The following is a 125,950-nucleotide window of genomic DNA, read 5'->3' on the forward strand; positions in this document are numbered from 1 at the left end:
TTTGATAGACTTGCTGCAGTTAACAGCTGATAATCCTTGACGTTTTGATTGACTTGCTGCAGTTAACGGCTGATAATCTTTGACGTTTGATAGTCTTGCAACTGGAAACAGCCGATTATCTTTGAGGCTTTGATATTCTTGTACCAGGTAAAAGCTTATGTCCTTTGGCGTTTTATTGACTTGCAACAGTTAACAGCTGATAATCCTTGACGTTTTGATGGACTTGCTGCAGTTAACAGCTACTAATCTTTGGCGTTTGATATACTTTGCAACAGGAAACAGTGGATAATCTTTAACATTTTGATAGACTTTTAACAGATAGCAGCTGATAATCTTTGACGTTTTGATAGACTTGTAGCAGTGAACATCTGATAATCTTTGAAGTTTTGATATACTTGCTGCAGTTAACATCTGATAATCTTTGACGTTTTGATAGACTTGCAGTTAACAGCTGATAATCTTTGACGTTTGATATACTTGCAACAGGAAACATCTGATAATCTTTGACGTTTTGATAGACTTGCTGCAGTTAATAGCTGATAATCTTTGACGTTTCAATAGACTTGTAAGTGTTAACAGCTGATAATCTTTGACGTTTTGATTGACTTGCTGCAGTTAATAGCTGATAATCTTTAATAGCCGACGTTTTGATACACTTAATCTTGTAACTGTTAACAGCTGATAATCCTTGAAGTTTTGATATACTTGCTGCAGTTAACAGTTGATAATCTTTGACGTTTTGATACACTTGCTGAAGTTAACAGCTGATAATCTTTGACGCTTTGATAGACTTGTAACTGTGATAATCTTTGACGTTTTGATAGACTTGTAACTGTTAACAGCTGATAATTTTGACGATTTGATAGACTTGCTGCAGTTAACAGCTGATAATCATTGACGTTTTCATACACTTGCTGCAGTTAACAGCTGATGATCTTTGATGTTTGATAGACTTGTAACTGTTCACAGCTGATAGTCTTTGACGTTTTGATACACTTGTAACTGTTAACAGTTGATAATTTTGACGATTTGATAGACTTGCTACAGTTAACAGCTGATAATCTTTGACGTTTGATAGACTTGCTGCAGTTACCAGTTGATAATCTTGACGTTTGATAGACTTGCAACAGGAAACAGCTGATTATCTTTGACGCTTTGATATACTTGTACCAGGTAAAAGCTTATGTTCTTTGGCGTTTTATAGACTTGCTGCAGTTAACAGCTGATAATCTTTGACGTTTTGATAGACTTGCTGCAGTTAACAGCTAAAAATCTTTGGCGTTTGATAGACTTGCAACAGGAAACAGTGGATAATCTTTGAAGGTAGGCCGACATATTAAAAATGGGGCGACGACTCAGCCTGTTGCTACTGCTACTGTAAAACAAGCCCTATCCTAAGTCACGGTTTTGCCGTGGTGTCCCAGATCCAAAGATCCGAATCTTTGATTTGGGTAGGAAGAAGGCTCGCGTTGATGACTTGCAGCAGTTAACAGCTGATAATCTTTGACGTTTTGATAGACTTGTAGCAGTGGACAGCTTGTAATCTTTGACGTTTTGATACACTTGTAACAGGAAACAGCTGATAATCTTTTGCGTTTTGATAGACTTGCTGCAGTTAACGGCTGATAATCTTTGACGTTTTGATAGACTTGCAACAGTTAACAGCTGATAATCTTTGACGTTTTGATACACTTGCTGCAGTTAACAGCTGATAATCTTTGACGTTTCGATAGACTTGCTCAAGTTAACAGCTGATAATCTTTGGCGTTTGATAGACTTGCTGCAGTTAATAGCTGATAATCTTTGACGTTTGATAGTCTTTGCAACTGGAAACAGCTGATTATCTTTGACGCTTTGATATACTTTGTACCAGATAAAAGTTTATGTCCTTTGGCGTTTTATAGGCTTGCAACAGTTAACAGCTGATAATCTTTGAAGTTTTGATATACTTGCTGCCGTTAACATCTGATAATCTTTGACGTTTTGATAGACTTGCTGCAGTTAACAGCTGATAATCTTTGACGTTTGATATACTTGCAACAAGAAACATCTGATAATCTATGACGTTTTGATAGACTTGCTGCAGTTAATAGCTGATAATCTTTGACGTTTCGATAGACTTGTAAGTGTTAACAGCTGATAATCTTTGACGTTTTGATATACTTACTGCAGTTAACAGCTGATAATCTTTGACGTTTTGATACACTTGCTGAAGTTAACAGCTGATAATCTTTGACGTTTTGATAGACTTGCTGCAGTTAACAGCTGATAATCCTTGACGTTTTGATTGACTTGCTGCAGTTAACGGCTGATAATCTTTGACGTTTGATAGTCTTGCAACTGGAAACAGCCGATTATCTTTGAGGCTTTGATATTCTTGTACCAGGTAAAAGCTTATGTCCTTTGGCGTTTTATTGACTTGCAACAGTTAACAGCTGATAATCCTTGACGTTTTGATGGACTTGCTGCAGTTAACAGCTACTAATCTTTGGCGTTTGATATACTTGCAACAGGAAACAGTGGATAATCTTTAACATTTTGATAGACTTTTAACAGATAGCAGCTGATAATCTTTGACGTTTTGATAGACTTGTAGCAGTGAACATCTGATAATCTTTGAAGTTTTGATATACTTGCTGCAGTTAACATCTGATAATCTTTGACGTTTTGATAGACTTGCAGTTAACAGCTGATAATCTTTGACGTTTGATATACTTGCAACAGGAAACATCTGATAATCTTTGACGTTTTGATAGACTTGCTGCAGTTAATAGCTGATAATCTTTGACGTTTCAATAGACTTGTAAGTGTTAACAGCTGATAATCATTGACGTTTTGATATACTTGCTGCAGGTAACAGCTGATAATCTTTGACGTTTTGATAAACTTGCTGACGTTAACAGCTGATAATCTTTGACGTTTTGATAGACTTGCTGCAGTTAACAGCTGATAATCCTTGACGTTTTGATTGACTTGCTGCAGTTAACAGCTGATAATCTTTGATGTTTTGATATACTTGCTGCAGTTAACAGCTGATAATCTTTGACGCTCGATAGACTTGTAACTGTTAACAGCTGATAATCTTTGAAGTTTTGATAGACTTGCTGCAGCTAACAGCTGATAATCTTTGACGTTTTGATAGACTTGCTGCAGTTAACAGCTGATAATCTTTGACGCTTTGATACACTTGCTGCAGTTAACAGCTGATAATCTTTGACGTTTTGATAGACTTGTAACTGTTAACAGCTAATATTCTTTTATGTTTTATAGACTTGCAACAGTTAACAGCTGATATTCTTTTATGTTTTATAGACTTGTAACCGTTAACAGCTGATATTCTTTGATGTTTTGAAAGACTTGTAACCGTTAACAGCTGATAATCTTTGATGTTTTGAAAGACTTGTAACAGTTAACAGTTGATAATCTTTGACGTTTTGATAGACTTGCTGCAGTTAACGGCTGATTATCTTTGGCGTTTTGATACACTTGCTGCAGTTAACAGCTGATAATCTTTGACGTTTGATTGACTTGCAACTGGAAACAGCTGATTATCTTTGACGCTTTGATATTCTTGTACCAGGTAAAAGCTTATGTCCTTTGGCGTTTTATAGACTTGCAACAGTTAACAGCTGATAATCTTTGACGTTTTGATAGACTTGCTGCAGTTAACAGCTGATAACCTTTGATGTTTTGATAGACTTGCTGCAGTTAACAGCTGATAATCTTTGATGTTTTGATATACTTGCTGCAGTTAACAGCTGATAATCTTTGACGCTCGATAGACTTGTAACTGTTAACAGCTGATAATCTTTGAAGTTTTGATAAACTTGCTGCAGTTAACAGCTGATAATCTTTGACGTTTTGATAGACTTGCTGCAGTTAACAGCTGATAATCTTTGACGTTTTGATAGACTTGTAACTGTTAACAGCTAATATTCTTTTATGTTTTATAGACTTGTAACCGTTAACAGCTGATATTCTTTGATGTTTTGAAAGACTTGTAACCGTTAACAGCTGATAATCTTTGATGTTTTGAAAGACTTGTAACAGTTAACAGTTGATAATCTTTGACGTTTTGATAGACTTGCTGCAGTTAACGGCTGATAATCCTTGACGTTTTGATGGACTTGCTGCAGTTAACAGCTAGTAATCTTTGACGTTTGATATACTTGCAACAGGAAACAGTGAATAATCTTTAACATTTTGATAGACTTTTAACAGTTAGCAGCTGATAATCTTTGACGTTTTGATAGACTTGTAGCAGTGAACAGCTTGTAATCTTTGACGTTTTGATAGACTTGTAACAGAAAACAGCTGATAATCTTTGACGTTTTGATAGACTTGTAGCAGTGAACAGCTTGTAATCTTTGACGTTTTGATACACTTGTAACAGGAAACAGCTGATAATCTTTGACGTTTTGATAGATTTGCAGAAGTTAACAGGTGATGTTCGTTGACGTTTGATAGACTTGCTGCAGTTAACAGCTGATTTTATTTGACCTTTGAAAGACTTGCAACAGGTAAAAGCTATTATTCTTTGACGTTTGGACAGAATTGCAGCAAGTAATAACTGATAATCGTTGACGGTTTGATTGATATATATGCAGCAACTGTGCACAGTGTTATAATACTTTCAAAATAGTTTTCCCGTTTCCTGAACAATTTCAGTAAAACGCATTTGGCCCTTTTCCGGATAGTTTATATGGTTTATACCACCTCTCAGATAGTCACACATCTGATAGCCATCATCCACTCTATTTACCCTGTAAACTGAGGGCCAACATCACACAGCCGTTTCCTCGGGAATCGTCTATACGTCACACTTTTTTCCTATATTACTTCTGTACTGGTATCATAAGTGGCTAATGTACAGGGAAAAGTCTCTCGTGGTTACTTCACTTTGTAGTCATGATAATGGCTGTATGCTCATGTATGTTCATGTGCATGTTCATATATGCTCATGTATGCTCATGTATGTTCATGTGCATGTAGGGGCGGTGGGGAGTAGCCTAGTGGTTATAGCGTTGGCTCGTCACATCGAAAACCTGGATGATTCCCACATGGGTACAATGTGTTAAGCCCATTTCTGGTGTCCCCGCCGTGATATTGCTGGAATATTGCTTTTAAAGCGGCGTAACACTAAACTCAGTCAGTCAGTCAGTCATGTGCATGTTCATGTAGCATGCTCATGTATGCTCATGTATGTTCATGTATGCTCATGTCTGCTCATGTATGTTCATGTGCATGTTCATGTATGCTCATGTATGTTCATGTATGCTCATGTGTGCTCATGTATGTTCATGTGCATGTTCATGTCCAATGTATTTGAATGTATAATACAATGCAGTCACATCTATTGATCACTTGGTGTGTTGGTATTTAATTACATTCATGCCTGAGAATGGCGCTAACTGTTATAATCAAGTGTTTTCACTGAGAGCTGGCCATACTAGGCGTTTAAAACATTGCCTCCCGCAATCCTGTCATGATCCAGTAGGGATTGGTTGGGAATCCCCATAATTGAATATGAATACGATAATGTTTGCCAGTGTCTGGCCCCAGCTGGCCGTGATCTCTAGAGTGGGCATGCTTCTGACACATATGTATCGTTTTGAGTCTTCCAGTTTCTGTGAAGTTGACTCTCTGACTGTACTATCGTCAGTCAAGAGGTATGGCGACACACGATAAAGTCGAACGTAACATCGTTTTAATGCAGAAATTAAGAAACATCGAACTTGAGAGTTTCCAAGACATTAGACTGTTTGATCATTCCTATTCTATATACCATGATTGGTCTCAGTATTATATCTCGGATGCACCGTCGGTTGTAAGGTGAAATGATTGGTTAAGGTTGCGTCCATTGCTTGAAGTGTAGAGTGGTTGGTAGAAGGTCGAACCTTGGCGTGGTGGTATCCATTGCTTGGTATAGAGGTTTTGGTAGAAGGTCAGACCTTAGCGTGGTAGGTAGGGTAGAGCCTTTTATTTGGTATAGTGTGGTTGTCGGTAGAAAGTGGAGCCTTGGCGTGGTGGAGCTCAACCCCACTACATGATAAAAATCTCGAAAATACCAACATTCATACCCAAATATCGTTTTCAAGATGGTGACATGTAATAGTCTTATTTTCATTTTGAGTGCTTGTTTCAGACGAATTTGAAATCCTTTTGGTTTGAGTATTCCCCTTAAATTTACACTTGCAGAAGCAATTACAACTGTTCTCTCGCTTAACGGTTCCCTTGAATAGCGTCTCTTGGGGTTTAAACGTTCATAGCCGATAATCTTTGATGTCTTGATAGTCTTGTAACCGTTAACAGCTGATAATCTTTGATGTTTTGATATTCTTGTACCAGTTAACAGTTGATAATCTTTGACGTTTTGATAGACTTGCTGCAGTTAACGGCTGATAATCCTTGACGTTTTGATGGACTTGCTGCAGTTAACAGCTAGTAATCTTTGACGTTTGATATACTTTGCAACAGGAAACAGTGAATAATCTTTAACATTTTGATAGACTTTTAACAGTTAGCAGCTGATAATCTTTTTGACGTTTTGATAGACTTGTAGCAGTGAACAGCTTGTAATCTTTGACGTTTTGATAGACTTGTAACAGAAAAACAGCTGATAATCTTTGACGTTTTGATAGACTTGTAGCAGTGAACAGCTTGTAATCTTTGACGTTTTGATACACTTGTAACAGGAAACAGCTGATAATCTTTGACGTTTTGATAGATTTGCAGAAGTTAACAGGTGATGTTCGTTGACGTTTGATAGACTTGCTGCAGTTAACAGCTGATTTTATTTGACCTTTGAAAGACTTGCAACAGGTAAAAGCTATTATTCTTTGACGTTTGGACAGAATTGCAGCAAGTAATAACTGATAATCGTTGACGGTTTGATTGATATATATGCAGCAACTGTGCACAGTGTTATAATACTTTCAAAATAGTTTTCCCGTTTCCTGAACAATTTCAGTAAAACGCATTTGGCCCTTTTCCGGATAGTTTATATGGTTTATACCACCTCTCAGATAGTCACACATCTGATAGCCATCATCCACTCTATTTACCCTGTAAACTGAGGGCCAACATCACACAGCCGTTTCCTCGGGAATCGTCTATACGTCACACTTTTTTCCTATATTACTTCTGTACTGGTATCATAAGTGGCTAATGTACAGGGAAAAGTCTCTCGTGGTTACTTCACTTTGTAGTCATGATAATGGCTGTATGCTCATGTATGTTCATGTGCATGTTCATGTATGCTCATGTATGCTCATGTATGTTCATGTGCATGTAGGGGCGGTGGGGTAGCCTAGTGGTTATAGCGTTGGCTCGTCACATCGAAAACCCGGATGATTCCCCACATGGGTACAATGTGTTAAGCCCATTTCTGGTGTCCCCCGCCGTGATATTGCTGGAATATTGCTTAAAGCGGCGTAACACTAAACTCAGTCAGTCAGTCAGTCATGTGCATGTTCATGTATGCTCATGTATGCTCATGTATGTTCATGTATGCTCATGTCTGCTCATGTATGTTCATGTGCATGTTCATGTATGCTCATGTATGTTCATGTATGCTCATGTGTGCTCATGTATGTTCATGTGCATGTTCATGTCCAATGTATTTGAATGTATAATACAATGCAGTCACATCTATTGATCACTTGGTGTGTTGGTATTTAATTACATTCATGCCCGAGAATGGCGCTAACTGTTATAATCAAGTGTTTTCACTGAGAGCTGGCCATACTAGGCGTTTAAAACATTGCCTCCCGCAATCCTGTCATGATCCAGTAGGGTGGTTGGGAATCCCATAATTGAATATGAATACGATAATGTTTGCCAGTGTCTGGCCCCAGCTTGGCCGTGATTCTAGAGTAGACATGCTTCTGACACATATGTATCGTTTTGAGTCTTCCAGTTTCGTGAAGCTGACTCTCTGACTGTACTATCGTCAGTCAAGAGGTATATGACACACGATTAAAGTCGAACGTAACATCGTTTTAATGCGAAGTGAAACATCGAACTTGATTTGCAAGACATTAGACTGTTTGATCATTCCTATTCTATATACCATGATTGGTCTCAGTATTATATCTCGATGCACCGTCGGTTGTAAGGTGAAATGATTGGTTAAGGTTGCGTCCATTGCTTGGTGTAGAGTGGTTGGTAGAAGGTCGAACCTTGGCGTGGTAGATCCATTGCTTGGTATAGAGTGTTTGGTAGAAGGTCGAACCTTGGCGTGGTAGGTGGGGTAGAGCCTTTTATTTGGTATAGTGTGGTTGTCGGTAGAAAGTGGAGCCTTGGCGTGGTGGAGCTCAACCCCACTACATGATAAAATCTCGAAATACCAACATTCATACCCAAATATCGTTTTCAAGATGGTGACATGTATTAGTCTTATTTTCATTTTTGAGTGCTTGTTTCAGACGAATTTGAAATCCTTTTGGTTTGAGTATTCCCCGTAATTTACACGTAGAAGTAACACAACTGTTCTCTCGCTTAACGGTTCCCCGGGAATAGCGTCTCTTGGGGTTTAAACGTTCATTGCACTCATTCTTGTATAAGTATGACACTTCTCGATGTATTTGAAATAATAAACAGTAATATTGGAGACAAGTAGCATTAGCCTACATACTATTAAACCTCTGAAGTTGTTCAGTGCAGTTGGTATTAAGTAGCATGAATGTTTCTGCATGTGGCCATAATGGCTCGTAACTAAATGAGACACAAGAAAACGCCAGAGAAATAAAACACCCGGTGTCTGATCTTGTTTTTAGTGTCTGGCTATTGGACACCACCCAGACAACTCATAATATGTCCATTGGCACTCAAAAGGTTAATATTGTTATATTTTTAGGAGGCCACATGAAACGTCCTTGTTTCTCACCAAGTTAGAACTATTTCAGTCTTCATTTCAACTGTCCAACCACTCTGCGAATACACCCAATATACCCAATACACTCTCTACCCCAAAACATCGTCATAAGATTTAAAACTCACAGTCTTTCCCAATGTGTGAGACTCTAAGACAGAACATTTTTTCAGAACCAACGCTTTCTCATCAGGACATTCAGCATGTCCAATTTCAGTAGTGATCGAAAATGAGATTCAAATATAATTCTTTTCTGCATTATCAAATCTATTCAGACTTTCTATTTACTTCATAATACGGTCACTGTGTTTTGTATGACTCGCTTCCACATGTTCGGTGATTTCTCAGAAATACAAACTCACACGGGAACAATATACAATCACTTGCTCAAAGGTTCCTCACTGTCTGTTCTAAATCGCTTTATTGCGTTTATCAACAGTTGTCAATTTTCCAGGAATCATAGTATCATCATTGTGTGTAGCGTAACTTCGCATAATATATGTACCGCGAAGGGTTTCTTCAGAAACTGTGTGTCTTATCACTGTTTCATGCTGTAGTATTACACTATGTTTGAAGAGTTTGATTGACTGAAATCGATTACAAGTCTTCGAAGCGAACTTGTAAAGCACCTTTGTGTATTGACTGAGTCACGAACCAACGACACTACACGGCGCACTGCATTGCAACTGTTTGATAACATCTCTAATCTAGAATGAATGAATTTTTTTTCTCACGAAAAAGTTGGTTTCAAATAACCAGCGGTTTAAAGTGTTTGTGTAGTCTTTCAACAGCGAGATGCATATTCAGTGTATTCACTCTTCGGTCTCTCATGGCCATTACGAATTCATTTCATTGTAAGCTGCCCTGTACAAAATGTGCACATGCTAAACGTAACACAAACAAGACATGTGCATTTGAATTTGATGTATTTGATACGGGTATTCCGGTTATCTGCTAGAGTTTGCAAAAAAAGTAAAGTTTTGAAAGTATTTGTATTTGTTTGGACAAATCCAAAAAGTGTATAGTTTGTTTTGCTCTGCAGATAACATTTCAACTGATGTCCTGTTGTATATGAAACTACACACCCACGTACGTACGCACCTCGACACACACACCCAACACAGCCACCCTCCATGCCCCCCTAGACCCTCCCTACACACTCATCCAACCCACCCACGTACGTACCCACCTCGACACACCCATCCAACACAGCCACCCTCCATGCCCACCTAGAATCACCCTACACACTCATCCAACCCACCCACGTACGTACCCACCTCGACACATCCATCCAACACAGCCACCCTCCATGCCTACCTAAACCCTCCTTACACACTCATCCAAAACCCACCCACATACGTACGTACCCACCTCGACACACCCACCCAACACACCCACCCTCCATGCCCACCTAGTTCTCCCTACACACTCATCCAAACCCACCCACGTACGTACCCACCTCGACACAGCCACCCAACACAGCCACCCTCCATGCCCACCTAGTTCTCCCTACACACTCATCCAAACCCACCCACGTACGTACCCACCTCGACACAGCCACCCAACACAGCCACCCTCCATGCCCACCTAGTTCTCCCTACACACTCATCCAAACCCACCCACGTACGTACCCACCTCGACACACCCATCCAACACAGCCACCCTCCATGCCCACCTAGTTCTCCCTACACACTCATCCAAACCCACCCACGTACGTACCCACCTCGACACAGCCACCCAACACAGCCACCAAAATCCACCCTCCACACCCACCTAGACCCACCCAAACAGTGATATTTATATGTAAAACTAACACCATAACACCATACCCACCCACTCACTCATCTTTAGCAATATTGCAGAAATCACAAATTGCTTTTGACACTACTACACCTATAATTGGAATGTAGCGATTAGCAAACGCATTAAGCACTCGGCTACTTCACCGCCCATGTACGCTAATATTCTCTCTCATTCCATATAGATGCATGTGTCCTCTCCTTGTATACACGTTCTCATTGAATATGTGTACAATTGTTTTCGATGTATGTGCGTGGTGTAGTGGTTAGAGCGTCAGCCAAAAGTCGCGGGTTCAATCCCCGCCCGCGTTATGCAAAAAGACGTTAAAATATGGTACTTGTTGGTCCCTGTCTGGCGCTCGGCATTAATGGGTACAACAAGGACTGGTCGGCTCGGAGTCAGTATAATGTGTCTGAGTGGGGTATTCATGCTTCACTGCGGCATGGTATCTCAGTGGGATAGCACTATAAAACCAGCTTCAGTCTGGGCTAGTACAAGCAGCAGCACATACACATACACACTCATGCACGTCGTCATATGAGCGAAATATGCTCAAGCACGACGTTAAACCCAATTTCACCTCACCTCACCTCGATGTATGTGCGTGCGTGCGTGCGTGCATAACTCCATGTAACTGTTCCCTGTGCACTCATGACAGTAATCGGTCTAAGCGATCGGCTTACTGACTGTTGCCATGTTTATGTCTTCACAGGATCTCCACTTGAACCCACATACCTCCATAATTGCCTCGTTTTGGGCCCTTTTAATTTCCATCGGATTCACACGTTTTAATGTAACACAATAATAGAGTGACATTGTTCTTGGGAATTGTGAAAGATTGTTTTAACTTCTATCAAATCCGGTTGATTTCTGCTGAAATGCACACAGACACAACAACTGCGCCATTGGTTTCCTACTCTGCACCGAGTGACCTTCCCACCGTAAACCTAATGCGTACTTGCGAACACGTTAGCCAGAAACTCGCTGTTGATCCTCCCTCGCCAGTTTATCAGATCAATAGGAGGACACGGTTTTACATCTGTAGAATAGCCATTGAAGATGTTTACGGATCAAATAAATAATTAACGAATAAAAAACCCAAACCAATAAATTATATATTTAGTGTATCATATAACTGTAACGATAAACATTGTTTGGAGCATTTCGTGTATGAAGTGACCTCTCCAACTTTGTGTCTGTGGCTCAAACACATTTCTTTAAGATATAATAACGAACTATTGTGTCGGCGCCCGAAGTCGTTTTACTGTAAACTGAGATGCCTGAGATTACGAGGAAACTGCCGCCGGAGAAATGATAAAGCTGATGTATTCACGTCACTCGCTGTACCTTGCAAATCCACGTCGAGTATATATTGTTCGACGTCATTACCTAGATTTGGCTAGTGTTGTAGGATTTATAAAGCGCGATGCTGGAACATTCGAATGTTGCAACTCTTCCAGTTCTACCGTAGGGTGCAGCTGATACACGGCTCCCAACCAAGGCTGCCGATATGTTTGGTTATTGATCATTGGTTAGCAGACGCATTTCTCGGGAATCATGAAAATAGAAAAGACATTACACTTCCGAGAAGACAGCTCTGAAAAATCAGTTCTCTGCTTTCCTGGAAAATTATAATTATAAATTAAGTCCTTTTACGCATTTCAAGCCAGTCTTGATTTATTAGTTTATACTACAGACATACATATACAGTTTCAATGATAAAGGAAGAACGTGTCCTTTTTCAACCACCAAGTGTCAAAGCTATCAAATATCCCTACGCACTCAGCAGGACATTCAGCATGTCCAATTTCAGTAGTGATCGAAAATGAGATCAAATATAATTCTTTTCTGCATTATCAAATCTATTCAAAGCATTCAGACTTTTTTTTCACTTCATAATACGGTCACTGTGTTTTGTATGACTCGCTTCAACATGTTCGGTGGTTTCTCAGAAATACAAACTCACACGGGAACAATATACAATCACTTGCTCAAAGGTTCCCCACTGTCTGTTGTAAATCGTTTTATTGCGTTTATCAACAGTTGTCAATTTTCCAGGAATCATAGTATCAACTTCGCACCAAGTAAAGCTAAATGAAAAGAAAATGACATAATATATGTAACGCGAAGAGTTTCTTCAGAAACTGTCTGTCTTATCACTGTTTAATGTTGCAGTATTACACTATGTTTGAAGAGTTTGATTGACTGAAATCGATTACAAGTCTTCGAAGCGAACTTGTAAAGCACCTTTGTGTATTGACCGAGTCACGAACCAACGACACTACACGGCGCACTGCATTGCAACTGTTTAATAACATCTCTAATCTAGAATGAATGAATTTTTTCTCACGAAAAAGTTGGTTTCAAATAACCAGCGGTTAAAAGTGTGTTTGTGTACTCTTTCAACAGCGAGATGCATATTCAGTGTATTCACTCTTCTGTCTCACATGGTCATTACGAATTCATTTCATTGTAAGCTGCCCTGTACAAAATGTGCACATGCTAAACGTACAACAAACAAGACATGTGCATTTGATGTATTTGATACGGGTATTCCGGTTATCTGCTAGAGTTTGCAACGAAGTAAAGTTTTGAAAGCATTTGTATTTGTTTGGACAAATCCAAAAAGTGTATAGCTTGTTTTGCTCTGCAGATAACATTTCAACTGATGTCCTGTTGTATATGAAACTACACACCCACGTACGACCCACTTCGACACACACACCCAACACAACCACCCTCCATGCCCACCTAGAATCTCCCTACGTACTCATCCAACCCACCCACGTACGTACCCACCTCGACACACCCACACAGCCACCCTCCCCCACCTAGAATCTCCACACTCATCCAGCCACCCACCATGCCCACCTCGACACACCCATCCAGACAGCTCCCTACACTCATCCAAACCCACCCACGTACGTACCCACCTCGACACACCCACCCAACACAGCCACCCTCCATGCCCACCTCGACACTCTCCCACCTAGACACACTCATCCAAACCCACCCACGTACGTACCCACCTCGACACACCCACCAACACAGCCTAGCCACCCTCCATGCCCACCTAGTTCTCCTCCTTACACACTCATCCAAAACCCACCCACGTACGTACCCACCCTCCACACCCACCCAGAACAGCCACCACCTCTCCCTACTCCCTACACTCATCCAAACCCACCCACGTACGTACCCACCTCGACACACCCATCCAACACAGCCACCCTCCATGCCCACCTAGAATCTCCCTACACACTCATCCAAACCCACCCACGTACGTACCCACCTCGACGACCCACACAGCCACCCTCCATGCCCACCTAGTTCTTCCTGCACACCATCCAATCCACCCTCCGTACACCCGACAGCCAGACCAAAATCCACCCTCCAAACAGTGAAACAGTGATATTTATATGTAAAACCTAACACCATAACACCATACCCACCCACTCACTCATCTTTAGCAATATTGCAGAAATCACAAATTGCTTTTGACACTACTACACCTATAATTGGAATGTAGCGATTAGCAAACGCATTAAGCACTCGGCTACTTCACCGCCCATGTACGCTAATATTCTCTCTCATTCCATATAGATGCATGTGTCCTCTCCTTGTATACACGTTCTCATACACAATACACAATTGTTTTCGATGTATGTGCGTGGTGTAGTGGTTAGAGCGTCAGCCCAAAGTCGCGGGTTCAATCCCCGCCTGCGTCATGCAAAAAGACGTTAAAATATGGTACTTGTTGGTCCCTGTCTGGCGCTCGGCATTAATAGGTACAACAAGGACTGGTCGGCTCGGAGTCAGTATAATGTGTCTGAGTGGGGTATTCATGCTTCACTGCGGCATGATATCTCAGTGGGATAGCACTATAAAACCAGCTTCAGTCTGGGCTAGTACAAGCAGCAGCACATACACATACACACTCATGCACGTCGTCATATGAGCGAAATATGCTCAAGCACGACGTTAAACCCAATGTCACCTCACCTCACCTCGATGTATGTGCGTGCGTGCGTGCGTGCGTGCGTGCGTGCGTGCGTGCATAACTCCATGTAACTGTTCCCTGTGCACTCATGACAGTAATCGGTCAAAGCGATCGGCTTACTGACTGTTGCCATGTTTATGTCTTCACAGGATCTCCACTTGAACCCACATACCTCCATAATTGCCTCATTTTGGGCCCTTTTAATTTCCATCGGATTCACACGTTTTAATGTAACACGATAATAGAGTGACATTGTTCTATGGAATTGTGAAAGATTGTTTAAACTTCTATCAAATCCGGTTGATTTCTGCTGAAATGCACACAGACACAACAACTGCGCCATTGGTTTCCTACTCTGCACCGAGTGACCTTCCCACCGTAAACCTAATGCGTACTTGCGAACACATTAGCCAGAAATTCGCTGTTGATCCTCCCACGCCAGTTTATCAGATCAATAGGAGGACACGGTTTTACATCTGTAGAATAGCCATTGAAGATGTTTACGGATCAAATAAATAATTAACGAATAAAAAACCCAAACCAATAAATTATATATTTAGTGTATCATATAACTGTAACGATAAACATTGTTTGGAGCATTTCGTGTATGAAGTGACCTCTCCAACTTTGTGTCTGTGGCTCAAACACATTTCTTTAAGATATAATGACGAACTATTGTGTCGGCGCCCGAAGTCGTTTTACTGTAAACTGAGATGCCTGAGATTACGAGGAAACTGCCGCCGGAGAAATGATAAAGCTGATGTATTCACGTCACTCGCTGTACCTTGCAAATCCACGTCGAGTATATATTGTTCGACGTCATTACCTAGATTTGGCTAGTGTTGTAGGATTTATAAAGCGCGATGCTGGAACATTCGAATGTTGCAACTCTTCCAGTTCTACCGTCGGGTGCAGCTGATACACGGCTCCCAACCAAGGCTGCCGATATGTTTGGTTATTGATCATTGGTTAGCAGACGCATTTCTCGGGAATCATGAAAATAGAAAAGACATTACACTTCCGAGAAGACAGCTCTGAAAAATCAGTTCTCTGCTTTCCTGGAGAATTATAATTATAAATTAAGTCCTTTTTCGCATTTCAAGCCAGTCTTGATTTATTAATTTATATTACAGACATACATGTATAGTTTCAGTGATACAGGAAGGGCGTGTCCATTTTCAACCACCAAGTGTCAAAGCTATCAAATATCCCTACGCACTCTGTAACACCTATTCTTAACAACATGATTGTATCCTAATTGTGGAGATCAGTGGATTGTCTGGCCAGGACTTGATGATTTACTGACCCCCGCCATAGACTGAAATATTGCTGAATGCTGCGTTAAACGCGAAACAAACAAAGTTAACAACATGAAGTGGCCAAGCTATTGTATAGCCACACGTAGGCTACTATTTAACACTGCACACGATGGATCTCTACACTGTCTACCTACAACATTCACCTTGATAATGTAGCCATTTTCATGAATCCGACAAATTGTTATTGAATGAGCGGCTGATAAAACATTTCAATATTTATATCCCAATGAAGTAATTCCTTCAATACATCACCAGAGACAGTGTGTAGCTATATCCGAGGTTACAAGAAGGTATAAACTATACTTCAGTGAGTTACATCTCAAGTTACATGCATGCCTTTGCCTCCTTGGACACTGTTTTAGAGTTAAAAGATTCCACAATCTGAATCTATTTAAGAAACGTGGCGGCCATCTTTAATTTGTTTCGTTTTTCGACATCTTTTTAAATGGGTTAAACCCCATCTTCAATGTGGATGACTTAATGCCATATTGAAGTTTGCAAATTACACATATTTCGTAAACTGAGATTGCTATGGATTATCAGCATGTCACTCTTTGGGCCTTGTAGGAAAACACTATGTTGAAATGCATCAAGTTCAATCTGTTTCAAGTGAAACCTTATGTTGCCTGAACTAAAGCCCCTGTAACCTATCTAACCACCCACAGACATGCTACCCGCAGAAATTAGCAAGGCTGCCATATATCCTCTTTACAAACCACAACTTACGTCACAGCGAACAGCGTTCCACACCCTAACTTTCCCAGAAGCAGTAGAACTATTACATAACAAAGTGTCTGTTACCAGGTATTGTATTCAACACTCTGTGATGTTATTGACTCCTCAGTTCGAAACTGAAAGTAGAGGTTATGTGTGGGCTGGTGTGTGTGTGTGTTTGTGTGTGAACGCAGAGCAGTCCGAAATTTGTTTACTAATAAGCCTATTAAATCCATTCTTTTCATATCAGTCTTGTATGCTAGGGTTTTCCGAACATGTCCTAAGTATGTCAAGTTTTCAGAGATTTAGGATTCACTCGAAATGTTTCATTAACGGTGTTCCCTCAATTCCGCCCATCAGTTCATAACACAAAACTTCAGCTGTGACTCGTGAGTGAGTCAAGTCGTGTCTGTCAATATAACGATGTATATCTTTCACCTGTATTCCTTAAAGTTTGATAAAACCCAGAAGCACCTGTATGGATGGCACTGCACACAGTGGACCATAACCAGTGCTTAAACAACTGGATCCTATTGAGACACGAACGCACCCTCCCAGCATGATGATCACCTGTTACGATGATAAATATCATGAAGAGATTTACTAATTAGGGCTTCTGTATGAATTATTGTTATTATTATTATTATTATTGCTAGTGAGGTTAGTAGTATGTTTAGATCGGGTGACGTCACGTCCATGTATTGAGCATATCAAGAACAACGGGAATATATTACAGCTGACTTCATCCATATCGATTCAAATCCTGTGTAAATAGTTTGCCAATGGCATCTTGACATTGTAGGTGATAACTCCGCCGATGACTACCGCTTAACCGTGGCATTCCAGGAAGTATAGATTTCTTGGAAGGAAGTAACTATCGCTATCGATCGGTTACTTGAAAACCGGAGACAAAGGAATTTTTTTTATAATTAGTGGAAGCGTTTTGAGGGTGATGCCATCATGATGAGAGTGCTTTTGTTGGAACACGCACACGCATACGCATACGCACACGCGCACGCACACCCGTATTATAAGTAAATATAATACTGACCGTGTGGTTAAATCCCAATTCATGTCACCCCAGCTTGCCAAAATATCACAGGAGAGGTTGACTGTAGTTTAAGTTAGGATGTATAAATGACATTGTACAAATATGTTTATCTAATTCAAAATGTTTTAAACGTTGGACGGCCTGACATATTATGATGAATAAAATATGGGTATTGAATCCGGTATCAGTCTTGCAAAATCGCTGGGAATTTTGTTCGTCAGTATTTATGGGCCGCTTCAAACAACACGTTATTTACAGCTTGCATTATCATAAACAAATAATAATTCAACAGGAGGCCCCCACTTATAATTCTCGTCTCTGCAGTATTATTGTTGTGTTATATGGAAATTGGGTTCTCCTTTCCTGTCCAATTGCTTTTTGTTCATGCGTCAAGCCCCAGAGTTAAGTCACACGTTAATGGAAGGGAGATAACTAGAGTCGCAAATCTGATACAAGTCGTGAGTCCAATATGGAAAATACTTTATGGTAGCAACTTCTTTTATTTCGTCAGTGCGACAACGGTACAAGAATCTGTATCGAAACGTCGCACTTGTGAAGTAAAAGAAGTTGTTATCCATAAAAGACTGTTCAATATTGTACTTCACACAACATCTAAAGTGGTACAAGAATCTGTATCGAAACGTCGCACTTGTGAAGTAAAAGAAGTTGTTATCCATAAAAGACTGTTCAATATTGTACTTCACACAACATCTAAAGTGGTACAAGAATCTGTATCGAAACGTCGCACTCGTGGAGTAAAAGAAGTTGTTATCCATAAAAGACTGTTCAATATTGTACTTCACACAACATCTAAAGTGGTACAAGAATCTGTATCGAAACGTCGCACTTGTGGAGTAAAAGAAGTTGTTATCCATAAAAGACTGTTCAATATTGTACTTCACACAACATCTAAAGTGGTACAATAATCTGTATCGAAACGTCGCACTTGTGGAGTAAAAGAAGTTGTTATCCATAAAAGACTGTTCAATATTGTACTTCACACAACATCTAAAGTGGTACAAGAATCTGTATCGAAACGTCGCACTCGTGGAGTAAAAGAAGTTGTTATCCATAAAGACTGTTCAATATTGTACTTCACACAACATCTAAAGTGGTACAAGAATCTGTATCGAAACGTCGCACTCGTGGAGTAAAAGAAGTTGTTATCCATAAAGACTGTTCAATATTGTACTTCACACAACATCTAAAGTGGTACAATAATCTGTATCGAAACGTCGCACTTGTGGAGTAAAAGAAGTTGTTATCCATAAAGACTGTTCAATATTGTACTTCACACAACATCTAAAGTGGTAGGGGAATCTGTATCGAAACGTCGCACTTGTGGAGTAAAAGAAGTTGTTATCCATAAAGACTGTTCAATATTGTACTTCACACAACATCTAAAGTGGTACAAGAATCTGTATCGAAACGTCGCACTCGTGGAGTAAAAGAAGTTGTTATCCATAAAGACTGTTCAATATTGTACTTCACACAACATCTAAAGTGGTACAAGAATCTGTATCGAAACGTCGCACTCGTGGAGTAAAAGAAGTTGTTATCCATAAAGACTGTTCAATATTGTACTTCACACAACATCTAAAGTGGTACAAGAATCTGTATCGAAACGTCGCACTCGTGGAGTAAAAGAAGTTGTTATCCATAAAGACTGTTCAATATTGTACTTCACACAACATCTAAAAGTGGTACAATAATCTGTATCGAAACGTCGCACTCGTGGAGTAAAAGAAGTTGTTATCCATAAAGACTGTTCAATATTGTACTTCACACAACATCTAAAGTGGTACAATAATCTGTATCGAAACGTCGCACTCGTGGAGTAAAAGAAGTTGTTATCCATAAAGACTGTTCAATATTGTACTTCACACAACATCTAAAGTGGTACAATAATCTGTATCGAAACGTCGCACTTGTGGAGTAAAAGAAGTTGTTATCCATAAAGACTGTTCAATATTGTACTTCACACAACATCTAAAGTGGTACAAGAATCTGTATCGAAACGTCGCACTTGTGGAGTAAAAGAAGTTGTTATCCATAAAGACTGTTCAATATTGTACTTCACACAACATCTAAAGTGGTACAATAATCTGTATCGAAACGTCGCACTCGTGGAGTAAAAAGAAGTTGTTATCCATAAAGACTGTTCAATATTGTACTTCACACAACATCTAAAGTGGTACAATAATCTGTATCGAAACGTCGCACTCGTGGAGTAAAAGAAGTTGTTATCCATAAAGACTGTTCAATATTGTACTTCACACAATATCTAAAGTGGTACAATAATCTGTATCGAAACGTCGCACTCGTGGAGTAAAAGAAGTTGTTATCCATAAAGACTGTTCAATATTGTACTTCACACAACATCTAAAGTGGTACAATAATCTGTATCGAAACGTCGCACTCGTGGAGTAAAAGAAGTTGTTATCCATAAAGACTGTTCAATATTGTACTTCACACAACATCTAAAGTGGTACAATAATCTGTATCGAAACGTCGCACTTGTGAAGTAAAAGAAGTTGTTATCCATAAAGTCTGTTCAATATTGTACTTCACACAACATCTAAAGTGGTACAAGAATCTGTATCGAAACGTCGCACTCGTGGAGTAAAAAGAAGTTGTTATCCATAAAGTCTGTTCAATATTGTACTTCACACAACATCTAAAGTGGTACAAGAATCTGTATCGAAACGTCGCACTCGTGGAGTAAAAGAAGTTGTTATCCATAAAGTCTGTTCAATATTGTACTTCACACAACATCTAAAGTGGTACAAGAATCTGTATCGAAACGTCGCACTTGTGGAGTAAAAGAAGTTGTTATCCATAAAGACTGTTCAATATTGTACTTCACACAACATCTAAAGTGGTACAAGAATCTGTATCGAAACGTCGCACTTGTGGAGTAAAAGAAGTTGTTATCCATAAAGACTGTTCAACATTGTACTTCACACAACATCTAAAGTGGTACAAGAATCTGTATCGAAACGTCGCACTCGTGGAGTAAAAGAAGTTGTTATCCATAAAGTCTGTTCAATATTGTACTTCACAATAACATCTAAAGTGATACAAGAATCTGTATCGAAACGTCGCACTCGTGGAGTAAAAGAAGTTGTTATCCATAAAGTCTGTTCAATATTGTACTTCACACAACATCTAAAGTGGTACAATAATCTGTATCGAAACGTCGCACTCGTGGAGTAAAAGAAGTTGTTATCCATAAAGTCTGTTCAATATTGTACTTCACACAACATCTAAAGTGGTAGGGGAATCTGTATCGAAACGTCGCACTTGTGGAGTAAAAGAAGTTGTTATCCATAAAGACTGTTCAATATTGTACTTCACACAACATCTAAAGTGGTACAAGAATCTGTATCGAAACGTCGCACTTGTGGAGTAAAAGAAGTTGTTATCCATAAAGACTGTTCAATATTGTACTTCACACAACATCTAAAGTGGTACAAGAATCTGTATCGAAACGTCGCACTCGTGGAGTAAAAGAAGTTGTTATCCATAAAGTCTGTTCAATATTGTACTTCACACAACATCTAAAGTGGTACAAGAATCTGTATCGAAACGTCGCACTCGTGGAGTAAAAGAAGTTGTTATCCATAAAGTCTGTTCAATATTGTACTTCACACAACATCTAAAGTGGTACAAGAATCTGTATCGAAACGTCGCACTCGTGGAGTAAAAGAAGTTGTTATCCATAAAGTCTGTTCAATATTGTACTTCACACAACATCTAAAGTGGTACAAGAATCTGTATCGAAACGTCGCACTTGTGGAGTAAAAGAAGTTGTTATCCATAAAGACTGTTCAATATTGTACTTCACACAACATCTAAAGTGGTACAAGAATCTGTATCGAAACGTCGCACTTGTGGAGTAAAAGAAGTTGTTATCCATAAAGACTGTTCAATATTGTACTTCACACAACATCTAAAGTGGTACAAGAATCTGTATCGAAACGTCGCACTCGTGGAGTAAAAGAAGTTGTTATCCATAAAGACTGTTCAATATTGTACTTCACACAACATCTAAAGTGGTACAAGAATCTGTATCGAAACGTCGCACTCGTGGAGTAAAAGAAGTTGTTATCCATAAAGTCTGTTCAATATTGTACTTCACACAACATCTAAAGTGGTACAAGAATCTGTATCGAAACGTCGCACTCGTGGAGTAAAAGAAGTTGTTATCCATAAAGTCTGTTCAATATTGTACTTCACACAACATCTAAAGTGGTAGGGGAATCTGTATCGAAACGTCGCACTCGTGGAGTAAAAAGAAGTTGTTATCCATAAAGACTGTTCAATATTGTACTTCACACAACATCTAAAGTGGTACGGGAATCTGTATCGAAACGTCGCACTCGTGGAGTAAAAGAAGTTGTTATCCATAAAGACTGTTCAATATTGTACTTCACACAACATCTAAAGTGGTACAAGAATCTGTATCGAAACGTCGCGACTCGTGGAGTAAAAGAAGTTGTTATCCATAAAGTCTGTTCAATATTGTACTTCACACAACATCTAAAGTGGTAGGGGAATCTGTATCGAAACGTCGCACTCGTGGAGTAAAAGAAGTTGTTATCCATAAAAGACTGTTCAATATTGTACTTCACACAACATCTAAAGTGGTACAAGAATCTGTATCGAAACGTCGCACTCGTGGAGTAAAAGAAGTTGTTATCCATAAAGTCTGTTCAATATTGTACTTCACACAACATCTAAAGTGGTAGGGGAATCTGTATCGAAACGTCGCACTCGTGGAGTAAAAGAAGTTGTTATCCATAAAGTCTGTTCAATATTGTACTTCACACAACATCTAAAGTGGTACGGGAATCTGTATCGAAACGTCGCACTCGTGGAGTAAAAGAAGTTGTTATCCATAAAGACTGTTCAATATTGTACTTCACACAACATCTAAAGTGGTACAAGAATCTGTATCGAAACGTCGCACTCGTGGAGTAAAAGAAGTTGTTATCCATAAAGACTGTTCAATATTGTACTTCACACAACATCTAAAGTGGTACGGGAATCTGTATCGAAACGTCGCACTCGTGGAGTAAAAGAAGTTGTTATCCATAAAGACTGTTCAATATTGTACTTCACACAACATCTAAAGTGGTACAAGAATCTGTATCGAAACGTCGCACTCGTGGAGTAAAAGAAGTTGTTATCCATAAAGTCTGTTCAATATTGTACTTCACACAACATCTAAAGTGGTAGGGGAATCTGTATCGAAACGTCGCACTCGTGGAGTAAAAGAAGTTGTTATCCATAAAGTCTGTTCAATATTGTACTTCACACAACATCTAAAGTGGTACAAGAATCTGTATCGAAACGTCGCACTCGTGGAGTAAAAGAAGTTGTTATCCATAAAGTCTGTTCAATATTGTACTTCACACAACATCTAAAGTGGTAGGGGAATCTGTATCGAAACGTCGCACTCGTGGAGTAAAAGAAGTTGTTATCCATAAAGTCTGTTCAATATTGTACTTTACACAACATCTAAAGTGGTACGGGAATCTGTATCGAAACGTCGCACTCGTGGAGTAAAAGAAGTTGTTATCCATAAAGACTGTTCAACATTGTACTTCACACAACATCTAAAGTGGTACAAGAATCTGTATCGAAACGTCGCACTCGTGGAGTAAAAGAAGTTGTTATCCATAAAGTCTGTTCAATATTGTACTTCACACAACATCTAAAGTGGTAGGGGAATCTGTATCGAAACGTCGCACTCGTGGAGTAAAAGAAGTTGTTATCCATAAAGTCTGTTCAATATTGTACTTCACACAACATCTAAAGTGGTAGGGGAATCTGTATCGAAACGTCGCACTCGTGGAGTAAAAGAAGTTGTTATCCATAAAGTCTGTTCAATATTGTACTTCACACAACATCTAAAGTGGTACGGGAATCTGTATCGAAACGTCGCACTCGTGGAGTAAAAGAAGTTGTTATCCATAAAGTCTGTTCAATATTGTACTTCACACAACATCTAAAGTGGTAGGGGAATCTGTATCGAAACGTCGCACTCGTGGAGTAAAAAGAAGTTGTTATCCATAAAGTCTGTTCAATATTGTACTTCACACAACATCTAAAGTGGTAGGGGAATCTGTATCGAAACGTCGCACTCGTGGAGTAAAAGAAGTTGTTATCCATAAAGTCTGTTCAATATTGTACTTCACACAACATCTAAAGTGGTAGGGGAATCTGTATCGAAACGTCGCACTCGTGGAGTAAAAGAAGTTGTTATCCATAAAGTCTGTTCAATATTGTACTTTCACACAACATCTAAAGTGGTACAAGAATCTGTATCGAAACGTCGCACTCGTGGAGTAAAAGAAGTTGTTATCCATAAAGTCTGTTCAATATTGTACTTCACACAACATCTAAAGTGGTAGGGGAATCTGTATCGAAACGTCGCACTCGTGGAGTAAAAGAAGTTGTTATCCATAAAGTCTGTTCAATATTGTACTTCACACAACATCTAAAGTGGTAGGGGAATCTGTATCGAAACGTCGCACTCGTGGAGTAAAAGAAGTTGTTATCCATAAAGTCTGTTCAATATTGTACTTCACACAACATCTAAAGTGGTAGGGGAATCTGTATCGAAACGTCGCACTCGTGGAGTAAAAGAAGTTGTTATCCATAAAGTCTGTTCAATATTGTACTTCACACAACATCTAAAGTGGTAGGGGAATCTGTATCGAAACGTCGCACTCGTGGAGTAAAAGAAGTTGTTATCCATAAAGTCTGTTCAATATTGTACTTCACACAACATCTAAAGTGGTAGGGGAATCTGTATCGAAACGTCGCACTCGTGGAGTAAAAGAAGTTGTTATCCATAAAGTCTGTTCAATATTGTACTTCACACAACATCTAAAGTGGTAGGGGAATCTGTATCGAAACGTCGCACTCGTGGAGTAAAAGAAGTTGTTATCCATAAAGTCTGTTCAATATTGTACTTCACACAACATCTAAAGTGGTACGGGAATCTGTATCGAAACGTCGCACTCGTGAAGTAAAAGAAGTTGTTATCCATAAAGTCTGTTCAATATTGTACTTCACACAACATCTAAAGTGGTAGGGGAATCTGTATCGAAACGTCGCACTCGTGGAGTAAAAGAAGTTGTTATCCATAAAGTCTGTTCAATATTGTACTTCACACAACATCTAAAGTGGTAGGGGAATCTGTATCGAAACGTCGCACTCGTGGAGTAAAAGAAGTTGTTATCCATAAAGTCTGTTCAATATTGTACTTCACACAACATCTAAAGTGGTAGGGGAATCTGTATCGAAACGTCGCACTCGTGGAGTAAAAGAAGTTGTTATCCATAAAGTCTGTTCAATATTGTACTTCACACAACATCTAAAGTGGTAGGGGAATCTGTATCGAAACGTCGCACTCGTGGAGTAAAAGAAGAGTTGTTATCCATAAAGTCTGTTCAATATTGTACTTCACACAACATCTAAAGTGGTAGGGGAATCTGTATCGAAACGTCGCACTCGTGGAGTAAAAGAAGTTGTTATCCATAAAGTCTGTTCAATATTGTACTTCACACAACATCTAAAGTGGTAGGGGAATCTGTATCGAAACGTCGCACTCGTGGAGTAAAAGAAGTTGTCATCCATAAAATCTGTTCAATAACATAACATAAGATTTGTTGGTGAAAACTGCTTTGAAAAATGAGTAAGAGGGCTGTTAATTTGTTGTTCTTCGTACAAAGAGCACGTGAATTATACCTGCACGTTTTTAGTTTCGGTTGACTGAGCACGCTCGGCTTTGGACGTGCACTTGGCACATTTTGTCCGTGCAGAAATTTGTTCCCATGCAGCTGCGCAGATCGATGCTCATGCTGTTGATCACCGGGTTGTCTGGTCCAGACTCAATTATTTATACCTAAGATATCTTAGCTAGATTATTTACAGACCGCCGCCATATAGCTGGACAATTGCTGAGAGCGGCGTGAAACTAAACTCACTCACTCACTCAGTTGGTTCCAAAACTACTTCCATCATCTGCTAGACTATGCAAAGGGAGATAACTCGTGCCTCGCATTTCTTTATCTCTCGCACGAAAGAGCCTCGATCTAAGCTTGGATCTGATCGTAAGATCGGGACCGGCTACGATCGGCGTAAGATTGGTTAGTGGAACGGGTGTAACTTTTAGCTAAGACGATTGTGAAATTGGCGTAACTTTCTAAGATTGATCTTAGTTAAGATCGGTTTGTGGAACGGCACCCAGACACTATCAGTTTCGTATGGAATCTTAGAAGGGACTATGTCGCTATGTCGCCCTTTGGATGAATAGAAAAACATTATTCAAAACGCGACAATGCGACAGAGCGACAATGCGACAAATGGCCGAAATGTCGCGTTGTCGCATTGTCGCGCTTGGTTAATTTTGCCTCTTTTTGCTTGTTTTTGAGAGGGCAAGACGCGACAATGTCCCTTCTAGGATTCCATAGTTTCGTGAACTTTTTACAAGTACCACACTTCCATAGCACTTATACATGTACTATCAGCTAGTCTTTCAAGGTAATAGTGTATGTACCACCAGCCCCGAGGAGGTAGTAACAGTGTCAGTGTTCATGTCAGTGTGCTCTCCATGGTGATTAATCAGCACAGTCCACATCTAGCCAAACAGCACACCCCGAGTTGATAGATCAACTGAAAATCTTGCTGCATATTTTATAAAAAAGATGTTTTATTATGTTTTTATAGTCTCTCATAACCCTGAACGGGTGGCTCACGTCTTGTATGTATTGTATATGTTTTGCATTCTATGTACATATTAAGTGAGGTGAGACGCAAATGCATATTTATCTATCATCTACCTTCTGGACGCCATCACAGTCTCGGTGTAACAAACTGAGATGACCAAGTGTGTCGTATTATGTCAGCTGCAAAATCTCATCAACGCAATAGTATATCTCATATTCCCTTCTTTTTCCACTGTAAATCATGATATACAGTACCCTCCTGCTCCTAGACTAACATTTAGTCTCTGAATATATAAAGTTGCCAGTTAGAAATAATCCCATTTAAGCTGAAAAGGAGCCCCAGTGAGAATGGAGATTCAGAACCTGAGGAAATCTAGACTTGCTTCATTTAGGGCCTCAGCATTGCAGGAGGGCTCGGCAGTAGGGGAAATAATACTACTACTTATTAGCGCACATATCCACGCAACTAGTACATGCAAAAGGCGCTGGTATTGTTTCCCTCGATCATTGGATGTCAATCTCAACGGCACATCTTATTATCAATCTCAACTCCCCGGGGACCATACAACTCTTGCAGCCACTAGACGCACCGAGTTATTGCGGCTTTCTCATCCTTACGAGGTACCCATTCACAGCTGGGTGGACTGGGACACATAGTCACAGTACTTTGTCCAAGTTTACTGCACGTTGCTGTACCTGCAACTAGGTGTTTGCACGTATTCATGTGGCCACCATCTGGTCATTTACCAAAAACATTTGTGGGTTCTTTTAAGTGCACAGGGTTGTGTACTGTACACTAGGGGTTGTGACAACACTGAAAGAGTCTGCACACAAAGTTGACTCCGAGGTTTTTACACCCGGTCACAGGTGGGCTCGACCCCGACACCTCAAGCTCGCTGGATCACTAGCCTGGCGCCTTAGCCAGCTCGCCCACCATGCCCCATCTGAATAATGCGGTTCAGGGACTGTGAGACAGGCTATCTTGCTTCTAACTATTCTGCAATGGAATGCACAGACTTAAGTCGTACATGGTCCTCATCGTAAGGCGTTTCTCAGGAAACTAGAATTCAAACCACATGTTATATGCATTCAAGACACATTTCTCTGGCCTGAGTGTCAGTTTCAGAGTAATGGCTGCATGAGAAGAGATTGTATAGAATTTGACCATACTACCAGGAACCCGAGACGCTGTGGCTGTAATATTCTGCTCAAATCTAATTTAATATCTAAACGCCATGCATTGCCTAATCTTATCTTTAGGGCAAATTCTGTCCCAGACTAGAAACAATTTCCTACCGTTGTTCGTTTATATAGTAATGGTACGCCATCTCTGGATGATTATAAAAAGCTGACATATTCTAGATCTGTAGATACACCAGTCTTGATATGAAAGGATTTGAATAGTCATAATGGAAATTGGGGGGAGCAGGCATACAAAACACGATGATCTTATTGTAGAACCCTTCTAGGTAATACAGGTTTAATATTGCTAAACTCTGGCCAAACCCGTTTACATACTGGTAACGTCACTTCCTCATCATTAGATCTTACATTTGTCAGTGGGGTGTTAATCAAAAATATAGTTTGGGAAGTGATCACTTTTCAGTTTTCACTGAAATATCGTTGTAAGCTCGACAGAAGACCTTTAACAGATTTCACTTCGCAAGACATCCTTACCAGTTGATTTAGAACACTTTAGGAAGAACAACCATCATTCCGACGTCTTGTGCGATCATTAACCGCAGCAGCTGGCGATCGAACATTTCTACAATAAACAGGCATACTTCTCTTTCCTCAATTTGAACCAAAGTAAAACGTATTTGTGGGAACTGTAATAGATCCCCTATTCCTGTCTTGTATCAAAACGGTGTGTCTTCGTATCTCAGTTGCGTAGAATGATGCTCATGTTGTTGATTACTGGATTGTCTGGTCCAGACTCGATTATTTAAAGACCGCCGCCATATAGCTGGAATATTGCTGAGTGCGACGTAAAACAACAAATCAAGCACTTATACAACAATTTGCATTCCAGTTCTAGTCGAACAGTCTTAAGTTGAATCCTGCTCAAGCTATGCTAAAAAATCCCGGTTCTATGGATTTTCAATGTCACAGGACTTATCGAAGCGTCTTTAAAATCCTTGCTCAACATTACATAACACCAACTATAGCTATTTTACTCATACCAACACAGATATCTCAACGGATTCCAGACGTGGTCATTTTGGTGGAGCACGTTATATTCCAAGCCTCGGTTTATCCAAAAGATTTAGATTGAATAATTATCTCTCTGTATTTGCCGCAGAGTTAACATTTATGCTTTAAGCTTTGCCATGAGTAAAATATATTGAGCAATAAGCAATACTTTTTACAGATTCCTTATCAGCTGTACAAGCCATTCAATCAGATATATACGGTCAAGGCAGTAACATATTATACGACATCTTGTGTCATGACACTGTTTTAAACTCCATGCACATTAAAGTACTGTCGAGAAAAAAACCCTGTGTTTAGGCTGTTTTTCTGTATCTCTAAAATTTACACAATTGCATATAGCATATGTCGAAATAACCCACATCGGCCTAACTGGGCGTTCAGTGGGATGATTAATAGGATATCCCGAAAATCCTGTTTACTCGTAAAATGGGGCAAAACTTAGAAAAATACGAATAGCTGCCTAAAACAATAGATAAGACTATAGATGACAATTAGGTCGCTCAGCCAGGTATGACGACGGACCCTTGACTCACCAGGTATCAAATGCACGTGCTGCCTACAGGCACAAGGGGTCATCTCAAAGATATTCAATGCGTTTTCTTGTGTGTTGATTAGGTCTCATATAATGATTAACATCTAACGTGTCTTTCTTTCATAAAGTTTATGTTGAGATATGTAAAATAGAATGATACCCATCAAAAGGCTTAAATCAGCCATTGAATTAAATGTGTCAAAATATATAGGTGGCATGACCACCCGAAGATCGACAGGACTGGATATTATTTGTAAATTGTTACTTGCCCAGTTTAATTCCCCTAAAGGATTATCTTATCTAAACTGATATCTTTATCCCCCAGCCCGACCCTAACCACCGTCTGTGACACCCGTCCTGGTGTTGCTTTTGAGTCGACCCCTCCTACCTGTTTCCTTTTAGAGTGATAGTGAGACTCCATGGTAGCTACATCCTAAATAGTTTCAGAATTTAAAATATCATTTTTCACGTCAGCTATCGTTTATAATGAAGCTAAGACTAATTTCGAAATGGGCATTTAAAAAGTTTCCTTTATAATACAATATCATCTTACACTAATTTGCATGAAGCCATGGTCTGTTCGCTTAGGACAATGAAACCTCATTGCTCATTTCTACACTAATCTCTCCTCAGTGAAGTCCTTTTTTTACGTTTCCTAACTCCCTACCACCGAGCCTGTAGTTAGGCCGAACTTAGTTTAACAGATATTTAATACTTCAAACATCAACTACATAAATTGTAGATATATGTGAAAAATACCCAGATTTTTTTCTATTTCCGACAGTACTTTAGTTGTGATGCTGTAGGAATCCAACACATGCTGGTTTAGGAGGAAACGAAGAGGTAGAGAAACTTAAACATTTCGGGATCAGGTGCACATAAAAACACTTGTTGTTAAACGCCTTGGAACCACGTGTGACGTCACGTCAGCGAGACAGCCATATTCGGATGGTGCATTCATTGAACAACATCTGGCTCCGAAGTTAAGCGACACTCCCAGTTTTGTTTCTATTTCACCGTGAAGCGCGCATGACTTTGTGTGGACATCATCTGAGGTTCAGAACACAAATCTGCCACACTATACTGTAGACAGATGAGGCCAGGTTTCGTCTGGACAGCTTTGGTGGTCGAGCAAAGAAGTAAAACAAATTACACCATGCAACTGTAATATTTCTTGAAACGTACGTTTTTACGAACACTAGGGTTCACGATTGTGCGTCCGTATATAATCAACTGCGTCGTGAACATTTAGCTATCAGCGGTGAGTCAACAATACAACCCGGTATTAGTAACTTTGCACTTAGATTAATGCGGTGTCAGCCCGATCTGTCGACAAATGAAAAATAGGATGTTGCTAACCGTCGACAAAACAAAACCCGGAGTGTCGACATCGCGTGGTCAACATACCGTGACGGTGTTAATTAATGAAAGAGAATGTTTGCTTAGCGGTTTGCAAGTGGCTATGGCGGCTACAGCTATGCTCGTATCATGAGTAAATGAATTAAGTTGATTAAAAAGAATGTCTTTTTAACAATTTGCAAGAGAATTAAGGCTGCAAAAACAGACTATTATTTTACGTTATGCGAGTGGAAGGATTACCATTTTGGAGTTTAACATGCAACAACATCCGGAAAGAAACAGAGAGCTTACAAATTATTTTGTGATATTGGGAGTAGAAGAATTATTTTGTGATATTGGGAGTAGAAGAATTATCGAAATGCTGTTGTAAACATTAAGCATTTGGGTATATATAATAGATCATGAATATTTTGTTACCCATGTCAAAATGGCAAACGCTATGGTGCGCGTTACATTGATTGACAAAATTCATAGAGGTCAGAATCTTTACCACAATGGATTCAAGTACATTGTTATATTGACTGAATAACTATGTTGTCTACTATATATATCACACTCTGTTTTAATTGGTTTGTTAATTTCGATGACACTGGGAGTGAAGTCACTCATGTAGAACATCACCTCCCTTTTCCCGGACTGTCGACAAGTAATTTGGACGGATTATTTCTTGTTGTCGACAGTCCGGGCATAAACCGATTAATGCACTCCCTTACACAGGACAGTGGTGTATACGGTACTGTTTTCGGAGGTCCACTCTACACTTCACACGGGATGTATACACTCGGTCCGACCGTCTTGTGTCAGCGTTATCACGCTAAATCAAGTTTGGTCAGAACATGTTCCGTATGTCCGTCTGCTTACACTGGCGGGTATTAAAGCTAAGTTACATTCGATGTTTTATAAAGAAGCACCCACGGATGCTATGATATACCCCTACGGTAGTATCGTCTTTCACCACTAACGTCCTGTTAGCTGATATTTCTACTATGAAAGGTGACACATCTTACGTTTAGCCGACACAACCTGATAGACTGTCAGCGTATCGTTGATATGTTATGATTACTAAGATATCATGATAATTACGATATGAAAACGAAAGCCTGTTATTATGTTCACAGTGACAAAAGGAAGAACCTTCAAGATTCGTATGACGAGAGGGATGACCTCGTCCTTCAAATAGTCATCTACCATTTATGTCGAGCAGTATTCCGGCATGGCCATGGTCAGCCTGTCCTCAGTCTACATTTCACAACTGTTTTGGACGATGGCTCTTGTAGAAATGTTATAAAGATTTCAAAAGGTTTTATAGTACCAATCAGGACATTCCTATAATGTGACCCATCAATGACAATAAATGTCAAAGCCGTTTTTCTGTTTTGACTTGTGCCATATGTCACCCTATAGCTTTAGGTGAACAACTGACTTGCCTTTGCGTGTGTGTTGGATGAGCGGCACGGTGTAGGATACGCTCACCATTTTCTATCACCCGGTTTCATTTCATGAACACTTGCTATGATAATGTGGATTCTATAATTGCGTATACACAGAACACACTGTTAACACAACACAACAATACGACCATCTGAATATATATTATACACATTGACGTTGAAGGTAACATCTGTGACACTTCACGGTTAATTAAAAACGCATTATTTAATTCCATTTAGCTGGGAATGCATTTCCGTGTCATTGTCAAGTGACAATCTGCGTCACTACAGAAAATAGGCCATTAAGAAACCCATGACAATCTAAACGTGTCGTGGGCATTATAGTTGATGATTAAAAACACCATGACATGACGTTTTGTTAAATATGTCACAGATGCTATTTTAATAATTGAATGGTGTCCCCCGACGTGATATTGCTCGATAGTGCTAAAAGTGGCGTAAACCTAGACCCACTCACTCATCGTTAAAGAATCTGTAGGTTAAACTATCTGCTTTCCTTCGTCAGTGATGGTATGACCGGTAATCAGCGTATTCCGTATACGGTCGTTGCCATAATGTTCAGCCCTTAGATACCCCAGCCAGAAACGTCATGCATAAAGCTAGTTCTATGACCATGCACATTACATGGGCAGGCACACCTGTGTTTGATGGCTAAAAAAGAAACAACCTGTTTGAAAACATTCTGGAGAGCTCAATCCTCCGTTGATGAACCACCTTACTTGAACGGCCACGATATCACTTCAAATTGTTTTACCAGTATTTCAACCATGAGTTGTCACTGACGTTGAATCGGTTACCCTTTGTAGCACCATTAAAAGTACTTCAATGCACATCATACTGTCCCTTAACTGGTCGAATAAAGTTACAAATTCGCAAAAAGCTTTCAAGTACCTAGGAGCTGAATAAACTACAGAAAGAACTTGATTAAGCACCCCCTGTAGTTTTGCAAAGATATGTTGTCAACAAGCACATAAAACATCTCGTGGTGTTCCCGATGGAAAAACATGAGTTTTTCTAACCCGTATGGTCCTTTAACTCATAAAAAACGACAAAATGATTGGAATCCATGTTGATGAAGATAATTGCTCATTAAAAAACTCTTTTTCATACAAAACCATGTCTGTACAAGTATGGCCCTGGGATGTTTAATGCTGAATTTATTGGTGAATGTGAACATTAAAAATGTCATTTTGCGTGATTCAGTGTCAATACCAAATGAAACCTCCATGTGACTGTATGACAGCCAGCCCTCTCCTCCTCATACCCCCGGTCAGCCTCCCGATCCTCTGAAGGGGCAGTCTACGCCATTCCTCGTGTAAAGCAGCCTCTAATTGGGCCAAGTTCTGTATTGGAGGATCCCTTTGTTGCACACGACGACCAATCATGTCCCAGATATGCCCCAAAGGGTTAAGATCGGGGCTCACTCAATCGTGATATATGGTGCTTAAGGGGGTGCTTAACTAAGTTCTTTGTTTATATATACAGTAATGTACTCTGATGTTGTGTGTATATATAGATGGATAGACCCACGTGCTACACCTGAGACGGAACAAATGCCCTGTCTATTGTCATACCGGACTTCCGGTTCGGAACACTATCAATAACACATGCTTAATGCCCTTGGGCTCTAGAGAGGTTTGTACTCGAGTGAGAAAGAGAGAGGAGAGAGAGAGTGGAGAGAGAGAGAGAGAGAGAGAGAGAGAGGAGAGAGAGAGAGAGAGAGGAGAGAGGAGTGAGAGAGAGGAGTGAGAGAGAGGAGGAGGAGGAGAGAGAGAGAGAGAGGAGGAGGAGAGAGAGGAGAGAGAGAGAGAGAGGAGAGGAGAGAGAGAGAGAGAGAGAGGAGGAGAGAGGAGAGAGAGAGAGAGAGAGAGGAGGAGGAGAGAGAGAGAGAGGAGAGGAGGAGAGAGAGTGAGACCGAGGAGAGAGAGAGGAGTGAGAGAGAGAGAGGAGAGGAGGAGAGAGGAGTGAGGGAGGAGAGAGAGAGGAGAGAGAGAGGAGGAGAGAGAGGAGAGAGAGTGAGAGAGAGTGAGGAGAGAGGAGGAGAGGAGGAGAGAGAGAGGAGGAGAGAGGAGAGAGGAGAGTGAGAAGGAGAGAGGAGAGAGTGAGAGTGAGGAGTGAGGAGAGAGAGGAGAGGAGGAGAGAGGAGGAGAGTGAGAGGAAGAGTGAGGGAGAGAGAGAGAGAGGAGAGAGAGTGAGAGAGAGAGAGAGAGAGAGAGGAGAGAGAGAGAGAGGAGAGAGAGAGAGGAGGAGAGAGAGAGAGGAGAGAGAGAGAGAGAGAGAGTGAGGAGAGAGGAGGAGAGAGAGAGAGAGAGAGAGAGAGAGAGAGGAGGAGAGAGAGAGAGAGAGGAGAGAGAGAGGAGGAGAGTGAGGAGAGAGTGAGAGAGAGAGTGAGGAGAGAGAGGAGAGAGAGAGAGAGAGAGAGAGAGTGAGAGAGAGAGAGAGAGAGAGAGAGAGAGGAGAGAGAGAGAGAGGAGAGAGAGAGAGGAGAGGAGAGAGAGAGAGGAGAGAGAGGGAGAGAGAGTGAGGAGAGAGAGAGAGTGAGGAGAGAGTGGAGAGAGAGAGGAGAGAGGGTGAGAGGAGAGAGAATGAGAGAGAGTGAGTGAGGGAGAGAGAGTGAGAGAGAGAGTGAGAGTGTGGTTATCAAATGACACATTGGGGTTGTACATGATTCTGCTCAGCGAGGATTCATCACAATAATTCATAACAATAATCCATGACAATAACAGGAGATAAAACAGTCCCTATGGAAAATCCATAATGTTGATCACTGGATTGTCTGGTCTAGACTCCATTATTTACAGACATATACAGCTGGAATATTGCTGAGTGTGCAGTAAAACAACCACCAACCAATTTGCAACCTTTATGAAATCCAAGTCAATCACCTGGCAACCAGTCAGAATTCACAGATCATTCGCGATGACAATTTACTTTGTACTTAACACTTCTCCAGCTGAGATCCAACATGGAAAATCCATTCAGAGGAGAATTTATACTGAGTTTATTAGCTGTTATACTGAGTAAAAATATTAAATTACAAATCAAAATTTACTTAGACATAGAACTGCAAGGGACAATAACGTCATTATAGCTTGTCACGGCGTCCCAGGCATGTCCCTTCATCTTATGTAATTTTTTATTATTCACTATAAAACATGTCTTTGCGAATGAAAGTAGCTGACAACATGGAAAAAAATATAATGTATAAAACTTGACGGTCCGTCTTTTGCATTGACTGTGTCCTTGAGAGAAAGGCACTAAACACTGTCAGATTGGTGTGACGCTTATATAATTTGTTTTGGTGGCATTCTAGAAGTTGGTGTATAGAGATGACAAAACTTTATGGGATCAGCTTATTTATTTTCACAATGGCGATGTTTCATATGCTTGTAAACGGTATAAGAGGCTATACCGAAACGTCGCTATTGTAAAACAAAGAAGTTGATCATCCATAAAGTTGTGTCATCTCGCTTATATACTAGTACATGTATACAGGCGCTTATATATGTAGATAAGTAAACTTGTGCGCACATGTTTGACAAGGGAAGGCGGATGTAACGGTCCGCTTTCACCACACGGAAACTCCCGACCTTGACAGAGATACATCCGTCAGTCTCGGGTATATAACGCGAGGAACAAAATCTACCTCACACGTCACTCCGACTGTTGAATTGCTGGAACGACATTCTATACCTTGTAAGTACGATCAACTAGAATCTTTATTAGAATAGTAGTTAAATCGTCACTGCTGCAATATACATACTATATACATACTTTTAACAGGTTGATTATACAGATTGTTCACCTATATACATGTTTCCAACATGAATAATAGCAGCTTGCTCTTAAATAAATAGGAACTTCCAAATTTAATAAATTAGAATATTTATTATCCGTTACTGAAATATATGTGAAACGACTGTAATAGATATCACATGTAAAGGAGATTATTACATTTTAGGTTATTCAGTTCCAAAAGACAGAACTGATCTGATGTGTATTTCAATGTATAGTTTGTACGTGCATGCCGTGTCGCCGTGGTCTTTGTAGAGAGGACTGATTGACTGAGGGGCGGTTGGGTAGCCTAGTAGTTAAAGCGTTCGCTCGTCACGCCGAAGTCCCGGGTTCGATTCCCCACATGGATCGATGCAATGTGTGAAGCCTATTTCTGGTGTTCCCAGCCGTGATATTATTACTGGAATATTGCTAAAAGCGGCGTAAAACCGCACTGACTGACTGACTGACGCTGCCCCTGTCATCGGGTGTTGCACGTAATACTGGCTCTGGATGGTATCTGGGTATATATATTAACTTTAAGTAGCAGGCTGATGTGTGGATGGGGTCGGACTGGGAATACAATTTCTCAGTTTCGTCAATTTATAATTAGTCAACTATTATCCCAATTATGAATTGTAAAACAGGCATTTCTGATAAAACTGTCGGGCAAAAGAAAGTGCCAACTTACAAAATGTATTTGACAAACGTCACAAACATTTGTAAGCTGAAAACAATCGCCTGTGCTTGTACGTTTCATTTTGAGGACTTTATTTATCAATAAACTCCACTTTAATTTAATTCATTTACAAACTGTTACGACTTGAAATGAGTACGTGATTTAATACTTGAAATTTAGTTATTCAAAAGATTATGGAATAGGTATGTAATAGTGTTATGTCTTAATGACACCATGCATTTATCTATTGCTGCATTGTCCTCTGACCATACGGTTGGCTACAGACAGACAGACAGTTAGACAGGCAGGCAGACATATTATTAACGTCTTACTCTTCAATCTACTTATTTGCATAGAATTTTGTATACGTGGCACATAACATTTTTGCAATGTATTAAAAATATATTACTGTGTCAGCGCTATAGCTGAGCGATTAATGCCAGACCATATGTATACCATGCTTCTCAATGATGTATGTCAAACAAAGTCGTATCAACATAACAGGTCAGGTTTGAGGATGCTAAAGGCTGTATGTGACTGTTGTTTTCCCCTGCAGGCACCATGTGTCGCCCCATGCTAACCCTCCTCGTCGTCGGCCTCTCCTGCGGTCTACACTCCGTCTTAGCCCAGGACCGTAAGTAAACAGTTCATACTTACTTCCATAAATGTATTTATAAACTCATTCGTTCTATGTTGATGTTTAGGAGAAGCATTTATATAGGCTGATGAAGCATGTTTGCTGGTCCCTTTTCCTTTTGTATTTATTATTCTTCATTGTATATTATATGTCTTTCGGGAAATACAATACTGTTTAAATCAAACAGTTCATACATTTTCGTTTGAATTCTATGTGAAAGGTGAAACAGACAGTGCATGTCCAAACCCTGACACTCCATAAAAATAATAAATATTTTCTTAGGGGCACTTCTTTTGTTGTAAGGGCACTTCTTTTGTTGTAAGGGCACTTCTTTTGTTGTAAGGGCACTTCTTTTCTTAACTCTTTGTTGTACACTACTTTGTTGTAATACTTCTTTGTTGTAAGGGCACTTCTTATGTTGTAAGGGCACTTCATATGTTGTAAGGGCACTTCTTATGTTGTAAGGGCACTTCTTTTGTTGTAAGGGCACTTCTTATGTTTTGAGCACGTTAACTCTGTACATACCAATACGTGTGAGAAGCCCAGTGTTTCTCTTGTGTTTGTGTTTTATTTGAATTTAGTTGTGTCGTAAAGAGAATTGTGTTAACAACAATTACCTGATTAAAATTGCAATTCAAACGTTATTTGTTTAATATTGTTAATAATATATTATTATTGTTTTATTACTTTACACAGGTAAATGTTTAAATGGCCTCCCGTTGTACTGAACACTCCGATAATGTAATGTGTGGTTTGATTGCAGCATGCAGCTCCCTGGACGCCGGCCCCTACCTGGCCACCAAGCCCACCCTCACAATGCGGGTATACGAGGCCACTCAGACAGGTGAGTCGACAAATAGTAGGTGTCATCGTCGGAAACATTGTCGGAAAACATGTATATCCCCTATCTTGCCGTGTTGTCGAGTGCAGGTATGTTTACATGAATTATGAAATTATGAAATCAAAACATCTGATTTAATTTGAATTATGAATTTATGATACAGGCCCTTCGTAATCAACAGATTATATGCAATGAAGAAATAAGCCAAAGGTTTAGTAAATGTTATCTGAAGTGCTTATTATACATGTATATATGTATGGTCGTTTCAACAGTTGTATTGTTGGGACAATGAACCTAGCTAAAATAACAGCCGTGCGTTTTAGACACAAGAAAATGTCGAAAACAAAATATAACAAAAATAGAAAGTTTCCAAAAAATTTAAGCTAAATATTTCCAAAGCCTAACCTGTCCTTTTTTAAAGTTACAGCCGTGTCCTGTTACTATTACGCTAATTGGCGAAAATGATTTTTTTAATGTGTTCTTTTCAGTGAAATGACAGCCAACATTTGACCGATTAACAATCTAAATATCTCTAACCATGTACACACACCCTGTCTTAAGCAGCGACTATCGGGATCACATGGTCAGGCTTGCTGGCTTGTTCTATACATGGTGTTGTGCCACAACTGCGTAGACCGATGCTCATGATGTCAATCACTGGATTCCCTGGTCCAGACTCGATTATTTACGAACCCCCGTCATATAGCTGGAATATTACTGAAGGTTGCGTTAAACACACAGACCACATCCAAGACATGTGTGTCCAAATTTAACCCGTAGGTCATGTGACTTTAGAAAGGGCATTTTAGAATCATTCATCTTTCGTTTTTCGATCGCCGTATGGATAATTTCTTTTCGTGGAACTGTAGCTTCAATATATACTCCTAAATAAATTTCCCTGATACGGAAATTGTCTATCATAATAAAAATAATAATAATGTGTCCATTTATATAGCGCCAAACTCCACACTAGGTATGCTCATAGGGCTAACAATGAAGGCACAGCACATTATTACCCCGGATAACCCAAGCTGCCTGTTAGGCGCTAGAAGGTTATAGTCATATGACTTTTTTCCACGGTAAAGCGGTAAAGACTATTCGCATTCTTAATGCATATCATCTATCCGATTAACATAGTGTAGTATACATGTTTCAACAACTCATTTGGCGATACCTGATTCTTTGTTTTCAACCCACTACGACAAAACGCATACCGACATGCCAAGTAAAGATTAGTTATCGCTAGTGATTCCCGCGCTAATGCAAATATCTCGTTAAGAATAACACTGCTTCAGTAAATACAGCGACGTGTTTGGTTTCAAGTCGACAATCAGCGAAGAATTTTTTTTTAAAAAGTAGAAAAAATGGTATACATTAAATTCATTTCACCTGACACCACTCCTCACGTCGCTATAACCGCGTCACGTTGGATGCCTTCATCATGTATTTGAAGCCTCTCATTTAACCGATAGAAATATCCTCAAAATGGATCAGGGTAAAAATATAAAATAATCTAAAATATAGACACAAAAAATCTTCATGTATAAATATCGGACTTATTTCCAAGAATTCTGAACAAGGAAGTAGATATGAAAAGAATCACGTGTCAGCCTGTCCCTGACTCAACTGCTGCCGAACAAGAATACAAACGTTTTACACCAGCCTTTAGCGCTCCCTGGCCTGAGTCAACATGTCCGCGTTGGCGACTGAGAAAAACGATTACTCAGTATTCCAACCCTGATCTATCTTTACAACTGTTTTATAAGATCACATCCTGTTACGGGTCCAGTCCGAGGTGTTCCAGGTAAATGTCCGGGTCAAAGACTCACACATCCCGGATCTCTGTCCCAACACATACAACAAAGGCGTGTCACAACCGTGTTTCTTAGAAGCGTTGGATTTATATTGGCTTAAGTTTATAGATAAAGTTCTAATTCATTTTATCTATAAACCGTCTGTGATAACTATTGACAATGTATTTTGTAGATTAAATATAAAGGTTTCTTATTTCTAACCGTCACACACTATCTGCCACCCCACACCAACACAAACCTACGAGCAACCGGGGTCGTTATATACACATAGTCACTTTCACTGTTGCCCCACTCAGTTGAAGCCGTGCCCTCAAGGTGTGATGGCTGGAAAAAATTGAATTAACTACAAAATATTTGGTCTGCTCATAAGACTGTTGATTTCATGCGTGGATTTAAGTTTTTCCGTAGTCCGTATTGCATGCGTCACGTGTATGCACGTCATGATTAACATCTCTGAATAGATTCATGTTCCGGTACAAAACCTGTATTACACATACGCCTTCAGCCGAGGCGGACGGAATTCCAAGGTGAGTCCGGTTGAAGGTGAAGATCCTGATATATCTGTATAGCTTTTACCGGAATGCCGAAATAGGATATTATTCTGTGAACAACGAAAATAAAGTCATATTGCGTTGTTTTTAATAATTCTCATACAATGGAAATTTTAATACCGAATGCGTAATATAGGCAGTCAGGTAGAGACGCTCAGTCACGTATGACAATACCGATACGTATTGACACACACAATCAGTTCATTACAGAGGTACTACTGTTGCATTCGGTTGTGATACAACATTACGTAGATTCTAAACATATGCTTCCAAAACATAATTCATTTATATGATCATTTTACACAATGACGTCACAGCTGAATACCCTGTACATTCACTCCGCCATGCAAAGCGGACACTGACTAATCCTTAACCTCGGCCATCCGGGTTCCTAATCTGTCATGTCATGTGATCACCAGGGTAAATCTGAATTAAGCGATATTTCCTGAAGTAACGTGTGTTAGATTTGGGATTACACTTTCTCAGTAAAACATTCAAATATTTCGTAAAATTCACTCCATTTTATGGGCGCTGTTACTTAGTCAGTAATTACAGTGAAAGTGAAGTGATTGCAACCCAAACCCGGCCCTCAGTAACAAGCATCCTAGATATAGATAACATACACCTGAATTATTCCAAATAATTGAAATAAAACCATGTGCAGACATGTTTGATTGTAACAGTGATGTATCACTACAATTTTGGTTTGGCCAGATTCCAAGGCACATGCTGTAATTTATTAAGATTAATAAATGTTAATTAAGATAAAGACATTCTATAATATAATCTACCGTGACACCTTCAATCTTAGTACTGAATGCTAAGTCCATGGATGTATAGTAATTTTATCCTTTAAAGTGAGTGAGTGAGTTGAGTTTTACGCCGCACTCAGCAATATTCCAGCTATATGCCGGTGGTCTGTAAATAATCCAGTTTGGACCAGACAATCCAGTGATCAACATCATAAGCATCAACAGCGCAATTGGGAACCGATGGCATGTGTCAACCAAGTCAGCGAGTCTGACCACCGGATCCCGTTAGTCGCCTCTTACGACAAGCATGGGTTACTGAAGGCCAATATTCTAACCCGGACCTTCACGGGTCTTATCCTTTAAAGAGGCAAGTCTAGATGAGAGGACAGTCTAATGGCGCCAATCTGTTAGAGGGACGATGTGTTTGTTTTATAGCTACGGCTTTCAAACGTTGTATACTTTGTGTCTATGCATGTTCCTACACAGTTACACCGTCAAATGTGCCTGTGTTTATATGATGGGCGCCATATTGGACGCAACTTTTGCGCAAAAAGTTGTCTTCAAAACTTTCACGGGCTACTTGGCTATTTTGTGCCAAGCGAAACTTACCACATACAACACTTTAAACGCTTGTTCTGAAGTGGCCTTTGGTTGTTGAACATTTTCTGTTCTTGGTCCTATGCCAAAAGTCACGTGATGCGGCGGCCATATTGGATTGAAGATGTTTATCGGAAATTTGCAGATTTTGTTCGGTAGGCATTTTTCGCAAGCCATAACTCTGAATGTATGAACTGCAGAACGCTGTAAATGTGCAGATATACAATATATACCTCAAATATTAATGCCCATAAGCTATGTTGCGATATCTTGATTAGTTACGGATATCTAGATGTTTGCTTCTGTTGCTTATTTTGTACTAAAATGTATTTTCAAAAATCGCAGCGTCATAACTATTTCAACTATGCAGCTAGAATCTGCCAGTACGTAGTAACTAAGTGTGTTAAACATTTTTTTTTCGTTCTTGGGTGCATGTCAAAATGTGTATTGCTTGGCGGCCATATTGGATTTCGTCAGATTCTGATGATACTACATTCTAAACAGCATAGCTGCTCAAGTTCTGCACAGAAGGCCGTAAAACTTGGCGGTATGCATCAACAGAAGATGCTTAACATTTCGTGTTCTTACATGCATATCAAAAGTTTGATCGTTTGTCGGCCATATGGTGCATTGAAAATTGCACAAATGCAGGGAAAAGGGAAAAAAACTGTTTGAGACGTGCCCCAAATGGAAGAAAAAGAGTACCAAACAAACTCACCCACAACTCCAGGCTGAACACGCTAAATATGACGCAAACAGACTTTCAACAACGTACCAGTCATCATAAATAATGCTTACATTCAAAACCCAAAGTTTGGGCAAAGTTAACGAAATAGGTGTTTTATTTATATTTTGAAATAAAATTATCATTTAAAGTATTAATAATTACCTTAGCGACTTGTGCAAGTCTAAGCATTCAGCTACTTATATCCCTAGTCACGTTCGCTATTTCACTAGGATTTAACGAAACATTAAATAATTAAATTGATTAAGTATTTGTACGGGGCACTGATGGCCGAGACGTGCAGCTGTGCAGAGTTGCGTCCCTTGTTTGGCACGCTAGAAACCTATGATCTTTGTTTCGGGAAGGGCACCAAACGCAATTTGACAGCGCGATGAACGAGAACACGTGTGAGACCTGCATCAGTTAGGCTTTATTCCCTCATTAAGTTGATATGCGGTGATATAACTGGAATACACTGGAAAGCAGCGTCAGTATAGTCACTCAGTATATATTTACGTGATGTAACGTTCTTCAATCCTCTCAATTAACCCACAGTCACTGTGTTTTAGTGACATTCGTAGTCATTATAAGTATCGAGGCTATAAGTCACCTGCGACATGGTCACTATCTCATACTGTCAGTATCATTTAGGAATATGTAGCCCAATCAGTATCGAGGCTATAGTCACCTGCGACAAGGTCACTATCTCATACTGTCAGTATCATTTAGGAATATGTAGCCCAATCAGTATCGAGGCTATAGATACCTGCGACAAGGTCACTATCTCATACTGTCAGTATCATTTAGGAATATATAGCCCAATCAGTATCGAGGCTATAGTCACCTGCGACAAGGTCACTATCTCATACTGTCAGCATCATTTAGGAATATGTAGCCCAATCAGTATCGAAGCTATAGATACCTGCGACAAGGTCACTATCTCATACTGTCAGTATCATTTAGGAATATGTAGCCCAATCAGTATCGAGGCTATTAGTCACCTGCGACAAGGTCACTATCTCATACTGTCAGTATCATTTAGGAATATGTAGCCCAATCAGTATCGAGGCTATAGATACCTGCGACAAGGTCACTATCTCATACTGTCAGTATCATTTAGGAATATGTAGCCCAATCAGTATCGAGGCTATTAGTCACCTGCGACAAGGTCACTATCTCATACTGTCAGTATCATTTAGGAATATGTAGCCCAATCAGTATCGAGGCTATTAGATACCTGCGACAAGGTCACTATCTCATACTGTCAGTATCATTTAGGAATATGTAGCCCAATCAGTATCGAGGCTATTAGTCACCTGCGACAAGGTCACTATCTCATACTGTCAGTATCATTTAGGAATATGTAGCCCAATCAAGTATCGAAGCTATAGATATCTGCGGCAAGGAGACTATCAAAAATATACTCTCAGAATAACTGAGAAATAAATATGTTTCTAATACATGAGAAAATATTTGCATGTAGCATTTCTTACACGTTACGTTTGTGAAGCAGTCGTCTGGTTGATGGCTGCCAAGGCAACCAATGCAGCTGCTTTTGTGTAACCAAGACCGTGACGGGCGACTATGTTTCAAACACACATCAGGAGAAGTAATGCCTGAAACACTTCACACACCATTGCAGCTTCTACTTGGTAAAGAATTGCATGTGAATATCTACATATGGTATGCTATCGTTACTTGGGCCAGGAAGACAAGAGTTTTCTCCCTTGATCTAAGTTGAAATTGCTGTGGTGTTGTGTCTTCTTGCCAGAGCAGCGAGGCATGTTGAACTTCAGTTGTCACAATATAAGCCGACGTGTTATCCATTTGAAATCCTTGCCAGAAACCTGGGATCGTTGGATCGAGACTCATTTTCTGATTTAGTTTCTTAGTTTGTAAACACGAAGCCCCTGCTCAATAGGGTGATAAACGTGTGTGACCACTTGGAGCTTCCAACACTTCCCACATTAGGCTGACACTCCGTGATATGACAAAACACCGTTTTAGCATTAAACCCAACTCACTCACTCACTCACTCACTCACTCTGTGCACAGAACTGGACCAGTACCCTAACAGTGACAAGTACAAGGATGAACTGAGACTGACCGGGTCAATCGGAGGACCTGCCCCTGCTGGTATCACCCTGGAGGTCATGGGCAACTTCCAGCTCTTCAATCCCCGGGATGTGTTTGAGTTTCAAACCGAGGCTGTGACAGGAAAGAACCTGCTGAAGCTGGTGAAAGCTGTTGATAGAGATGTACGTAAAGTAGAAAAGTTGCCATGGCAATCACAATCATGACTTACATTCATACCTTTGAAACGAAACGTGTGTTACTTTCATTGTTGTTTTAACAGTGGTAGGAACTCGATGTCGCCAAATGTCGGCCATTTTGTATGATCACGTGACAGGTAAACACTGTACAGCCAATCCACTTAGAATCAGAGCGCCAAAGTCGCTGTACAGAGCGTGACATTGAACATGCGAAGATCCTATATGACCATCGTAGAAACCTACATATGCCCTGTGGTCAATGTCCTGTCAACAGCATATCCAGGTCTCAACATGACTACTTAATGTCAGAGATTTTGAAACTGTATCATACGACGTTAAATCCAAATCTTGTTAATCATAATGCTCACCATAGCCACCAATATTTGACCGTTTCTATTTAACTCGAGTTTAATTTTTCGACTGCTATGAGTTCTGAAATAGCGGGTAATCACCGGCTTCTTGAAATGTTTGATGGCTGTTTAGTTGTCCATGTCTTTCATTTCTTCTCAGCGAGATGAATCGGTTACTACAAACTGACGTTTTATACGTTATTTGGTTCATGAACAATATTTATGCATTGGTTTTTCTCACCCCACAGGGACCAACTGATGCTCTAGATGATGACATCAACATGTTCAGCTTCACCCTTAAATGTTCCCCTGCCTCCAACACATCCATAGAGGTGAGAATCTTCACAGTTTAACTGCAATTTGAAATGCACACATGGCACTGATTAATTCAGCCATAAACCTTTGAAAGGTTCTCTCCAAATATGTGACTTTAACCGTATGGCATTCAGCTCGTTAACCATTAACAGTGATCTTGACAACGCATCATATCTGTCTTGATGGTAATAAGTTACCACCGGCGACTTGTATGTCTCCAGGTCTACTATGACGTCAGGATTCAGATCATGGACGTCAATGACAACTTCCCCAGCTTTGTCGGAGCTCCCTACAGCGCAACAGTCAACGAGGTAGGTAGATTGCCGTTAGATTAAGATGGTAACTCGCAACTTAGCTTTTGAGTTACGGACGACAATAGCTGTTTTAGATGGTCGAATAGGAACCCATGACTAGCCGTTCTTCATAGCCCAGGGTAGTAAATCTGCCTTACGGGTTGCCACATTTCACCCGTCCATACAAGAAGCTGAGATAAGTGGAATGAAATGGGGCTTATCATCGCGTTATAAGTCATAGCGACATACAGCCATCTTTGCATGTATGTGTGTGTCATTGTTTCTGTGTGTCTGCCTGTGGCTGCATGTACTAGAACAGATTAATAACCCTCCGTCATTGTCAGAGCATTTAGGTCTTCCAGCTTACCTCTGTAAAGTGAGTGAGTTAGTGTGTTGGATTTAAAGAATTTTAACGACGTTGTTAACAGTATTCCTGTTATACTGTGGAGGCAAGTCCAGGAAGATGTCTGATCCAGGGTCTGAGACGTTTATATCCTCGATAATCTCCAGGGTTATACGTTCCGATAAATCTCCACTAATACCTGGATGCATCTACGGCTCGGCCCGATAATTGTATTACCTCCCTTTGCTGGATTTATATCCAATCAGGTGTCTACGCTGGGAAGTCGAGCGTACCAATCACACGGCTTCTATCATAACTCACTTTCCCTTCTTTTATGTAACCGATTAAACTTGGCAACACATTTGTTGCAGAAGTACTCTGAAAGAGGTAGAGGGAGTTCTGCACGTATTTTTTAAGGTTTCAGGCCTGTCAATTTGTCTGTATCATTTTTCCCCTAAATCTGAGTCGCACAGCGAGCAAACCTTTGTTGACACTTGCAAACTCGCTTATGTGATTGGCTACTGTGAGAAGGCGATCCAGCAAAGGGAGGTAATAAAATTATCGGGCCGAGCCGTAGATGCATCCAGGGTACTAGTGGAGATTTATCAGAACGTATGCCCTGGAGATTATCGAGGATGAGACGTTTACCGCTGTGGTGAAACCCACAAGCATGGGTATAGTACTGACAAACCTGGACAAACAGAGCGAGACGAGACTCGAACTGGCGATCATGGGTTTCTTTGTGCCCAAAGGACGCTGAAGTACGTCAAATTACACTCTCACAAATCTGCTTTTCTTCTTCAGCTCACCCCAGTGGGATCTACCGTCCTCCGCGTGTCAGCTGTTGACATCGACTTCCCACTAACCAGCAACGTCACTTACTCCATCGTGCCCGCTATCGTTGATGATGGCAGCAGCATGTTCGCGATCGATCCATAAATGGTGACGTCACTGTTGCAGTCATGCTGAACTACGAAGGCCTATCTCAAGGCCATGCTTATAACCTTGAGCTAATGGCCACGGTGAGAGATTTATGTTATTACGTAATCGTTGTGTCATTGACAAATATATGGGCTGGTTTTAAGTGCGGCCATGTTTAGGCTGACCATTGCTGTGGCTGAGGTTTATCTGAAAATACATTGTTCGAGAAAATTATTGAATAATTTAGATTTTATCAAAAACACGCAGCGGTTCAATGAAAACATCATTGTCCTGGTTTTGGTCGTTGTTTTGCATTACCAAAAACATCGTTTGTCTCCTCTTTTCTTTAAGTATTATGTAACAGACCTATTCCGTCGATCTATTAATGCCTGAACATTAAAGGGTTTGATTGCCAGCGAAGGGAAATGTGGCAAAATAGCTAACATAATATAAACATAAGCGGATGATGTCGCTAAGATGAACGCTACCAAGCGAGCTGTCGGTCATTTCCTGATGAACGTCAGTATGTCGTGTGGTTACGTTGTCAATCGAGACTAGGGATACAGAACTGTCAATACTACGTGAGGCACTGTCTTCATCAACTGCTGCACGTCAACAAATAAAAATTTAAGTGTAGCCAAGTCATTGGTGTACACAGTATCTAAAGTGCTGATACCCGGAAGCGCACCTCCACGAGAAAGATGCTACATAATTGTATATTCGTTATAGTTCAAAGAATTAGTCTCCTAAACAGTTCATAATACACGTCTTTCTTTGCGTCCCAGGACGGTGACGTTGATAATCCAAAGAGCGCCAAGGTCACGGCGAAGGTGACAGTTACTGACGGAGATGACCAGGGTCCGGCTTTCGAGTACGAGGGATGCTTCAGACACAAGGGCGTCTGTGCCTGGCCCAAATATACTTCATACGCCAATCAGATGAAGTTGGTAAGTCATTGCTTAGTATGCTAAAAAATAGATTTACATTATACGCAAGTTTGACCCCGCGACCATCGATCTTATGTGTTTACGCCAACTGTCCACAGGGAGAGCCAATCACAGTCTATCCTGTTCCCAACAAGATCGGCCAGCCAGTCAGCATCAAGGCCAGAGACCTTGACCCTTCTATGTCGGAGGTCAAGTTCTCCATTGCATCAAGTAAGTACATGCAAAGGAAATGAATGAGTTGTTGTGTGTATACTGATATAATATAGGTGATAAAACCTGTGTGCTTTAATATGGTGTAAATATTTTTGGTATCAAAGGTTACATGACTAAGATCACCATAATATATATGTGCACATGGATTGGAGGGAAATAACTTTTAGCGTCCCTCTAAGATATTTAAGTCACATTAACAGGGAATATTATTTCCAAATATATAGCAATATCATAAAACTGATTACATTGTGTTCGTGATGCCTACATGTGAGGGAGTACGGTTGTCTGTACAACATGTGGAAACAGTATTCAGCAGCTTGAATTGATAATATTATAACACTCTATAAAGTGAAGCTATTGAATATTCAGCTAATGGCGCAGACACCAGAATGTATATGCAGAGAGGATCTCTATTTGGACAACTCAAGAATGTATTTCTCTGGTTCGAGTACACATTTTGTAGAGTAATGATTTAGAAATGACGAAGAAAGAGTTTTGTTGTGCAAATTCTGAATCTCTGTTTGAATGCTGAACAAACTGAAATAAGAAAGGTAATGATGAAAATGTAATCCTTCGTTTCAGCTATTCCACCTGGCTTTGAGTCCCACTTTTCGGTTGCTACTAGTCATGCAAGTGGCGCCTTCTACACAGCAACAGTCAAACAAGAGACGGCAATCACTGTCAGCGAAGGTTTCGAGATCTTCCTTAAGGTGATTATAACCAGACAACCTGGAGGGTCGGAATAACACTCGTAAGGCTACCTGAAAACCGACTTGTCACTGACTAAATAAATATCAATGTTGTATACAAGTTTAGGTTATGAGTCAAACTGGTAGACGTTTTTTTGAGTGAGTGATTCTAGGGCGTGCATTCCGTCTTGCATGTAATCATATTAAAGTATCCCTTTCTTGTTTGTCCTAGGTGGAAGAAACGACCGGCAACAAGAGACATGAAATAGCAATGATATATTTTCTGGTGAGTTGAGGGAGCCTAAACTGTATGTTTACATTACTTGCGTAATATACGTAACCCCCCGCTGAATACCTCTTGGTAACATGTCACGGTTTGTCGAAACCTGGTCAAAGGATAGTATATCTGACATCTGTCGCAGGACTCCGGTGAAAATATTGACGATTATTAAGTTCTAAGTTACACCACATGATGTTGTGACAGATTGTGACACCAGGTGTCAACATCCACTTTGCTACTGTGAAGCGCGGTATTGATATTACTGTCAAGGTGACACTACCTCTTTTTCATATAAATATTTATATGAACAAATATGTTCAGTATTCTAAAATTTTAACACATGTTATTTTTGGGATTACATTTTCTCAGTAAAGTACAGATTCTAGTACCTTTGTTGGGTTGAGTCCCATCCGGGAGTCAGGCACCTAATCGCCAGCACACAAAGTCAGCCGACTAACCAACTCCGCCACCGCAGAAGCCCAAATATAACATGTGTTACTTTTGATCACTTTCTAAATGGCATTTAGTATTCATTCTAATATGGTACTCTATATTAAAACAGGGCCAAAACAAAGGTGGTTCTCCCGGAAGTCAGACTACACAAAAACCGGCTTCGGAAACAGATCGTCAAGGTCAGAGTTGTTTTGTTTTTATTTAGATGTTATAGAACGTAAATGACATATTCATTGATGACGTCCATCTGTACAACCACAAATAACAATCCCTGTCCTGTCTCCTTCCAGTTGGTGGCCCTGACAAGTCTCCTCTCTCAACCGGCGGCACGTCTGGTGAGACCCTGGCCCTTATTGTAGTCGTCGCCATCTTGGCTGCATTTGTCGTCTGCCTCGCCATCGCGTTCTTCTGCTACATTTCTAGAAGACGGGACACCAAGGGGACCAAGTACAACCTTGAGTCCCGCCAGACGGTGCGTTCATACCCAGATATTATTTGACCTTTGCACTCTACCTACCATTTAACTTTTCCAGAACATTTAGGCATTGTATAACATCACGTTATTACAACATGGGTATTCTGTTAAAATGTGCTTTAATTATTCCGCTCATAATTGTTCATATTTTTCGATTCAGGGTACAACCAATCCAACATATTCATATGAATAGCTGAGCATGCTGCCTCAGTTAGAGAATGTTGCATGAAGAATTGACATGTTTCACAGATCACGTGACTGACTTTCAGACTGGCGGAAAACGGAATGGCACATCCTCCACTCAAATGTAACCACAGCAACGACCACTTTCAACTCAGGAGCAAGTAGTTTTGTCCTCTTGCGGACATGGCCAAATACGACTATAAAGGACTGATATATTAAGAGAGAAAATGATGTCATAGTTACAGCCGTCAGAAGAACAAGTCCCGTGATATCAACGTCGCACAATAGGTCAAGGTCAAGGTCAAGGGTGAAATATGTATATACATAGTATGGGAGTATTTCCTGGCATCTGGGATGTGACAAATTCCCAGACACGGGAGTACTTGTATGACTTTATCACAGCCCATTCCATATGTGACGAACTCCAGGAAATCTCTAAATTATCTGGTTATAATTGAACTGCGTTATTATCAACATAAACCCTCAGTATCTCACTGGATCAAACTACACAAGCGTTCTTAGCCTCACAACTATGTCATACTACAGTAGTTCCAACAGTCGGAGCTTTGTGTAGTGGGCTCAGGGATGGGTTTGTTTAATCGAATATTCATCTATCCGAGGTTGTACAAGAAACATTATAGTCAAATATTGGATTTTATAGTTGTAACATATGTTGTATAGTTAGGTGTGTACTATATATACTGAGAGAAACAAATTAAGGAACACGAGAAAATTCAAGTGTTCCTTTGATATTTGCCCGTTTCCATCACCAGCTTTGAATAGCGAAATGGGAGGAAGTCTGAGAATAAATAAGGGAATGCTGCCACGAAGTGGTGTTCCCTTATTTGTTTCCCTCAGTATATATGCACGAATCTGTACTTGTGTGAGTTGAGTTGGAGTATCATGTGGATATAATCACCACTTAGTCTATCTTCTGTGACGTTAGTTATCACAGTGCTGTATCAATTGCGACAGCTGTTTTTGTCCTGAACTCTATCGCCAGCTGTTACCAGTCTATATGTATTCTGCACACGTTTCCTGTGCCATTGATGTGATTCATGTGAAGTTCAAGAAAACAGAACACCAGGAGGATGCCAAACTACCGTTAAACAGACATCCTTCCATACTTCTCGTGCCATTCCGGGACAACACTTCATACCTAGCCATTATTTCATATGAAATACAATAAAATTGACATTATCACACAATCGACCGATATTTACAGTATTACCAAAGTTATCTTCAGTAACCCATGCTTGTCGTAAAAGGCGACTAACGGCATCGGGTGGTCAGGCTCGCTGGCTTGGTTGACACATGTCATCGTATCCCAGTTGCGTAGATCGGTGGTCATGCTGGATTGTCTGGTCCAGACTCGATTATTTACAGACCGCAGCTATATAGTTGTGATATTGCTGAGTGCGGCGTAAAACTAAACTCACTCACTCTAATGACTGGGCCAGTTTAACAGAAATTGTAAGTACTATAGTTTAACTAGTCATTTAGCCAATATATGTCTTGACTCAGTTTGTTAATGTGGTTTCTGAGAGTGACCGATCCAAAATGTTGTAGATTTCTATCACACCACCACTTAGCACTGTTATATCTTGAACATGCCTCCAGGTAAACTATCCAGCATCATATATCCCAGGATGAAAGGGATATATTAATCCTACAAAAACAATTACGCCATTGTGTTTGGTTAAAGATGTTTTATTTGTTATTCGTGTCGGAAAAGAATTATTGTGTTTGATGTATCTATGTCTGAATTATTGTGGCTGTCATCAAGATGTTGTTTTAGGCGGTGTATATGAGCCGACTTTGTTCATGTTGTCAGCACTGATGTTTTATCAAATTTATAAATGTACATATATTTTTGCATTAAAACTATTTCTTTTTCCACTTTTGTTTTCACTTTTGAATATCATGTTTGAAAAAGTCATCTATGGCTTTATCTTAGTTAGTATTTGAAATTATTTCATTGTCTTTGAAGTCAGTGGGTTTGAGAATGGGATGTGTGTCATCTTTTTCCCGTTTGACGTGAAATACAGAAATATGTTGAAAGATATGGTTAAAGACGCCTTGAATTCCAGCGTTTATCTTCAGTAACTGGAACGGGAACATTATAGATGGTTGCACGTAATGTGTAGACTGTTGTGTAGACAGACGCACAGATCCAAACATTGTCTTGTTGGCATAGTCGACAAAGAGACTAATGAGTGAGTGTGGTTTTACGCCGCTTTTAGCAATATTCCAGTAATATCACGACGGGGGGACACCAGAAATGGGCTTCACTAGTCGAGAAGAATTAGATCATCTTACATCAGGCGAATATGCTCTCGCAAACTCAACAGAGGCGCACTCGTTTTGTCGCTATGCGCTTTGAAACAATATTTCGAACAAAACTATTATACATTTAGGACACAAATATTGTGTTTTCAATATACACCCTTTAAAAAAACAAGCGCATAAGCCATTTTAAAAGAATTTATTGCGTTGGTATAAGAGCAATTATTTCATGTAATTTCAATAAAGGTGAAATGGCGCACGTCTAACTGCAGCCTTTATTGGTGTGTTCTGTTCACGTGAGTCCACAAGATGGCGTCAAAGTCAGTACTTTGTATGGCCATCATTGGCAGCAATTACTGCTCCGCACCGTCTCGGTACAGACTGAATACGTCGACGAAGTCGCTCTTGTGGAATTCTTCCCCCCTTTTGCAATGCGATGGCCAGTTGTGGAAGTGTCTGAGGCGTGTTTTGACGTTGACGTACACTTCGATCGAGTTCATCCCATATTTATAGTGATCGATACCACAGGCCCTCTTGTCTTTGCGAGGATTAAAGATGTTCAAAAAAACATAAAACATTTGAGCTTACCCGCGACTCGAAATGCTCCATAGTACAATGTATTGTACTGTGTAGCATTTCGAGTCGGGGGTCATCTAAAAAAAATAATTTAAATTTAATCGTTCGCAAAGACACGAGGGCCTGTGATCGATACCGCATGCTTTTCCGCTTACTTGCACGTGCATTTCGCTTTGCATGTTTTCTTGGTGACGTTTTTGCAAATATTTCTTCAACGCTTCTAAAACAAGGGATATAGTAACAAATTTCCGCGTTTTTGGCTCTGAAGCTGTTTACAATCACACAAAGATGACATTTTGGAAGAAATAGTATATTTGTATTGTTTTTGCCACAGCTACATGAGTCCAATATTCTCAAAATCACCTCTGCGTTTCTCTCTCTTTGTTTTTTCTTTTGAAGAGCGTTTAACGCTGGCTTTCCCTGGTGTATTGACACCCCACAGGCATTCACCATATCAAAATCAAATGGCCTTGAGCGTTTTAACGTTAACTTCTTTTGAGCAAGAGTCGTAGCACGCTCTGTGATGAAATCTTCGATGAAAGAGGATGCTTACTTCAAAAGGTGTAATTATGAAGCTGCGCGAATGCATTACAGGTTTAATTCTTGAATGACACCGCATAAAATGAAGTCAACGATTGTTAAATTAATTAGTTTTTGTTCCTTTGAACACAGAAGTAGACAACCCGTTCAAATTCGCTTTCTTGTCCTTGTGGGCATGTAGGCGAAGTATGACTGTTCGCCTTCTTGTCCCTGTGACCATATAGACGATGTCTGACTGTTCGCCTTCTTGTCCCTGTGACTATATCGACGTGTAACTGTTCGCCTTCTTGAATTGTGAGCGCGTAGACGATGTGTGAGTGTTCGCCTTCTTGTCCCTGTGACCATATAGACGTTGTGTGACTGTTCGCCTTCTTGTCCCTGTGACCATATAGACGTTGTGTGACTGTTTGTAATGGTTCTCTTTCTTGACGTCATGAGCCCGGAGACAACAGGTCACTTTCCAACCACCTATTACAATAAACATGTAAGAAAGTTCGCTTTCTTGTTACTTCTTGCCTTCCTAACTCATTTAATTACGCACGATGACAGATCTCATTTTGATGACACCCACTCGCTCTAAAGGAGAAAATATATGACTCAGTTGTTGATTAAGGTTTTATCTCTCAATGATTATTCACATAACTTCGACCTAATTTAATTTCGCAAATTGTCTAACCGCGATTGACAGGTCCTGTGGACTTTGTTTTGATACTACTCTCCGCGGATTGGCTACTGACTTTGTGGGCGTGTCAAATTATGTGCATAAATTAAACAATCACCTGAAACACGTCAAGCCACAGTATGTACCATTCGTCTGAATATTGATCAATCTCGTAATTTCTGTCTGCTTACATTTATATAATTGTTTTTGATTAAACTATTCGAGATATAATTTTCGTTTTTGTCAAATTTAATTATAAGGATTTACTGTCTATTTTCTTGGTTCAGTGAGGTATGAATCGAAACACCGATATGAAAACTCATTCGTACAGTTTACACATCGTACAGTTTACACATCGTACAGTTTACACATCGGGGATTTCGATTCATACAACAATGTACATTTTCAGTTTTCAATGAACGGAAACAATACACAATCAAGCTTTAATTGAATCGATTAAATTTGTATTTTGGGCCATAGGTTCTCTATAGTCATATCTGTAACTGTTCATCTGGAACATAAACATTGACATAACCCGTGAGTGTTTGTTCCACCTATGACCTGAGGTACGTATATAAAGATAATATATTTAAACACACAAGACAAACACTACGGCGACTTTTCAGGATCAGAATGGCGGATTAACGTTGTACGAGTCGTCGTTTGCGCCACGGGAGATCTAGCTCTGCCTTTGCGGTCATTCGTAAAATGTCTTTATGATTATTTAGGAGAATTTTTAAAGTTTACGCCAAGATGCGGATTTGCATGGACACAGTTTGGGTTCCCGTGTTAACGTCACTAATATGTTTTTTCTCTCGTCACTATATTTTTAACTTTTGTTTCCACTGACGTCACTAATGTGGTTTCTCCTGACGTCACTATGGTTTCATATGTTCCTGCGTTTAAAACTGTCCCGACAAAACATATAAATTAATTCTTTTAATATATACAACTGAATTTATGTTTTATCGACCCCATCACCACTGGCTCAAGTATTCGCCCGGACTTGAGTGCCAGCATTGGTAGTATTTGGTACAATGCGTGACATCCTTTCCTGTGTCCCTTTGCTGTTATATTGCCTAACCGGCGTAAAACTGTACTCACTCACTCACTCGCAGAAAAACCCTTTAGAACCCATGGCCGTTGATTGATTTTCGTTCTTCTGACGACATTGATTATTCAAACTCAATTACGGATAAACAGTACGTTCTCTCCCTATGAAAACTGTATATATTTGTGTAGAGGCATTGACCAGTTGTTTCACCTGGTGACCACAGAACTGTTGGGTAGCATTTCCCACACATGGCGTCCTTGTTCTCGGCCAACCGATTGGACACCCTGCCGGTCAAGGCGAGTGATTCACCTCTCGTGTTTCGAGTGTGTGAGTAAATATTATATACTCATGGAAACGAATAAAGGAACACATGAAAGTACAAGTATTCTTTTTCCAGGTTTCTTCACATGGTATGTATTGCACTGTTGGTGAAATTCTGGAAATAAATAAAGGAACACTTGTACCTTCATGTGTTCCCTTATTTGTTTCCATGAGTATATGTATGGCCCCATTGGTAGTATTGCGGTCATATCGTGATTATCATGTATTCGAATCCAGACAAAATAAACATCTGAAAATAGTGAACGAAGTTTCTATACATTGTCTCAACTGGATTTTGTTTGAATTTTTTGTTGTTTAATGCCGGGCTCAGCAATATTCCAGGTGTATGTTGGTGGTCTGTAAAGTCTCCATTGGACCGTGCTATCATACTGATTATGATCACATTTTGATCAAACAACCCATACAATGTCAAATTACCCTAAAATACACGATGACTATGTTTATGAGGCCTGATACCGCCTATTTGTTCAACGAAACGGTTATCCTGCTGCTATGCATGAATATTTCATGAAGACGCGTCGTTAGACGCTATCCATCGTGCAGCACGCTGGCAACCACTGCCAGCAACACACACGTTACAGGCTGGTTTAACCCAGTAAGCTGTTAGCAGCGACAATGATTTGACTATTGACAATATCGCCTGGCCTATTGCTACATGTACAGGGCGGACAAACGGTGCCTCATACACCGAGTAAGACCTTTTCTTCTACCTGACCCGCACGACCACTGACAACAACGGTCTATATTTATCCTCGCGGTGACAGGAATATGCGACAGAAAGGGTTAATTTATTAACCATGGTTGGTTTCATCGGATTAGAGAGTCTTGGAGTAAGCTGTAAATTGACTGAGGCTATTGACTTGGAGAGCGTGAAAATCGCCGGCTTGTAAACCTAGTGCGTGGCGGGGGGCACCCTAACGCTCCGGGGGAGAGAGCAAACACAGGTAAGGCACAACCTCCAGCTCTCCCTCCTGCAGACTCACGTGTCAAACGGGACGTTTACAGACTGGGGTAGCGACTATAACAGGATATGGGAAACACAGCAAGAATCGGTTCAACTGATACACATACGCACAGTGCACGTGCGTGCGTGAGTGAGTGAGTGTGCGTGCGTGAGAGAGAGAGGGGGGATGAAAGGGATTTGGTTAGTGAACCAGATTAGCGTGTAAATTACAAGATTAGCATAATTTAACGTTTTACGGTATGTTTCGATATATAATTTGTGAGAGCGCCCGTCTCTACTTACATTTTGCCGGCTCTAAAGGCCAAATGTATCAATACTAAAATCAACTGTATTGTGTTCAATGCCCAACCTTTTAACACATTGTTCCATTTATTTCATGTTTCTATATGAAGACACGTGTGGCAATATTACACCAACATTGAACTCAGCTGTCGAGCACTTTTCAAATAGGTAGATATCCCATGTATATTTTGATAAATTGACAATGGAGGTACGTACGGTGGGATGTGCACTGTTGTATCGCCAGCAGCGTCCGTTCTGAAACTGTACAAGTGAGCCGTGGGCTATAGCCAATACAAAGAAGACCATGTTTACGCGCTGATCAAAAAATGATAATAACCTGTAATGATCTCCAGGATATGACATACCTCGTCAATTGAAACCTGTTCCCTGGTATCGCCATAGGCTGTGTCTGGCAGGCATTGTCAAACGAGGACCGTGGAGGGAGCAGCTCGCACCCTCGGGCAGGACGACAAGGCTAAGGTGACCCTGCTTCACGTCAACACCTCACACACGGGAGACATCGGCAAGGTAAGTCACGTTAGACAATTGTAAAAATGTCATATATCCTGGATCGGTGTAGCATATTGCCTAATCTATTTATATGATGTGTATATAAGTGACAGAAGTGAAACATTTATGACATTGCCAGATAGGTGTGTCATTGTCCCACCATTACTATACAGCGCTGGCCTTGTGTTGGCTTCTCGGCGAGGCTACCATAACCAGCTTCAGTTGTGTTTGTACTGGTCCGAGAGAGCTGGGGTGAAAACCGTCTAGTTCACGGTATATTTGGTTAACCTGGAAATAATAGAGCGACACTGCAGCGTATAACGCCGCGCGCTTGTACTAGCAGTCTCTACATCCGTGCGGGGCATGCTCCTCGTTTGCAGGGTATCTACATACAACTGTGATCAGGCTATCAGGGTGATGAGACGGGGCCACCATGGTGATGTGATCACACTGAGGTGAGGATGTGATCAGACGGACGTGGGGATGTGATCAGGCTGACGTGGGGATGTGATCAGGCTGACGTGGGGATGTCATCAGACTGACGCGGGGATGTCATCAGGCTGACGTGGGGATGTCATCAGGCTGACGTGGGGATGTCATCAGGCTGAGGTGGGGATGTCTGACGTGGGGATGTCATTAGGCTGACGTGGGGATGTCATCAGACTGACGTGGGGATGTCATTAGGCTGACGTGGGGATGTGATCAGGCTGACGTGGGGATGTGATCACACTGAAGTGAGGATGTCATCACACAGACGTGGGGATGTGATCACACTGAGGTGAGGATGTCATCAGACTGACGTGGAAATGTCATCAGGCTGACGTGGGCATGTCATCAGGCTGACGTGAGGATGTCTCAGAATGACGTGGGGATGTCATCAGGCTGAAGTGGCATGTCAACAGGCTGACGTGGGGATGTGATCACACTGAGGTGAGGATGTGATCAGGCTGACGTGGGGATGTCATCACACTGACGTGGGGATGTGATCACACTGAGGTGAGGATGTGATCAGGCTGACGTAAGGGATGTTATCAGACTGACGCGGGAGTGTCATCAGGCTGACGTGGGGATGTGATCACACTGAGGTGAGGATGTCATCAGACGGACGTGGGGATGTCATCAGACTGACGTGGGGATGTAATCAGGCTGACGTGGGGATGTGATCACACTGAGGTGAGGGTGTCATCAGACTGACGTGGGGATGTCATCAGGCTGACGTGAGGATGTAATCAGGCTGACGTGGGGATGTGATCACACTGAGGTGATGATGTCATCAGACTGACGTGGGGATGTCATCAGGCTGACGTGGGGATGTGATCAGGCTTCTATGGGGATGAGATCAGGCTTCTATGGGGATGACATCAGACTGCTATGGGGATGAGATCAGACTGCTATCGTGATGATAGGCTTCTATTGTGATGAGATCAGGCTTCTATGGTGATGAGATCAAACTGCTATGGGGATGAGATCAGGCTTCTATGGTGATGAGATCAGGTTTCTATGGTGATGAGATCAGGCTTCTATGGGGATGAGATCAGACTACTATGGTGATGACAGGCTTCTATGGGGATAAGATCAGGCTTCTATGGTAATGAGATCAGACTGCTATGGTGATGACAGGCTTCTATGGGGATGAGATCAGGCTTCTATGGTTATGACAGTCTTCTAGGGTGATGAGATCAGACTGCTATGGTGATGAGATCAGGCTTCTATGGTGATGAGATCAGACTGCTATGGTGATGAGATCAGACTGCTATGGTGATGAGATCAGACTGCTATGGTGATGAGATCAGACTGCTATGGATCAGATGAGATGATCAGGCTTCTCTATGGTGACTGCTATGAGATCATCAGACTGGTGATGAGATGATGAGATGATGAGATCAGGCTTCTATGGTGATGAGATCAGACTGCTATGGTGATGAGATCAGGCTTCTATGGTGATGATCTATGGTGATGAGATCAGACTGCTATGGTGATGAGATCAGACTGCTATGGTGATGAGATCAGACTGCTATGGTGATGAGATCAGGCTGCTATGGTGATGAGATCAGACTGCTATGGTGATGAGATCAGACTGCTATGGTGATGAGATCATGACTCAGCTGATGAGATCAGTGATGGTGATGAGATCAGGCTGCTATGGTGATGAGATCAGATGATGAGATCAGGCTGCTATGGTGATGAGATCAGACTGCTATGTGAGATCAGATGATGATCAGGCTTCTATGGTGATGAGATCAGACTGCTATGGTGATGAGATCAGATGAGATCTGCTATGGTGATGAGATCAGGTGACTGCTATGGTGATGAGATCAGGCTTCTATGATGAGATCAGACTGCTGTGGTGATGAGATCTGCTATGGTGATGAGATGAGACTGATGAGATCAGACTGCTTGGTGATGAGATCATGCTATGTGATGAGATCAGATGGTGATGAGATCAGATATGTGATGGTGATGAGATCAGACTGCTGTGGTGATGAGATCAGGCTTCTATGGTGATGAGATCAGACTGCTATGGTGATGAGATCAGACTGCTGTGGTGATGAGATCAGGCTTCTATGGTGATGAGATCAGACTGCTATGGTGATGAGATCAGACTGCTATGGTGATGAGATCAGACTGCTATGGTGATGAGATCAGACTGCTATGGTGATGAGATCAGACTGCTATGGTGATGACAGGCTTCTAAGGGGATGAGATCAGACTGCTATGGTGATGAGATCAGACTGCTATGGTGATGTCTGGCTTCTATGGGGATGAGATCAGGCTTCTATGGTTATGATGAGATCAGACTGCTATGGTCTTCTGCTGGGTGATGAGATCAAACTGCTATGGTGATGAGATCAGACTGCTATGGTGATGAGATCAGACTGCTATGCTATGGGATGAGATCAGATTGCTATGAGATCAAACTGCTATGGTGATGACAGGCTTCTATAGGGATGACTGCTATGGTGATGAGATCAGACTGCTATGGTGATGAGATCAGACTGCTATGGTGAGATCAGACTGCTATGGTGATGAGATCAGACTCAGACTGCTATGGGGATGAGATCAGACTGCTATGGATGATCAGACTCTGGGTGATGAGATCAGGCTTCTATGGGATGAGATCAGATCAGCTTCTATGGTGATGACTATGAGATGATGCTATGATCAGACTGCTATGGTGATGTCTGGCTTCTATGGTGATGAGATCAGACTGCTATGGGGATGAGATCAGACTGCTATGGTGATGACAGGCTTCTATGGGGATGCGATCAGGGGAAGTTATGGGGATGCAATGAGCTTGTCATGGTACTATCTCACAGATTTGGCGATCTGTTCTCTTTTAATAATGTCGAGTCAAGTCAAGTCAAAGATGTTTATTGTACGAAAGGCCCCCGGCCCATATACATTGGAGTTATACATATACATGTATGGCACTGGAACTATACACCGTGGTGTGTTTCCGCAAAGATACGCCATGAAAAACATCTATTCAGACTTAATCTGAATAGAAATCTTTTGTCCCGGAATCTTTCACCGATCTGTAGACTCCGAGCATATTAGCCGAGTGTTTACGTAATGCAATCATCACTGTTTAGGAATACATGTTGGCGAGAATATTAATACGCAATAACCTCAATAACACACTGACGTAACGCCAGACGCGGTGTTCGAATATATTAATAAGTGAATTGCTTATTTAAAAATTTAGTAGCGGATGTCGCGTAGCCATGCTCACCGACTGAAACACAGTGGTACATGGGGAAAGGCTTCTGTGAACGTTGGTCAATAGTGTGATGAGAGAGAAGGCAATGCCGGGCTGGATGGAAAGTAAAGGCAGGAAAATGTCACTGAGGAGTTCTGATACATACTCACAATCTGTATAGTACACAATCGTTATTCTAACGTCCATATAGGGCACATAGACTGATAAAATCGAGTGTGCTGCCAGAAGCCTTTCTCTAGATTATTTATGTACTATATTTCACTGATGTGGAGTTTGCTGCTCTATACCCTCATCAATAGTGGGTGCGTTAAACTTCTGAACATCTGTAACTGTTTAACTGGTTTATCCAGTATCAAGCATGAGGATATTAGGGAATTGTTATTATTCCAAAGTGCGGAAATGCTGTTATTATTGTGTGACTGTTATGCAATATATATAAGGTGTTGATTAATAACAATTATGATGAACATTGAATTCCCAGTACAAGTCAAAGACAAACTCTGTCTGGTTTGATCACGCAAAGTCGACCACTCTCCGGACTCAATGTACCTGGGAATCCCATTCATACATTCATGCGAGACGTTTGGCCTCCTTCTAATTACAGTCCAGACCGAGACGAATTGTCTATATATGCACCAGTAACATCCACCAACCCACCCTCACAAGTACACACACATTTCGGGTGTTCGACCCTCACAAGTACACAAACATTTCGGGTGTTCGACCCTCACAAGTACACACACATTTCGGGTGTTCAAGACGCTTCACAAGGTCACCAATGAAAGAAATTACATGTCACATAACCTTTGCCTCTGAGCATATATCGTAGATTATATAACATCTATATGTAGAGGATGTGGCGTTCATTGCATGGTATATATACACTGCCAGATACTTTATGACAATTTGAATATTATGAAATGACGTGAGGACATCAAATGTGTCTATTGGAGGATTCAAGTAAAACATTTCCCTGTGTATTCTTTTATGGCATTTGCATACAATGCAAAAATGGTATTCATCTTGTATCTTATAGCAGGTACAATACCCATACTGTTATGAGGTTTTGTTTTTGTTAATTAAAATGTCACATTAATCAGCTTTTAGATATTATGGGTCACAAAAGATTAAAGCGCTGAACGTGGATTTGAACTTACGCTTTGTAGTCAACTTAGGCTATTTAATTTCACCTGTTAGAGTAAGCAGAGGGGTTACCTCCCTTTGTTTTTGATTTGCTGCCGGTGTCTTCGGTGGGACTGGAAGCTCTGAGAAGATGGTGGTGTGGCATAGCTTTTGTCAGGACAATCTAGAACTGTATAATAGGTATATAAGGGATGGTTGCTGAGATATATGGGGAACGACTTGTATTTACGCTCAGCTGTCAAACTTCAATCAGTATATCTACAAGGATCAAGACTTTGGTGACTATAGAATTTAGTTAATATTTTAGATTTGTCACCCAATCGTATTGCATTAGAAATCTGTGAGTGAGTGAGGGAGTTTAGTTTTACGCCACACTCAGCAATATTCCAGCTATATGGCAGTGGCCTGTGAATAATCGAGTCTGGACCAGAAAAATCCAGTGATCAACAGCATGAGCATCGATCTACGCAACTGGGAACCGATGATATGTGTCAACCAAGTCAGCGAGCCTGACCACCCGATCCCGTTAGTCGCCTCTTACGACAAGCATGGGGTACTGAAGATCAATATTCTAATCACGGGTGATTAGAAATCAATACTGTCATTCATTGTAACCTTGTTTTCTCTTATTCAATATATAATTGAATATGATAGACTCGTTTGTGTTATATTTTGCTGGTTTAAAGGGGGACTCACAAGTCTTTTATCACAGTAAATCACTTTTAATCCGTAACAATACATATAACCAGTCTGTGTGATCATTCACACTACAAAGCGACAAGCCTCTCATTTTGACTATGCTGATTCTGAAGTCCATATGATTGTAACCCGCGCGTCTAATGGCGGCTGTCTGTAAAGGCCAATGCCCACCTGGTCGACCCTAATGAGGCAACCACTGTCTAGGGTAACGTGAAACCCTGACCACGGACCGGAGACTGAATGTGAAATGTCGATACCGAACATACAAAAGGAGCCAGCATTTGAATACTCACTGGCGGTGCAATCGCATGAGTTTATTTTACTTTATCACGGCATTGTTTCGTTTCGATGGCAAGCTACCATTTGCCATGGTGTGAGTGTATGTGGTTAACAGTGAGGCGTTGGAAACAGAAAAATACCAACAAAAAACGACCGCTGTTCTCATTCACTATCACAGTAGGTAACTTTGTTTCACTACTGGAACTCGTCTTAGGATAAGCATGTGTTTCGTCATGGCCACGATGCAAAAAAAAATAAATAAGTGTCTCTGTATGTACACATGAACATTTAGTAATGCACCATCTGAATCCAAGTGCAATTTTAAATATTTTAGTCTAAACAGTGAGTGAGTGACTTTAGTTTTACGCCGCTTTTAGCAGTATTCCATCAATATCACGGGGAACACCAGAAATGGGCTTCACACATTGTACCCATGTCGGAAATCGAACGCTTTAACCTTGAGGCTAACCCTCCTTTTACCAGACGATCATAGCCAATCATACTGAAATGAGAATGCTAGACCTAACCGTTCACAAGCCGTCATCGCCCATTCACAGAACACCATCGAAACGAAAGCTATGACTGACTGACTGAGTTTGGTTTTACGCCGCTTTTAGCAATATTCCAGCAACATCACGGCGGGGGACACCAGACATGGGCTTCACACATTGTACCCATGTGGGGATTCGAACCCGGGTCTTCGGCGTGATGAGCCAACGCTTTAACCATTAGGCTACCCCACCGCCCCACGAAAGCTAGGAGACCAGATGTGTACCACAACGATCATCTGTGGGACTGAGGAGGTGGGATAGCTTAGTGTTTAAAGCGTTCGCTCGTCACGCAGACGGCCCGGGTATGATTCCTCTTATGAGTGAAGTCCATGTGTGAAGACCATTTCTGGTGTTCCCCGCCATGATATTGCTGGAATATTGCTAAAAGCGGCGTAAAACCAAACTCACTCACTCGCTTAGTTATATATGCAATGACAATGGTACAAGTGCAACCTTACTCTCTGTGGTAAACATTCAGATTGTTTCTGCATCCCCTCTGAGACCCGCATGCTGAAGCTGGTATGTGCGTTCCTTGAACCAAACTACACAGTTACTACCTTAGCATAAACCCTTTACAACAGGCTTATGTGGCCTAATGAGGGCATATTTATGTGGGGGGTTTAATTGTCATATCTTAGCATGCGAATAAGTGTATTTTGTAAACGCCAGGCTCAACTGACAGGAATATGACCACCATAATAGTCTCGGTTCACAGAAGTGCATTCTTATTTTCCGCAATTATCTCGCCGGTCATTGCCTACCGCAACTCTCATCATAACGAGCTTATGTGCCAGAAAAAGGGCACACCCAGAGATAATGATAGCATATAATGATATAACTCTATGGTTAGGTCATGATGAGGCAATGAAAACTTGACATATTTGTAATGATAATAGTTCTGGTGTTTACCAGTTAAAGAAATCGGTAAAATTACCTCGTAGGGTCGACTGCATGATTCCGTCTTTCAGGAATGAATATTTAGCAAACATTGATGACAAGGGTGACTGGAGAAAAGTCGAGTTCACCACGCCCAACAGGTGGACACGCTATAAACACATGCAGTGGCAAGACAATTGCTCACCTGAACAAACTAATCACGGAGGCACCCAGTTATACCGGTAATAAGACAGCTTTGTCTTCGGAGACCAGCATTTTCAGACACAAAGTACATTATTTAATATCTTGCTGTGGGGGTGTTCTGTAACAGACAGTGGGACCTGTAATAAAACTGCAAGTTGTGATGTTACGAAATCTTGTATTTACTTCCGTACATGCGACAGAGTGTGCGAAAATAGCCCACAGTGCACGGTTTCCTTGTGTAAATACATCTGTGTCTTTCGTCTCTACCAACCTAGTTCAGCGTACATTTTATTTCTTCTCAGTATCAGGATGTTCACCCCCCAACTTTAGATCTTGCACTTGTGATAACTTCCATTTTATGTATATGTATGAACTATGATATTTTTCATTTTTATGTATATGTATGAGCCCTGCGTGTCTCATAAGCCATACTGGCCGGACACTGTACATAATATTTGTGTATATTTATTGTCATTGTTTTACAGTGTGTGACACGAATATACAATAATCTTCTTCTTCATCAGGATCCGTCAAATTAATTACTAGTATATAAGCCGTTACTGATCTGCTTTCAATAAATATTTAAACAAGGTGGTGTTAGTCATAAGCGTATTTGAAAACGTACAATCGCTATAATTACATATTGTTATAATTTGTATGAATACATGGAAATACTACATTTGATGAGAACATATTCCAAACATATGACGCCTAAACACGTAGGTGCACATGCCATATCATATTCCACAGGTGATGCCGCCTACAGACGTAGAGTCCAGCAATTCCATACCATATTCCAGTAATAAGGGGCACACATGGAAATGCACTCTTTCATGTTGTGTGATCCCTCCCAAATTCATGACTGAGCCCCATCTATAGCGGCTTCATGTTCGGTAAAGTTGACATCCCGACATCGTTCTCCTTGCCACACTCGGTCTCGAGGTTCCTTGAAGTCTAGGTAGTATCTTGGTGGAAAGGATTGGAGCTCATTCGAGGTAGGGGCGGTGACATAGCCCAGTGGTTAGAGCGTCCGCTCGTCACGTCGAAGACCCGGGTTCGATTCCCCACATGGGTACAATGTGTGAAGCCCATTTCTGGTGCCCCCGCCGTGATATTGCTGGAATATAGTTAAAGGCGACGTAAAACCATAATCACTCACTCACTCATTCCTGGTATGGCGATCTGACGTCGCCTTTAGCCCAATCCAAACATCGAACATATGGAATGGATTCCATGCCTTGCTGATAATATGTTGATTGACAACAAACACGCCAATGCTTATGTATCTGCCAAATGCTTTGGTTGTCAAAAGAAATGCATTCAGTTGTTGCAATGCTCAGTAGCAAACGTTTTTTGTTAGTACTCTGTTACGATATACCCAAACGCTAGTTTCGATCACCCCGTTTACATAGCACCCCTTATTTTCAAGCTTCTGACCGTTCATAAAGGATTTTAGGTTATATAGCGATTATCCAAACATTGTTGAAAGGGATTTTTCAGGCTTTGTTAAGTGATTTTCTAACATCATCAAAAATTGATAATTGGGACTCTTTCGTAGTGTAGTTGATGGCACCAGTCTGGCAATATAGAACTCTCAGTAGATACTTCATGTAGTGTACCCGTACGTAGCAGGGTCATTTGTCTCACAGTCCCTGAACTATATTAGTTTCCCTACTGCCAAGCCCTCCCTAAATGAAGCAAGTCTATATTTCCTCAGGTTATGAATTCCTTGTCTCCCAGGGGCTCCTTTTCATTTAAATGTGTTTATTTGTTACTATTATATATTCAGAGACTCCCTCGTAAGCAAATAGTGAACTGTGTCACCAGGGACGTAACGATTTTCTTAAAAACAGACAATTTAATCAGGACATAAATTCTGTTCTCATGCTTACGAGTTGGTCTGCGTCACGATTAGCGTCCATTCGTTATAATATGTTATTAGTTTTTTGTGAAAATACAATGTTCCTGTACTCATAACGATTAGGAAACAGACTGTTATGTCAACTCGTCTTTTCATGCTTACCATGCTGGGTATACCACGGTAAGTTTCCTGTGAAAATAAAATCACATTCCTTATACTAATCTTCTGTTTCAAGGTCCATTCGATTACTGTTACTTAATATCACCTGTTTAAAGGTATATCACGACGGTATACTAATCTTCTGTTTAATGGTATATCACGACGGTATACTAATCTTCTGTTTAATGGTATATCACGACGGTATACTAATCTTCTGTTTAATGGTATATCACGACGGTATACTAATCTTCTGTTTAATGGTATATCACGACGGTATACTTCTTCTGTTTAATAGTATATCACGACGGTATACTAATCTTCTGTTTAATAGTATATCACGACGGTATACTAATCTTCTGTTTAATGGTATATCACGACGGTATACTAATCTTCTGTTTATATCAATCTTCTGACGGTATACTATCTTCTGTTTAATGGTATATCACGACGGTATACTAATCTTCTGTTTAATGGTATATCACGACGGTATACTAATCTTCTGTTCAAATAGAATAAAGCACTATCGACACATCTAGAAGAAATCCACATGAAGAAATCTGAGCTAAAAGGAGAGTCAATTGTGACAATATCATAAATATATATTTGTTTTAGTTGTATTACAGCTGTACGATGTTGTTTGTAAAGAAATCGAATCGACATGCAACACCCAACCCATACAATGTGTGGGAACAGCGATTCTATTGTGTTTATCTTACGATTCTTCCGCGAAGTAAATCATTTATTACTAGTTACACAAAACCTGTTTCAAATCACTAAAATTATCTCATTAACATACTCAGCTCAGCGCGTTTTGGCGATCAGACACCGTTTCTGTTCTGGGAACGTTTCAGACGCGACAAAATGCTTTCCAAGCCCAGAAGAAGTCGATTGTACAATTGTGACAATGTCATGAGTATATATTTGTTTCAGCAGTATTACAGCTGTACGATGTTGTTTGTAAACAAATCGAGTCTGGACCAGACAATCCAGTGATTGTCACCATGTGATACAATGACAGAGCATGTGTTTATGAACCACTATAAAATAGTGTTCGCGAAGTGGTGAGTATATCCTGCCCCACCAGTGTCACCCATCACAAACATATGCTAAGTCTAGTCATATGTTCACCTGAAATTCCGGAACGATCCTAATTCGGGAACGTATGGTATAAGTCAAAATAAGGAATTGCATCGGACAAGTATTGTAATTGATGCATCAAATTTGGAATTTTCTACCATAAAACGTTTTGAAAAGCTTCACTGAGGCCCCGAATGTTGTAACCTTGATCAAACAACTTCTGGGCAAGAGTGGCTTGACGCACCCTTTTAATATTGGAGAGCAGTGTGTATAATTTGATAATACTTTTAAATATATTTGTCAAAATTGTTGCCATTCTTAGTGTTAAGGACTGATTAGATATTAAGTTCAAATTCACCAACTGAATTCAATGTAAAAAATGTCAAAACTTACGACTAATAGGTGGCAAATACATAAAACGATAATTTAAGTTTCCAAACTTGAAATATTGCCCTTGATGTGCCACAGTCAACTTAGTTCCGTTAAGTACAATTCGGCTTAGTATCATTTAAGAGAGTCATTTATAAACATATTCAGGAAAATAATGGCTTGTCAGTCTGAATTAGTTGTATATTTCCTTCAATTAGAGTTTTATCACTGTATCGTTAACTGAAAACCTATTTGCACAAAGACAAAAGTTCCTGCAACCTTCTCCCAAACAGCCAGTTACACAGACTCATGAATATTACACAACCTCGATGCTTAATTTATCACAGCATTTGGTTCAGTGAGACTTGCAGATGTATGTTCGGGGTAAATCGATCTGTACTTCTTACTTCAGTAATGATTTCAGCCCTGTCATGTTAAGCTCATTGATCACATGCCTGTCTTGTTCTCGAAAGCTTTCGTATCAAACACTTCACCTTGAGTCCGCGGTATCGAGGGAGGACGTCTTGGCTTACCACGTCTTAGGACGACATGTAAATCTTCAGTACAGGAACATCACCCAGGTAACATTTTGTTGGTTTAGTATTTGATAGCAGGAACAACTTGACTTGTTTAAGTAGGCCCAAGTTAATTAACACTAATCCGCGATTCACGATATAGTGTTAAACCTCAATATTCAGATTTGCAATGATCAATTTTCCCAATGCTGCATACATGTTCGTTCTTGGTTCTATGCTACTGTACCTTGACTATCGCTAGTCTGTGACGATCGTAACAACCATCTTTAATTTTGTAAACTAAAACTACTTGATGTGAAGCAGTCATCTGCCTAGCGTTTCTTATTCTGTAACTAGGTCACGTTTCTCCACAACCACATCAACTGTATAAAACTCCCCATTAATTATTAAACATGCTCTGTGGCAAAGACGTTGGAGTCGTCCCTCCTTGAAATTTTCCTAACTATGCAAGCTATTGAAAATTACTTGTTTAATGTATTTGAAAGAGATTACTTGATTGTCCAGTATGCAAAATGTTTGTAAGAACAGCGATAAATTACAGCCTTTCTTCTCTGCATAGGCAGCATTATCCTGGCACCGATCACGATACAAGCCTGTTATTGTCCTACACAATGTGCCCTCTCGCTGTGAAGGTTACTGGTTTTACATATACTGACTGTCCACCGCATTGACATACATACGGATATGTGTGGTTGGTCGAACCACGACTGTTGCAGTCCAAATGTGTTTTGGGCCGAATGCTATCCGCCTTCATAACGCTGTCGTGTTTAGATCGATACAAGAAAGGTCTCTGTGACTGTGTCTTCTATAGAAGCAGAATGGTGCCATTGATTTCTGTACATTGTGCGCAGAATGGGACAGGACGGTCAACAGGTTAACAATTCGTTACTTAAATAGATGTTCATCCACGATAAAACAGGAATTCAGAGCGAATCTGTTAACAAACACACGGTCGCTATGCATAATTCCTTCAGATAAACGTTTTTAGAGATCCAGTACATGTTGTAGTAGTTGCAGCATTAGAGAATGTTACCCTATTATTGGCCTCAGAACGATCAATACGCCAAAGGCAATATGGAATAATCTGCAGCTTTGCTCAATGACACATTCAAATTTAGTTTTATGTTAACGTATCAGCGTTTGATGAAATGCGTTTCAATCTGTTTTGTGGGTGTAAGATACAGATACCATGCCATGTCATTGACAGATGAATTGATTTCGGTGTGAGTTTATAGTGAGTGAGTTTAGTTTTACGCCGCACTCAGCAATATTCCAGCTATATGGCGGCGGTCTGTAACTAATCGAATCTAGACCAGACAATCCAGTGATCAACAGCATGAGCATTGATCTACACAACTGAGAAACGATGACAGTGTGGGTTTATAACTGGAAGCGTTGAAACACAGCAGTCATAACACGCTATCACAGAAATCTTGACGTTTCGTTACCTGTTGTTGTTGTCAAGATTTCTGTGATAGCGTGTTATGACTGCTGTGTTTCAACGCTTCCAGTTATACTAGACCTGACTCAGGCTGGGACTGCAGACCCACTACCACACACGCTGTTCACCTGTGTCAATAGTAGGTCAGTGTGTGTCTCGACAAGGGTAGTATAACATTGAAAGTGTACTTTGTTGAGTTTAAGTGTAGTAGTCCTGAACATGCCGTCATTGAATGTATGAATGAGGTTGAGTTCTGAAACTGCTGTCTCGTACTTGTATGAACGTTTGTACATGGTTTCAATGACGCGTTTATGTTTAAATAGACTAGACCCGTGTCTTTGGGACTTATAGGCGATGTTAAATAGGGACATACGGTTACATAATGCTTACTCAGTGAGAAGCATATTCCCAGATTAACGTGGATACACACGGGCACGTTGACTCTGAGCTGAGGCATGACAACACAAAGTACCATAGCGATGGTACGAGCCACACACCTACTGTCCCTAAGTAGACCCTCCTTCCACTTGACCATGGCCTGCAGTTATGAGGTTAATGGTCACTGGCCGTCAGTAGTTTCAATCTTACCTCATGACACTAGTTCCTAATTATTATAGATGTGCTCTTGTAATAATATTGTTTCTGCAGGGTTGGAATATGTATAACATCATTATCAAGACGGGACAGCACAGTCGAATAAGTACACACACACACACACACACACACTCTCTCTCTCTCTCTCTCTCTCTCTCTCTCTCTCTCTCTCTCTCTCTCTCTCTCTCTCTCTCTCTCTCTCTCTCTCTCTCTCTCTCTCTCTCTCTCTCTCTCTCTCTCTCTCTCTCTCTCTCTCTCTCTCTCAGACAGTGACGTACAGAACACCGGGTTTCACTGGTCCACACTGCCATAACACAATATTGTATTGTCCACGACTGACACAACAGTTCAACAGTTTCAGAAACAATTACCTTGTCAATTTAAAGCAAGGCAAATAAAAGGCCTGTATCAACATTTTGAGAAAAATGACAATAACATTCGAATTAGGAAATGGAAAGTATCAGCTCATATTACAAATTGACTTTGTCAACATACATTATTCCTACTTATTACTGAGATAGGAAGAGATTACGTTAAACTACCGGGTATACGTTGTTTCTGGACACAGTGACGGAAGCAGGAAAGTGACCAAGATACTTCACCGCAGGTTACCTGTTAAGTATGGAAACAACATAACCTGGATCAAACAAATGAAATGCATTGATAAGAAATAATGGACATTGGATGTGGTATTAAATTCGAGTCAGATCGATAAATATTTTGACTAATATACTCGGCGAAATGTTTTGGGATAACGCATATTTTGGGGTGGTTTTGACCACACAACTCATAACATATCCCCTAAACATCCTCTTTTGTCAGTATAGAACATACCTTCCCGTTCTGAAGTCACGAGATGTCACGAGATGATAACTTAAAGTATTTTTGGACAAGACTGGGTTTTAGATAGTTATAAAGTGACCATGACATTATCCTTCAACATTATCCTCTCTCTCTCTCTCTCTCTCTCTCTCTCTCTCTCTCTCTCTCTCTCTCTCTCTCTCTCTCTCTCTCTCTCTCTCTCTCTCTCTCTCTCTCTCTCTCTCTCTCTCTCTCTCTCTCTCTCTCTCTCTCTCAACTTCTACAGTAACTACAAACCCGATCCACCATGAAGTATATTTATCACGGTAAGCTAGGTAACATGTGTTGCCATCAGCTATTGTTCATTTACATGCAGGCATGAAGTACGACATATTCCATTCAATGAAATGCATTAAACCTTCAAGATTATGCGAGTATGTATGCTAATCGACTGCCCAGAGATAACATATACTGCGGTCCTATACAGCAGACAGAACAGCTGATCACACATTTATTTGGCAGCTGATCACTCACAGTTTTGTGAAATAGTGTACACAGCTAACGCCACACCGTATGGACAAACTGTGTATGGTGTGGGGAGGCACGCCATCTATACCTTGATTTTATTACCTGAAGACTACACGACTGCCACAACGATAGTTGAGATATCTACATGTCCTACCAGTGAGACGACTTCATCTCCTGCAGCTGAGTCATCTACAACCACTGTAGCTGGAGAATATATCCCGAGGACAACCTGAATATTGAGGCCAGTTGAGAAAATGGAGATCCTGTAAAGAGAGACCACAAAGGCAGTTAAAACGTGGACATTTAAGGAAGACTTCATACAGTTTGGAGACGTGAGGTGTCAGTTCAGCAGGCGAAAGCCAATTCAAAGTAATCGCATGGCCGTGATTGTGGTCCCGAAATCCTGGTAGACGAAAAACTCCCTGAATCAAGCACCCTTGTACTAAAGACAGCTTTGAACTTTGGAATATTCATTTCAAATCAAGGTACAGCTGATCTTTATAATCATTGGAGAGAAACTTGAGAAAAGTGAAATCCGAATGTCTGAATCTGAAAGACATCGAAACTTCAACAAAGATTGCACTGAACAGAGACACCACAAAGCCGAACCGATACAGCCTTCGAAAACGCGACACCTTGTATCCTGAACTAAAGTTGGCGATATTTGCAAGGAAACATCACAGTAGTGAACATCATGCTGCGTCTGCCAGGTTGTGTCTGATTTCCTGGAATTGAGATGACACAAGAAGAATGTCAGCGGGAAATATCGGCATAACCAGAGGTGTCATACCCACGTGCTGGTATCTACTTGATTTTAAAACTCTATTGCACTGGTTAATCGACCCACCTACTAAGGTTGCTTGTCTGCGATAATCAATGCATCTTTCTCCTGATGTTGTCAACTAGCACGGACACTATACACGACATGATATTATAGATTGTCAAGACAACTGTCACGGGACGAAGTATGCATGCATGTTTCTCGAAGTCTTAACAATGTCATCCCTCACCATGAAGAGACACTACGCCAACACGACTATAGTCTACCAAAGAGGTATCGTTACAATGCATTTCTTTCCTAACTAATGTATTGAATTATGTCATGTAATATCACTTTGGTCCACTAAACACCTCACATGCCTCAACGATATCTCGAAAGGAGACACGACTTGTACGATGATTTAAGCATTACAAGAATTATCTAAACTAAGATTACCGTCATGATCATGACAAACGAATCCTTTCCCCTAATACTCGTCCACACAGCAACGTTAATAAACGTGAAAGCGCAATATACAATGTATTCCCGTTATAATGTTAGGACATGGAAGATTCAAGTGCAAGTCAAGTAAGTTGTTCATCTGAAATAGACACAGTAACATATGGTACAAGTTGATACAGAAACGCGTCCGAAATAGTTTTGTTTCATTCCTTCCATTTTCGAAATGCCCCCGCATGTAATTTATGCTCTGTAAGTGAATTATATGTGAAGTTGTTGGCTTGGAAAAGTAAAACATAATCTAAAAATATCAAGAAAGGTAACAGTTGAGCACTTGTTATTTTTATTCAAAACTGCACAAGTAATATTGAACAGCTCATCAGTTTCGCTTCAGAAACCAACTCTCATTTAGCATGTTGCTTTGGAAACGACATGACTTTTTGCTTAAATTCCTCTGTTGCAAAATGCATCAGCTTTGTGTCTGACGTGTATAAAAATAAAAAAATGAAACTATTAACGAACCCAATCTTCATTTCCATTTTAACCATGGAAACTGCATTGGAAACAACAAACCGATCTCTGTAAAAGCATCGCTTGAATAACAAAGTCCCTTTAGGACACAATACTAGTGTGAATATGTTATCGGGTTAAGCCCCGTAAACAGAAGTTGCTCTCTTTTGGTCTACCGTGGGTTAACTACCCTTCTTTCACGGTGACTGTAATGTATGCAATGTTACTGAAAGACGAGGATGAAGGTAAAGATAAACCATGAACTGTTTATCGATATAAGACCATGAATTGTTTATAGAACATACAAGGCATTTAACGTTGACACAAAAGAAAAAATACACACTAAGAACAAACTGACAGTGCCCGTATTTCCCATTCCGTTCCTACAAGCCCCAATTATTATCAACGTAATTTGTCCCAGATTAAGACAATATTGTAATGTTCTGTTCCTTCAGAGTTTTAGCCTCTAAACCATACCATACGTGAACAATGTGTTCTTGTGAACACAGAAATCTGTCACAGCTTGGCTGTACCGCTGGATCTCGGTCAAGCGAACACTGTATATACTCCACAGTGATTGAGTTGCTGCCAACAAATGTCGTGAGGTACTTGTCAGAAAATCAATAATCAATAAGTTACATTTGAAGGATATTCAAAACAAGCTTCAAAATTTTCGATTGCAGATGTGACATATTTGGGAACAGTCGGGAATAATTCTCGCGTTTTGACATAACATAAGTTTCCAAATCTTTCAGCCGTTGCCCTGTTTTGTCCTCGAATTTTTTTGGGAGAGTTCAAGAGACAGGCATGTGGAGGTACACCGTTTATGGTATTTGCCGTCATCTTTAACTCTCTTATATCTATAAACAATTCATGGCTACTCTCTATGTGATATGTGCATGACTGACCTCATACAGGTCTAAATAATATCATTTCAACATCTTAATTGCAAAATTTTGGTGCTGGAGCCATGCTGTTTGAAACGGTTCCGTTGACAGAATAAATTAAAGATTAATTCCACAAACAGCTCTTCTAAGGACTTAACTGGCAGAAAACAGTTCCTTTGTCTGACCTTGACCTCCACCATGGCAGATGCTACCGGAAGTGAAGGTCATCACTACCCGCTTTGTGAACACCTAGCCTCAACACTGTATGCCTACACATAATCCGATGTTTTGGATTTGAGGGATTTTGTTTCAGTTCTCTTTGAAGAATAGTTTTATTTGGACACGAAATACCAGTAAAGCGTATGTAAGACCCCTTGGTGTCTGTATATTTAAGACCCCTTGGTGTCTGTAAGCACCTGAAAACAGACATTGCATTATATTCGACGAAAGTTAATCCTATAAAGACGTATGCCCGCCTTTGGATGAAAGTAAGCTGAAGTTTCAGTTGCCTTTGATATATTTCAAACTGGTGTATAAGTGAGTGAGTGAGTTTGCTTTTACGCCGGTTTTAGCAATATTCCAGCAATATCACGGCGAGGGGCACCAGAACGCTTAACCACTAGGCTAAACCACCGCCTCGTACATAAGCATAACAGGTACATCGAAAAAGCATCGACAAGGTGAACGAAAAATGTCAAAGGCAATGTATTGTTTAGATTATCCCCCTTGAAGACTGGGAATGTAAAACAGCTGAAGAAAGCTTGTGTCAAATATCTAGATGTGACCTTTGACGATATCACAGAAAAAATCTCGCCACACTTCAATGAGCGCATGACTGTTCAAGTTATTACGGATCATCTTTCTGTTCTGCCTTGGCTTGAATATCAGTTTCTATGGCGTCTGTTTATCACCTGTTATCATTCTGTAAACGTTAAGTTTGGAGTGACTTTAAATGGCGAACTGAGGTGAAACATTACACTTAGAACCGAGGTCGGTTTTCAACAGTGTTTGTTCATAATGTAGCATGGTGATTTCAGAATATGCTTTTATTCATAAATATCCATATCCAAGTTTTGATTCCGACATTCAAGATGGTCATGCTACGGAGAATATCTTGGGCTGGATATCTACTTTTGTTGAGACAGTCCTTAGTCGGTATCTCTTGTTTAATTAGGTTGGATACCCACTTTCATTGTCAGATTGGATGACATCCAAAAATAGAAGTTGTTCTAAACTGAATCTGGAATGGCTTGCTGTGCATACAATGGTATTATCTCCGTGTTATTACAGAGAGGAAATACCTATCGGTTTTATGAATACGTGTTCAATAGTAGATATACAATGCCTCAAGTACGCACGCCTGTCGAGGAAATGCAGCGACAGCCGGTGCTCTGTTTCACGGGAATCTCCGTTGACACACACCACGTTGCCTTTCAGAACATGCTATTGATTATATTGCTAGTCACAGGCTGTGTTTAGTCAGCCGATGTGCTTGAAATTCAAATTATTTTGTTGAGTGAATATGTATGAAAGTTCGACTGCTATCTATTCTCCTGAAAATATTATTAATATTCAGCAGAGTGGAACTTCACTCACTCAATAATCACTAACCCATGATAACGTATCTGTACGGCAGATATTGTGTCATCGTGGACAGAATGCATATATCGAGGTTACAATCACTGTTTTTCTCATCTTATAAAGTACAAGCTGCTTGATTTGCAGGAATGTTGCTGTCTTGTGGTTAAATCGCCCGCTCGTCACCTGGAAGCCGGGGTTCGATTCCCCACATGGGTACAATGTGTGTAGAAAAGCGTAAAACTGAACTCACTCACTTACTGTTAATGAATGAAAATAGATGCAGAAGTATATCAAGTGATGTTGTTCATACGAGACACTTAAATAGTTTAACGATTCGCCAAGGATTATTTTCAATACCAGGAAACATACCCCAAAATCATTTGACAAGCCAACAAACTCTCGTGTTATGTTGCTCTTGTCAAACAAGCGGCGCCTGGTTCGATGTTACTCCACAGCTAGGGAAGTTAGAGCTGACGCAGAGTCCGATACAGCTGTTCCGATACTTAATAGGTATATGAATAGTCATAGGCCGTGTTGGGATTTACAAGCTTATATCACCCATCAGACGGTGTAGTTAGTTGTATGTCCGTTGTGTGGGTAACAACATGCAGGTTTAACAGTGGTTAATGCTCCAGATCTTGGGTCGGTCTATAATCACAGTTGTGTATCCCCGTGAACTGGATACTTAAACAGATAAATACATTCAAGGTTCAGCTTGGAAACCCGAGGCAGATTCAGCTATAATTCTGTTCAGAAATTGCGTAGTTATAAAGCTTTTTGGTTAATCTGTTAACCAAATGGTTAGGCAATCTGTGTGTATTATCATGAAGACATATCAGTATAATACACTGTGATCAATCTTTACATGACGTCATTCCCGGTTTGGTGCGTTATTGAACATTGTATATATGAATGGAATAAATGAAAGATATCATTTTCATTTTCTTATTTAATAGGTTAAAAGAATTTTCAAACATATTATCACAAGTTTGCGGGAGGTAATGGGAAATTATTAGCTCCAGATTGTGTACTTAGTTAATAAATTGGAGTGTATTATAGTTATAATGAATAATTAATAGGTCACATCTACTATGGGACCTCTAGAGCAGCTGTGTTTGACATACTGGATGTATCATTGTTTCATCATATACATGACATGCACTCGTTACAGGTCACCAAATATACCCACTGTGTCAGCTACACTGTTTCAACAGCCGAGATTACACTTGAAAATTAAATAAGACCAAAGCATTACAAACGTCATTAAAACGTGACAAGGTTGAAAACAGTCACCGAATCACCACAGACTTCAAGTAAAACAAATAATACCTCTATCAAATACTTCACTAGCTTTAAACCATCTGTTTACATCATATGTTACCACCATGGAAGGTGTGTGTATACTCTCTAATGTCGGCAGTTCATACATGGTACCAGAGACCATATATAACACGAGGGCCTGTGACTGACTGGTGTTTATTATAAAGTTTATAGTCCCAACGAAACACAATTTCACATTTTCCAAGAGCGTTAATGTTTTTTATAATGCAAGTTTGGGGCTAGCAGTGATTATGCTTTGGGCCGTATGGAGACACTTGTTGTTTTTTTTTCAAAGGGAAGCCACTAAATACTAAAGTCACTTGCCTCCGAGCCCATGAAATATATGTGTTAAATGGGCTGTACTACATGACCCTATCAATTAAAAAAATTCAGCAAAGTGTCAACTTTAACTTGGCAGGAAAATGCAACCAATAACATTAAAACACAACATCACACGTTCTTATATGTACAATGTATTTATTGTAGAATAGGACCATAGATCTATATGTACAATCATGTATTACTAAATTCAACCATTTAGATATTCTTTCATTAAAAACACAGTAAATGTGAATTTCAACTGTTGCAAATAAACTCTAAACTGAATTTGAAATTAAAATTATGCAATAGTTGGTTGCCAATGCTCTTTCAAACAAGGTATATCTACTTAATCAAGATGGGAATATTGTACTTAATAGTAGGCTCTTTGAGTAGCCCTTCCGATGAAAACTTTCTTTTTCCTAGGCATCTACAAAACAAATGATAATTTTATGATATAATATAATCATGATGGGTTCATCGGTGAGGTCAATGAAGAATGAATGTAAAACTTCCATGCTTTGTCCCACAGTGCATCTCTAGAACTGAAAATTAGGCAGATGGAGTTACACAATATTAATATTAAAAAACATGGTATAAATTTGAAGTGTTCTAAATAGTTGTTAAAATTATGCAATAGTTGATTACTGCCAATGCTCTTTTAAACAAGGTCTAGTTACTTACTCAAGATGGGGTAATATTGTATTTAATAATTTACACTATACCGTTTCTTCCAGGCATTTTTACATAATGAAAAATGACTTCCATGAAACAATATTAATATTTGATTATACAATTGCTTTGATATTTTTTTAAACTTATTTCTGCAGGTACAAGATATACAAGTACCAATAAAATAAATAAATAAACTTATTTCCAATAACTACAAAATATCAACACAACTAAATTACTCATTTTTTCAAAGACATCATTTGTGAATTTCTTACTTCCATTATTACTTTCCTGCAATCGTCGTGAACAGTTGATTGAACTGATGAATAAGAATGTCAGAGAGAGAGGAAGAACTGACACCTTGTTGTCTCGGACCCCACTTTGAGTAGCCCTTCCGGCGACTGCTGATGAAAACTTTCTTTTTTCCTGGGCATCTGCCAAACAAATGATAATTTATTATATAAATAGTGTAATGATATAAATAAAATGTTGATTCATTGTTGCATAAAGTCAGGCTGCTGGTACTGTATAATAATATAATAATATATAGCAATAAAACTCTAACTTCAGTAGGAAGAATAATGATAACAGAAAAATATATGAATTGTTACATGATAAATAAGGACCTTTTCCACAAATATAATCATCAAAATGAACAATAATGGAAATATGTACTTTTTTTCAAACGATTAGGTGAATGAGACTTTTGTAGAATGATTTAAATATATATTCACGTTATATTAATGAACAAAATGAATGTTATGTCGTCTGCTACATGATAATTGAAATGTTCAGTATACGACGCAAATATGGGTTTACGCCAAAAATCATAAAAAATAAAATACCGATCGTAGCCATATAAAAAGTGTACCACGCAAAAGAGGAAATCGCCGTGAATGTTCACATGTTTATTTCAAACATGCTAGTAATAAGCTGTTCTTGTGAAAGCGTGCGAAAATCAAGTGTTGTGGAGTAAAATATTTCGCAAAACATCATATTTCATCGCATTGCACGAGCCAAAATAAGGAATGACGCGAACGCCACAGACTTATAAATGCCCCTATACAAATCTTTATCTTATTTTCTTTCATTACACCCCGGTAACTAAGGATTTGCATTGAGAATTAGTATCCGTTATTGAAAATCAAAATCGGGACTTTTGCCGATTCTACACCTCCGCCATTGTTCTCACACAACGACGAGCACACATGACAGTATTCATCAAATACCAAGACAAATATATGCTTTAGCACCCCTAATACACCTCTAATGCACTGTTGCAAATGTAAGTATATGCATGAGAATACATGAAAAAAATCAAATCTTACCTTTGCAATGAAAATACGCGAAATCGATGACTGAAGTCAGCACACGTTTGCCAGCTTCCGGATAGGCTGCGCAGTACAAGCCGTAGCGCTGATGGTTTTGCGCACTGGCTAGAGGGCCGTCCCTCTGTGGTCTCTGATGGTACACGTTCACCCGTGCCCACGCTGAACTGACGCAGATACCATATTAATGTGATATTGACTAATTGTGTTTTCGATACAAACTGACCACCACCGGCCTTTCTGTCTACAGGAGTGAAGTTGATATTCAGTTCTACACCCAGCATGTTGCGACTCCGAATCAAGAGGCTCGTACTGGCCGCAATGGCGGCTTTGTTCGTGCTTGTAGTGTTACGGGCGAGTATCAGCAGTTCCGGTTCGGGTGACGCTTACGTCTCCAGCAGAGAACACTCGGGGTTTCAGGACTTGGCTGGCAGCCACAAGGTCCTGGAACCGCTTATCATACACAAGAATATGGAAATAATACCACCTGAGGTAGAACCTCCACAGACAGCAAAGAAGACAGTAAAGAAGACTGAAGAGGTAGAGAAGGAAAAAGTGAACGTTGACCCGGCCGCTCCCGATGATGTCATGTCAATGGTGAGTACTGTCAACGAACGCTCACGGTCAGAAGCTATAGTCGATCAACGGGTTCACCCTTGATCGTTTGCCATGTTGATAGCCTACTCAAAACACATTATATGTATGATTAGTGTGTGAACATGTTTGCTCGTTGAGAGACGTTAAGCATGTTTACAAAAACACATGATGTCTGAAACTGATATCGTAAAGGATTTCAATATTCCTCTAAATGCACCCACTCTGTACACGGCTATAATCTAGTGACAAGATTTTTTCCTTGATAATAGAATCAAGGAGAGCAGTGACCTTCAGTTGACAAAAGGATGAAAATACTGATTGAAATACATAACAATCGTTATGTCTATGGACCCCGTTTTCTACACTCTATCATCTCAAATGTCTGGGTATCTCGAAATGACAACTCGGTCCTGTTAGGTTCGATATAGTGGGGGCAGACTGTATGTTACATCTCTCTACAAGTACCGTTAAGTCGAATACTTCCGGGGACGGTGGGGTAGCCTAGTGGTTAAAGCGTTGGCTCGTCACGCCGAAGAACCAGGTTCGATTCCCCACCTTGGTACAATGTGTGAAGCCCATTTCTGGTGTCCCCCGCCGTGATGTTGCTGGAATATTGCTAAAAGCGGCGTAAAACCAAACTCAGTCAGTCGAATACTTCCGCCTGGCGCAGTTCTGGATCAGTACGCAGCAATGGCAGATGACCAAGCATACCAAACTTTAAGCCGTGTACATATGCAAGGACTCATGGACATTTGCCATACATTTTCGTGTATAGATCCATTCAGTACACTACGACCTGTCGTGTTCTGTGGAAGAAAAGCTCCACCCATCGTTTTTAATCATCTTTATCATACAGATTATAAACTTTAAATCGTGTTTTGGAAATCACAAGTTGTTCAGTTGTACTTTTGAGGAAGTTTGCTTGTTTGTCGTTTGACTACTCTACATTCCTGCTGTATGATAGGGGTCAGTAAATAATGGACCAGACAATCTGGTTTTCATGAGCAGCGATCAAGCGATACCATGACATGCATCAAGTCAAGGAATGAGTTGCCCCTTTAATCATCTCTTTATGTTCAGAATTTTAGACGATGTCTAAAACTGTATAGCTTAGTGATATGCATTTGATGACAGCGACCATTGAAATTGCTTTTTGTTCGATTAAATCATTCTATTGATTGACAGCATTGACACAATATAATTCGCAATGTATTGAAATCTTTGAAATTGCTTTTTGTTCGATTAAATCATTCTATTGATTGACAGCATTGACACAATATAATTCGCAATGTATTGAAATCTTTGAAATTGCTTTTTGTTCGATTAAATCATTCTATTGATTGACAGCATTAACACAAGATAATTCGCAATGTATTGAAATCATTGATTGAATTTGAAAATGGGACATTTTCAGACACAGCCAAATCTGCTATCCAACTTTAAGAACCCATGTTGGCGGGAGACAGTTAGTACCAGCAACAAGGTGCGCTGTTTACCCTACTTCCACCTCATCGGTGTAGACAAGAGTGGCACAACTGACCTGTGGTTCAGGCTGAGTCAGCACCCTGACCTTGTGAAACCTAACGCTGTCTTGGGCAAGGAGACTCACTGGTGGTCGTGGCGCAGGTTTGGTGAGTATGACCCAGGTCTAGATCATTTGTATTATCTAGATCTCGATGACGTCCATGATTCAGACAGGCTCGCTGACTTGGTTGACACATGTCATCGGTTCCCAATTACGCAGATCGATGCTCATGCTGTTGATCACTGGATTGTCTGGTCCAGACTCGATTATTTACAGACCGCCGCCATATAGCTGGAATATTGCTGAGGGTGGCGTAAAACTAAACTCACTCACTCACTCATGTGATCCAGATCTAGATGACTGGTATGCTCTTGATCAACATGAAAAGCCAACACCCAGTAACTCGAGTTTTCATCTTTTCTTTGTTTCAGGCTTTGATATCTGGGCTAACAATGCTCGTATTCAGCATTTTGAGGAATATTTAAGCGCATTCGACAAGCCGGCTTTGCAGATAAACTCGACATCACAAACGTCTCACGGCCTTTCAGACTACCATCATCTCGTCACAGGTACGTTTGGTGCCCGTCTTCAAGTAGATGTAATGCTTGTCTGTCTTTCGTCTCAATCCTCACACGTCTTACATGTTATACCATATATTATTGAGTTCATTCATTCTGTTGCGCGTGTTGTCGCCAGGCGAGGGTAGCCCCACCGTGTTCTGGGACATGACCGGGTGGAACAGAATCCCCCAGAACAAAAACAAGACTGTGGACACCGCGGTACTCACCCCCACTGCATCCACCACCTCACACCGAAGGCCAAGTTCCTCATCATCTTCAGAAACCCAACAGACAGGTGCGTGAAGCATACGAACACATTTCTACTCATCTTTTCGGTAATAAACGTACATACCCGTTAAGATCTGTGTAATGCCATAGTTCCGAGAAACCCATTGACCAACATGGTTTGAGAGACGACAAGATGGACTAAGGCATCATGCCCGGTGGTTTGTTGATTGCATGTCATCTTAGCTCAGCTGCGTCGATACATGCTCATCATATCAATCACTCGGTTGTATGGTCCACAATCAATTAGTCAAATACAGCAATAATGTAGCTAGCGTATTGCTGAGTGTGGCGTTAAACAACAAAGAGAACAGGTACTGCCCCCAGCTTACTATATTCTCTATCCTTCCCATCTATATTTTTGGAGTTACTGAACTGTATAGGTGAGTACAGGTATATACGTATATGCATACATACATATATTTATTATTAGACTGACATTACAAGATACTTCTGGTACGCCATTAACGCCAGGTTAATGTGGGGATGGGACTACGGAGATTGCCACTTCGGAGGTATCTCAGGTACGGTACGATACAGAACAAAATGGCGAATCTGGTACACCGCCTGTGAATATACATAATGCTATGAAGGTTTTCTTACACGTCAGTGCAAATGGATTTCCCAGGAAGGAACACACTCCATAATATAGCATAATAAATAATATGGTAGATGTCCTGATATTTCAAAAATATAATGCAATAGCACGAACAAAATGTTATTTTTCGAATCAGTAACGTATTATTATTATACAAATATATCACATGGTCTGTTCATAGCTTATGTGTTTATGTACTTGTTTACACGTGCATGATCTATGTACATTGTTGTTGGAACCTATGTTCTGTGCATAGATTACTTGCATGGCCATGTACTTGTATTCAGATTTCCAGCTTAAACGGTGTGTATAGCCTGTCAGCATTGATAGTTGATCACAGCTGTGCCTGCCTATTTGCGGCCTGCTTGCTCCGTTGTTATCGAGGCCTAGCTGGAACTAAGGCCATGTCAGTTTGATTACAACATGATATACCAGTGTTTTTAATACCGTGAACCAATTTGATACACACGAACAATTCAGCCGTGCGTGTTAGATATATCGTGCATGTTTATATAACCACTATAGCTTAAACGAAGCCAACTGCCCGTTATTCCCAGGGCCGTGTGTATAGCATGTATCATGCTTACTGCAATGGGTAAGGGGTGCTATGAAAACACATCCTACTGAAATGCTATTATTATTATTACTTTGTAGTAAGTGGTGTATGATGAAAAGAAACGAATCAGAAACACATTACAAGCGATGTTGAAATAGTATATTCTTATGACCACCAACGATAGGGTTGGAAATTACAAAGTTAACATAATTGGATTGGTGGCGCGTAATAAGGCCACGATTTGTCAAACATCCATTCACCCGACGAGGTATATTGAAGTCTACCAATGATGGCTCGTGGGAGTCTGTCCCACTCCACAACGAGATGAGCTGCGTGTTCACGATTTCTATTCGGCTTCCCGTAACTTGAACTCCAGTAGTCCGGTGAAAGATTGCAGCAATTTGATTCACTGTTTGAGCTCGATTTCCTGGTGTATAATTTAGATCAATCAATCCTGTATTCTTGTCCTTGACCCGGGTCAGGTTCGGTCGTCAACAGTTTGGGTTTCTTGGTACCAATCCATATTCTGCTAATCACAGACTCTGTAACATTGAAGGAATTGGCAAGCGTGAACGTATTGACTGCGGCTACGCATAATGAATCAAATCAAGGAAGCCACAACTGAAATGCAAGCAGATTCAACAAGATGTGTAGAAATAATCGATGTTCCTGTGTCAAAACAGGAATCAAGCCTTACAAGGTTAAACGTTCTGGCCAAAACTTACTTTTGTTCCAATACCAGGTAATATAGTTAATATTACATGTTTCGCAGCTGTTTTAATGACGATATAACAATATTCTCTTTGGGCCGTTGTGTGTGTCATGCATTTTGCACTGTGTAATGTAAAATATAACTGTACCGTATGTTTTGGTTTGGTTGTTGTTTAACGGCGCACACTGCAATATTCCAGTCATATGTCAGCGGTCTGTAAATAATCGACTCTGGGCCAGACAATCCAGTGATTAACAGTATTATCATCGATCTACGCAATTGGGATACAATGACATGTGCCACCCAAGTCAGCGAGCCTAACCACCCGATCCCGTTAGTCGCCTCTTACGGATAGCATGGGTTGCTGAAGACCAATTCTAACCCGGATCTTCACGGGTTGTGTCTTATTTTTATCATGCATAGTGGCAGGGACGCTACAGGTTTACTTTGGTTCCATACAGTTACTCCCGATATCATACTGTATAGCCTCCGTTGCCAAATACCTTGGTTCATGCTTGACACACGTCGTCGTATCCCAATTGCGTAAATTGATGGTCATGATGTCAATCACTGGATTTTCTGGTCCAAACGCTATTATTTACTGACCGCCGTCCATGCGTTAAGGCCCCTCAGTGCCCTGATCAGCATATCAAGCCGCAAATGTCCAAGTGTTTGACTGTGCGGAAACTAGCCATCCTCATCTGCACAACATCTTCGTCTAGGTATAAAGTGAAGGCTGGAGACGATAACACGAACTTCTAACTTTTGTCCTTGCATACCTCGTACACTCGTGGTCCCATAAGTATTTGTTCAGTGGGTACATGTACAGTTGTACAAAGTATGTATATCCAACACCGTACACTATTTGTATATCAGACAGAGCATATCACATGTTTCGTTCTTTCAGGCTGTATTCCGACTACTTGTTCCTACAGTTGTACCGAGCGCCCAAGACACCACTGACAGCACAGTCGTTCCACACAGACGTGCAGACGTCGCTCCTGATGCTGAGGCAATGTCAAGAGCTTCACTCCCTCAAAGAATGTCTCTTTAATAAAACTTTACATATGAAAATACCGGTAAGATATTTTCGTGAATTTTGCAAAGAATTATAAGAAACAACATATACTTAGACGCGACAGGAAATGGCCTCTATATGTCATATTTGAATACAATATGATGTGTGTCGTAATTTCAGCATGCCCTATATTTTAACATATCCCATGCTTTAAACATGTCTCGGACTTCAACATGTCCTTTACTTTAACATGTCTCGGACTTCAGCATGTCCCTTACGTCAATATGTCTGGGATTTCAACATGTCTCGGACTTCAGCATGTCTTTTATTTGAACAAGGCTCGGACTTCAACATGGCCTTTACTTTAACATGTCTCGGACTTCAACATGTCCTTTACTTCAACATGTCCTTTACTTTAACATGTCTCGGACTTCAACATGTCATTTACTTCAACATGTCTCGGACTTGAGCATGTCGAACTTCAACATGTCCTTTGCTTCAACATGTCTCGGACTTCAACATGTCTCGGACTTCAACATGTCTCGGATTTGAGCAAGTCGAACTTTAGCAAGTCCTTTACTTTAACATGTCTCGGACTTCAACATGTCTTTCACTTTAACATGTCTCGGACTTTAACATGTCTCAGACTTCAACATGTCCCTCACTTTCTCATGTCCCCACTTCAGCATGTCCACCACTTTATCGTGCTTTATGCCCCATACCTTAACAAGATCATTATGCTAAACATGCGCTTTCAGGACTGAATTGATTTTTGTTCCGTCTTTTTTAATCACATATATTTCCCAACATGCAATCATTGTTCGCAATCGATACACGTTACAGCTGTCTTGTATGCGAGTTGTAATGAGATAACCAGCTAGTCCTATTTATCCAGTATCAATATGACAGTATCAACATCACGAAGAAAGGGCTTACTTTAAAATACAAGAAGACACAAAGAACATTTTCACGTCTAACATTTATCGAACTCCTCAGTACAGATCTAGAGAAGAGAAGGAGCAGTTGGTGAGTTTGCTACCTGCTGTTGTGAGGTGCTGTGTAGATGCATCGATATCTCGAGCAATGAAAACAGTAGTCGACAGCAGGCCAAGGTGCAGAAATACAATACTCGGTCGTCCTGTTTACGTTTCCAAAGCTTATCGCATTTACCTTACAGTCGGGTCAATAGGTTTCTACTGCCGCATATACGCTGATCAATGTTACATCCCTGTATGAGTCACTGACGATGTCGGTACCCAGCTGGACTGACACATGAAGTATAGATCAAGTGGTTTGTCCGTCTCCATATTAATATGTCTTAAGTAGCCCTGGACCAAGAGGCAAATGATGGTGGTAATGGCGGTAATGATGAAAATGATGATGATCGTGATGGTGGCGATGATGATGATGATGATGATGATGATGGCGACTAACTGGAGTGTCCCAAGCAGTCTCATGGTAGCGCCTCTGGCGTGTTATAGTCACCAGCCACATGTATGAATTTCAAACTCTGCATTCTCGCCTTCAGATGTCTCTCTGGTGCACTTCAATATCTGTCCGACCTCCTTTTTCCATACAGACCAACAAGATCCGTCAGCTCTGAGAGAAACCTAATCGTCTGTGCACTCTTAAAGTCAGAACAGTTGAATTTGGTCAAAGAACTTTCTCTTATGCTGCTGCCTCAGTATGGTATCATCTCCCACAACATTTGAGAGAAATAAAAGAACTTTCAACCTTTCGAACAGCACTTAAGACCCACCTTTTTCAAAAAAGCCTTCTCGTCCTGACATGCGCCCTTTGAGCATGAATGCTGCATGGAAATATGCGTTTTATAAATGAACTAGTATTATTGTTATTATTATTTCTTACAGATTAAAAATAGTATGCAGCAGAGAGGGTTCGGGTGATCATGGCACAGTCAGGCTGGTAAGGCTCATCATCAGCTCAGGGCCCTTGCCCAAACTACACGCAGCCCAGACAGCGAATGGGACTTCTCCCAGGAAACGCTGCCTAGTTGAACCCACCAAGAACTTTCCAGAGAATATGTAGATTCCCCAACACTGCAGCCTTCTGCATTACCAAGAGTGTCAGAAGGGCTGTGCTCCCGGAGAACCCGGGCATTCTCCTGATCTGCTCCAAGAGATCAGGAGGTACTAAACCAAGGGCACCGAGAACAATGGGGAGTCTGACTAGTCTGCTAGTGTCAGGAGACGTATTTTGGTAGTGTTACTGTCACGAACTATAACATGTTGGTGTCACAGCCATGCATGTCATGGTAAGGACACTGTAGTTATACTGTCACGAGCCATGACAGGTTAAGTGTCACAGCCGTGACAGGTTAGTGTCACAGCCATGACATGGTAAGGACACAGAAGCTATACTGTCACGGGCCATGACATGTTGGTGTCACAGCCATGACATGGTAAGGACACGGAAGTTATACTCTCACGTGTCATGACATGTTGGTGTCACAGCCATGCCATGGTAAGGACACAGAAGCAATACTGTCACGGGCCATGACATGTTGGTGTCACAGCCATGACATGGTACGGACAGGGAAGTTATACTGTCACGGGCCATGACAGGTTAGTGTCACAGCCATGACATGGTAAGGACACAGAAGCTATACTGTCACGGGCCATGACATGTTAGTGTCACAGCCATGACATGGTACGGACAGGGAAGTTATACTGTCACGGGCCATGACATGTTGGTGTCACAGACATGCCATGGTAAGGACACGGAAGTTGTACTCTCACGTGTCATGACATGTTGGTGTCACAGCCATGCCATGGTAAGGACACAGAAGCAATACTGTCACGGGCCATGACATGTTGGTGTCACAGCCATGACATGGTAAGGACACAGAAGCAATACTGTCATGGGCCATGACAGGTTAGTGTCACAGCCATGACATGGTAAGGACACAGAAGCTATACTGTCACGGGCCATGACAGGTTAGTGTCACAGCCATGACATGGTAAGGACACAGAAGCTATACTGTCACGGGCCATGACATGTTGGTGTCACAGTCATGACATGGTAAGGACACAGTAGCTATACTGTCACGGGCCATGACATGTTAGTGTCACAGACATGACATGGTAAGGACACAGAAGCTATACTGTCACGGGCCATGACAGGTTAGTGTCACAGACATGACATGGTAAGGACACAGAAGCTATACTGTCACGGGCCATGACATGTTGGTGTCACAGCCATGACATGGTAAGGACACAGAAGCTATACTGTCACGAGCCATGACCTTATGTTCAAGGTACTGTCATTAGTCGTATTGTGTAATTGGATTGTAGTGTTAGTGGCCCCAGCCTTACGCTTCAAGTAAAACATTGTGTTCTGTAATGAATTCATTTTCCACTGCAGGTTCGTATTCCTGTAAGCTTCTATGCTGTGTACCTGAAAGAGTGGTTCAAGGTTTTTCCAAGAGAAAATTTCCTCATTTTGAGAAATGAAGACTACTCTCAAGATATACGAGGACACATAGGAAAGGTGTTCAACTTTTTGGATTTTAGTAAGTATTTTCAGTATAACCTTTTGGGAAATGATTACAGCAAGAATGACATTTTGAAAAGAAAAGATATTCATGAATATGGGACCGTGGGTGTATATTGATGACAATAAAAAACGGCAGGGAACGTCAGTGCGTGTGTGTGTGCGTGCGTGCGTGCGTGCGTGCGTGTGTGTGTGTGTTAGATACGGTAGGGAACGTCAGTGTGTGTGGGTCATGGATACCGTGGGGAACGTCAGTGTGCGTGGGTCATAGATACGGTAGGGAACGTCAGTGTGTGTGGGTCATGGATACGGTAGGGAACGTCAGTGTGTGTGGGTCATGGATACCCTAGGGAACGTCAGTGTGTGGGGGCCATGGCTACGGTAGGGAACGTCAGTGTATGGGGGTCATGGATACCCTAGGGGACGTCAGTGTGTATGTAGACGGTAAGGAACGTCAGTGTGACGTTTAGTCGATCAATCCATCAGTCAGTCCATCAGCTATAGATAGTAAAACACAATAAATACATTATTTCTTTCCAGGCAAACTTCCTGATCAAGAGTTGAATCGTATTGCCAATATGTCCCGCGCGTATACCCGCAACAAGCAGCATCAGGCAGCGGGACAGATGTTGGCCGAAACACGAGACCTGTTAAACAACTTTCACAAGGATCTAAACCTAGACTTGGCACAGCTACTCCAAGATGACCGGTTCAAGTGGACAGATCCAGTTTTGAAATAAATGTTGAGGCTTGAATTCTGTATGCATCATAGCGAGGCATGTGTCAGACAATTCCCCGTGTCGAGTTTGGTGAACTTTTGTGATGTATGGGAGATAACTCTGAACAATATTTTACAGCTGCTGTTGTACGGGCACACTGATTTCCCATCACAAACGAATCTCACAACATCGGATCTACTGCGATGTTCTCATAAGTGTCGTGCGTATAGACGTGAATATGAAGGCTACAGTGTGTTTCAGAGGATCCGTACATGCACACCTGGATAAGAGTGGGTCAGTTTCCATGAGTAACCAAGGAGAACTGGTTTAAGTGATGATTCCATGCAATATATATCTTGCATCAGCACTTGTGTACTCATCATTGGTGTGGATGCCGTAACGAGATGCATTGAGATGCCACAACGCAGCTCGGTGTCCAACACTTTCTTGTGTAATGAAGGGACGTCATTCAAACAAGTGATGGTTGGTATCGGTTATAGGAAATCAGAGGTTGACAGAGGTTGGTTCTTAAATAGTCTGAACAATTTCTAATGAGTTCTAACTTCAACAGACATTTCCTTGTTGTAGACATTACCCGTCCATTACCTTACTCACTCACTCACTCACTGACTCCATAGACCGCCTCCGTGGTGTAGTGGTTAGAGCGTCCGCCCGGAGAGCGGAAGGTCGCGGGTTCGATCCCCGACCGCGTTATACCAAAGACGTTAAAATATGGTACTTGTTGGTCCCTGCCTGGCGCTCGGCATTAATGGGTACAACAAGGACTGGTCGGCTCGGAGTCAGTATAATGTGTCTGAGTGGGGTACTCATGCTTCACTGCGGCGTGGTATCTCATTAGGCTAGCACTTTAAAACCAGCTTAAGTCTGGGCTAGTACAAGCAGCCGCATATACACATACACATACACACGCATGCACGTCGTCATATGAGCGAAATACTCTCAAGCACGACGTTAAACCCAATTTCACCTCACCTCACCTCACTGACTCCATATGCTGGACAATACAAGAGTTTCAACATTCCATAGTACATGGTGAGGTGGGACAGTTACGGAAGATTGTCCTCTTGGAATCTATGGCAACAGGTTGAGTGTGTTTGAGTCATTATCAAACCTATAAAAAGCCAACATTTGAAAAGCATTTGATATATTTCCTTAAATGTTTTCCAAACAAACGGTGCTGTAATAAGAATCATAATAATGATGATGATGGTGATGATGATGATGATGATGAAGATTATAAGCAAAAGAGACATGTCCAAGACATCAATTTAAATTGATGTGTCCATTCTAAGATCTAAGTCTACATAATATATTTAAAATCAAAGAATGACGACATCAGGAGTTCGCAAAAGGGTATTCTGCCCCATCTGTGGCACCGTCACAAACACGTGCCAAAGCGAGTCATCTACAGTTCGTTTCAGACAAAATGATACCGATGAATTGTAATCTAACACAAAAACAAATCGACATAAAAGAATCAAACCAACGCGGACTGCAATAAAAACAACACACCAACTCTAGAAACAAATTGCATAATTTGTGCCCAAAAAATAAAAAAGTTGTTTAAGAAACTGTCATCATTTATTTGTGCGTTTTCCAAGTTTGTTACAAGGGTGCAGTGGCAACTAAAGGAACAGCGCGAAAAGCGAGATGCACGTGCGTTAACGGGTTCTCAACAAACGTTTGAGCTGGCGAGATGACACGTACCCCAGCTGCACAGGCAGTGCGCTGTATGTACTTAGTAATTGCATACTTGGGTCACCCCCTGTCATTTTCATCCTTGAAAAAAATCATAGACTTTGTAAATTATATACTTTCATTTTCTCTCATTTTGTCAATCAGCAGTAATCACATGTCTCTGACGTCACTAATGCACGTGCATCTCGCTTTTCGCGCTGTTCCTTTAGTTGCCACTGCGCCCTTGTAACAAACTTGGAAAACGCACAAATAAATGATGACAGTTTCTTAAACAACTTTTTTATTTTTGTGACACAAATTATGCAATTGTTTTCTAGAGTTGGTCTGTTGTTTTTATTGCAGTCCGCGTTGGTTTGATTCTTTTATGTCTATTTGTTTTTGTGTTAGATTGCAATTGATCGGTATCATTTTGTCTCAAACGGACTGTACTCATGTAACCTACCATATATCAGGGTCTAACAAGAGATTTAAGTTTTCAGATATTAAGTGCCTTTGTGATGCCTTAATATCAGTAATCCATGTATGTATATATCGAATTCTATTTATTAAAGACTTACAGTTCTTGTTGACGTGTTCCTTCACATAACATTGTTGGTCAGATCTCACCAAATGCCGTGCATGGTGGACCTCATCTAAATGCAGATATTTACTACAACTACAGCACGGCAGTCAAGCTCTCTCTTGTTCTTTAATCGCTTACCTCTGAATACGTATACATTCTTTTCATCGAAAGTAAACTTTGAATAAGGATTACAGATCGAAAATCGGTACAAGTTTTAGAGACCAAGACTGTAATGTATAAACGTTATAACAGTCTATGGTGAGTTATATTTCTTTCATTAGACCTACATCGATTTTAATATATGGAAGTTTCAATACACCTCCCAAGATCAAAGTTACATGATAGAGTTTCAAGAGACCCAAGGAGCTATCTCTTCTTTTAACACTTACCTCCAAATGCCTATAAACTCGTTTCATGGAATCTGATCTTTGAACAAGTATTACGTGTCCCAAACGAAAAGGGGTTCCACTTTTGGAAAGCAAGGTGGTGGCCGCCACCAAACTGGTCCCGAGTTTTTATTATCGCTAATTTTTTCTGTTTATTTGTACAAATTTACCAGATTTTCCAGCGTGAATCCCGTATTACAGCTGTGTTGGGATGGAGTGATTCTTCCCTGCGCGACTGGTGTTAATGTGTTAGTGCATTAGAGGGAGAATGTACTCGAAAGTCAGTACACGAACGCGAGCTACCTGCCTATGTATCCTGAAGCAGTGCAAGGATCAGGCACATTCAAAAGCTTACCATCAATATGGTAATTGTATGCGGCAAGTTGTATACTTCACTCATAAATTGTATATATTCATGCCAGCTTATTGTGTATGCTTGTAGCAGAGTTCGTTAAGCATATACGAGGCACGTGTGAATCAACAGCAAGCACACACTGGACCAAGTGCACATGGTTGACCATTGTGTGTGTTTCCGGACCAATGTATACAGCTAGACGCTGCTGTCTGTTCGTGAGAGCAAGTAACGAGCGGGACACAAAGACCATATATTCTGTGACGTCATGTTTCGCGGGACCGATCATTCCAGAGATGTCTGATACACATGTATTTGCATACTGAATATGAAACACTTTTAGTGTAAAGCATTGATTAAGTTTTATTACCCTCTATTCAATGTTGGCTTGGTTACATTCAGTATGCAACGTGTCTGGTAGCCACAGTGCTGTATAGGGTCGTACAGAACCACCCAACTTACCTCTACATCTCCGATACCACACTAGAGTCAACGTGTGCATATGTATTGGTCCCGTATAGAGTAATACAGGAATATTTCACGTTTTCTGTAAAGAATACTTGTACTTACTGAGGGAGATACGATTAGCTCTCTCTTGTTTACGAAAATGACCAAAACTCGAACTGATATATTTCTTCTCTAGAAAATATTTTCATTTGCTGTTTCATTGTGTGATATAAGCAGGGTTTTGCTAACATCAACGCCGACTTCCTACATCTGTATACCCTGACGTACAAAAGAAAGTACTCACCTTGTGGTTTGGGGTTATTTCCCCACCACCACCCCACCCCTCTCCCCCCCAAAAACCCCAAACAGAGTAAATATTTTGAAAAGTGTTTCGATTGTGTCTTAAAAAGAACAAACAGATTCTTTGTTGTCAAAACACCACCGATACTGTACCAAGTTGTGACGCGGACCGCACCTCCTCACTTTCGTCGCCCAAGAGGAGGATTCAGTCGATGTTGACGGGTCAATGACATGTCCCAAACGGTCGATAGGCCCGGATGCCGACAGTACTCGTAAGAGGCGACTTGGTTGACACATGTCATCGTATCCTAATTGCGCAGTACGATACTCATGCTGTTGATCACTGGATTGTCTGGTCCAGACTCGATTATTTACAGACCCCCGCCATATAGCTGGAATATTGCTGAGTGCGGCGTAAAACTAAACTGACACAAACTCACTCACCGACAGTACGCAGTCGTCTCATCACTGTGTTCGTGCTGTTGTGGTGACCCAGTGCAGTTGATGCTGATGATGTCCGGTTGCGTAGATGGGGAATGCGTAGCTGATAGTCATCTTGCGGGGTTGTCGCCCTCGGTCCTCCAGTTCTGGCCAATCTGGTTGACGCGTTTCGTTAGTTTGACTTGTAAAACCGAGAGTTCTGGCAATATGGTTGTTCTCAAAGGCACAATGTCAGACGATTTCGACAATATTTTGGCCCATCATATTGGGGCATATGCACTCACTTTAGGTCCTGTTGAAGCAAGAAAAGACTTATGATGCCTTACGACCAGCCTGAAATCGATAACTGAAACTTTGAACAGCTTCCAAACAGATAGCACTTGCCATAAATGTCGTACGCGGTGTTGTCGGTGTTTGCCGATTGAGTGAGTGAGAGAGTTTAGTTTTACAAAATATGGTACTTGTTGGTCTCTGCCTGGCGCTCGGCATTAATGGGTACAACAACGACTGGTCGGCTCGGAGTCAGTATAATGTGTCTGAGTGGGGTCTTCATGCTTCACTGCGGCGTGGTATCTCAGTTAGCTAGCACTATAAAACCAGCTTAAGTCTGGGCTAGTACAAGCAGACGCACATACACATACACACGCATGCACGTCGTGATATGAGCGAAATATTCTCAAGCACGATGTAAAACCCAATTTCACCTCACCTCAACCAAGTCAGAGTCTGACCTCCCGATCCGTTATGCCGCTTACGACAAGCATGGGTTACTGACGATCAATTCTAACCGGTGTAACAGATATTCTTTTTCATATCGTTTAAAGGTAATATACAAAACATTCTTGTATCAATAGACTACCCCTTAGCGAGATGGATTCGGACGAATGACTGACAGGTTCACACAGGGTGACATTCTGGGGTTATATATATCATTTACTGACACCGAGCAAGGCGAGGTTACACAGGGAGTAGCTGAAATACGTTAATATACCCTGTCAGTCAAGTGAAATGCGTGACCTCTGATGGTGCTCAAGGAGTGGTATGGATTCATCGCTTCTTTCACCATGCAGGAGAGGACGTTACATTCTATTTGTGCATGATCGTATGGTGTATCTTAGCATGATCATATGGTGTGCCTTAACAAGGCCATAGAGTGTACCTTAGCATGATCATATGGTGTGCCTTAACATGGCCATAGAGTGTACCTTAGCATGATCATATGGTGTGTCTTAACATGGCCATAGAGTGTACCTTAGCAGGACCATATTGTGTACCTTAGCATGATCATATGGTGTGCCTTAACATGGCCATAGAGTGTACCTTAGCATGATCATATGGTGTGCCTTAACATGGCCATAGAGTGTACCTTAGCATGATCATATGGTGTGCCTTAACAAGGCCATAGAGTGTACCTTAGCATGATCATATGGTGTTCCTTAACATGGCCATAGAGTGTACCTTAGCATGATCATATGATGTACCTTAGTATGGCCGTATGGTGTACCCTAGCATGACCATATTGTGTACCTTAGCATGATCATATGGTGTGTCTTAACACGGCCATGGAGTGTACCTTAGCATGATCATATGGTCTGCCTTAACATGGCCATAGAGTGAAACTTAGCATGATCATATGGTATGCCTTAACATGGCCATAGAGTGTACCTTAGCATGATCATATGGTGTGTCTTAACATGGCCATAGAGTGTACCTTAGCATGACCATATTGTGTACCTTAGCATGATCATATGGTGTGCCTTAACATGACCATAGAGCGTACCTTAGCATGATCATATGGTGTGCCTTAACATGGCCATAGAGTGTACCTTTGCATGATCATATGGTGTGCCTTAACATGGCCATAGAGTGTACCTTAGCCTGATCATATTGTGTACCTTAGCATGATCATATGGTGTGTCTTAACATGGCCATAGAGTGTACCTTAGCATGATCATATGGTGTGCCTTAACATGGCCATATTGTGTACCTTAGCATGATCATATGATGTACCTTAGTATGGCCGTATGGTGTACCCTAGTATGACCACACAGTGTACCGTGACATGACCGTATGTTGTACCGTAACATGGCTATATATACTAACATACAATATATGTCCATGTACAGAAAGACCCAAACAATACCATACACAATGTGGTCATGTTAAGGTACAATATATGGTCATGTTAAGATACACCATATGGCCATGTTAAGGTACAATATATAGTCATGTTAAGGTACGCCGTGTTAAGGTAAACCGTATGGCCATGTTAAGGGACACGATTTGGCAATGTTCAGGTACGCCGTGTTAAGGTACACCATATGGTCATGTTAAGGTACACCGTGATAATGTACACCATATGGTACACCATATGGCCACCGTGATAAGGTACACCATATGGTCATGTTAAGGTACACCATATGGCCATGTCACGGTACGGCGTATGGCCATGTTAAGGTACACCATATGGCCATGTCACGGTACGGCATATGGCCATGTTAAAGTACACCATATGCCCATGTCACGGTACGGCATAAGGCCATGTTAAGGTACACCATATGGCCATGTTACGGTACGGCATATGGTCATGTTAAGGTACACCATATGGCCATGTCACGGTACGGCATATGACCATGTTAAGGTACACCATATGGCCATGTTACGGTACGGCATATGGCCATGTTAATGTACACCATTGGCCATGTTACGGTATGGCATATGGCCATGTTAAGGTACACCATATGGCCATGTTACGGTACGGCATATGGCCATGTTAAGGTACACCATATGGCCATTATACGGTACGGCATATGGCCATGTTAAGGTACACCATGTGGCCATGTTACGGTACGCCATATGGTTATGTCAAGGTACACTATATGGTTATGTCACATGACCGCATTGTGTATTGTATAGTGTTGGTCTTTCCGTACATGGACATATACAGTATCTGTTCATAGTCGTATAGTACTGACTGACTGACTGGGTATGGTTTTACGCCGTTTTTAGCAATATTCCAGCAACATCACGCCGGGGGACACCAGGAATGGGCTTCACAAATTGTACCCATGTGGGGAATCGAACTCGGGCCTTCGGGGTGACGAGCGAACGCTTTAACCACTAGGTTACCCCACCGCCCCAGTCGTATAGGAGATCTGTACATATCTGTACAGTGTGTCTGTACATGGTGTATTGTGTGCCTGTTCATAACTGTATAGTGTATCTACTCATGACCGTATAGTAAATCTCAACATGACTATATAGTGTACCGGCTTATATATTTAGCAATTACCTTGTTAGCATTTCCAGTATACAGACATATATCTCATCAGATACCATGGTACAAGTCTATTGTGCGGACCATATGTTATATCCGATATCGTGGTGTACAATAAATGTATAGGGCATATTTGAGTCATATATCGTAGAGTATTTCGTTTATTCGGCAGATGTTGTACATATATCACTGTGTATATTTAACTGGCATACGCTACAGCAGTTTAACAGATCATGTTTTGGAGCAGTTTCAGCTGTAACACTTGCTGTGTTTCACGATTATCCATAATCACGGTCTGGGCGTGCCATGAAACGTCTCAGGGAAATAACTCTATTCTGACGTTTAAGTTTAAAAAACGGATTTAAATTGTCAGCGCTTACACACTTGAAAGGTGCGTAATATGATGATGTAAACCTGTCACCTACAACGACGTATCAGATATTTAAAGTCAAACACGAACACTTGAAATACCTAGACGTCGGAGTAAATACCACAAGAAAAGATGACAGAATGAGATGTCAGTGACAGTAACCTGCTTACAGAAGAACACAACCAGAGATCACTAACAGATTAACAGAGGTAACTTCAAGATGTCACTGACAGATTAACAGAGGTAACTTCAAGATGTCACTAACAGATTAACAAAGGTAACTTCAAGATGTCACTAACAGATTAACAGAGGTAACTTCAAGATGTCACTAACAGATTAGCAGAGGTAACTTCAAGATGTCACTAACAGATTAGCAGAGGTAACTTCAAGGCGTCACTAACAGATTAACAGAGGTAACTTCAAGATGTCACTAACAGATTAACAGAGGTAACTTCAAGATGTCACTAACATATTCGCAGTCACTAACAGGGGTAACTTCAAGATGTCACTCACAGATTAACAGAGGTAACAAGATGGATTAGCAGAGGTACTTCAAGATGTCACTCACAGATTAACAGAGGTAACTTCAAGATGTCACTAACAGATTAGCAGAGGTAACTTCAAGATGTCACTAACAGATTAGCAGAGGTAACTTCAAGATGTCACTAACAGATTAACAGAGGTAGGTGATTAACAGAGGTAACTAACTTAACAGCTCAAGATGAGGTAACTTCAAGATGTCACTAACAGATTAGTCATGTCACTAACAGATTAGAGGTAACTTCAAGATGTCACTAACATATTCGCAGAGGTAACTTCAAGATGTCACTAACAGATTAACAGAGGGATTAGCAGAGGTAACTTCAAGATGTCACTAACAGATTAGCAGACTAACAGATTCAGAGGGTAACTTCAAGATGTCACTAACAGATTAGCAGAGGTAACTTCAAGATGTCACTAACAGATTAGCAGAGGTAACTTCAAGATGTCACTAACAGATTAACAGAGGTAACTTCAAGATGTCACTAACAGATTAGCAGAGGTAACTTCAAGATGTCACTAACATATTAACAGAGGTAACTTCAAGATGTCACTAACAGATTAACAGAGGTAACTTCAAGATGTCACTAACAGATTAGCAGAGGTAACTTCAAGATGTCACTAACAGATTAACAGAGGTAACTTCAAGATGTCACTAACAGATTAACAGAGGTAACTTCAAGATGTCACTAACAGATTAACAGAGGTAACTTCAAGATGTCACTAACAGATTAGCAGAGGTAACTTCAAGATGTCACTAACAGATAGAGGTAACTTCAGTCAGGAGGTAACTTCAAGATGTCACTAACAGATTAACAGAGGTAACTTCAAGATGTCACTAACAGATTAGCAGAGGTAACTTCAGAGGTAACTTCAAGATGTCACTAACAGATTAACAGAGGTAACTTCAAGATGTCACTAACAGATTAACAGATTCACTACAGATTAACAGGTAACTTCAAGATGTCACTAACAGATTAACAGAGGTAACTTCAAGATGTCACTAACAGATTAACTCAAGCAGATTAACAGAGGTAATTCAAGATGTCACTAACAGATTAGCAGAGGTAACTTCAAGATGTCACTAACAGATTAACAGAGGTAACTTCAAGATGTCACTAACAGATTAACAGAGGTAACTTCAAGATGTCACTAACAGATTAGCAGGAAGTAACTTCAAGATGTCACTAACAGATTAACAGAGCAAGATGGATAACTAACTTCAATGTCACTAACAGATTAGCAGAGGTAACTTCATGTCACTAACAGATTAACAGAGGTAACTTCCAAGATGTCACTAACAGATTAGCAGAGGTAACTTCAAGATGTCACTAACAGATTAACAGAGGTAACTTCCCAACATGTCACTAACAGATTAGCAGAGGTAACTTCAAGATGTCACTAACAGATTAACAGAGGTAACTTCCTTCAAGATGTCACTAACAGATTAACAGGGTAACTTCAAGATGTCACTAACAGATTAACTAACTTCAAGATGTCACTAACAGATTAACAGAGGTAACTTCAGAGATGTCACTAACAGATTAACAGGGTAACTTCAAGATGTCACTAACAGATTAACAGAGGTAACTTCAAGATGTCACTAACAGATTAGCAGAGGTAACTTCAAGATGTCACTACAGATTAACAGATTAACAGAGGTAACTTCAAGATGTCACTCACTAACAGATAACTTCAAGATGTCACTAACAGATTAACAGAGGTAACTTCCAAGTAACTTCAAGAGGTAACTTCAAGATGTCACTAACAGATTAACAGAGGTAACTTCAAGATGTCACTAACAGATTAACAGAGGTAACTTCAAGATGTCACTAACAGATTAGCAGAGGTAACTTCAAGATGTCACTAACAGATTAACAGAGGTAACTTCAAGATGTCACTAACAGATTAACAGAGGTAACTTCAAGATGTCACTAACAGATTAACAGAGGTAACTTCAAGATGTCACTAACAGATTAACAGAGGTAACTTCAAGATGTCACTAACAGATTAACAGAGGTAACTTCAAGATGTCACTAACAGATTAACAGAGGTAACTTCAGAGGATTAAGCAACTTCAAGATGTCACTAACAGATTAGCAGAGGTAACTTCAAGATGTCACTAACAGATTAACAGATTGGCAGAGATTCACAGAGGTAACTTCAAGATGTCACTAACAGATTAACAGAGGTAACTTCAAAATGTCACTAACAGATTAACAGAGGTAAATTCAAGATGTCACTAAACAGATTGGCAGAGGTAACTTCAAGATGTAACTAATATATTCGCAGAGGTAACTTCAAGATGTCACTAACAGATTAGCAGAGATAACGACTAGAAGTTAATAACAGATTCACAGAGGTAACTTCTAGATGTCACTAACAGATTAGCAAAGGTAACTACTAGAAGTCTAACTACGATTAACAGTAAAGTCATTGACAGATTAATAGAGACATAACTAACAGATATCAGATATCGTTTACACATCTATGATGATGAGCAAAACAAACAAACCAATAGCTGAAAAAAAACATTAAAGTGTTAAAAGCGTGTGACTTTCTACGTCATCTCACCATATTATCCTCTCTCCTTTCACATACAGACCCACATTGGTCAGGCATGTGCGGGTAACTGGACTGACCATCATCTGTAGGATGACGAGATGATGCTAAGTCACGTTCTGGAGATGAACATGAGCAGTATGATGCTATGTAGATCTCCGGGCTGCTGCTGACTATTGTTCCCTGGGTCAAAGCAAATAACATCTACCTGCTTGTCATATATGGGGATTGTATTTCGAGAATTTCGGAATTTCCTAACTTATGTTTTCTTTGTTACAACAGAAGAAAGAGAGGGCCAGATGCATGGTGCTAAGAATTATTTATTTAGATACCACTAATCTGTTTTAACATTATCCTGAATAAGGATTTTTGTACTGGATCCTGAAATTACATAAAGCTGCACAAAGAGGGGGACATACGCACTGTCCAGCGAATACCATACTGTCAACTATCCTCAAAACATTTATAAAATATTTATCTGCAAATGGTATGACAAAAAGGACAGCATAATCGTTGACGCTTAAAGGTAGTTAGCTGTTTGACATAATCAGTTCACTCCTGGAAAATGTTGTACTTGTTTTACTGATTCGCTGATATTCGTCCACAGCCTAGTTATATAGAACATATACAATTCCAACGAGCGAAGAACCAGTTTCGATTATTTAGATCCCTGACGTCATGAACAGCGATTTATGGTCTGTATAGGGTTGTGAATACCCACGGGCATTGACGGGTAAACTATTACTAGTTCTGTGACCACGTCAGTCTAAGAGCACAGAAGTCAGTACAAAGGACCACAACTGGATACATAGTTGTGAAGAGCGACACGTAGCGGACAGTTTATAGGCCATTAATGCTTCCCAATAGATCATGTGGGAAAGGAGATAGATGATAGCTCCAAAGTATCTATCTGACCTGATCACCAGATATCAGCCCCACCGAAGTCTCCGATCTGAAACGCTTGGTCTTCTTGTTGTCCCACGCTGTAAGTCCAGCACCAGGTTTGGGGATCGATCATTTCAGGTGGCAGGACCCACTCTCTGGAATCATCTTCCACTGGAGCTGAGGACAATAAACAACCTGAAGATTTTCAAATCCAAACTGAAGACATACCTTTTTAAGAAAACATACAGTGTCTAACTTTTCTTTCTTGAGCTGTTCGGAATGCACTACTGAGCAGTACTTTTGGGCTGGAATTGGCGCTATATAAATATTTTCATGATGATGATGATGATAGCGGAGGTACAAATCAATGTACATATTAACAAAAGAATAAGACACATACATAAAAACCGTTTGTTACTTTTACATAACACATATAAACTCGTGTCTAGTGACCTTTTTAGTATCTATCATTACACGTCATGCTTTTTTGCCCAGCGGTAAAATATTTAAATGACCTTAGAAGCAAGTATATCTCTATGCTGTGGCCATCTGACTCTTTAAATAGTGATAACAGAATCCCGATGAAAAATCGCTCTACTTCTTCCAACAAATTAAAAGCATGTATTGTATCTTATAAAACACAGTTCAATCAAAACACACCTGCAATCATCGTCAAGGATAACCAGATAATATATACATGATAAACAATATGTGGCAAACGCTGTGGAAACGATTTCATAGCCCTCTGAGACATTCTTAACTGTCCCACCTTAAGCTGACATTGCTGGTTATGATATAATATTCAAGGAGGCAACTAACTACTCTTATATTAATTATTGTGTGAGTGTAGTAATGAGTTCTACTTTGGACGCTACCTTCTCCAACGGGAACATCAGATGAAGTCACAATATATCTCCACAGCGGCAACTAGGTAATGCATATTTTCAAGGATACTATTTCTAGCTTGAACGTTAATTTTCCAGCCCGTGTATATCTATGGGGAAATTACCTTGTATTCCGGGGCATTTATCCTTTACTCACATCAGTCAGGAACTCAGTTATAAGTGAAACCTCACTGTGCATTTTAGAAAATTATCTTATCTCATGCATAATAATTTAATGTGAATCCTAGAAATGATCAAAATAATATAAAACCCCTGGAGGACGCCATACTGTATGAGAATTTGATCTGGTGGTGAAACTGCGTTCCCATGCTCATGGTTGTATTAGGACTGCTCTATCATGTTAAGTACCCGTGAAGGTCCGGGTTAGAATATTGATCTTCAGTAACCCAGGCTTGTGGTAAGAGGCGACTAAAGGGATCGGGTGGTCAGGCTTGCTGGCTTGGTTGACACATGACATCGGTTCCCAATTGCGTAGATCGATGCTTATGCTGTGGATCACAGGATTGTCTGGTTCAGACTCGATTATTTACAGACCGCCGCCATATAGCTGGAAATTTCTGAGTGCGGCATAAAACTAAACTCACTCACTCACTATCAAGCGAAATGTTCTTCGAGCGAGTGAGTTGGGTGGGTTTTAACATTACTTCTAATTGTACTCCACTGATATCGTAGCGGGTCAGCTTTATGTGGAAGGAACCCCGTGCAGGTGTCAGACATTGCCATTCCCCTGAAACCAACAAGCATGAGTTGAGTAGTGAGACATCTAGTAACACGTCATGTTGAACAGGGGTTCGTATCCACAATCGTAGGGTTCTGGTGTGTCCAAGGGACGCAACTCTGTACAGCACACCCATACACACGAACGGGTCTTCGAAAGACTCTGATTCTGCATCTCAAGACAACGACCAACGTGCCACACAGTTGCAACTTTAACGTGAACATTTTCACACTTTAAAATGGTCTTCGTCTTGTAATCTTGTTTGTCATCATTGACTAAGTATACTTTTACACTGTTTTTGTCACTATCATAGATCAAGGATACATGAAACGGCTTCGTGCATTTTACGCATCTGAGGAATGATCCAGATCAATGACACTGATAATAATTTGTTAATAATATGGGCTGTCTGTAAAATTACAATTTAAGCATTATTTGAAGACTTTAGTGTACACGGTCTCTATTCTAGAATATTACCAACTACAACAGCTAACAGCCAACAGCTTCTATATTCCTAGAACCATACATATACCAGTCACGGTGCTGTGGGCGTGATATGAAAACAGTGACAGTAATTAAAGAAAGAACTGCCACGATTTACGATGCAGATGCGGGGCAGACTCACATACATACTCATCAGGACGGAAGCCTGTCAGTCGGGGGATTGTGTATATATAATACATAATATAAACCATCATATACATTATTCTGTACATATGGTTCGATATTCCTATCAGCTGTAAATCCGGATAGAGATATAACTGTAAACAAATGCATAAATATAAAGTAGCATACATATATGTGTGTGTGTGCGAGCGTGCGTGCATGTGCGTGTGTGTGTGTGTGCGTGCGTGCGTGCGTGCGTGCGTGCGTGCGTGCGCGTGTGTGTGTGTGTGTCACTGAGTCTCATAAGAACTCGACTTAACATGGCAATACAACATTTGTTGTGTGTGTCGCGCGCATGTATGCCGTATTCACCTCTATTCATCATATTATCAAAGCAAAAAATTGCTGGTTGTGGAACTATCGCTTTTAATTTTTTTATAAATCTTAGTCAGCAAATACAAACTTGCCCGTATCGGTTCCCACAACTCACAGCCAAAGTAAAATATAAAACATCTTTGTAGCAATACTTCATGTTTTGTCAACCTATACTTCCAACAAGTCGTTAAAATACAATATTAGCCGTTATGATGCTACCCCCGCCTATTGAATGACACAAGGTTACGACAACTGTGAAGGCCCGTCTAGATGACAGTGTATAGGTGCTTTTACATTCAATCAACGGAGAAACATACAAAGAATTTACAACACGCCCTGGGTTTTGAAAGTAAATGTTCCCTCTAAGCGATTCAGAACGCTAACAAAGGCAGTGGAATCTCCAAAGCGGGTAAGCTTGATATTATAGGTATAGGTACAGGGGATCGCGCATGTACGTATCAGCCCACCTGTCGCAGGTGATTTATTCTTCAGCAGTGACGGCAGTACGTCAGCGTTGTCCGACACACGATCAACATTGTATCCAGTTTAGGATTAACCTTCTCTTCAATATGGAAAATTAATGAAAACGTGCGTTTGTAAATTTACAGCACGCCTTTAAACGACCACGAGCCTGGACGACGAACGAAGGGAGCTTGTCCCTCATGTGGAGTGGATTGTAACGATCTAACGTGGATATACTCATGTGATAATGATCATATTATCTTGATCTCAGGTCAATATGTTTGATTTTTCACCTGTGTGGATTACCTTGGCGGCTTGTTTGATCTTCCAGCGATGGACGTGTGTTGAAACCCAGGTAAGTCCCCTCATCAGTACTCAATCACACAAGTTACATACATTGTATATAGTTGGAAATACGACCGTAAGGAACATTCAAGGTACCTATCTAAAGATCGTATGAAAATACATATAGATGATAAATTTGATTTAGTCTATAACATGTTAAAAGTTCAAATGCCTTAATTCTGCCATGTGCCTTTTCTTTAGTTGTTAATAAAATAGTTTGCATTCCTGTGTCATACCATATATGACATAAAAACAGTAATGTATTCAAGTTTGCTATTCTGGGAACGTTTGTCAGCAAAGCACGTACAGTAGCCGATAATTGTGGCAGTGGATGTGGCTGTATCAGATAACACAAGCAATTCAGCGCAAAATAGTGCTTTGAAACAAAAGACAAAAACAATATATATCTAAAACAGTTCCTATTTTTATCTTTATCACACTCGCATTCAGGTTACATCTTGTATTTGACGAGTGATTTGAGACTTTTCATTGTATCAATATGTATACATATATCTATTTTATCCTAACACCCATTCACTCGCGAGCAGGGCGCTGAATACAACATGGCCACATCATGTAATACCTCTACAGAACATTTTTATTAGAGAGCAACCTCATCCATCAAACAGGTGGACGAGTATGTATCAGGTTCCTGAGCACTATGTCTTGGCAGTCAACTGTCGACTGAAGTATGGAAACCTACACTAGCACACTCTGTGAATGTTGCTAGACCTTGTAGAATGTAGTGGGTGATGCAGGGTGTATACACGTGGTGTGCAGTTTCAGTACTAGAATATGTCAACGGGTGTGTGGCAGGAGTGTGTACAATTATCATTTCACATACAAACTGGCATTATTTTGAGGTACATCTGACGTCATAATTATCACTGGATGACATTAACTGTACGATTGACGACGCCACTGTTGATAGTTAGCGATATTCTTATGTATGGTTGTAATGTCACAAACTGGTGTCACATTAAGAAAAGTAAAAGTCCACAAATATTAAATACGTGACCATCCACATTAAAGTTTTATAATTTACATTTATTCCACTTGATCTTAAAAATGATGTTCTATCATTCATTATCCTCAACAACACAACTTAATAGAAGATGTCGTTATCTGATTTACCCGGAGGCAACAATTATACACCACAACACATGATAATGGCAGGCCCAGTAATGATATTTTGATGACGCTATATTACTCGTAAACGTTTAAAAATTTACTAATCTTTCACACGAAACCATCGATCTTGAAAGTTGATTTAAGACGTCATTACCTTTTTCATTAATCGTTCCAACTTGAGAAAGAACACGAAACATCAATTTTATGTAATTTGTTATCCTCTGTGCAACGTGAAGTCTTTTTTTAGATTTTATGTTTAACAGGACGTCATTTGGTAAATTGTAATTTTTCTGAATTATTTTTTCGAATCTGCACCTTGTTCTGTGATTGGTTAATATTTTATAATTTGTTTATCCATAACAATATTTTATTTTGCGGTTAGGCCATACGAACTATGTACACATATTTTATTTCGGGGATAGTGATATCAAATGTCGATATCACAGAAGACTAATTTTCAATATAAATATGATGAATACTCAGGACAGAGTAGGGGACTTATTGGTGTTAATGTCTGGCGTTAGAACAAAGATAAGCATTGATGGCAACACCTTAAGCAAGAACGTTCTTGTCTGTAACATTTAGCGTCAAAATTATATTGGTGTTTGCAGTGCCGAGGTGACGCCACACACGTGCGTACGTTTTCATTCCTAACACAGTACTTCAAAGATGTTCAGTTAATATCTTTGGAGCATTGTTTCTGAGTATTTCACTATTTCTGCTCGTCATACGGTTTTAATGTTAGTCACTGTATATGAACTATCCATGTCGTTTCCGCAAACCGCGGAGCCTGTTCGGAAACTAACAAAAGACAGAGTGCAGTGGTCAATACCTTAACTGTTTCAGTCTGTAATTAGCAGACTATGGGACAGATACCACAAACTCAAAATGTTAGCAATCGACTGCATTCAGGGCGTCCCATGTCAACGAAAGGAGTACAAGATCGACTGGTCCAAAACCAGGTTTTACGAAATCGAGGGACAATGGGATAGCCGAATGGTTAAAGCGTTCGCTCGTCACACCGAAGACAACTTGTTCGATTCTTCAGATGGGTACAGTGTGTGAAGTTCACCGGAATTCCGGTGTCTCCCGTCTTGATACTGATGGAATGATGCCCAGTTCAGAACAACCTCTGTTGATCCATGAAATTAGTATACTTCCGGGAGTATAGTAACTATTATTTACACTGATTATGTCAATTCTAGCATATTCTTGAAGCTGTTTCTGATCATTTAGGCTCCCAATATTTCTTTTTTTCAATTAACACATAGACATGACATTTCTGTAACTGTATGTACATGGCTTCTGGTCAATATATTCACAAGCACAACACCATAGTTTGGTAAATTAGGACACTGACATGACAGATTGTCTCTCAATTTAGTACATATCCATCAAAATTTGTGTGAATTAATAAACAAATGCACCAATGTTTCTTAAAGAAAAATTTAGATATGACAAACTCTCGTGTCGATTCATACGCGCAAATGAGTATTTCTTGTCAGTATATATACACACATCACGTGTGGCAGGTCAGTTCCTATAAGTGACAGTGTTCCTTCTCAGTATATATACACATCACGTGTGGCAGGGCAGTTCCTATAAGTGACAGTGTTTCTTGTCAGTATATATACACACATCACGTGTGTCAGGGCAGTTCCTATAAGTGACAGTGTTTCTTGTCAGTATATATACACATCACGTGTGTCAGGTCAGTTCCTATAAGTGACAGTGTTTCTTGTCAGTATATACACACATCACGTGTGTCAGGTCTGTTCCTATAAGTGTGACAGGGCAGTGTTTCTTGTCAGTATATACACACATCACGTGTATCAGGGCAGTTCCTATAAGTGACAGTGTTTCTTGTCAGTATATACACACATCACGTGTGTCAGGGCAGTTCCTATAAGTGACAGTGTTTCTTGTCAGTATATACACACATCACGTGTGTCAGGGCAGTTCCTATAAGTGACAGTGTTTCTTGTCAGTATATACACACATCACGTGTGTCAGGGCAGTTCCTATAAGTGACAGTGTTTCTTGTCAGTATATACACACATCACGTGTGTCAGGGCAGTTCCTATAAGTGACAGTGTTTGTCAGATATGACAATCTCTCGTGTCGATTCATACGTCAAAGAATGAGTATTTCTTGTCATTATATACACACACATCGCGTGTGACGTAACAGTATTTCGTTTGAATAAACATACAGACGTGATAGTGTAAATTGTGAATTTATATTTGTATCCAAGATATTGTTTCCTGTCAATTGTTTAATGGACATGACAGTGTTTCTTCCCATTTAATTCAGATCGGAATATGTTTTACGCATGCTATATAGGCACTACTGGACACTAATTACGTCATCTTTGGTATACGTACGTATTTCCATTGTATGCAAGGCATGACAGTGCCTGGAACTTATTGATACTGATGCATCAAATAAGAATCTGGCGCATCTGGCTTTCTTTGAAGAACAGTCTCTGTTAGTGAATGTATTATGGAATGGTTTGTTAGATACATTACACCCTGTATAACCCAGATCACCAGGCCAGTGACACGAACGTCTCTGTACAAGCAGAAAATATATTTCCATAAAAAATAGTGTCACCAAAACTGTCCCCTTGATTGGCAGCTGCCAATCATGGGTAACTTTGAAACGCCGGAAGGGCATAGACACACAACGTTGTACACCTCATAAAAGGGAAATTAACAAAGAAATGATATTGATGAGAAGAGACACGCTCAGCGAGAGATTTTTCGAGATTATAGCTAGCTTTGAAGATCGTGTTCTGTATAACTTTATTCAAACGCGTTCCATATTTGTCATTTATCGTTTGCACCTGATGCTGTTTTAACCTGTCTCGATTTAGCCTTCAATAACACCTCGTCACTAAACAGCTATTCTTACTTTATTGATAATGCTATATGATCTGTTTCTCCAACTATATACATTTAAAGGAAAAGGTTAACGTAAGTAATAGCTGAATATAGTTGTTGCAATTATCAGTGAAAGCAAATAATTGACATTCTGAGAAAGGAATATCCTGGCCTGTCAAGGTTAGAACAGCTGAAGACAACAGCGTGTAGAGCAACAAAGACCGGCTTCGCTATGGAATTTGTGTTATTACACTCGTGTTCTGAATAACTTTATGAGATAATTCTGGTTATTTGAAACAAGTGTTGTGTAACCAGTTGAAAGTTATCCAACAAGTGTTGTGTAATCAAACTAGGTCATTACGTCATAATGCCGAACATTTTTGCCACCTCGATAGTTTACATTAACTCCTTTCAAGCAGTTTTTGACCAAGCATGTCAACCAAACAAAACACTAAGTTTGTGGATAATAAAAATTTAATGTCGGTGTCCAGGGGATTAATAGGGCTTTTTCAATTTAATATTTTTAATCGTCTATATTCATCTATAAAGTAGTCGTGACAGAGTTATTTCCCTTTCGTTTTGTTTACATGCGGCATCGTCTGCTTGATTTGTCATCATGTATCACACTGTTTTTCCGTCATGTGTGTAATAAATAGACCATAAAACGAGTGGCTGTTGAATATGGAAAATGTTCCAACTCAATATTTTTAAACGTTTCGCTCGTGAATAAATCAAAACACTATTTACCCGTTCTTATTTGCGTAAACGTGACAGGTTTGATCTTTCGTGAAATTTCGGGATGCTTTCAAGATAGCTGACTCTACCTAAAACCACCGGGAAGAGGATTATCTGAGTTATTACTCGTCCGTGAAAGATATTGCAGTGTAATATTTTTACGGCAATATTACACTAGTGTAATACCGCTAGACGTATGACGTCATAATGGTTTACAGTTATGACGTCACACTGCTAATACCTCGTACGTTATCTTCTTGGTTACGTACCTCGTACAAAAATTTGAACAACATTTGTTTGGGTCTTGTCCATGATTATAGCATATTTTGATTTAGTTACCCCATTTCTATGCCGTACATGAATAATAACAGTGAACACGTGCTAATAATTAATCCCTTGTCGAGTTATTCCTGGTATGTTCTGTCTTAATTACACATCAGTCAAACAACGTATTGGTAAAACCATGCTCTTACGATGAAAAAGGATATACCAACACAAAACTTTCACAAATGTTACAGAAAATGGCATAGCTTGAAAAGTACATGTATATCAAGTTAGTTTGAACGATTGATTACTAAGTTTTCACAAGGACGTGCATGTGTGTTTGAGGCTGTAAGAAAGACTGAAGTTGAAAGATACATATGAGTGAGTGAGTGAGTGAGTTTTGGTTTTACGCCGCTTTTAGCAATATTCCAGCAATATCACGGCGGGGTACACCAGAAATGGGATTAACACGAAAGATATATATGTGAGAACATGGTATTATATAAAACAGGTTTCTTGGTGACACTGTTATCGTCATTAGTTCCCTGTCAGGAACACATCATAACATGACATCAATCATAATTTGACAATCGAAGTACAGCGGGTATATTCACGTATATCTTCAGGATAAATAAATGTATATCGCCGACACTGTTTTATCTGATTGATAGTACTACTAACATTTATATGCATTATATCATAATTTGACAGCCTAAATGGAATTACTCCGAGTTATCTGGTGCAAGTCTCATATAAGTGCGTCGTCACTACAGATTCATCAGTTCTGATTATGTAGGCCAAAACACATTCTGCTGGACGTAAAAAGCATAATAGCCCCGTAAAATTATATAATTTGTCACATGTAACATTTGCAGAAAAAACGTAAGCGTTGTTTGTTGCCTGACGCTATAGAGCAGTACTAGTGACACACGGCGGGGCTGCCTGGAAACAAACATGTACAGACATTGTGTCTCCGTTCACATGTTGGCGGTGTCGCGATGACCATACACGAACAGGTGTGTTTAGTTATTATTGATAAAGATTATGTAACTAATTAAACCCTGTCATGTGATCAGATCAATGGCGACAAGTCTCAGAGTTATAACTGATTATCCTCTAGTGGATTTTCGGGGTACAGATCACTTGCCTTTGCATGTGTTTGTGACGGGTGTCCTGACCTTTCTTCGAACACCTGGTATCATAACTAGTTCCTTACCACACGCACATTGCCTAGTCGTGATCGTAGAACTAAGGTTGCTTTCAGCAGAGAGTTTATAGTATAATGGAAATTTTACCAAAGACACCTGGATGGTACTCTTTATTGTTTCGATTAAACGAATTGACGGCCAAAAGAAACTTTACCATAGTTTAAAATTAATCTAGTTTCAACACCACAAAAGATGGATGCTTAAAGTAAAATGTATTGAAAATGTCAGAATCTCAACGAAATGGCAGGCAGACACTAACGGATATTAGTAGGACAGTTGCCCTAATTGAGCTCGTATAAACATCATGGGCAATGGGCACAGAATAACAAGTTTAATTACGCGTCGTATTAACAGCGTTTATGGTGTCCCCCGGTGCGCGTCATGCTAATAGACAATGGCGCACAGAAAAGTCATTTGCTTGATGACGTCACCTGGTAAACGTCGTCATTCTTCTCGGACAGCCTGACGGTTAAACTATACCAAATCAGAATCTGTAGGTTCAGTGCAGATTGAATAATCTGGCAGCTGTGATTGGGAGATGTTTGTGTTACTTAAATGTACATCCATTCAATAAAACGAACTAACCATATTTTTCAATATATAAACCTGTCATATTTAAAACAAAGACTAAATGTGACCACAGATTTTGTGCGGAACGTTTAACGTCTTTTACTCGGAAGTGGAACTGGTTGAGCTTGTCATTCAGTTTTGTTATCATTGCTGCTTAAGGCCAGACTCTACACATACTAAAGGCTCTACATGTACTGAATGTTGACGGTTTATAAAGAATATAACGTTATATGATGGACGTCAGTGGGAAAATGTTTGGTTTTGTGTAACCGCAGTAAGTTCGTGTCGGTTGGCTGGAGGACGTGGTCGCCATCGAACACGAAGATCCTTAACATCAACAAGGCTACGGCAACATGCTGGCTGTGAAGTAGTTCTGTATAACTCGGGCTGGCGTTGTCATGCTCATACATGAAACGTAGCAACCGTTATAGAAACTGTGGGACAACTGGATGAAGAATGACATGTAACACTGAGCTGTCACATTTCCGTTAACGATGACCAGCGGTGTTCTCTCCTGATCACAGATTCTTCTACACCATAATACCCTCTCTATCATACGGCAGGAGCTCCTGATAGTACCATGCCGCGGTTCGTTCTCCCGATCGGCGGCAAACACGCTACCTTCCATCAGTTCTAAATGGGGAACCGGCTTTCATCAGTGATGACGACCCTCTGCCAGTCACGTCGCTGCCAACGACCGGGCCCATCTCAATATCTGACGTTGATGTTGTGCTAACAATAACTGTCCCCTGTAAGGTCTGTAAGCAGTAATGTGCTATGCCCTGGCCACTGTATGTCGTCTAACCATATGCCCTAAGGCATTTTTCGCTGATGACGTCACTGTCAGGAATCGATTCTGGAGATGCAGAAGTGTCCAAGTAGCAACCTTCATAGTTACCCTTGGTCTGCTTGATCTTAGCCTGTCTGATGTCTGCTCGGTCCGAGGGTAACGTTACTTCGTGTTATTTACGGCAACATAGGACCAAGCAAACGTTCTGGTAATGTAAGTATGGGCGGCTACCGTCTGTATTATACCCATGACGTGAGGTGCCGTGGACTTTCTGCATACAGCATGGTTGTGTTTGGACGATGTGTTTTCAGGGAAGTGGGTATGAACCTATGCAATAAATGTTTTGCATTTTGAAACGCGTTCGATAATATATAATACATTTATAGAGTGCCTAATATCCATCTCAAAGATGCTCTTTGGCATTAAGGTCAAATTATGCACAAAGCACAGACATTATTACCGGTTAACCCAAACTGCTGCCTCGCTGAGGTCGCTATGACCCGGCGTCTTATCCAATTCACTGCTGGGTATATAGAGGCAATTGTTAACAAACTTTCTTGCCTAAGGTGAGACCACATGTGTCACGTGCACTTAGTTGTGAGGCGACACTTAAGTCCAAGAAACTATCATGAGTCAAGCTGCCAAACACGGCCATCCATCCACGAACTCTCCGTGACCAACGTTCAGCTGATTGTAACCTTGGCTCAAGGCAGGCATAAGACTGACAACTCTATACACAATAATCAAATATATAAAGCTTAATACATAAACGAGATAAATTTATATACAGTTGCAGTAATAATTACACTGCCCATAGTGCCACACTATAGTCGAGTTATCCGTTGTTCGAAACAAGTGGAGAGTCTCTTTGACGATAAGGTTGAAAGTGATGAATGCTGTACTAGAAAGTTGATATATTGCTGGTGTACACATGAACAAGGAATCAGTGTATTAGTTTAGAATGAAATGTCTGCCTTCGCCCTCCACAGTAACTGTATGTCAATATTTGCATATAAGGCAGGTCATATAAGATCAACTCCTATGTAGGATTAGACACATCCCTCAAAACTTAAAGAAATGAAAGCGAAGGTCATTCTCAAGGTATTCACGCTATCAAGACGCTTTTCACATATTTGATGAATGCAGACTTGGTGCAGCTCTCTGATAACACAACACATGCAGTCCTATCTATGTATTCTCCCACAGAGTTGACGTGCCATCCTTCTCAATGAGTATGTTCTGTCGGTTTGGTTCGTGTAATGCAGGGCGTGTGTGTTTGCTCCGAAAGGGAGTTTACAGCATCATGCTGTATATGATGATCACGACTTTCTACATTGCCAGGAAATGCTACGACACCCTACTCAATCGGCAGTCAACACTGTGCCCACATCATGCCAGCAATACACAGTCAACACTGTGTAAAGTGTCAGTGTTGTAGACGTGTCAACACTGTGAAGTGTCGGTGTTGTAAACGTACACAGTCAACACTGTGACGGTGTTGTAAGACGTACACAGTCAACACTGTGAGGGGTGTGTCGGTTAACACTGTGAGGAATGTCGGTGTTGTAACGTATGCACAGTCAGCACTGTGAGGGTGTCGGTGTTGTAGACGTACACAGTCAACACTGTGATGGGTGTCGGTGTTGGGGCAGTACACAGTCAACACTGTGAGGGGTGTCGGTATTTACAGTCATGTGAGGTACACAGTCAACTTACTGTAGAAGTGTCGGTGTTGTAGACGTAGACGTACACAGTCAACACTGTGACACGGTACACAGTCAACACTGTGAGGGGGTGTCGGTGTTGTAGACGTACACAGTCAACACTGTGAGGGTCAACACTGTGTGTCGGTGTTGTAGTACACAGTCACACTGTGTGTGTCGGTGTTGTAGAACAGTCAACACTGTGAGGGGTGTCGGTGTTGTACGTATACAGTCAACACTGTGAGGGGTGTCACTGTGAGGGAAGTCAACACTGTGTGTCGGTGTTGTAGACGTACACAGTCAACACTGTGAGGGTGTCGGTGTTGTAGACGGTGTGTCGGTGTTGTAGACGTACACAGTCAACACGGTGTTGTAGACGTACACAGTCAACTTACTGTGAGGGGGTGTCGGTGTTGTAGACGTACAGTCAACACTGTGATGGAGACGTATACAGTCAACATTACTGTGAGGTGTCGGTGTCGGTGTTGTACACGTACACAGTCAACACTGTGTGAGGGGTCGGTGTTGTAGACGTACAGTACAGTCAACACTGTCAACACTGTGAGGGGTGTCGGTGTTGTAGACGTACTCACAGTCAACACTGTGAGGGTGTCGGTGTTGGTCAACGCCACGTAGTCAACACTGTGAGGGGTGTCGGTGTTGTGGAGCGGTGTTGTACACTGATCCAACACTGTGAGGGTGTCGGTGTTGGAACGTACACAGTCAACACTGTGAGGGGTGTCGGTGTTGTAGACGTACACAGTCAACACTGTGAGGGGTGTCGGTGTTGTAGACGTACACAGTCAACACTGTGAGGGGTGTCGGTGTTGTAGACGTACACAGTCAACACTGTGAGGGTGTCGGTGTTGTAGACGTACACAGTCAACACTGTGAGGGGTTGTAGACGTACACAGTCAACACTGTGAGGGGTGTCGGTGTTGTAGACGTACACAGTCAACACTGTGAGGGGTGTCGGTGTTGTAGACGTACACAGTCAACACTGTGAGGGGTGTCGGTGTTGTAGACGTACACAGTCAACACTGTGAGGGGTGTCGGTGTTGTAGACGTACACAGTCAACACTGTGAGGGGTGTCGGTGTTGTAGACGTACACAGTCAACACTGTGAGGGGTGTCGGTGTTGTAGACGTACACAGTCAACTGTCGGTGTTGTAGACGTACTCAACAGTGAGGGGTGTCCAACACTGTGGGGTGTCGGTGTTGTAGACGTACACAGTCAACACTGTGAGGGTGTCGGTCAACACTGTTGTCGGTGTTGTAGACGTACACACAGTCAACACTGTGAGGGGGTGTCGGTGTTGTAGACGTACACAGTCAACGCACTGTGAGGGGTGTCGGTGTTGTAGTACACAGTCAACACTGTGAGGGTGTCGGTGTTGCCAGACACACAGTCAACACTGTGAGGGGTCGGTGTTGTAGACGTGTCGGTGTTGTAGACGTACACAGTCAACACTGTGAGGGGTGTCGGTGTTGTAGACGTACACAGTCAACACTGTGAGGGGTGTCGGTGTTGTAGACGTACACAGTCAACACTGTGAGGGGTGTCGGTGTTGTAGACGTACACAGTCAACACTGTGAGGGGTGTCGGTGTCGGTGTTGTGAGGGGTGTCGGTGTTGTAGACGTACACAGTCAACACTGTGAGGGGTGTCGGTGTTGTAGACGTACACAGTCAACACTGTGAGGGGTGTCGGTGTTGTAGACGTACACAGTCAACACTGTGAGGGGTGTCGGTGTTGTAGTACACAGTCAACACCAGGGTGTGTCAAGACTGTGGTGTCGGTGTTGTAGACGTGTGAGGGGTGTCGGTGTTGGAGACGTACACAGTCAACACTGTGAGGGGTGACGGTGTTGTAGACGTACACAGTCAACACTGTGAGGGGTGTCGGTGTTGTAGACGTACACAGTCAACACTGTGAGATTGAGACCGACATCCAATGATCGAGGGAAAAACAAAGCGCCTTTGAGCAGGTGATCTGGATATTGGGGCTATATAAATATATATAAATAAATAAAAAAATGAAAAAAAGATATAACAAGTGACCGGGACAAAAGGTTCGTTATGTGCGCGTCCGTTGCAAACATATATAACTAGTCTGTCATTTTACGAAACAATCTACCTTTTGTTGATTTCAATCTGGCGAGCAAATCCTTGTGGTGAATTCGGTGATGAGATCTAACCTATTTGAACAATTCGCAAATCAAACGTTAAGGAAACCAAGACCCCACTCACTACAGGTGTCTCCAGAAATGGGCTACAGAAACTGACCATTGGGGGCATCGAACCCCCATCCCCTAGTCTACCCCTTCGTCTCAGAGTGCGAGCAGAACAATAGGTTCCACACATAACCCCGTTATGGGATTCAAACCCGGGCCTTCGACGTGAAATGCGAACGCTTCATCCCTTCGGGGACCCACCAGATCCTCAAATAACAACACAGATTTCTGACATGTTTATTGAACATTATAATGGATTGTCAAAGAAACAGTAAAAAATAAACGAAACGAACATAGAAGCGACATTGTCAGAAATGTTGCCTCACAAGCCATTGTCGTGCTGTGGTATGTGAGCAAGGCCTGCCCAAGGGTATGCGACTGGCTCATAAAACGATTCTTTACTTAACATATTTATATGGACTTGTGTTAAGTATTTTCTCACGAAGTGAAATGTTTTCACAGTGAAATTGTTTTATGAGTCCGAGGTACGTCCAACATATAGTTTGGATTTTGTAACGTTTTGATATATGTTTCAAATTTTGGTGAAATCCATCTTTAAAACGTTTACTACTTTCTTGTACTTTACATGCTTTTTTATAAATTTGTTGCATTTGCCTTAATTTCAGCACCCGTGTTGGAAAATAGCACAAGACTACTTTAAATCAATTTACAAACGCATTTAATTGTACCGTAAACATTACTGAAACCGATATACGGAGAATATTCTGGAGTGAAATCCAGTATGGTCTACGACAACACGTATGTCACATATACTGAAATGTTACAAGTTCTACCGATGACAAGCCAATATTGTATGCTTCAGATCATTAAACGCTTCTTCAGTGACAGTAATGTAGTACTCGTCTATGTTGCTCCTGACACACACTGTAGTGGGAAAGAGATGGAAGCATATGTCAGTATAATCCCCCAGGTTGTCAGGAGAACACTCGACAGAATAATGAATTGGTAGCCAACAACATCTATTAAAATATAGAAGCTTTAGCTGAGACATGAGGAATGCGTGGATATCAATCACTTAGCGACCAACCTTCAATTTTCAAGTAGGTTTAATCAAAGGAAATATTTTTTTCAAGTTCTTGAAAACCCAATAAACAGATTCATAAAGGAATATCGTTCAAAACGTGACTGGCGTTCCGTTTTCAGATCTTGACATATTGCTTTTCCAAAATTGGGTTTTATTAAATGAGGACATTTGAGAAACTTTAGATTTACGCAATATACTTGATGAAACATTTGCCTGACACAGTTTATATAGAACCTGGAGATATAATATTCGCCACATACAGAACTGTAGCCTGTGTGTAGCGTTAGTTATGACGCTCCCGTGCTGTATTCACTAGTTGACACATATTACACCCTACATTGTAGCCGCCTTCAATAAGCAGTGTATTTACATAAAGGTATGCAATGAAAAGCAAATGTTAGGTCTCGTATGACTGATACCCTCACTTAAAGTATGGGAAAATACGACCAATTTCTGACACAGGCTAAGATCATACAGTAGAACAAGGACGTTATGTATGCTACACCTACTGAATAGTTACAGGTATACAGACTATTGTCGATGTGAATATAACATAACAGAACGTCTTTGGTAATGGGGGAAATGCTTTGAAGTGTTACATTCAATGCGAGACGGCATATTAGGAACTAAATGCATTGTGGCGTTACCCGGAACATTCGTTAATCACTGACAGTTACAAACACGTCTAGTAGGCCGATGACCAACAGCAAACAGGTTTTTTCTATATACTGTATATGCAGATAGTATATTGAAAGTATTTTCAATGAATGAATATTAACATGAATATTTGCTGATTTTTTAGCATCTTGGGGATTTGAAAAACAACACTTACTTTTTCTTTGTTTATACTATTCTTTGAAGCATAGGCGGATCCGGGGTGTGTGTGTGTGCAAAGTTTATTAAATGACTATTGAAACTCACTTGAAAATGGGATCAAATGAACTGTGCTCCCCCTTTTTTTAAAAAGCTGTATCCGCCCCTGTAGAGTGAGTGATAATGACGTGTTTACTAAAGGTATAGTGTTTTGGTTACCAACACACGGCCGTCCCGATATTTGTCGAAAACGTATTGGCATTTCAGAATCATACTAACACATGGCGTTGATAGTTTCTTGAAATGTGATACTTTCAAAGCCGAGTTTTACTGTTAGAAATATTCCAGCATTGTACCCATGTGGGGAATCGAACCCGGGCCTTAGGTGTGACGAACCTAACAATTAGGCTACCCTACCTTCCCCTTCGGGTACCTAAAAGGACAAGCTGTGAACATAAATGCACAGTGAAATAATTATTTGTTAATTGTAATTAAAAATAATATGCATAAAACAAGAGGACTGAATGGCTGAGTATGGTTTTACGCCGTTTTTACAATATTCCGCAATTCACGGCGGGGGACAGCAATATTCACAGTTGTACAATATCACGGCGGGGCGAACACCAGATAATTTGAATACTGTCTGAGCCGTACAGTGGACTGATCGCTTTCTTATAATTATGCAATTTTTTTGGTCTCTTCTGTGTAACATGTAAAATCTATACATAATGTATGCAAGCTACATAGTTTACTACGTGTACATTGCTTGTGTGATCATCGTGTAACTGTACGTTTCAATGTGTTCCTTTCCAGAATACTGTGCAGCTTCAGTGTCCGACAGGTGAGAATTTCAGTTTCTTGTGTTATGTACTGACCATTCCTGTACAATGAGCGAAGTATCTGTAACACAAAAACCACACACCATGCGAGTCGTAACCGACATTTTGTCAGTATGTCTTAATGGATAACGAGATTTTATTAAAACCGCAATTATTGCATTTTCACTCAAATGAAGGAATATTTGAAACAAAGATGACTTCGTGGTGGTTTTCTTTCAAAAAGAATTTTAGAGTTGCAAGGTGATAAATATGAGCAAAGGAAAGAAATATTTAAAAATTGGGCAAATAAATGGATTATGGAATATATTTTGATAAATGAGTGAGTGAGTAAGTGAGTGAGTGAGTGAGTGAGTTTATTGTTACGCCGCACTCAGCAATATTCCAGCTATGTGGCGGCGGTCTGTAAATAATCGAGTCTGGACCAGACAATCCAGTGATCAACAGTATGAGCATCGATCTACGCAATTGGGAACCGATGACACGTGTCAACCAAGTCAGCGAGCCTGACCACCCGATCCCGTTAGTCGCCTCTTACGACAAGCATAGTCGCCTTTTGTGGCAAGCATGGGTTGCTGAAGACGCTACTTGATAAATAAATTGATGGTTATAATCAAGCGAATTCATTAATGTATGTTTTAAACTGAGCGCTAGCCACGAGGCATACATACGACACAAGAGGCGTCACCATAGGCAAGTGACTTTGTTCATTATATGCCTCTGTTCACCAAGCAATGGATGGGTATCCGGTGGGATCAGATGGTGAAGTGACTGTGTCTAGCGACTCACGAGGACCCTGGGATGTATACTCCCCAGGAAGCTGCAAAAGAATAACACTAATCCTTTGGACGGGGTAATAATGTTGACACTTTGAACCTACACCATATGAGGGAATCTATGGCAATATAAGTACTCGTTGTTATTGATATGTCTGTATTGCAGGCTGGGCGTTGTATCGGTCCGAGTGTTTCAAGGTATATAACTACACGCGATCATGGACAGGTGCGCTGAAAGTATGTCAAACGTAAGTAATGCAGCAGCGACTCATATCATGACTCATTCTATATAAGTCGTTGTGACATGTAGATACATGTAGATCTCAGTTATGGTTTAACAAATCTAATATCATATATAGGGTGACGTGAGGTGAGGTGAGGTGAAATTGGGTTTTACGTCGTACTTGAGAATATTTCGCTCATATGACGACGTGTATGCGTGTGTATGTGTATGTGTATGTGTGGCAGCTTGTACTAGCCCAGACTTAAGCTGGTTTTATAGTGCTAGCCCACTGAGATACCATGCCGCAGTGAAGCATGAATACCCCACTCAGACACATTATACTGACTCCGAGTCCAATCCTTATTGTACCCATTAATGCCGAGCGCCAGGCAGGGACCAACAAATACCATATGTTAACGTCTTTTTGTATGACGAGGTCGGGGATCGAACCCGTGACCTTCCGTTCTCCGGGCGGACGCTCTAACCACTACACCACGGAGGCGGTCTCATATATAGGGCGTGACGTTGATATTGTAATAGATTACACTATTACACTATTACGACACACTCGTCAAGCCTCAAACGTATAAAAAAGATTAGTATGTTGTACCTCAAATGAAACATAAACCACCACTGAAATATGAATATACTTCGGATTGTTCATAGTCTTCTGTCGAAGTTGAAACGACCTTCAGAACTTTATGAACATTATGTATTCATGTTTCAGAATTAATGCATCTGTGTACTGAAGTTCTTAAACTTCTCGTTGTAAAGGATCTAAATGGGACCCTGATATGTGAATACGATGTGCTTTTTCTCTATTTTGACACAGGTATGGGTCACACCTTGTAAAAATCCGCGATGTGTACAAAAACGATGACCTTGGTCAAGCTGCTAAAGACATGGGAATTACCAACTTTTGGATAGGTGAGCTTTACACACTAATACGCACTGGAGTACGTGTAGTTGATCGCACACGGGTTGCAAAGTTTGTGTACCCTGGTACTGAAGGAGCTAGGGAGATGAAAGGTTTCTTTGCGAAATGCTTCAAGTTTATGTGACGTTACATCACGAATGGAGATTAGGTCAAAGGGGAGGAACTTCAGTTGAAACGTGAACGATATGCTGGACCAGACGAACCAGTGATTGTTGCTAGGCTGGTCGTTGATTCCTGATTTCGTTGTCCCCTACTACAAATGTAGAGTGCTATATGCCACTTGGGACCTGTTCTACCCCGGGGTTCTCAAGGGTATGCCAAGATTACAAACACAAGTGAGCTATGATTGGCGATGACAGTTTAGAAATTTTCTTTTCGTGAGTGGAACCTAATCAATTTGGAACTAAAACTCTAAACGTATAGACAAGGATGCGTATTTGAGTACGCTGTTAAATTTGATGTCACGATGTTCTTGTGGAATTGTGACGTCACAGTGATTCTGAAGTCGCATCGGTATGTGTGCGTATTCAGTTGATTAAAAATATCACTTATTATTCGTGGATAGGTCAATGACTATTTATTTCTATTTCTCAACTAAATGTAAAATTTGGCAAATTTATGCACCAAAAACCCAAACCCAAAACAATATTAGGAAGACGATTTTGATCAGGAACAAATTAACAATTACTTTTGTCCTGACTATGAAATAACCTGTGTTAACAAGCCAAAACAATGTTACAGTAGGTTGGTGATGAGACAGGTTAATGCTTAGTCTGTGCATGTATGTAATAGTGATATAAACAAGTAACTCTATTTAAATGGCAAAGGAATGAGATTAGAGATCCTGAACCTGCATGATTCAGTTAGGGATGGACAGATGAGAAAACTATATAATTCAATTACCGAGAGACAGATTGGTGATTAGAAGCAAGTAGGGGGTTTATGTGGCCATAGGGCATCATAAAGTACTTTCATATATGAAATATGAAACTGTGTGCTTTAGTTTTGACTTCATGCTTTTAAATCCAGTTTTTGTGTTCTATAACAAAGGATATGTGATTTAACTTCATATAGTCAGTGTATCATCAGTTCGTGTTTGAAACTTATGAAGGAAACAAACAACTCCATTCAATTTGAAAAGAAGCACCAGTGAAAAAGGAGATCATGAAATTAAACCGGTGGGAAAGCAGCACAGTAAGGGACAAGGACAAACAATATGGTCCAGTAAACGAGACAGATTGCTATCTACCATCTACATATACACAAAAGATGATGCATAGACAGACTGTATGCTTATGTGCTGAAGTACAATTGACCTCATCAGTTCAGTCTACAGGTAGTATAGGGAATATAGTAATGCAGTCAGTGACTCAAGATTGGAGTTTTATTGGCATGTGCTGTGGAGAGCGTCATTGGTGCTGAATATCAATACTGATTTAAAAATTTACTGGCACAGATTTTTACAATTTTTCAAGAGCACGATGTTAAAATGAACAGAGAATGAGAAAAATCCGTTTTAAACATGTCACGGATCAGCCTGGTTCATATTTAGCAGTTAATTTACTAGTTATGTACTCATAAATATAATGTGCTTTTGTGATTAACCAGTGTATTGTGATATTCATGATGTATTACAAACATTTCCATTCTATGACACATTCAACAGTAACGTCCCATTCTGCAGGTCTGAAGAGAGAACCAGGATCTAGCAACACTGCACCAAGTCAGTGGAGTGATGGGGAAAGTGTAGCAGTCTCTGATGGGTTCTGGATGAACTCCCAGCCCAAGTTCGACAGAGGGGAGTGTGTGCACAGTGCGGGAGCCAACTCATATTACAAATGGTCCTATGGGACATGCGAGTGGAAGAGAGCTTTCATATGTGAGCTCCGGGCTTGTCCTCAAGGTAAGGGATTTATGTATTACACAGTGTCAGTCAACACTTCCTAGTGGTTCAAAGGACTCGCCATCTAAATGACCGCCCCTTAAGAATTTCAAGGATTATTAACAATGGCTCTAAAACTAACGTGTAGATAGTATGGGGAACACATTGACACATCAAGTGTAACACTGTATGGTAGTTTCATATATCGAGAATCATAATTTCTCACTACATTGACATTGTATCTGTGATTCAGTGAATTGATATGGTTATGTTAGTTGACACATTGTATCAATGCACTGCTATGCTGACATCAGTTGTTTCATTCACCTTGATTAACACATAAATACTCGGAACTTAACACTAGCATGTACTTTTGATAAACTCTGAAAAGTAAATGTAGTATGAAATGCAAATTTAATTTATTGACAGCATGATTGAATGCGATTCTGAGCAGGTAAATCATATTGCTCTATTCACTACATGCAAATACCTTTCTTGCCAAGTATCATTTTTTTCTGAACGCCCTATTAGATAAATGTGCTATTTTGGATCACGAATTCAATTCCACTTTAATTATATATTGAGTTTGATCAAAATTTATCCCAACTACTTTGATGAGGTCAGGTATCACAAAACGTCAGATATGTCTGTTTCCCTGTTGTGCAAGTTCACGTAGAAATAGTGCTGCACAGAAGGATTGATATCTTTGGTATTTTACCAAGTTGGTAAATATTAAGGGTTTTAACATTTATGGGGCTTACTGTAGTCAATGGCCGGGTTACTTATAACCTGCAAATTGTAAAACACATAATGCCGATCTCCTACATAGACTATAAAAATAATCGTCATTATTTACCATTAGCGACTTAATGATAAACATCATGGTGAAATGACATCTTATCTTATTGTCTTTAGTGTTAAGTATTATTTCATTTTAAAGATAAATAACAACATTTTTATGGTAATATTACAGCCAAATCAAAATTGCCTTTGAAGAATTTCAGCTTCAAAATTTGAAACTTAATCAAAATCAATATGATAAAAGTATTGAGAGACATATCTGAATGAAATTATAATCTGGTTATAGAATGATCAAAATATGTTTCTGTTAAGATTGCCGTTAAGAACATGTATTGTGTGTGTTTGAAGGTTTGACTGATTATGACATATTGAAAATGTCACCGTTGTCATCTGCTTTTTTGAGAAAAAGTCTTCATCCTTGAATAAATTGTGTTGACAGTTTTGCCTGAGTATATAACTCAGGTCAGCAGTACAGGTATACGGAAACAGTATGAGAACAAAATGATGAAGGGTTGAATAAATAATTGGTTACTCAACCAATAACCCCTTACTAAAAACATTTATTGATTGCCAAAACGTTTAATCGATTGCAGTTTCTTATCAAAAGCCATTCCATAATTGTCAGTCAATCAACAGCTCCCAGTGGTTCAAAGGGCACACCATCTGAATGAATTTCATGGATAATTAACAACGGCTCTGAAACTAATGTGAAGATAGTATGGTAGTTTCATATATCGAGAATCATATTATCACACTACATTGACATGTATTGTATCTGTGAGTCAGTATATTGATATGCTGATATCAGTTGGCGCATTGTATCAGTACATGTTATGCTGATATCAGTTGGCACATTGTATCAGCACATTAATGTTATGATATCAGTTGGCACATTGTATCAGCACATTAATGTAATGATATCAGTTGGCACATTGTATCAGCACATTAATGTAATGATATCAGTTGGCACATTGTATCAGCACATTAATGTAATGATATCAGTTGGCACATTGTGTCAGCACATTAATGTAATGATATCGGTTGGCACATTGTATCAGTACAATGGTATGCTGGTATCAGTTGGCACATTATATGTGTATGGTGTATGATTTCATGAAACTATGATAATGCTTGAATGACAACTTTACCAGATTGCAAAATGCAACCAGTACTAACAAGAAGAATGTAGATCTGGAATAGGAAGGAATAGGATTATTGTAATTGGATTTGAAGATACAGGTAACAAATACAATTCTGGGGATCGATTACATTATAAATTCTGAAAATGTCTAAGCACAACTGGTTTGTGTGATACTTTCAGTAGATATTTGATACATGTTAGTCAAGTTGTATTTTTACCTGTGTTGTTGTTCAGGTAGTGTATGTGTGTGATGCTGTGTTTGTGTGAGGCTGCAGGTGTACATGTGATCCATGATGTTGTTCAGTCTGTGTTTTGTGATGCTGCAGGTGTACATGTGATCCATGATGTTGTTCAGCCTGTGTTTGTGTGATGCTGCAGGTGTACATGTGATCCATGATGATGTTCAGCCCGTGTTTGTGTGGTGCTGCAGGTGAACATGTGATCCATGATGTTGTTCAGCCCGTGTTTGTGTGGTGCTGCAGGTGTACATGTGATCCATGATGTTGTTCAGCCCGTGTTTGTGTGATGCTGCAGGTGTATATGTGATCCATAATGTTGTTCAGCCTGTGTTTGTGTGATGCTGCAGGGTGTACATGTGA

At 40.5% G+C, this 125,950-nt stretch overlaps 3 protein-coding genes and 1 long non-coding RNA gene across 8 annotated transcripts; all 4 read left to right on the forward strand.

The window, feature by feature from the left end:
- Positions 1-35,595: 35,595 nt before the first annotated feature.
- On the forward strand, positions 35,596-47,836 carry LOC124282819 (protocadherin-15-like). The gene is made up of 8 exons (XM_046718853.1): positions 35,596-35,749; positions 37,063-37,140; positions 37,907-37,987; positions 44,478-44,680; positions 45,294-45,377; positions 45,582-45,671; positions 46,801-47,018; positions 47,703-47,836. Exons 2-7 carry the CDS (start codon positions 37,068-37,070, stop codon positions 46,933-46,935), a joined length of 666 nt encoding a protein of 221 aa, XP_046574809.1. The 5' UTR covers positions 35,596-35,749; positions 37,063-37,067; the 3' UTR covers positions 46,936-47,018; positions 47,703-47,836.
- On the forward strand, positions 43,336-44,468 carry LOC124282821. The gene is made up of 3 exons (XR_006900254.1): positions 43,336-43,391; positions 43,434-43,548; positions 43,591-44,468. It is a non-coding gene; the product is annotated as an uncharacterized LOC124282821 (long non-coding RNA).
- Positions 47,395-52,056, forward strand: LOC124282836. The gene is made up of 8 exons (XM_046718875.1): positions 47,395-47,436; positions 47,703-47,864; positions 47,963-48,074; positions 48,660-48,787; positions 48,999-49,052; positions 49,609-49,678; positions 49,790-49,971; positions 50,244-52,056. Exons 1-8 carry the CDS (start codon positions 47,395-47,397, stop codon positions 50,283-50,285), a joined length of 792 nt encoding a protein of 263 aa, XP_046574831.1. The 3' UTR covers positions 50,286-52,056.
- Positions 52,057-56,247: 4,191 nt separating this feature from the next.
- LOC124282822 lies at positions 56,248-90,828 on the forward strand. 5 transcript variants are annotated; one of them, XM_046718855.1, is made up of 9 exons: positions 56,248-56,560; positions 57,216-57,390; positions 80,297-80,643; positions 82,058-82,274; positions 82,600-82,737; positions 82,865-83,023; positions 85,787-85,958; positions 89,282-89,429; positions 89,951-90,827. In XM_046718855.1, the coding sequence occupies exons 3-7, from the start codon at positions 80,329-80,331 to the stop codon at positions 85,840-85,842; spliced, it is 885 nt and encodes a 294-aa protein (XP_046574811.1). In that variant the 5' UTR covers positions 56,248-56,560; positions 57,216-57,390; positions 80,297-80,328; the 3' UTR covers positions 85,843-85,958; positions 89,282-89,429; positions 89,951-90,827. The 5 variants fall into 5 exon arrangements, with proteins under 5 accessions (XP_046574811.1, XP_046574813.1, XP_046574812.1 ...); XM_046718857.1 differs by having other exon boundaries at positions 57,265-57,390; XM_046718856.1 differs by lacking the exon at positions 56,248-56,560 and having other exon boundaries at positions 57,116-57,390.
- Positions 90,829-125,950: the final 35,122 nt, after the last annotated feature.

This window comes from Haliotis rubra, unplaced genomic scaffold (genome assembly GCF_003918875.1).
Source record: "Haliotis rubra isolate DU_JTF1 unplaced genomic scaffold, ASM391887v1 Scf304, whole genome shotgun sequence".
NCBI lineage: Eukaryota > Metazoa > Mollusca > Gastropoda > Lepetellida > Haliotidae > Haliotis > Haliotis rubra.

Bases quoted from the DNA above. Each gene is read 5' to 3' on its own strand.
- LOC124282819 (XM_046718853.1), top strand. From the start codon at position 37,068: ATGTGTCGCCCCATGCTAACCCTCCTCGTCGTCGGCCTCTCCTGCGGT. The intron at 37,988-44,477 runs GTGAGTCGACAA...CTCTGTGCACAG, and splicing joins ATACGAGGCCACTCAGACAG to AACTGGACCAGTACCCTAAC. The intron at 45,378-45,581 runs GTGAGAATCTTC...GTATGTCTCCAG, and splicing joins CCTCCAACACATCCATAGAG to GTCTACTATGACGTCAGGAT.
- LOC124282836 (XM_046718875.1), top strand. From the start codon at position 47,395: ATGAACGCTACCAAGCGAGCTGTCGGTCATTTCCTGATGAAC. The intron at 49,679-49,789 runs GTCAGAGTTGTT...GTCTCCTTCCAG, and splicing joins TTCGGAAACAGATCGTCAAG to TTGGTGGCCCTGACAAGTCT. The intron at 49,972-50,243 runs GTGCGTTCATAC...ACTGACTTTCAG, and splicing joins ACCTTGAGTCCCGCCAGACG to ACTGGCGGAAAACGGAATGG.
- LOC124282822 (XM_046718854.1), top strand. From the start codon at position 73,187: ATGTTTCTCGAAGTCTTAACAATGTCATCCCTCACCATGAAGAGACAC. The intron at 82,275-82,599 runs GTGAGTATGACC...TCTTTGTTTCAG, and splicing joins GTGGTCGTGGCGCAGGTTTG to GCTTTGATATCTGGGCTAAC. The intron at 82,738-82,864 runs GTACGTTTGGTG...TGTTGTCGCCAG, and splicing joins CTACCATCATCTCGTCACAG to GCGAGGGTAGCCCCACCGTG.